The following is a 144179-nucleotide window of genomic DNA, read 5'->3' as shown; positions in this document are numbered from 1 at the left end:
CTATAGATTCAATGCAATCTCTATCAAAATACCAATGTCATTTTCACAGAATTAGAAAAAAGAAAACCTAAAGCATTTATGGAACCAAAAAAGCAAAAGCAATCCTAACCAAAGTAAGGAAAGAGAAATGGGAGGAAGGAAGGAAGGAAGGAAGGAAGGAAGGAAGGAAGGAAGGAAGGAAGGAAGGAAGGAAGGAAGGAAGGAAGGAAAGAAGGAAGGAAGGAAGGAAGAGAGGGAGGGAGGGAGGGAGGGAGGCAGGGAGGCAAACCCTTAACGTGCAATAATTCACAAGGTATACAAGCTTCAGTTGAATCATGAATTCATTTAAAAACATATCTTTGGCTAAAACTTGGTAAGTATTTTCTTTTTAATTATAATTTTCAATATATTTGAATGCAGAGGTTTTGACAGCAAATAGAAAGAAATATTCATGGATTGTGATTTTTCTGTGTGAACTATACATACTGGTTGACCTTGCATTTTCATTCATCATTTTGTGTCTTTTGATTGTCAAGTAATATTTAGTGATTGATAACTGAATGACTATCAATTATATGTGATAAATGCATTGATTAATTTAACAAAGTTTATACATATATTATAGGAAATTAGCTCCCTTGCACTCACAACTATTTATGTTTGAATCATTTGTGAGGAATGTAAATGGACATATGTAAATATTTTCTAAATGATGGTAGATAGGATTAATCATAAATTAAAAATTATAAATATTATGTACTTAAATAATTATTTGAGACTGTAATGAGGTAATCTTACCATGTCTTTTAAAAATTCCTAAGTAGGTAATATCAAATGTCAGGAATGGTGTGGAGTTACTAAAATATATTTCTGGTGGAAAGAGTAAAAATGACTTCAAAAAATAAATTAGTATGACCTAATAGTGTTGAATTTGCACACAGCTTATGGCCCAGCAATTTCATTCTTAAGCATATGAATATATATCCTCAAACCTTCTAGAAGAGATATGTGCCCATAACATTATGTGCTGATGGCCTACAGGTCTTAGCTTCAGAGGGAGGAAGGCTACCACCAGGAGGCCCAACAATGATCCCATTAAACAGGAAGTTAAGATTGCCACCTGGACACTTTGGGCTCCTTCTACCTTTAAGTCAACAGGCTAAGAGGAAGTTACAATGTTGGCTGGAGTGATTGACCCTGACTATTATGACGAAATCAGTCTACTAATACACAACTGAGGTAAGGAAGAGTATACATGGAATACAGGAGATCCATTAGGTTGTCTCTTATTATTACATGCCCTGTAATTAAGGTCAATGGGAAACTACAACACCTCAATCCAGGCAGAACTACAAATGGTCCAGACCCTTCAGGAATGAAGGTTTGGGTCACTCCACCAGGAAAAAAAAAAAAAAAACCAACCCATGACCTGATGAGGTGCTTAGGCAAAGGGAATACAGAATGGGTAGTAGAAGAAGGTAGTCATCAATACAAGCTATGACCATGTGACCAGCTGCGGAAAAGAGGACTGTAATTGTGATGAGTATTTCCTCATTCTTTCATTAAATACATGTTTGTGCATGTATACACTTGTACTAAGAAAATATCTTCATTTTATTTCCTTTATCCTTTATCATGTGATGTGAGATTTATTGACTTTATATCAGCATTTAAGTATTGTTAACTTTATGTAATAGTATTTGGATTGGGGATTGGTTCATTTCTGGTTGTACAAATGATTGTTGTATGACGTTAGGCATAATTATGACCTTATTGTTTTCTTTATTTGAAGATTATGTATGATCTCAGGAGATGTGTATGGGTTCAAGTTCACAAGGGGTGGACTTGTGATGGTTAATACTGAGTGTCAACTTGATTGGATTGAAGGATTCAAAGTACTGATCCTAGGTGTGCCTGTGAGGATCTTGTCAAAAGAGATTAACATTTGAGTCAGTGGTCTGGGAAAGGCAGATGCAGCCTTAATCTGGGTGGACATCATCTAATCAGCTGCCAGCCTGGCTAGAATATAAAGCAGGCAGAAAAACATGAAAAGACTAGACTGTCCTAGCCTACATCTTTCTCCCATGCTGAATGCTTCCTGCCCTCAAACACCAGATTCCACATTCTTCAGCTTTGAAACTTGAACTGGCTTTCCTTGCTCCTCATCTTGAAGACAGCCTACTATGGGACCTTGTGATAGTGTGAGTTAATACTAAATAAACTAATATATATACATATATATATAAAATATGTATATTCTATTTGTTCTGTCCCTCTAGAGAACTCTAATATATTTAAAATTATATATTAAAAAAGCTTGTAATTAAATAGTGCATGACCACCAACATTAGAAGAGGTAAGTAATGTTTGATATATTAATTTCACAGACTATTCTACAGCAGAGAAAACAACTGAATAATAGCTACATGAAATGACATGGATAAATTACAAGATGTAAATCAAGCAAAAAGAAAAATTGAAGAAGAATATACAGCTTAATTATACTGATGCATATTTCAAATAAAACAGGAAACTTTTAGAGATACAAGTATATGTATGTGTATATATACATATGTAAATAGAAGCAAAGGAACAGTAAATAACTGAATATGATGAGTACCCTGAAGATGGAGAGAAGGAGATGGGAAAGGGATTGGGCACACAAAGAATTTTAAGCTAATAATAATAATTTTTTATTAAACTGAGTGTTGTGCCCACAGAGGATCACCATATCTTTATTCTTAGTCCTTTACACATATTTTATCAATTTCCTTTTGTATCTACTCAATATTTAATGAAAAATGATATGCAATTGTGTAATACTTATGTTTTAAATAAGTATTTATAATAATTAAATTAAAACATATTATTGCTCCTTAAACATTGAAGAAGAAATAAAAAGAAAGAAAATAAATTTTAAAAAATTAAACCCCAAATAAAATTTTAGAAGTAATAAAAAAGGAAAATAATTTTGGACTCCTGGCATTAACTACTACAATTACCTATTTATCACCTATAGTGTAGTTGACGTGAAGAAAAATTTGGTTATTTGGTTAACTCTGGATTTCACTTCTGGCATACACTGCATTTATAAAACTGTTCAGAAGCAGAATTGCTGCCATTTTGATTCTCACATAGCTAGATCCCCAGGCAAATCTAAGACTGTGTTTCATTGGGAGTAGATGCATATCTGTGTGTGTGTGTGCGCACGTGTGTGTGTGTTCATGCACACATGTGACCTGCATACTAGTACCATCTGACGACTTGGAATAACATTGAAATTGGCTCAATACTTTTATCCATTTGAGCTATAATTTTTTCCTTCATAAGCTGTAAAATGTGTTTGATAAATTATAACCATATTATTTGATAATATATCACTACCATTGCATTGTAAATTATTAATCACAAGAAGAGTCAAGCCATCAGGCCCCCAAAATAGAGTTGTGGGAAGCAGAAAGCATTAAAGTAAAAAACCCTCATGTTTCTCCTTTCTGTATTACATGTCATATGACCAAGGTCCACCTCACTACTTCTTCAACACTCCGTGTCTAGGCTAGGCTAGAGATTTAACCAAGCTTAGTTCATTAACTAATTGATATCACCTAACACAAATTCTGCAAACATGTTTTCAGGGGCAAACAAATTTTGGAAATACCTTGTCAACCACGGGTAATAGGTTCCTTTACTACTGATTTAGAGAATGTAAAACAATAAACTATATTTTGATTCTTCATTAAATGGGGAACGTTATACACATTGTTTTTCAAATTCATTTGATGGTTATTTCCCTCCCTTGAAGATCTACCTCATAAGACTAGTGATTTTGTGGAATGGACTTTGGGAAATGCTGCTACAAGTTATTCTATTCTATGCTGTACCTGTCTCTAAAAAGGTATAGTAATTAGAAAATCCAGGATGTATTAATAGAATATTAGCATATATCATGGAGTGGCAGAATGGGCACAGAAGCTGCTATTGTTTTAATGTGTTCCACTGATAATCATGTGTTGGAAACTGAATCCCTAATGTAATAGTGTTGGAAAGTGAGGCCTAAGAGAAGGTGTTTAAGTCATGAGGGCAGAGACCTCATGAATAGATTAATGTCATTAGAAAAGAACTAGTTCAACCCCCTCTTGGGCTTTTGCCCTTCAGCCCTCCATCATGTAATGCATATCATGAAAGTCTTAGCCAGATGCAAATGTCTTGATCTTGAACTTCCCAGATACCTGAAGTATGAACCACCAAATTTGTGTTTATTATGAATTACCCAGTGTCAAGTATTCTGTTACAGCAGCACAAAACAGACTTACACAGAAGTAAGCAGAAGTAAGCTGAAGCAAAAGTTTGAAGATATGTATTTAAACTTTGAATATATAAATATATATAGCCTATAAAATATATAAAACTTTGAATATATATAGTACATAAAATATTTAAAAAGTATTTTATAAAATATAATTTCCCCCATGATCTCTAAGGATACTATTAAAGACAGACTTTGCCTTTAATATTTACTTGTAGTTTTTTCCCCTGTTCTAAATCCCCCAAAATTAATCTGGCATCTAATGGTTAAAAAATGATATTCTAATTAGATTCAACTTCTCTTTAATCAGGCCAAAGGATTTTCACCTTAATTATAGAAGAATGTTTCACTCAAGTTTCTCTGCAAATATCATGTGACCCACGTCCTACTTGGTTGTTTTTAGATTTTTAGTCTCCATAAAAGAACAATACCAAAAGGTGAGAAAAGTCAGGTGAATGTTCTGAATGGAATGTAATAAAAAGAATCTAACACTCCATACGGAAGTAAGTTTTCCTTAAGTGTGAAAATGAGAGAAAAATAACCTATAAAGTTGTTATGATTGCCTGTAGGATTTTAGAAGTTTCAGCGTTAATTCACACATACCACTTTCCTCCAAAACTTTATCTAAGTTGTACATATACTTATGGGATTGTAATTTTTTCCCACATAAGAATGATAAATGTCGGCCGGGCGCGGTGGCTCAAGCCTGTAATCCCAGCACTTTGGGAGGCCGAGACGGGCGGATCACGAGGTCAGGAGATCGAGACCATCCTGGTCTACACGGTGAAACCCCGTCTCTACTAAAAAATACAAAAAACTAGCCGGGCGAGATGGCGGGCGCCTGTAGTCCCAGCTACTCGGGAGGCTGAGGCAGGAGAATGGCGTGAACCCGGGAGACGGAGCTTGCAGTGAGCTGAGATCCGGCCACTGCACTCCAGCCTGGGTGACAGAGCGAGACTCCGTCTCAAAAAAAAAAAAAAAAAAAAAAAAAGAATGATAAATGTCAAAACCCAAAATATTTCGATAACCTGTATAAAACCACAAGGAATACTATGACATTCATACAGTGAGAGAGTTGGATTAGATGTATATCAGGAGCTGATCAAGATCTAAACTATTGTATCCTATAATGGGATCACATTTCTTCCAGTCACAACTTGCTTTCAGCAACATCAAGGAGGACGACAACAGCAAACATATCAAGGTTATTCTCATGAATAGTCTTGATACTAACCACACTTAACACCTTGATTAATTTCTAAATCAACCATTCATCTTTGGGTCAAATACGGTAGTATGGAGTGACTGAGTTGGAGTCCATTGCTTCTGCCCTACTTGCCTCCACAAAGGTAGATGGTATAGCACTGCTGGTCTACAATGGTGATATGTAGAATTCTGCCTATTACCAGTGCATGAACGAAAATACAACGTTATGCAGGTGCTTAATAGATTAAATAAATACACACTATGTAAAATAAACAAATATTTTTGGTTTGTTTGGTTCAATGATTGGAATGTTTGGTTCAGTAATTCCTGGAATATCAATTGGGAAAGATTGATAACTTCGTAGAACTGGAAAACTAACACTCAAAATTGCCCCTTGCCACTTATCCACCATCAGACCAAACATGTGCTCTAAAGTCTTTAGTAAATGAAGTTTGATGGTAATGTCAGGCACCTGTTAACCTCAAATGGCATGGATATTTGATAATGTCTATTGCAATTTCTGCTTGAATTGTCTGTACAGAGGAGCACCAGATAATCAAATGCCAAGATGAGAAAAGTATAAAAAATATAAGGCACTGGTATGTCTCCATTCCTTAGCTTGTTCAGAAACTGCTCTGCGGAGTGAAAACTGGAATTAAGTCTTTGGTTACAAAGTGCATTTCTTAAAAAGATTGGGTGGATTTTGCCAAAATAAAAATAGAGGATAATACATTTCAGTATTTTCATATGTTTATGTTTCTTAGACCTTTAAAACAGTTCTAAGCTATTATTCCCGTTGTGTAGTACAGGAAGCCAAATCTGAGACAGGTTAAGTAACCTAGCCGAGATTTACAAACCAAAAATGGCATATCCAGAATTCTAATTCAAATATTTCTTACTACAAGACCCACTACCTTTTAAAAAAAATTTGTGTGGGTACATAGTAGGTATATATATTTATGGGATACATGAAACGTTTTGATGTGGACATTCACAGTGAAATAAGCACAGCATGAAGAATGAGGTATCCATCCCCTCAAGCATTTATCCTTTGAGTTACAAACAATCCAATCACACTCTTTTAGTTATTTTTAAATGCACAATTAAGTTATTATTGATTATAGTTACCATGTTGTGTGATTAAATAGTAGGTCTTATTCATTCTTTCTAGCTACTTCTTGTACCCATTAACTATACCTACCTCTCCCCCACCTCCTACTACCCTCCCTAGTAACCATCCTGTTACTCTCTATCTTCATGAGTTGAATTGTTTTGAATTTTCAATCCCACAAATAAATGAAAATATGTGATGTTTGTCTTTCTGTTCCTGGTTTATTTCACTTAACGTAAGCCCTCCAGTTCCATTCATGTTGTTGCAGATGACTGGATCTTATTCTTTTTTATGGCTGAATAGTACTCTATTGTGTATAAGTACTACATTTTCTTTATTCATTCATCTGCTGATGGATGTTGCTTTCAAATTTTGAGTATTGTGAACACTGCTGTAACCTCAGTGTCTTAAATGCTAAGGTTATTGCCCCTAAATAAATAAGAAGCCTCACATAATGTTGAGGACTTTTCTGAAACTCTGAAATTATGTTATTCTAATCTGTACTAAGTGAAAAGACAGTTGTGTGTCACTCCCATTTTATCTCACATACCTCACCATGCGGAGCAACTTATCAATATATAGATGTAAAATTCAGAATGTTTGATTCTTTTCTACCTGTGAGAACTGATCAAGTCACATACCCTTTTCAGAACTCAGTTTCTACCTTAATAAAATAAAAGGGCAGGAACTATGATCTTTAAGATCCCTTTTATATTAAGCACTGTTCAAAATTCCATCATCATTTTTCATTTATGCTTAAGAATATGATTTTAGAACTCTTCTATTACATAATTCTTTGGTAAAATGGGATCAATGGGATCATACTATGAATAAATAAATAAATAAACTTGCATTGACATTAAAATAAGTCTTTCCAAGTTATATATTATAGATCTGTCTTATGTACTTTGAACATGTCATAGTGTTTCATATAATTTTATGGTATTCCACAGTGCCTCAAGTTTATTTATATATACTTCCATGTAGGGGTATTTATATTATTATTTCCAGTGTTTTATTTCTGTTTTGTTTTCTTTTTGCTTTTACAAGTAAGGCTGATGTGTGCATGTGTTGTGTGAAATTAGATCATATACGCAATATATATACACACATATATATCAAATATATGACATGGATATATTCATCTATCTATTTATATGCACTATTTAATTTGGATAGATTCCTAAGATTCCTAGTATTAGTAGCTGGGTCAAAAGAGATGAACACTTTAATTTGCTTACATTTATTTGTTGATAATTATCCAAAAATGTTGCAATAATTTACATTACCATCCAGTGTTGAGGTATTGTATCAGGTTACTTTGGGTTGCAAATAAAAGAAAATGTCCATTTAAGTGTATTTAAATGAGAAAATTCACTTTGTCATGTAACAAAGTTCAGAGGATGAAGAGGGCTGTGCTGTGGCCTATTTTTCCACCTGTTATTCTATTCTCATAGAGCTCTCCAAGGTGATTTCAAGATGACAGCTGCAGCTCTTCCTGGTGTCCATGCTAGGTCTGACACCATTCAGAGGCAGAAATGGACTTCTTGACCTATTTTTTAAGAGTGTGCAAATCTTCGGCAGATTTTTTTTTAGCAGATTTCTCCTCTCTCATTTCCCTGAATTATGTCAAAAATCCATGCTTAAATCAATTACTGGGAAAGAGAGTGACTCATGAGGATTTAACCCAGATTCAGATCTATGGCCAGCATATTTTAAAGTGTGTGGGTATACAAAGAGGAGAAAAAAACTGAACAAAATTGGTTGTTTTTGGAAACAATTGTGTAGTTGGTTGTGGTCAGGCAAACAACAATGTCTGCAACAGATTTTTTGGTCTTGAGAGGATTTATAACTACATGATGGGCGTAATGTTATGATGTTTTAATATGCATATCCCTCGTTACTAATGTAGTTAAGCCTTTTTTCATATATTTATTGTCTTTTATCAATTTCTCTCAGTTAAAAGTCTTTTTGCATCCCTTTATCATTATATTAAAAAGAAACACTTGTCAATTAATAAGAGACCTTTGAAGAATAATATTTTAAACTTTTTGTGTCAAATATTTTACAAAAAATTCATCATCTGTAGTTAGACTTTGATTTCTTTTACATCTTTTTTTCGTGAAGAAGATTTCTATCTCATCACTTTCCTTTATGAATTTCGGACTTGCGTCTTGCTTAAGAAACCATAAGTTATAAAAACATTTTCCTGTGATTGGGCAATTAAAACCTAAGCTATTCATTATTTGATCTTCATTTCTTTTGACATAAAAGTATTATGATAAATTTGAGCGAAGTTGCATTAGGCAATTTTTTTTTTTTTTTTTTTTTTTTTGAGACGGAGTCTCGCTCTGTCGCCCGGGCTGGAGTGCAGTGGCCGGATCTCAGCTCACTGCAAGCTCCGCCTCCCGGGTTTACGCCATTCTCCTGCCTCAGCCTCCGGAGTAACTGGGACTACAGGCGCCCGCCACCTCGCCCGGCTAGTTTTTTGTATTTTTTTAGTAGAGACGGGGTTTCACCATGTTAGCCAGGATGGTCTCGATCTCCTGACCTCGTGATCCGCCCGTCTAGGCCTCCCAAAGTGCTGGGATTACAGGCTTGAGCCACCGCGCCCGGCCGCATTAGGCAATTATAGAAAGGATTAGAAAGCAGGATTTGTTCAGGATTTAATAAGGCCTTCCCTGAGCCCAACCTCAATGTAAACATGTGTCCTACCATGTTACTAGTTTTCATTACAGCTTAGTTTATTTACAGTACTTATAATAATTCATTAGTTCATATTCATTTACCAGTGTATGTTTTTCTATTTAATATCTATCTCCCAAACTAGAAAATTAGCCCAAAGAAGAAAAGGACCACCTTGCTTTATTCATTGCTCAGTCTTCAGGATACCTAGGGATTGTTGCCTAGTGCATAGTGAATGTTCAATAGTGTGACGAAATGAATTAATTGAAACAAAATTAAGTAAGGAAAGGAAAGAAAGGACAGTGAACCCTGCATGTCAAGCAAATGCAAGAATGGAGATAATACTGTGAAGAGGCCTTTTCTAAGACCTAGTTGCCAAGTTGTTGCAATTTGACAGTACAGTTTAAACACGGATAATTTAAAAAATGCTTTTGTCCTTTGACAATAATTTGGTAACAGTAAATTATCCTATGAAAATTAGTAGAGTGACAATCAATGGTTTGCACATAACAAAAATTTTAATTTTATTTTCCTTATGTTTGCCAAATATTCCATCTGGATCATGGGTTCCTTTTGTAATCAGTAAAAAGTAAATATTATAAAATATATGAGGACACATTTCTCAGAAATAACACTGGCATAGCCAGGTTTTTCTAAAGCAGGGAATTATGTGTAATTGTTTTCCACTCCTGCCCACACACTCAACTAAATCCAGTTTACTCGAATCTCCCTAATCCCCTACCAGTGAGTGACATTGTTTCTCACCTTCTGATTGATATTTAATATAGATTTCTTATCACCCTACTTTCAATAACTGTATTTAATAAAGGAAAGGGAGACAGAAAGAGACAGATGAAGACCTCTGTCTAAATGCAGGCAAATGAAGCAAGTAGAATATTTCACTCAATTCATTTTCTTCAAGATATTCCACATAGTTCTGGGAAATTAAAATATGTATTATATTTATGTCTCCATTTTTCTCACCTTTGTTTGCATAAAATAAAGATAAGAAGCAATTAGTTAGATTTTAAAAGGTTTGTGAATATTAGAACAAAAACCCAAAGGAAGGCCCTCATAGGGGTAAGTCTCTAATCAGAACTGTACCAACTTCCTTTTGTTTTCATTTCTGAAATGTATCTTTCTAGTACTTATTTCTATTCTCTAACAACATAAAGCAGCAATGATATTTGCCACTTGTTAATCTTTATATAAAGATAAACATTCTGAGACATTGTGAAGGTAGTTATACAAATATAGACCTTATGTTTTTAATTGAAAAGGACACAAAGTCAAAGAGTAATGATATATACAATTTTATGAAAACAAATGTAACTCAAAATGTAAAAGATCTTAAGTGTACCAGTCTTTCTGTTATATGGATTGGAGAATTAAAATATAATACCCTATTAAAATGTGTGGTACCCCTTAAGTATCAAACTGTTTAAAAGCTTTTCCATGTATCTTTCTAAAGAGTGTTTATAGAATTTCTAGCTAAGTATCTAAAGTACTAAATATACTTAGCAGCAAAAAAATACCTTGGTAAGGTGGGGCACGGTGGCTCACGCCTGTACAGCACTTTGGGAGGCTGAGGCAGGTGGATCATGAGGTCAGGAGTTCAAGGCCAGCCTGGCCAAGATGGTGAAACCCTGTCTCTACTAAAAATACAAAAAATTTAGCTGGGCGTGGTGGTGGGCACCTGTAGTCCCATCTACTCAGAAGGCTGAGGCAGAGAATTTCTTGAATCCAGGAGGTGGAGGTTTCAGTGAGCCGAGATTGTGCCACTGCACTCCAGCCTGGGGGACAGAGTGAGACTCTGTCTCTAAATAAATAAATAAATAAATAATAAAATAACAAAATAAAACAAAAAACACCTTGATGATTTCACTTAATCTTACAACTTTTGTTTATTTAATGCATAGACAGTGTGAATAGATTAAATTAGAAATGCAGGAAGCTTTTTGACTAGTGTTTTTTCTTCAGGATCTTGCCCTAGGAACAACTCAAAGGGCAGAAGAGGGAGAGAGGGAAAGGAGTAATAGCATGTGTGACAAAGGATCTGAAAGAATTTCTTCTAACAGTATGGAGTAGTGGTGAGGGACACAGTCTGACATGAAGATTTAGTTTCTCGACCAATCTCTACTACTGTCTCGGCAATATAATCTCTCTAAACCTCAGTTTTCTATTCACTATTAAATTAAGTATAACACTATTCCCTACTTCAGTGAGTTGTGATGCTTAAATGAAATAGTGCATGTGAATCAGCTAACCGAGTGATTGGCACAAAGCACTCTCCAATTCCTTCTCTGAGGCAGGTGATATTAAAAGTCTACGCCTGTGACTATTTCAGTGCCCTATGACCCAGTCATTTGGTCAAATGCCTTGATTTCACAAGGACATATATATTAGACATAGTGTCTTCTGTACATACAAGATGGCTATTTGTTAATTTTTATTCCTTTCACCTTAGAGGATTTATAACAAATTGGTAGCTACAGGAAAAAAAAATGATTTTTTAAAATAAGGGTTTAAATGTTCTTTAACTTTATAAAGAACATTTGCTAGATCATAAGGTTGAAGCAGTAACACGTCTTTCACAGCAGCCTGAACCTCTTGCAAAGCCTTTTCTTGTTCTGGGTTCCACTCATAACTAGCACCTTTTGGATTACTTAGTAAATTGACCAGAATAACACACCCAAATATAGAATATGTTCAAAAATTCAAAGAGGTCCCTAGGCATTGTTCCTTTTTTTTTTTTTTTTTTTTTTTCTTTTTTTTAAATCTCAGCATGCCCTACATCATTGGACCCCTAGAAATTTTACTGAGGTAGAAGACCCCTGAATTTTTTCTGATTTTCTACTCTTTACAGGCAGGTGTCTTGCCAATAAGTCCAGAATAGTTGCTACTTCTTGCACTCTAGGTCCAATCAGCATAATGTTATCAATATAAGGCACCAGTGTGATATCTTGTGGAAGGAAAAGGTGACCCACAACTCTGTGAAATAATTGGGACATAGGGATGGAGGGTTAGTAGATTCTGAAGAGTTGTAACTGTGCCAGCCACAGTATGAGATGCTACATGCGATTTTCAGTCATCTCAGGCTTGAGGCTATAGAAGATGAGGATCTCCTCTAGAGCACTCAGAATTTTTCAGGTTAGTTACGTGGCACTCAAGCTGGGAAACTGAATCCCTGAGCTCATCTCTTTCTGTGATCATTTTGTCCAGCAGCACCAGGAGCAACCCATTTCATAATATTCATTTTTTTCCAAAAATATGTGGAAGTGTAATATAGAGTCATTCTGATTCTTGCTTTTTATAAGTAGTGGTTGACTAGGAGTATCATTATCTATATTTATTACTTTTATTTAATTATAATTTTTAGTTTTTTTTTGTTTTGCTTTGTTTTTTGCCTTAATATTCTTAAGTAAAAGGCAACAATTGCTTGCGAATAGTTGAGGTCACAAGCAATGTATCATATTGAACTATTTGCTCATAACTGGCAATGTGGCCACCTCAGATAAAATATATTGAATACAGGAAGGAGAATTCTATTCTTATCACAATGAAAAATTGTTAAAAACTATAAGATACAATCCCCATTTTTAATGAGCTTAAAGTTTCCTTAGTAAGATGAGAAACTATATTGATGCAGTATTATTTCTTAAAAAAAAAATTTAACAGTGTATTCAGGTTTCACACACATGCACATGTGTACACAGATGTACACACACACACAACTCTCTAGTTGCAGAAACACATTATTATTATTGTTGTTGTTGTTGTTGTTATTTGAGACAAAGTTTCATTCTTGTTGCCCAGGCTGGAGTGCAATGGCACAATCTCAGCTCACTGCAACCTCCACCCTCTGGGTTCAAGTCATTCTTCTGCCCCAGCCTCCCAAGTAGCTGGAATTACAGGCATGTGCCATCACATCTGGCTAATTTTGTATTTTTAGTAGACATAGGGTTTCACCATGTTGGTCAGGCTGGTCTCGAACTCCTAACCTCAGGTGATTTCCCCCCACCTCGGCCTCTCAAAGTCCTGGGATGACAGGTGTGAACCACGGCACCCAGCACATCATTTTTTAATATTACTAACATTTTAAGGTTATCTTCGATATTACTGCTTGAAAATTTACAGACTGAGGTATTTAAATATGCATAAAATATAATTTTCTGTAGGGTCCAGAGATTTATTTTTCGCTTCCATGTATAGGTTAATATGAGAGAGACAGACAGACAAAGGAATTTGAATGATATCTGCCATGAGGCAGTATAGTCCCAGAAGAGGGAAAATTTAAAATTATGACAAGAAAGTAGGCATGACTTCAAAGAAGAGGTATTCAAAGCATGGTATTAGAGAAAAATCAGAAGGCCGTTGCTTGCTTCTATCACGCTTTTATTGTGTAGTCTTTGGCAAATCATTTAGCATTTTCAGAATTCAAGTTGTTTCTTAGTAAAATAAAAAAGATTGAATTGAATTATCTGTCACTAGGGTTCCTTCAACAAACAATCATATATGGCTGTATTCGAGAAAAAAGTAGACATTTTGCAATTCATTTCATTTAATTGTGGGGATAATAGGTTTTCAATTTTGCATGTAAGTTAAAATTTAAGAATGGTTAAAATAACCTTAAAAATACCAACATTGCCCATGAAATTTAAATATATACGCTGACATTAAACCAGGTAGAATGCTGACATTGTGAGCAGCGTGTGGGAAATGAAGATAAATAAGGCAGGAAACAATTCACTTAATTCATTCTCTGCTTCCTCTTGGAATCAATGGCAGAGATTAAGGGAAACATCTCCTGGAATCTACCTTCTCTTCTTTGATCTTTCACTATCTAGGTCTTGAATTTGTACTCACCCTCTCTGGTTTGCACTTTTCATACACTGTAATTAAACTTGCCTTCCTCTGTAAATTTATAAGTATCACAATACATGCAGATGTCTGTATCTCTCTCACAAACCTACACATAGTTGGGGATTAATAAATGTTTGTTGAAGCAACCATCAAATTTAAAATTTTAAATTTTATGTTTACAATGAGACTCAATTAAATATGTAATATAAAATACATATATAAACCATATTAAATATGTCTATACATGTATACATACAGATGGTAATAATAATACACAAGTGAACAATTACTGCTATGATATGGCTAGTTATGTACCTGCCAGTATGCTAAGCACTTGACTAGAATTACCTTATTTTTTCATAATGGCCTATGAACTAGTAATTGGTATTACCTACATTTTACAAATGGGAAAAATAAGGCTCAGAGAGACTTTATGTAATTATAATACACAATTAACCTAGAACTAGTAAATTTTCAGCCAATATTCAAACAATCAGTGTAATTCTAGCAGCTACAATTTATTCTAAGTATCACTCTGTCTACCATCTATCCATCTGTCCATCCACCCATCCATCCATCTGTTCTCTATGTCTCCATCAGTCCATCTATCTATAATCTGTAACTTAATTAAAATCATATAAGGTTTATCTTCTAAATCCTGCTTACTTATTTAGCAATATACCACCAACATATTTTTCATCAAGTATTTTAATATTGTCTTAATGACGCATATATTTCCCTCTGTTTTTAACACTATCTACCTCCTTCTTTTTTTTTTTTTTTTTTTTTTTTTTTTTTTTTTTTTTTTTTTTTTTTGAGGCGGAGTCTCGCTCTGTCGCCCGGACTGGAGTGCAGTGGCCAGATCACAGCTCACTGCAAGCTCCGCCTCCCGGGTTCACGCCATTCTCCTGCCTCAGCCTCCCGAGTAGCTGGGACTACAGGCGCCCGCCACCTCGCCCGGCTAGTTTTTGTATTTTTAGTAGAGACGGAGTTTCACCGTGTTAGCCAGGATGGTCTCGATCTCCTGACCTCGTGATCCGCCCGTCTCGGCCTCCCAAAGTGCTGGGATTACAGGCTTGAGCCACCGCGCCCGGCCTCTACCTCCTTCTTTAAAAGGGGATTTTTATTTCCTTGCTACTTAATCTATATCTTAACACAACTTAAGCTTTTAGCTTCCTAAAAATACCCTAGAAAAATGGCATTTTACTCAAGAATATTTCATAAAATAAGTCAAATGTGTCCCTGAATTTAATTATGTACTCATGAGTTAATTATTATATTAAAAGTCTCTTCAATTAGCTACATACCACATTGGAGTTTGAATTCTCCAGCAATTTTTTATTCATTTAAAGTCTGAAGCCAAAAGTCTAAAATAAAAAGCTAAATGACTAAATGGGTTCTCCCTAAGGCAGCTGGAGATGACAAGGCTAATATGGTCTAAATAAAAATGAAAAATGTTTGGAAAAATGAATTTTTATGTTAAAAGGGAATATTTTGTTTTTCTTTCTTTCTTTCTTTCTTTTGTTTTGCTCATACTAAATGCTTTATGCCAGCCTAGTTGAAACAAGCATATTTTTCTCAAACGAAGATAAAATTTATAATCACCACTTATATTTTCGTGCACTTCAGGTATATAAAGTACTGTTTAAAATGTGGCTAAAATACAACGGTTGTCACTTGAGTAAGATTCCAAGAAATGCAACCAACATTCCAAGAAAGGAAAACAAAATGAAGAGTATCTTTCTGAAGAGATGAGTAAAAGAATGACACCAGCTCAATGGTTCAAACCAATTCCGTCATTAAACTTAATTCTTAGCCAAGCAAAACTCCCTAACTGGAAGCCCCACCCTATGCATTGCACTAATAAGCAATCCTTTGTTCTTCATCCCCAATACTGTAAAATGATAAATGAAATATTGTTATCTTGAATAATTAAATGTCATGACTTAACTAAAAGCAAATCATCCTTTAAAGACTGAATTAAATGAACAAAAAACAATTTTATGTATTTCAGAGTATTTAATAAGAAGAATTGAATCACAAATACTTTATGACCATAATATTCACCTTTGTCTTAAACTATAAATTGAAGTCATTTACATGGATGGGAAGATAAGATGAGGTGTGGTAGTGAATTTGCACTTCCTATCTTAATTCTGTTATTAGTCATCTGGGTAACTTTCATTCAGTCATTTAACCTCTCTGGGCCAAATTTATATATTTTTGATACACAGAGAAACTTTGGTCAGGCATTTTCCTAAGGTCACATTCAGGTCTGGAATTATATTTGATAACTTTCACACTGAGTAATCCATTTGATACTGATTAAGGAAAATGGGTGGAAAGTAAGAAAGTTGATAAACTATCAAATTCTGTAGAAATTACATCATTGGACTCCAGCAATTTTTTAAAAAAGTTCTAGTTGCAATTCTATTTAATAGCTAATATGCCAATCTGCCATGAATAATCTCTTAGAATGCCAACAAATATTTCATCTTCTTAAATCACTTTTTATAAAAGGCAGTACCTTAAAAAATTTGTCACCACACTGCTTTTCTCATGTATTTATAAGGACTAAAATTTGTCACCACACTGCTTTTCTCCTGTATTTATAAAGGACTTGAGGGCAAATATCATGACTTACTCACCTCTGCATTCTCCAGCACCTGGCAGTGTCTGACACCCTAATGACAATTAACAGTATTTGTTAAATGAATGAATGAATGATTTAATGAATGAAGGAATGATAACTTGACTTAAAAGCATACTAGTTTGCCCAAGTTTTTGGAGAAATAGGTTTGCAAAGTTTTTCTATTAGAAATTGAATATAAAAATAGTTTTTACTATTTTGTTACAAAACTTTTAATAACCCTATGATACATAATGTTCCTTGGTTTAAAATGTTTCATGTTTTAAGATTATTTTGTGTAACTACACATAGATCATATAATATTTTGTCATTATATTTTAAATGCAATCAACTCAAAACTTATTTAATGTGCAAATAAGAGCAGAAAATCAAGAAACTGGGGAAAACACAAGCAGTGGGACTTGGACAGGAGTCACCCAGTCATTTAACTATTAGGCCACCAGACAAACAGTCCTAGAGCATCTTTTGCAGAATGTATCATTTAATTGGAGAGACAAGAATTAAATAATCATTTAATTAAGTACGGAATTACAATCATTTATATTTGAAATGATGATAAATTCAGGATGATATGAAACATGTTTAATGGAGACTTTACTTAATTTGTGAGTGAGAGAAGGCTTCATTGAAAAACATATGTTAAGATGACATCTGCATAGTGTGTAGGAGATAACTAGGCAAATAGGAAGACATTATAATGCAGAGACAATAGCATGAGTCCAGGGGCTAGAAAAGCCTTTTGTACTGTAAAGTATCAGTGTGGAAAGCCAATACACAAGTGGTCTGAGAAAGCCATTACAAAAGAGATCTAAAGATAGACAGATGGGTAGGGTTAGCTCATTCGGAACTTGGGCATGTTAAGAGCCCTTAATTTTATCTTACTATGGCAGAGGAGATGTATTAAATTAGTTTAGCAAAGAATGTGATTTCATACAATTTGTGTTTTTACAAGATCACACTAAGTATTCTAAGGGCAGCAATGGATATGTGGTCAATATATATGGGTATTGAACAATAATAGGTGAAAAAATGATGAGGATCCATACTAGGGGATTTGCAGAGGGAAGGAGAGTAGTATGGATTAAAGTTAAATTTAAAATCAATAATTGAGAGGACTGTGGTTGAATGTGAAGGATGAGGGAAAGTGTTATCAAAGATGACTCCAGGTTTACGCCTTGATTTGCTAGTTAATATTATATGAGCAATCATCTGCTTTGAAACTGGCTGAGGTCCCAAAGCTGATAAAATACCAAGAGTTTCAGACCTCCTATGCAGAATATACTGAAAAAAAAAAAAAGAAGTAAAACTAATATTGTAATCCTCAGTGAGTATTTTCCAAAGGAGGAATTTTGGAAATGTGTGTGATGATTCTGGCTATTATAACCATTTGAATGCCTCTACATATGCTGCTGTGTGCTAAATGATACAACCTTATGAAGAGTCATTCTTCATCGCACAAAACTTTCCAATGTTCTGTTAGACGAAACTACTATATATATTGATAAAAGGAAAACTTCAGCCGAATTAAGTTTAAAGGAGTTTAAAGGAGCAATGAATGATTCATGAATCCGGCAGCTCCCGGAATCACAGGAGATTCACAGAGACTCCAGGGGTGCCTTGTGGTCAGAACATATTTATAGACAAAAAAGGTAAAGGGACGTACAGGAATCAACGTGAGGTACAGAAACAGCGAGATAGGTTGCAGCTCGGCGTTTGCCATATTTGAATGCAGGATGAACGCTCAGAAGACTGAGTAGTTGAAGTATGGCTGCTGGGATTGCCCAACACTCGGCTATTGTTATAGGTGCATACTATTAAGTTAGGTTTTCAATTTTATCTGACTATTAAACCAGCTTACACAGTTCATCCACAAGGACTCAAATATAGAAGTATGGAGTCCTTCTCAGGCCATGTTTACTTTGCTTTAACAATATAAATCATATTTCTTAATATTAATACCAGAATCTCATCTGGGCTTAGTGGCTCATGCTTGTGATCCTAGAACATCGGGAGGGCAAGATGAGAGGATTACTTGAGCCTAGAAGTTTGAGAACAGCCTGGGAAACATAGGGAAACCTCCTCTCCAGAAAAAACTTAAAAATTAGCACAGAGTGGTGACACAGGCGGTAGTCCTAGCTACTTGGGAGGTCAGGAGGGAGGATTGCTTGAGCCCGGGATGTCAAGGCTGCAGTGAGTCATGATCGCACCACTGCACTCCAGCCACAGCCTGGGCAACAGTGTGAGACCTTGTATCTAAAAAAGAGAAAAACTACAATCTTTTAGGTTACGTGAAAAGCTAGCTATTAAACAAACAAACAAACAAAAAATTATTGAGATGGAAACAATGGAAAGAAGATATGATGTAGAAAATTTGTTCATGGGGCATATTCTTAATGCTGAAGACAATTTACAATATAACATTTCTAACTCCATATTTACTTGGCAATATTATAGCACAAGAGTACAATAACTGAAAAAGAAAACTAACTGCATCGTTGCAAATATGATATAGATCCCCTAAAAGAAAATTAGATCAAATTATTAAATCAGTAGTGACAAATACAATATTTCAATCTTATTAGATTTCAGCAATATTTTTTGTCTCAAAATTGTTTTATACTTTCTCACACAGTTAATTCTTGTGGATCCCCCAAAAACAAAAGATATGTATCACTAAAGTCACATGCTAAAATTCTATTTAAATATAATTTTGTTGTTGGTTTTTGCTTACTTTTAGTCTTACCTGCTCCTATCCCTGGTGCCACACAATTCTTATATAGCATCTTAAGTTCTTTTCTTGTCAGTCTTGTCTTTTTTGTTCTTTTCCTTTCTCTTTTCCTTTCTTTTCAATCAGACTAAAAAAAATGGGCAAAAAATCTTAACAGACACCTTACCAGTGAAGGTGTACACATTCCAAGTAAGCATTTAAAAAGATGCTCAATACCATTAGGAATGTGCAAACTAAAAACACAACGAGATACTATCACTCCTATTAGAATGGTGAAAATCCAAATCCAAAATGCTGACACCACAAAGAAAGGCTGGTAAGGACGTGGAGCTGCAAGAGTTCATGTTCTTTGCCGGTGGGAATGAAATCTGGCACAGACACTTTGGAAGAGAGTTTGACAGATTCTTACACAACAAAACATACTGTTAGTATAACATCCAGAAACTGTGCTCCTCAGCATTTACCCAAATGAGTTGAAATTTATGTCCACACAAACCTGCACACCATTTTAAAAATAACTTTATTCGTAATTGCCAAAACTTGGATAAACCAAAATACTCTTCAGTAAGTGAACGGATGAGTAACCTGCACTACATCCATATGAGGAAATAGTATTCAGTGCTAAAAAGAAATGAGCTATCAAGCAGCAAAAAGGCATGGAGGAAACACATTTTACTAAGAAAAAGAAGCCCATCTGTAAGATTCCAACTATATGACATTCTGGAAAAGGCAGAACTATGGAGACAGTGAAAGATCAGGGACTGCAGGAGTTTTGGGGGGAGAAAGGAATGAGTAAGTAGAGCACAAGGGATTTTTATGACAGTGAAACACCTCTTATGATACTGTAATAGTGACTATATGCCATTATACATTTGTCAAAATCCATAGAACATACAACACAAAGAGTGAACCCTAATGTAAACTATGGACTTTGATTAATAAATAAATGGGCTGGGCACAGTGGCTCACACCTGTAATCCCAGCACTTTGGGAGGCCGAGGCAGGCAGATTACCTGAGGCCAAAAGTTCAAGACCAACCTGGACAACGTGGTGAAACCCCATGTCTACTAAAAATATAAAAATTAGCCTGATGGCAGAGGTTGCGGTAAGCCGATTTCAGCCACTGCACTCCAGCCTAGACAACAGAGAGAGACTCAGTCTCAAATAATAATAATAACAATAATAATAATAATGTGTTGGCTAGGCGCGGTGGCTCACGCCTGTAACCCCAACACTTTGGAAGGCTGAGGGGGGCAAATCACTTGAGGTCAGGAGCTCGAGACCAGCCTGGCCAACATGGTGAAACTCTGTCTCTCTAAAAATACAAAAATTTGTCAGGTGTGGTGGCAGGCACCTGTAATCCTAGCTACTTGGGAGGCCGAGGCAGGAGAATTGCTCAAACCCAGGAGGTAGAGGTTGTAGTGAGCAGAAATTGCACCACTGCCCTCCAACCTGGGTGGCAGAAAGTGACTCTGTCTCCAAATAAATAAATAAATAAATAAATAAATAAATAAATAAATAAATAAAGATATGTCAATGTTGGTTCCTCAGTTGTAGCAAATGTATCACACAGGTGCAGACTCTTGATGGTGGAAGATGCTGCCTGTGAAAGAGAAAGAAAGAAAAAGGGATATGTGGGAACTATGTACTTGCTGGTCAATTTTACAGTGAACAAAAGACTGCTGTAAAGCATAAACCTATTAATTTTAAAATATATTGACTTCTTTGTATATTTTATGATAGTCATGCCTTGGTGCTTACAGGTTGGGAATATATTTGTATTATATATTACTTTACTTTTGTTTTACATTATATTACTGTTAGGAAAGTATTTTTAAATTATTGGCTAGGTAGGGGTGGTTTTGAATTGTATTATAAGATAGTCCATGGGTGAATAAAAAAAAATTAGTTAACAAAAAAGGTGATTAGGTTTGATACAGTTGAGGACCATATTCATATTGATCACCTAACCCCAGGGCATGAAAATGAAAATGATAAATTCATTAACAAACATTAAACAGCAAGCAGAGAGAATTTCACTGGGGAATTTTCAGTGTGCGGTTAGGTCTGTTTAGAAAACTGTATCTATGGGAAGGAAGCCAGGAAGGGGACTGCTTCTTATTTTAAGCTGTGTTTGGAGTTCAGAGGAGTAATCTGTTCCTTGGAGAGTTTGCAGGACATATGATATGTGCATGATTCAGAATTGGAACAGTCTGAAGGCAAGAGACTAGGACTAGAGTTTTCTGGTAAGAGAGGAAGATACAGCGTATGGGAGATATCCTGGGCTTTCACAGATTGGCAACATAGTTATGTGTTTTCCAAGTTAGCTGTGATTTCCAAGAAAGGAAGTTGGCTGTGGGTCACTGTAAAGGACTTCTGATCAGTGCAGAGACTGAGATCTCAAACTGAGAGAGATCATCATCACCACCCAGATACACTCTCGGCAACAGAAATCTTTTAATGGTTCTTAGTGGGGATAGCCAATGAACTCTCACAAGTGTTTTATAAAAGAGACAGTAATTGTGTATCCCAGGTCCTGACACCAGATTATAATGTATTTATTGAGTGAAATCTTTTCTGCTTTCTTGTTAGAAAGCAACTTCAGGACGTGCACGTGTGTGCTTGCACGTGTGGGGTGTGTGTACTTCTCAGGGATGGAATGGAGGAAGATATACCAAGACAAAGCAGAAGTGTTAATTAATTCTCCCTCCTCTGCTCAGCTTTCTTCTCCTGATGTAAACCTTTCCATTGCAGCAAGACATGTTTTCAACTGGGAAGCATTTGGAGTTTTGTGGTAAATTGAATTGCACTTCTTAATGCCTCCTAAATACCCATTCATTAATTAGCTGACAGGGCCAGAAAAACTGTGAGAGATATGGCCAGGATTTCTTATGGACACAGGAAGAATTAGTTCACAGAGAACGTGGAAATGAAGTTTTTTCAGAAAGATTTTATAAGAAGCTAAGTTTTAGATGTACCAGTTTATTGCTCTGGGAGACTCCCAAGAGAATAGATCTATGAGGGAGAGGTTATTTGCTTACAAAGCACAGAAGAAGAAAGTGCTTACTTAGTGTTCCAGTAGGAGTGAGAATGGTAGAAAATAATAATCACTAAACTATAATCTCCTTAGGGGCAAGAAATTTGTTTAATGCAACTTTGCTTAAATAATGACTAGATTAATGCCTGGTACTTAGTAGGTACTAATAAATTTTGAAACATGTTGTAGAATAATAAGAAAAGTCATAATGATTTTAAAAGATAGTATTTATTGAACATATAATATAGGCCAAGAATTGTACAAATTGTTTACACATGTTAATCTTTTAATGCATGCACTGCCGTGACATTAGTATTATTATGGACTCCTATGCAGAAAAGACAAATGTAAAAATTCTTAATCAGTTGTAACCTAGAAAAGATACTAACATTTCTGATAAGACTTAATATATATATTAATTCTCCTTGCTGAAACCTTTCACTTTTTGACAGTAGCATTTATATTTGGCAGTTAATATTTTAAGATATTTTCTCTAAGTTTAAAGGAGCCATGCTTTCGTTTAAATATTAATTTGAGGGGATAAAATTAGTCTCCTTAATAAAACAGTCTGATGTTCTCAAGCTGAAAGTCTCCCTACAATTTGGTATATTCATGGTGTATTTTCTAAGTTTTCATGCTTGTTTTCTACTGATGCAAACTGTATCAAATAAACTGTGATAGTTGCAATAATGCTTTTATTTATAATCATGTTTTTACAAAAACTAGACATGTTTTAAATTAAATCCATAATTTAAGAAATGATTCACGTTTCCAATGTAAATCATAACCACAATGAGATATAATTTCACCCCAGGAACAGCTATGATCAAAAAGACAAAACTAATGTTATTTTCGCCTTTAGAATAAAGGTTATTGTAGCCATTCTATGTGAGGCTAGCCAATGACTAGATTGTAGCCATTCTCCTGAAGATGCAGAGAAAAGAGAACTCACACACTGTTAGTGGGAATGTAAATTAGTACAGCCACTATGAAAAACAGTATGGAGGTTTCTCAAAACACTAAAAATAGAACTACCATGTGATCCAGCAATTTCACTGCTGTATTTACCCAAAGGAAAGGGAATTAGTATATCAAAGCCATAGTTGCACCCCCATTGTTTATTGCAGCACTATTCACAGTAGCCAAGAGTGGAATCAACCTAAATGTTCATCAACAGATGAATAGATAAAGAAAATGTGTTATATACATGCAAATGAAATACTACTTCAGCCATTTAAAAAATGAAATCTTATCATTCATGGCAACAGGGATGAGCCTGGACAAAGTTATGTTAAGTGAAGTAAGTCAACCATAGAAATACACATAGTGCACGTTCTTAGTCACATGTGAAAGCTAAAAAAGTTGTACTCAGCAGTAAACGGTAGAATTATGGTTATTAGAGGCTGGGAAGGGTAGAGAAGAAAGGAGGACCGAGAGAGGTTGGTGAAGGAATGCAAACCCACAACTAGATAGGAGGGATACATTCTAGTGCTCAATAGCACAATATGGTGACTATAATTAGCAATAATTTATTGTATATTTTTAAATAACTAGAAGAGAAGATTTGAAATGTTCTCAAAACAAAAAGTAACAAGTGTCCAAGATGTTGGATATTCTAAATACTCTGCTTGATTATTACATGTTGCATGAATGTTCAAAATATCACACATGAGCCATAAACATGTATAAAATGTTAGGTATCGTTTAAAAAAATTCACCTTTTGTCTGAAAAAAAGAAAGGAAATTAATTAAAGTATATTCCAAGAATGCCATAAATGATCACTATGATTGTGTACTGTCATTTCTACTTGCCCCTTATTTGTCCCTGCAGTTTAAAATCCTCTTGGAGGGATACCTGTGGAGATTGGGAAGCCATTAGAAAGGTAATTCACACTACAGTTGCAGGCCTGTCTGTCCCACAGGCACTCCTGTGACTCATATCTACAAAGAAGTCCTTGGGAGGAATATCATTAGCAATAAGATGATAGCCTGGGAAAAATTTGCTTAACTGTGTCATGATTGTCCAAAATATCTTAGAATCATTACAGGGTAATTCACAGCATTGATCAAGTTTTACACTGTGTGCCATACCAAGTAAAATATTGAGAATGGCTAGGAGTTTTCAGACTATATTTTTGGCACTTTAAAAAAATGATAAACCTAGTGATTTCAAAAGAATGGTCAAATTGGACTTCACACATTTGTTTCTGGGCCTCCAAGGCCCAGACTTCAGAACTTACATATCTGTATATTCTCTTGAGCAAAGCAAGTCATGAGGACAGCCCAAGTTCAAAGCATGGAAAAAATGAGTCAACCTCTTAATCTGGCTCATCTAATATTCTCCTGAACCACGGGGTAAGTACTTTGACTCTCCTGTGAAATTTAAGAACACTAAGCTTAAGATGACTAAACAAAACATTTTTTCCAGTTTTTCTTTTAGTGAAATAACGTGGACATCGACCCCATTAATGTCATGGTCTAATTAAAGGAGCTAATTTATCTGGAGAAGTTATAGATATTTGGTCTCATGGTCAGTGAACGCTATAACTTTAAGATTTGTGTCTATCTCCTATACCATCCCGTCATTGTATTGATGAGAAACTCATATATGAAAAATGCAGTAATTTTTTCAATGTCACAGAGTTAATGACAGAATCAAGATTCCTGACTCTGAATTACGTACTTTCTGTATCAGAGCATGTTGTCACTAAAGTTTTGTTATAGCTAATGATTAGATAAGTGAATTGATAAAAATACTGTTTATTACAACCATATTATTAAAACACTGTATACATTTATGCTTAAGTGTGCAAATTTTAAAACCAGTTTATCTGGGTTTAAAACTTGCTCTACCATGGACTATATGAATTCTATGGGCAAGCAATGTAACCTTCGTAAACTTTAATCTTCTCTATAGTAAACTTTAATAATAATAGTATCTGCTTTGTAGGAATTTTTAAATAAGGATTAAATAAGGTCTGTCATCTAGCACTCAGCCTGGCATAGGAAAAATGCTTAATCATTATCATAATATTTATTCATCAAATTTTTAATTAAGACTAAATTGATACCTAGTGAAAATGCTTAGATCTTAAGTGTATGATTCAATGAGTTTATAAGCATTTAAGCCTATTTATAACTTCCCATAAAAATGTGGACTATTACTTCACTCAAGAAATTTCTCCTGTGTCTCAACCAGTGAGTTGCTACCTATTATAGGCAACTTCTGTACTGATTTTAATCACATAGACTTATTTTGCTACTCTTGAAGATTGTATAAATGGAATTAGGCAATATGTACTGTTTTTGTTCTTTGTTTAATATAATACTTTTGATATTGAACAATGTGATTGAATGTGTAATATTAATGAGTTTTTCATAAGATTGTTGCTGAATGGTGTTCCATTGTATATGTATACCAAAATCTGATCATTTGGTTTCCTGTTGATGACATTTGGACTGTTTCCAGTTTGAATATATCTATACAATTCTTTATTAGAAGGGCTTTATTAGATATATATATTTTGACTTAAAAAATAAATATCTTGAAGTAGAATCACTTAGTTTTATGATAAATGAGTGATTAACATTGCTAGAAGCTCCAAAATATTTTGCAAGTTGTTGAACCATTTTACATTTTCACCAGAAATGTTTCAGTTTTTGTTACTCTATACCCTCAAAATAAAATTAATAAAATTGGTATTACCAGTTTTGTTCATTGTGATTATTACAGTGAGTATAAAAAGCACAAATTGAAAGCATTTCCTTTGAAAACCGGCACAAAACAAGGATGCCCTCTCTCACCACTCCTATTCAACATAGTATCGGAAGTTCTGGCCAGGGCAATCAGGCAAGAGAAAGAAAGAAATCATATTCAAATAGGAAGAAAGGAAGTCAAATTGTCTCTGTTTGCTGATGACATGATTGTATATTTGAAAATCCCCATCGTCTCAGCCCAAAATCTCCTCAGGCTGATAAGCAACTTCAGCAAAGTTTCAGGATACAAAATCAATGTGCAAAAATCACTAGCATTCCTATATACCAATAACAGGCAAAAAGAGCCAAATCATGAGGCTTATTTTGTGAGAACTTGAAAAAAATGCACATTTTATAGTTTATTCTGCAATTATTGGATGTAGTATTCTATACACGTCAAGTCAGAAAGCTTCTGTTAATATTTCCAAGTATGATTATGGGATTTGTCTATTACTCCTGCTCTCTCTGCTTTTACTACATTTACTTTGAAACTCTATGATCAGACATATAATTTCTTATAATTTGTATGTCTCTTTGGTGAGTTAATCTTTTTATCATTGTAATGAATCTCTCATTATCTTTTATAATACTCCTTGGATTCACATCTACTTTCAGCCACAGTTTTGGTATTTGGATTTTGTTTGTCCCATTATTTGCCTTCTCTGCTCTGTACTTTCTGCCTTCTTTTTCATATATTAAATTATTTTTTAGTTTTTTTACTTTAATTTCTGTGTTTTTAAATATATCTTTTTTGTATTATTTTTGTTGATACTTTCAGGATTGCCATTTTCTTTTCCTTTTTTTCTTTTTTTTTTTCATCATCTCCAACTTTTATTTGTGTTGGGAACATTAAGTGACTTTCCATATATTTTAAACTATGTTAACTACAGTGATTCTACAGTGGTATGGAATACTAGAATCTTTTCCCCCGTCTAGCCATAATTTTGCACTTTTTTTTTTTTTTTATTATACTTTAAGTTCTAGGGTACATGTGCATAATGTGCAGGTTTGTTACATATGTATACTTATGCCATGTTGGTGTGCTGCACCCGCCAACTCGTCAGCACCCATCAATTCATCATTTATATCATGTATAACTCCCCAGTGCAATCCCTCCCTCCTCCCCCCTCCCCATGATAGGCCCCAGTGTGTGATGATCCCCTTCCCGAGTCCAAGTGATCTCATTGTTCAGTTCCCACCTATGAGTGAGAACATGCGGTGTTTGGTTTTCTCTTCTTGTGATAGTTTGCTAAGAATGATGGTTTCCAGCTGCATCCATGTCCCTACAAAGGACGCAATCTCATCCTTTTTTATGGCTGCATAGTATTCCATGGTGTATATGTGCCACATTTTCTTAATCCAGTCTGTCACAGATGGACATTTGGGTTGATTCCAAGTCTTTGCTATTGTGAATAGTGCCGAAATAAACATACGTGTGCATGTGTCTTTGTAGTAGACTAATTTATAATCCTTTGGGTATATACCCAGTAGTGGGATGGCTGGGTCATATGGTACATCTAGTTCTAGATCCTTGAGGAATTGCCATACTGTTTTCCATAATGGTTGAACTAGTTTACAATCCCACCAACAGTGTAAAAGCGTTCCTATTTCTCCACATCCTCTCCAACACCTGTTGTTTCCTGACTTCTTAATGATTGCCATTCTAACTGGTGTGAGATGGTATCTCATTGTGGTTTTGATTTGCATTTCTCTGATGGCGAGTGATGATGAGCATTTTTTCATGTGTCTGTTGGCTGTATGAATGTCTTCTTTTGAGAAATGTCTGTTCATATCCTTTGCCCACTTGTTGATGGGGTTGTTTGCTTTTTCTTGTATATTTGTTTGAGTTCTTTGTAGATTCTGGATATTAGCCCTTTGTCAGATGAGTAGGTTGCAAAAATTTTCTCCCATTCTGTAGGTTGCCTGTTCACTCTGATGGTAGTTTCTTTTGCTGTGCAAAAGCTCTTTAGTTTAATTAGATCCCATTTGTCAATTTTGGCTTTTGCTGCTGTTGCTTTTGGTGTTTTAGACATGAAGTCCTTGCCCATGCCTATGTCCTGAATGGTACTACCTAGATTTTCTTCTAGGGTTTTTATGGTATTAGGTCTAACATTTAAGTCTCTAATCCATCTTGAATTAATCTTCGTATAAGGGGTAAGGAAGGGATCCAGTTTCAGCTTTCTACTTATGGCTAGCCAATTTTCCCAGCACCATTTATTAAATAGGGAATCCTTTCCCCATTTCTTGTTTCTCTCAGGTTTGTCAAAGATCAGATGGCTGTAGATGTGTGGTATTATTTCTGAGGACTCTGTTCTGTTCCATTGGTCTATAGCTCTGTTTTGGTACCAGTACCATGCTGTTTTGGTGACTGTAGCCTTGTAGTATAGTTTGAAGTCAGGTAGCGTGACGCCTCCAGCTTTGTCCTTTTGACTTAGGATTGTCTTGGCAATGCGGGCTCTTTTTTGGTTCCATATGAACTTTAAAGCAGTTTTTTCCAATTCTGTGAGGAAACTCACTGGTAGCTTGATGGGGATGGCATTGAATCTATAAATAACCTTGGGCAGTATGGCCATTTTCACAATATTGATTCTTCCTATCCATGAGCATTGTATGTTCTTCCATTTGTTTGTGTCCTCTTTGATTTCACTGAGCAGTGGTTTGTAGTTCTCCTTGAAGAGGTCCTTTACATCCCTTGTAAGCTGGATTCCTAGGTATTTTATTCTCTTTGAAGCAATTGTGAATGGAAGTTCATTCCTGATTTGGCTCTCTGCTTGTCTGTTACTGGTGTATAAGAATTCTTGTGATTTTTGCACATTAATTTGGTATCCTGAGACTTTGCTGAAGTTGCTTATCAGCTTAAGGAGATTTTGGGCTGAGACAATGGGGTTTTCTAAATATACAATCATGTCATCTGCAAACAGGGACAATGTGACTTCTTCTTTTCCTAACTGGATACCCTTGATTTCTTTCTCTTGCCTGATTGCCCTAGCCAGAACTTCCAACACTATGTTGAATAGGAGTGGTGAGAGAGGGCATCCCTGTCTTGTGCCAGTTTTCAAAGGGAATTTTTCCAGTTTTTGCCCATTCAGAATGATATTAGCTGTGGGTTTGTCATAAATAGCTCTTATCATTTTGAGGTACGTTCCATCAATACCGAATTTATTGAGCGTTTTTAGCATGAAGGGCTGTTGAATTTTGTCAAAAGCCTTTTCTGCATCTATTGAGATAATCATGTGGTTCTTGTCTTTGGTTCTGTTTATATGCTGGATTACGTTTATTGATTTGCGAATGTTGAACCAGCCTTGCATCCCGGGGATGAAGCCCACTTGATCATGGTGGATAAGCTTTTTGATGTGCTGCTGAATCCGGTTTGCCAGTATTTTATTGAGAATTTTTGCATCGATGTTCATCAGGGATATTGGTCTAAAATTCTCTTTTTTTGTTGTGTCTCTGCCAGGCTTTGGTATCAGGATGATGTTGGCCTCATAAAATGAGTTAGGGAGGATTCCCTCTTTTTCTATTGATTGGAATAGTTTCAGAAGGAATGGTACCAGCTCCTCCTTGTACCTCTGGTAGAATTCAGCTGTGAATCCATCTGGTCCTGGACTTTTTTTGGTGGGTAGGCTATTAATTGTTGCCTCAATTTCATAGCCTGCTATTGGTCTATTCAAGGATTCAACTTCTTCCTGGTTTAGTCTTGGAAGAGTGTAAGTGTCCAGGAAATTATCCATTTCTTCTAGATTTTCTAGTTGATTTGCGTAGAGGTGTTTATAGTATTCTCTGATGGTAGTTTGTATTTCTGTGGGGTTGGTGGTGATATCCCCTTTATCATTTTTTATTGCATCTATTTGATTCCTCTCCTTTTCTTCTTTATTAGTCTTGCTAGCGGTCTGTCAATTTTGTTGATCTTTTCAAAAAACCAACTCCTGGATTCATTGATTTTTTGGAGGGTTTTTTGTGTCTCTATCTCCTTCAGTTCTGCTCTGATCTTAGTTATTTCTTGCCTTCTGCTAGCTTTTGAATGTGTTTGCTCTTGCCTCTCTAGTTCTTTTAATTGTGATGTTAGAGTGTCAATTTTAGATCTTTCCTGCTTTCTCTTGTGGGCATTTAGTGCTATAAATTTCCTTCTACACACTGCTTTAAATGTGTCCCAGAGATTCTGGTATGTTGTATCTTTGTTCTCATTGGTTTCAAAGAACATCTTTATTTCTGCTTTCATTTTGTTATGTACCCAGTAGTCATTCAGGAGCAGGTTGTTCAGTTTCCATGTAGTTGAGCGGTTTTGATTTAGTTTCTTAGTCCTGAGTTCTAGTTTGATTGCACTGTGGTTTGAGAGACAGTTTGTTATAATTTCTGTTCTTTTACATTTGCTGAGGAGTGCTTTACTTCCAATTATGTGGTCAATTTTGGAATAAGTGCGATGTGGTGCTGAGAAGAATGTATATTCTGTTGATTTGGGGTGGAGAGTTCTATAGATGTCTATTAGGTCCGCTTGGTGCAGAGATGAGTTCAATTCCTGGATATCCTTGTTAACTTTCTGTCTCGTTGATCTGTCTAATGTTGACAGCGGAGTGTTGAAGTCTCCCATTATTATTGTATGGGAGTCTAAGTCTCTTTGTAAGTCTCTAAGGACTTGCTTGATGAATCTGGGTGCTCCTGTATTGGGTGCATATATATTTAGGAGAGTTAGCTCTTCCTGTTGAATTGATCCCTTTACCATTATGTAATGGCCTTCTTTGTCTCTTTTGATCTTTGATGGTTTAAAGTCTGTTTTATCAGAGACAAGGATTGCAACCCCTGCTTTTTTTTGTTCTCCATTTGCTTGGTAGATCTTCCTCCATCCCTTTATTTTGAGCCTATGTATGTCTCTGCATGTGAGATGGGTCTCCTGAATACAGCAGACTGATGGGTCTTGACTCTTTATCCAGTTTGCCAGTCTGTGTCTTTTAATTGGAGCATTTAGTCCATTTACATTTAAGGTTAATATTGTTATGTGTGAACTTGATCCTGTCGTTATGATATTAACTGGTTATTTTGCTCGTTAGTTGATGCAGTTTCTTCCTAGCCTCGATGGTCTTTACATTTTGGCATGTTTTTGCAATGGCTGGTACCGGTACCGGTTGTTCCTTTCCATGTTTAGGGCTTCCTTCAGGGTCTCTTGTAAGGCAGGCCTGGTGGTGACAAAATCTCTAAGCATTTGCTTATCTGTAAAGGATTTTATTTCTCCTTCACTTATGAAACTTAGTTTGGCTGGATATGAAATTCTGGGTTTAAAATTCTTTTCTTTAAGAACGTTGAATATTGGCCCCCACTCTCTTCTGCCTTGTAGAGTTTCTGCCGAGAGATCTGCTGTTAGTCTGATGGGCTTCCCTTTGTGGGTAACCCAACCTTTCTCTCTGGCTGCCCTTAAGATTTTTTCCTTCATTTCAACTTTGGTGAATCTGGCAATTATGTGTCTTGGAGTTGCTCTTCTCGAGGAGTATCTTTGTGGCGTTCTCTGTATTTCCTGAATTTGAATGTTGGCCTGCCCTACTAGGTTGGGGAAGTTCTCCTGGATGATATCCTGAAGAGTGTTTTCCAACTTGGTTCCGTTTTCCCCCTCACTTTCAGGCACCCCAATCAGACGTAGATTTGGTCTTTTTACATAATCCCATACTTCTTGCAGGCTTTGTTCATTTCTTTTTCTTCTTTTTTCTTTTGCTTTCTCTTCTTGCTTCATTTCATTCATTTGATCCTCAATCGCTGATACTCTTTCTTCCAGTTGATCGAGTCGGTTACTGAAGCTTGTGCATTTGTCACGTATTTCTCGTGTCATGGTTTTCATCTCTGTCATTTCGTTTATGATCTTCTCTGCATTAATTAGTCTACCTGTCAATTCTTCCACTCTTTTTTCAAGATTTTTAGTTTCTTTGCGCTGGGTACGTAATTCCTCCTTTAGCTCTGAGAAGTTTGATGGACTGAAGCCTTCTTCTCTCATCTCGTCAAAGTCATTCTCTGACCAGCTTTGATCCATTGCTGGCGATGGGCTGCGCTCCTTTGCAGGGGGAGATGCGCTCTTATTTTTTGAATTTCCAGCTTTTCTGCCCTGCTTCTTCCCCATCTTTGTGGTTTTATCTGTCTCTGGTCTTTGATGATGGTGACGTACTGATGGGGTTTTGGTATAGGTGTCCTTCCTGTTTGATAGTTTTCCTTCTGACAGTCAGAAGGACTGTCTGTTGGTCTGTTGGAGATTGCTTGAGGTCCACTCCAGACCCTGTTTGCCTGGGGATCAGCAGCAGAGGTTGCCGAAGATAGAATATTGCTGAACAGCGAGTGTACCTGTCTGATTCTTCCTTTGGAAGTTTCCTCTCAGGGGTGTACTCCACCCTGTGAGGTGTGGGGTGTCAGACTGCCCCTAGTGGGGGATGTCTCCCAGCTAGGCTACTCAGGGGTCAGGGACCCACCTGAGCAGGCAGTCTGTCCGTTTTCAGATCTCAACCTCCGCGTTGGGAGATCCACGGCTCTCCCCAAAGCTGTCAGACAGAGTTGTTCGCGTCTGCACCGGCCCCCGCTGCTTCCCCTGTTGGTCTTCAGCTGTGCGCTGTCCCCAGAGGTGGAGACTACAGAGACAGGCAGGCTTCCTTGAGCTGCTGTGAGCTCCACCCAGTTCGAGCTTCCCAGCGGGTTTGTTTACCTACTTAAGCCTCAGCAATGGCGGGCGCCCCTCCCCCAGCCTCGCTGCTGCCTTGCGGATAGATCGCCGCAGACTGCTGTGTTAGCAGTGAGGGAGGCTCCGTGGGCGTGGGACCCTCCCAGCCAGGTGTGGGATATATTCTCCTGGTGTGCCTGTCTGCTTAAAGCGCAGTATTGGGGTGGGAGTTACCCGATTTTCCAGGTGTTGTGTGTCTCAGTTCCCCTTGCTAGGAAAACGGATTCCCTTCCCCCTTGCACTTCCAGGTGAGGTGATGCCTCGCCCTGCTTCAGCTCTCGCTGGTCAGGCTGCAGCAGCTGACTAGCACCGATTGTCCGGCACTCCCTAGTGAGATGACCCCAGTACCTCAGTTGAAAATGCAGAAATCACCGGTCTTCTGTGTTGCTCGCGCTGGGATTTGGAGACTGGAGCTGTTCCTATTCGGCCATCTTGCTCCGCCCCCGGGATTGCCATTTTCATATTTAAAGTACAGAAGTCTATTTATAGTTACTATTATATCACTTCATGAGATAAGCAAGAAACTTATAATAGTAGAATTTTATTTATCTTCAACTCCAGAAAATGTTAAGCACAAAATATAGGAGGCTATTATTTTGGACTAAGCTCTTACACTAGGCCCTAACAGACCAGACTAAAAATCAAATGGGAGTAATTTATGCTAAAGTTCCAGATTACCAAACCTAAACTAAGTTGTTATCTGACCTTCACAGAAATGAGAAGAGACAGATAACAGCCAACTTCTCAAAGAGGCCAGTTGAAATCTTCAGGTGACAGGATAATGAAATTTTCTCTACTTTAATCCTTACACAAAAAAACAACCAAGGCAGGGTGTACAGGCTCATGTCTGTAATTCCAACACTTTGGGAGGCTTAGGCAAAAGAATTACTTGAGGCTAGGAGTATGACACCAGCCTGAGCAGCATAGTGAGGCTGCATCTCCTTAAAAAAAAAAAAAAATTAAAAATTAGCCAGGTGTGGTGGTGCATACCTGTAGTCCCAGCTACTTGGGAGGCTGAAGTGGGAGGATCACCTGAGCCAAGGAGTTCTAGGCTGCAGTGAGCTGATTATACCACTATACTGCAGCCTGGACAATAAAGTTATAACTTGTCTCTAAAAAATAAAACAAAACAATAGAGTTAGCTTCAAGTAACCTGATGTTAAATAATGTTATTTTTCTATTGGTTTTCCCCCGTCCCCACTTTGCAAGAAAAGTAAACTTTGAAAGGACTACTGACTAATTGTTCACTTCTGCTTCCTTCAGCCCCTCTCTATGAAACCAATCTCTTCTGCTCAGCTCATTGGAACAGATTCTACTTCAGGAAATGAAGCATTGCCTAATTCTAGAATCACAATAAAGCCAATTGAGGTCTTTAAATTCGTTGTAATTTCATCCCGTGAAACTACTTTGTGCTATTGTTAACATATATTTTATATGTGCTATAAACTCAAAAATGCACTGTTACGGTTTTTTCGTTAAAAAGTCAGGTGCCTTTTAAAGATATCAAGATAAAATATATCCTCTTTTTCTGTTTTCTCACATATTAACCATTTTCAGTGCTCCTCACTCCTTTTTCTAGATCTGGGTTTCCATCTGGTCTCACTTTCAGCATAAAGAATTTCTGTAGCATTATTTTTAGTTCAGTTTCACTGGTGACAAATTCTCTCAGCCTTCATTTATTTGAAAATGTCTTTATTTTGCTTTTATTTTTGAAGGATTTATTTACTAGATATAGAATTCTGTGTATACATTTTATTTCAGCACTTTAAAGATGTTGTCATCCAAAAAGCCAGCATGGTGGAGCTTGCCTGTCATCACTACTACTCGGGAAGCTGAGGCACGATCGCTTGAGCCCAGGAGTTCCAAGCTGTAGTGTGCAATGATTTTGAATAGCCACTGTGCTCCAGCCTGGAAAACATAGCAGGACAAAAAAAAAGAAAGAGAAAGAAAGAAAAAAAAAAGAAAGAAGAAAGGAAAGGAAAGGAAAGGAAAGGAAAGGAAAGGAAAGAAAGGAAAGGAAACCCGGAAAGGAAAGGAAAAGGAAAGAAAGGAAAGGAAAGGAAAGGCCATACCATTACGGAAATAACGAAATTAAATTAATTACTTCAGAAAGCATTCACGCGAAGGAACCTTGCCGATATCCTTCCCCTTCACTGCCCTGGAAAGGAACGGAAGGAAAGGAAAGGAAAAGAAGTTGTCATCCACTATTTCCTGGGCTCACTTGTTTTGGTAAGTCACTATATTAGTGGCCTCTCTAGAGACTGTAATGGTTCATCTTTCTCTGGGTACTTTCCAAAATTTCAATGTATCTTTAGTTTCTGGATGTGTGACTATAAAGTCCCTACAAGTCGATTTTACAGTGTTTACTCTGCTTTGTCTACTAAGCTTCTTGGATCTATATGTTAATATTGTCCAGCAATTTTGGGAAAATTTTGCCCATTATTACTTTGAATATTTTTCTGCTTAATTCTTCCTTTCTTCTCCCTCTACACAACTTTATTAGGATGTTTGATGTTATCTCACAGCTAGCCAGTCCCTCTTTTATTTTTGTTTTTAATATATTTCATTTTTTAATATTGGATAATTTTTATTAATCATTCTTCAAGTTTTGTTGATCATTTCTTCAACTGCTATTCTGTAATTGACAACCTGCTATGAAAACTTATGCAGTGACTTGTTCCTTTCAGGCCCTATACATTTCAGTTCTACAGTTTCTATTTTGCTTTTTAAGAAAATAAAATCATTACAGCCAGTCACAGTGGCTCGCTCCTGTAATCCCAGCACTTTGGGAGCTAAGGCCAGAAGATCACATGAGGTCAGGGGTTCGAGGCCAGCTTGGCCAAGATGATGAAATCCCGTCTCCACTAAAAATACAAAAATTAGTTGGACATGGTGGCACGCACTAGTAGTCCCAAATACTCGGGAGGCAGAGACAGGAGAATCACTTGAACTTGGAAGAAGAAGGTTACAGTGAGCCAAGATCACTGCACTCCAGTTTGGGTGACACAGCAAAACTCTGTAATAGTAATAATAATAATAATAGTAATAATAATAATAATTTCCATTTATCTGCTGTGATTCACTACTGCTAACTTATTTGACCATAAATACTTTATTATCAAATTTTCCTTTAAGTTCTTTAACAACTTTATAGTGGTTGCTTGAATATCCTGATCTGCCAACTGCAGTATCTGGAGCATCTCAGGTTTTGTCTGTTTCTACTGACTGTATTAAAAAATATATACATATCCACACATACAAATACATATATATGTATATATATTTATCCTATTGTCTATACTGTTTTGTGACCTTTTTTAAACAATGTACAAGACATTTTATATATTAATGACATTCTGATTTGTTATATTCCTCTGACTGATTCCTGTTGATTGTTATTATCAATATTTTGAGTTAAATTACTGATAAATTAATCTTGTAGAGGATTCATTCTATACTTTTTGCAGTTTGATCAATCTCTGTTTCGTCCTTAGAGTAAATCCATTGTTTAAAAACAGAGAAAAGTTATGGTCCTTCTGGGGTTTTGAAGGAATGTCAGACAGGTTTATGAAGACCCCCTCACTTACTGGAATTCAAACTTCAAACTCTGTGTCTCCTGCAGTTAGTGGCAGCTGAAATATTTGCTCAACTTTTTAAGTCTCTCAATTTTTGCTTTCTTCTGGGCTTCTTGATGTCTTTTCTTCTTTTTCACACAAAAGCAAACAAAATTTAAGGCAAGTTTACATACAAATGTAGAGTCTTCTATTTCTGTCTGTGATTTCCCCGCTCATGTGAGCTGCTCTGTTAGTCCCCAAGTTTCCTCTTAAACATCAACTCAATAAGATTGCTGCTGTCTGCTGATTCTAACCTTCCTACATTTTTGGAATAGAAGGGCTTCCTGGATGTTGGACTTTCTGTGCTAAAAACCAGGAAGTTTCCACAGGGGAAAAGCCACAAAAATCTTAGATCTTATCCAATTCTATTTATTTATTTATTTATTTATTTATTTATTTATTTATTTAGATGGAGTTTTGCTATTGTCGCCCAGGCTGGAGTGCAGTGGTATAATCTCAGCTCACTGCAACCTCTCCCTCCCAGGTTCAAGAGATGCTCCTGCCTCAGCCTCCCAAGTAGCTGGGACAACAGGCACACACCACTATGCCCAGCTAATTTTTTGTATTTTTACGAGAGATGGGGTTTCACCATGTTGACCTGGCTTGTCTTGAACTTCAGGTAGTTCCCCCTCCTGGGCCTCCCAAAGTGCTGGGATTACAGATGTGAGCCACCTCCCCCGGCCTCAATTTCCTCTCTTTTTGGCCATATCTTCATACTTTCTGCCTCCTTTCAGTAGCATCCCACTACTTCACATATTTGCTTATTTAATATTTTGTCTAATAGTAATAATTATTTCCTACAGAATAGTCTACTTTGTCACTATCAGAAGCAGAATAAAAATAATATATTTTACTTTTCCAAGTAATGAGAGATTTGATATCAACAACCAAACTTGTCTAACTTATAACCTCATAATTCACTTCTGGGTGTAGTAACTATCACAAGAATAGTAGTAATAATACAATGTCAAATTATAAGCAAAAAAAAAAAAAAACTTTATTCGTAGAGAATTAACTTGTAAAACAATTTTCCAACATATTGGCAAGGCTTGTTTGGATAAGTGGATTTGGGTGGTAGTTTTCTTCTTTTACTTTCCAATGTTTTTCAAACGTTAATATAATTAAATAAATACACACACATATACACATATATGCGGCAACTTGGTATACTGAGGATTTTAAACTGAAGGAAATTGAGAAGACCACAGAAGCAAGAAGGTCTTTCTGACCTTCTTCTGCACCCCTTCTCTCCTGAATCAGGCCGTAGAAACTATAGAGAATTTCCTTCGCTCCTTTTCCCCAGCAGTGGGCCATAAAACCTAGTTGACCTTCCCCTGAAAATAGGTCATAAGGCCCTCATCCAAGGGTTGTCCTCCCCGTGCCTCAAGTAAAACAAAGTCTTTATCTCTGAAGACACGGAGACATGGAGAACAATCTGAACCAGCAAGTGTCTCTGAGTTCCCCTGTGTATGCCCTTTAGATAATATCTGTTTTCATCCAATAATGTTTCTGCACAACTATCCACTTCTTTACATGATTTAGCATAAAATATACAATTTTCCCTGTTTCTTTTGACCTTTCATTTCTAAAGGCTCCCATGTCACATAAAATTTGTATGAAATAAATATTTATGCCTTTCTATTGTTAATCTGTTGTTTGTTGTAGGGGTCTCAGACATAAAATTTGTATCAGATAGGAAAATATATTATATATTTCCTCTACAATATATACATATATACTATGTACAATGAGAAGATAAGCATCGTGTTTATCAAATAATGATTACTTTATTGATTGTAAGTGTAATCTTAAAAATGGGCAAGAGTATACCTCAAAGTTGATAACAAAAGAAATTACTAGGTCTCTTATAAACACCACTGAATATAACACATATTGTAAAATCTTAGAAAATATATTAAAATACTTTTTTTAAAGACAGCAGTCAGCTGATAAGAAAGATCCACAGAGGCACACTGATGCCTACTAGCTATGAATGGCACAGTTAAATTTGTACTCAGATACTGTAAATATTAAAATTACTTCTATGGTTTCTCTTAATACGCTGGGCAAAATTCCATCATTCAATAGCTTCTCATTTACAGGGGCCATTCACATATTGATAAGGGATCAGTATATGAATGGCTGATCCCATCATATACTGATAAGGGATCAGTATATGAATCACTTCTTTGTGAATGTGGCCGCATTCATTTTCACAACTTCGTTATGTTTGACAATAAATAAACTCATTTGAGAAACTTACAGAAAAAATTGGAAATGTCATGCATGGTAGATATTTTATATAGTCCATAAAAATTACAACCTTGTGACCTGGATGCCTACTTGGTTTGGCCTCCTTTGCCTTTTAAAAATTAGAACATTTTACTCTGCAATTCTTATTTCCATTTCTTCTGGCAATTTTGACTGGAACTGAACAGTGTGGTAGCTCCATTTGGATGGAGTATTGGCACTTGAGTGTGCATAGTTTTCACCACTTTACTGATTCATAACCTGCCAATGTCTTCCATTTATCTCACTTGCTTGGGTTCTGTAGGCACTTAAGTAAATACGCCCCCCCCCCCCCCACACACAAATCTTAGCCTACAAAAGTGTGATTCAATAATTTCACTAAGAAAATATATACAGCTATAAACAAACTAGGCTCTTTGGAAGAAAAATTGTGAACATAAGAAGGGGCATGACATTAGCCAGGCATACTGATGTAGTCCTGTAGTCCCAGCTACTTAGGAGGTTGAAGTAGGAGGATTGTTTCAGCCCACGAGTTTGAGGCTGCAGTGAGCTGTGACTGTCCCACTGCACTCCAGGCTGGGTGACAGAGCAAGACCTTGTCTCTAAATAAATAAATTAAATAATTAAAGAAAGGAAAAAGGCTTTCACAGTGTGGCAAAGAACAAGAGGATTATATAAAAAGGGGATTTATGTTTGCTCTGCCAATATTTTAGTCACAATGGAAAAAAGTCAAAATTGCATTTGAATATGGTTTTCATTGGATTTTTGTCTAAATGCCTTAAGAACGAGTTAATGGGTGCAGCATACCAACATGGCACAGGTATACATATGTAACAAACCTGCACATTGTGCACATGTACCCTAGAACTTAAAGTATAACAACAACAACAACAAAAAATCATTAAAAAAAAAGAATAACTCTGCCTAAGGCAGAGTTATAAAGCCTTGCAAGATTCCAGGTGGGTCTGTCAGGCCTTTTTTGCTTCATTGTCAGAATGCATCTCCTCAACCCATGTGTTGGGCAACAGTTACTGGTAATTCTTTCTGCTTTCCTTGGGTACACTTTAGTGTTAGTGATGGAGTGTGGACCTGATTTTCTCATGTTCTGTTCCTATGTCTCCTGGACTCCTTACTCAAATTCCATTCCTGGAAGACTTTTTTCTTGCAGAAAAGACACTTATTTTGAAACAACTCCTTTTCACTTTCCACAAAGGGCTAAGACTGGTCCTCATCACTAGTACTGCTTCCTGCATACCTTTGTGGTGGTATCTTGACTTCAAAGAACCATGAAACACTCCTGCACTTTATTTTTCATGATTAATGAAAGGGATTTCCTCTGTGGTGGATGAGCTAGTTTGGTATAAAGGGGGTATCTTCTATATATTAGTATCTATAGTAACATTCTAGGCAAGAAAGAAGCATGCTAATACCACTTATCCAACCTAAAAACTTTCAGGATTATTACCAAGAAGAACAAAAAAATCAACTCCCCACTTAACAGACAGAAAGCCCTTTGCATTGTTAAATGACCTCGTGATTATACCCCTCTGCCCACCCTTCCTTCAAAAAACGGCCCACCTATTTTGTGGTGTGTAATCTTTACTCAAGCAGCTATCCCTGTGCAATTACATTTGTCAAACTTCAAGCAGTTTTGTGTCTGTGCATTTTCGCTGGGGTTGGAGAACTGACAAGGGAGGAATGAATCCTGAGTAGCACAGAATTTCTCCATGTCCTTTAATTCTATCAATGTTTTCTTCTCTCATTCAAATTGAATTCACCAAATCTGTCTGCCTACAGGATGACTTACTGAGACACTCACACCTCCCCCACTGTCTGCTCCCCCAGCTCTAACAATGCAACCATGATTTCTAAGACTGTACGAGTTTAAAATAAGGATTCTTGGCAGATCTGACGACCACAAACCTTCTGTCATTGATGATGTAGTTTCTGGGCTTGCTAAAGCATCTCTTGTTCCCATGAATGCCAGTCCTTGCGTGCTTGTGTGTGCAGTAAAGGGTTAAAAAGCTTTGGAAAGACACCACGCATGTGTTAATTCGTGCTGCAGCAGCGTGCATCACTTCCACTTTGACCTCATAGTTAATCTGCGTGATAGTTAATCACGCAGAGTCGCTAGTGATTTTTTTCCTATTTATTTTAAATACACATACACACACAGGGCGCTGCCCCCTGTAAAAGAAAAAAAATCAAAACAAACAAATAAATAACCCCAAAGAGATGGACCCGGGGGAGAACGCGTAAGTGTGAGGGGCATGAGTATACACGAGTGTGCGCGTCTTTCCCTCTCCCTTATTTGTCTCCGTGTGAGTCTCTCCTTGTACCCTCCCCCTGCCTCGATGATATTACTCCCCCAGACTTGGAAGCCGCTGCCAGAGTGACGCTTTGATGGTATCTGCAAGCGTTTGTGCTGATCTTATCTCTGCCCCCTGAATATTAATTCCCAAATCTGGTAGCAATCCATCTCCCCAGTAACGGGACCTACTAGAGGCAGGTGGGGGGAGCCACCACCAGATCATAAGCATAAGAATAATACAAAGGGGAGGGATTCTTCTGCAACCAAGAGGCAAGAGGCGAGAGGAGGAAAAAAAAAAAAAAAGCGATGAGTTCGCCAAATATATGGAGCACAGGAAGCTCAGTCTACTCGACTCCTGTATTTTCACAGAAAATGACGGTGTGGATTCTGCTCCTGCTGTCGCTCTACCCTGGGTAAGATGTGCCCTTTTTGGCGTCGTTTTGTTCTGAAGAGGTGGGGAGAAGGTGTGGGGAAGGGGAACTCTGGAGACCACCCAGATTTAAAACACTCTCCTAGGATGGGAGGCTTTATAATTTAGGGGAGAGTGAATATATGGGGCGGGGACTGGAGGAAGAAAAGTGGAAGGTCACTTTCTTTAATGTATTCATTTATTGGATTTTATTTTATTTATTTTTTTTGGTTTTAGAGTGGAAAAGGTAACCTCATAAAGACTAAATATTTGGGGAGTAGCATTTTGACATTACTGCAGTCTGATGTTGGAGTGGGCTGTGCTGATAGACGCCGGCATTTGAGGCCATGTTGCAAGCGTTTTGGGTGGGGGTCTGATGAAGAAATTTACAAATGGGTTCTGGCGCACACCGGAGAGATATGTGTGAGGGAGCTGGGGGGAGGGGCGGCGGGCGGCCCTGTTCCTGTGTGCTAAGGCATCGCTTGCCTCTGCACCTGGCATTCTTAAGGTCAGTCAGCCAGGTTTTGCATCCAGTCCCATTGACCCAACAACCAACTCCCCGTGTGCAAACATGGTTCAGCACCAGGGACAGCAGTCCTGGTTAGGGCCAAAGGGATAGAGAGGCTTGTCTAACCGGATAGAACGTCTCTAAATATACTCAGGGCATCCATAAAATCAGACAGAAGGCCAATGAAGCCACGAGACACTAATGAAATATAGAGATCCTGATCTGATTACCTCTACTCCCTCCTTGATATGGGAAGAGGACTATTGGGCATAGGGTGGAGAATGTAGTTAAATTATTGCATAGGGGAATATGTGTCTGGAAAAAGAGTTGGCCTTGCTGCAGTGTTGGAAAATACGCTGAACCAGGTGATTGTGATGCCAAAATCGTGAAGTATGCATTAATGCTTTAAAACCTTGCTGCACTGAATAGAAACAAAAAGGACAGGCTGGAGCCTGGACTCCTGAAAACCCTGAGAATGTATATGCTCTGAAGTGCCTGGCATTTAAATTTACTTGAACTTCCTTGAGCTAAGAGTATTAGAGGAGTAACCATCCATGCAGCTTAGCTGACTCCTCGTCTACCTACCTAAGTACCTCCCCGACTCTCCAAGCTTTCTAGCTAGGACCAAAGGCATGTTAGAGGTCCACTATTTACATTACTTGCATTCTTCTATACTTTCATTTTGAAATAAAGTTCTATAAATACACCTCTCATATCCTACCAATGTAAAGAAAGAAACAAATGAAAACTGGCTATAGAAAATATCAACACAGTGCCCTAACATTTTTTTTTTTTTTTTGTGAGTTGACAATCTTACATGGTAGTTGTAACAAAAGCAGCTGAAAGGGATGGAGGTTAAACTAGTTTTTATTAAAAAAAATTATTGAAACCAGGCAACTTTTCTGGGCCCTTCTTTTCTAAGATGGGTAATAAGACAGATTTATGATGAAGTTCAGGCAAAATAAAGAGAGAAAATCTCACTTTGGAGTTTCTAAACAGAGAGGGGGTCTCCTTAACTCTTCCAGCACTTTTTGTACCTTCCTTATTTACTATAAAAATAGAATGTATTTGCACTAGGATTATAAGATTTCAGTAGCTTTCTCAGAATAGGAGAGGGCCTTTTACTGGAAACAGTCTTATATGTAAGATAATTTAGTGAAATCCTGAAAAAAACAATTTTTCGATTCAAAATTTGAACTCATTTTTATACTTAAGGTTGTGGATAGCTGTTAATTTGTTTCAGAAATTAGAAAATAGATAGTTACTTACTAATAGAAAATATCTTTCCCCTATTTCTATCATTAATGAAACCTGTGGATTAAAATCTAGACAAGACACAGGGAATGTCTTTATTTTTGACTCGTCTCCATCCTAGTAAACAATTGTCTAACTTAATAGATAAGAATATTATGTATTTTATCTTCAGTAACCCTATTTTAACCTAAGCATGTTTAACTTTACTGTAGTTCATAATAAAATAGTATTTAAGGTGTCTTCTTGTTACCACAGCCCCACTTTTTCCATTTTAATGTCATATAAAAAGTAAATTTGATGATACATTTTAATTTTCAATTTGTACCAGACTACCTTAGATGAGTTTTTTAAAAGAGCTCTAAAAACATGAGCTATCTGTAATGGAAACTCCCCAAAGTGGTAATTTTTGCATTCTCTCATAGTGACAGAGAATGGAGTCATTGCTGTTTGGTGCAGAGAATGTGATCAGAGTTTCAGTCTGCTGCAATCCCATAAAAAAAGTCATTTGAATCGTTTAGTAGGACTGGAGGTAAATAGAAGCTTTGATCTCTAAAGCTGATCCTAAGGAAGGACAATAAATAACTAGGAAATAGTTGAGACACGAGGAGCCCATAGGAAATGGTATTTATGAAATAATACTTCTGTGGTAAACAGGAGTAGCAAAACCACCTGGAAAGTTAAAGAGAAATCAAAATTAATAATTGGTTTTTTCTTTATATAACTCAAAAGATTGTTTTTGTCCTCATTAAATGACAAAGTTTATTAGTCTGTGTCTTTACAAAAGTAAAACAAGGAGATAAATAAAGCATCGAAGTGAGAATATTAATAACTAATATCTCTTCTTATAAGTGAAATAGTTAATTTCTGAAACTCAAAATTTTTAAACATTCACATATCTTGTGCTGTCATAAAAAATAAACTGTGGAACTTACTAAAATGGAGATTCCTACACTATACACTGAATGCTTTTGAATCATTATGTCTGGGGTGGAGAACAGGAATATTCAACAGGAATATTTTCAACAAGTACCCTAGACCTTACTTTGAAGAAAAGTGGTCTATACTTTGCTGATTTCCAAAAGTTTATTTATTGTTATATTTAATATTTAAAAGTGTTTTGATAATTCATACTTTATTATTCAGCTGGGGAGTATGAATCAATTTAACATCAATGATCTTTTATTTGTATGTCAATCATTGAGAATATTATACATATAATAAAGTATGAGGAATAGTATAAAGAACACACCCACATTAGTTATGAGAAGATATTGGTTCCAAAAAAAATAAAACATATATACATATATAATGTGTATGTGATTATATTGAAAAACTATATATATACCACATATATGTACATAGAGATTTTAAAACAAATCTTATACTTTCATAAACTTTTTTGGTGCAATTGTATTCCATCTCAGAGTAAAAATACACTAAAGGGAAGAAAAAATATAGAAAAACATAAAAAATAATTTAGAGTAAACAAGAATAAGTGAAACAAAGTGTTTTCATTTTATTAGAATAAAATAAGATTTTATAATATGCTTAGAGTGACAAACAATTATTTTTCAAGGATAGACTGAGCAGAAATAAATTGGACTGAATTTTTGATGATACGTCCAAACTTTACTTTTAAGTGCTCATTCTGAATTTTTAAAAAGAAAATACAGTTAAAGGTTTATACATATTTTCTACTTTTAGCTGTTACCTAAACTAAGATGCTTTCCACGATGTTTCTTATGAGCTGCTAAAGTGTTTTTATTCTATAATTTTATTTTACATATTTCTTTAACAGACTAGGACAAAATATTTTTTTCAAGAAAAAAAGTATTTTGATTCTTCAATATAACCTTATTTGTTTACAGAATTAATCTCTACAGACAAGCTTTTTATTCCTTATCTTTCTAAATGCTCCATCTGGTATCCTCCAGAAAAAAATTTATCTCCTCAGCAGCCTAAATTGCTTTACTTGTAGACAAAACATTTCGAATAGTCTATCCTGAGGTAGACTGGGTAGACTATTTGAATGGTTGGGTTATTCTACTTTCCAAATTTGAAAGGTTATCCTGAAGCCACCATTAACCTGAAAGAAAAAATAAAGAAGAACAGAAAGAAAGTAAATACTCATCACCCAGTATTTCCCAGAACCCAGTTGCCCACTACTATCTAAACAAAACACCTGAATTGCAGGCAGAAGTTGAAAATTGGCTTGTAATTTAAATAATGAGTTATATAAATGCCTGTTTCATGTCCTAGATTCATTTAGAGCAGCTAATTTCCTCAAAATAACTGATTTAAAGCATATATATATTTTAATGATAGAGGTCTCCGTTCTATACTTTAAAAAATTGTTTCATGCCAAGGATTTCCACTCAAATTGGAAGGAAGTTAAGACTAATTTTAGATACTGTATTTCTTTGCTATAAATATTATGCTACTAGGGTCCTGGCTACCTCTCTACTACAATTTCCCAGCCATTTCAAGACAGACTTTTCAGTTTAAGTACAAGTAGGTTTTACGGGAATTATACACACTTGTTGTTCTCCAAATACTTCTGCCAAATTGACTGATTATAGAAGACTGAATTATAATTAAAAGTTATAATCAGAGTAGTTTGGAGATGGTTTGATCACTACGGGTGTCAGCACTATTCAAATGCTTAAAGATTCAGGATTTCAGTTGAGATGAATATTCCAGATGTGATACTTTATTCAGGTAGTCATGCAGAAGACAATGCATCTTTCTGCTGCTGGGGTATCAGACACCTGTGTGACCTCTTCAAAGTCAGAAATCAAATAGTCATAAGATAATATCAATTTTATGCCCCACTTGTGTCATGTTATACATACACACTGAATCAAATAAGACACACGCACACACACACACATACACACACACTTAATCCTCACTGTGACTCCACAAAGTATTTATCATCAACCATATTTGAAAGACTAGGAAACCAAGATTACAGACAGATTAAATAACTTGCTTAAACACAATAGATAATTAGAAGCAACATAATATAATAAGTATGAATGTGGATATAAGTAAACATGTATACATATATAATGATGTTTATATATGTGTATACATATGAATCATAGTAACTTGGTTTTTTAGATCTGTCAATATTATGTTCTGTGTTTTTTAAATCAGTTTGGAGTCTCAATCCATCAATAGTGTTCCTAGAAGTGTAGCAGGTGTACTGGATTATCCACAAGTTATTTACTAGTTTTAATATTCATGATTCTCACATTCTGTCTTCAGATGATAGAATCCACAACATACTTTACATCCATTCAGTCCACTGAATAAATCAAAATGTCTAATCTATATAGAGACATGGTTTAAGATACTCAATCTCCAACAATGACATCATTATTACATTTTCATTGTTTTGATTGAAATGTCTAGACAGAAATGCTTAGTAACAATCTAAAATTCAGTTTTTCTTAATTTAAGAGCATATTAAATGGAATTATTTAGAGCTGAACCAAAATTATGTTTAGAATATATATTTCCTCATTGGTTGTGTCTATGTAAGTAAAGCATGGTTTAATCTGCACTTAATTATTCATCCAGAACATCCAGAAACTTAACTGTAGCATGTCATTCCATTTTTAAAGAGGAGACCTTGCCTTCTATTGAGCAAATCTATAGGAAACTTGCTCAATGTTGTCCTCCAGTTTTCTTACACAAATTCTTAGAAAAGTGGAAGACAAAATTGAGTCAACTATACTCAATATTAAAGTAGAAATAATATTACAACTTCATATATGGATATGCATAATTTTAACACGTAGATATTGAATGATGACATATTTTTAATAACCCCAATTATACTAGCAACCAGTTAATTAACATTACTATGTGATAACAACATAAAAGCTCTTACATTTTAATTTCTAGAGTAATAAGAAGTTATAATTTCTAGAAAGTAATAGGGATTTTACATTTTTACAGGAATGTTTGCATTCACAGTTTTATTCTCTCAGTAGACTCATGAGTTAGATGAAAAAGATAATATTTTCTTCTGACAACTGTAGAAAATGAGATATTGAGAGATTAAGGGACTCCTTCAAGGATCCTTTACTATTAGCTGTAGAACAGAATTAAGATCCCCTCCTTGAATTCATAGTGCAATACATCACATTGAACAAGTATAGTCACCCCACCCCCCCGCTTTTTTTCTAAATGTAAGAAAATACTTTAGTTGTTTAGAGATGTAAAAGTCCTCTCTAATTTGCGTTACTGGGGAAGGTTATTTCCTATTCATTTGTTCCCCATACTAGAGAAAAAAAATATCCTTTTAAAAAGGAAATAAAAAGCTCCTTTAAAGTTACACATTAGTGGTTTAGGGTAAAAATAAAACTTAACTTCAAATCATATTAATCCCTACAGTATTATGACATAAGAGCACAAACTATGGTAATAATTCTATATTATTACAAAAATCATTGTATAACTCTGCATAGATAAAATACCATGTAAATGCTAAATAAGTGGCACTGATACTACGCTCTCCACCCATTCATAAAGAAAACTACATAAGTACCAAATAACATAATCGTGGAGAAAACAAGGGATGTTTTAAAGCAAAGATCCTTTGTTATAATTGAAACCCTGCCATGAACCCAAGTGTTGCTGTAAAGCCAAAGTCTACCTAGTAAGACAAATATACAGTGTGTATTTGCTTAAATACACCTAAAGAAATAGCAGAACTTACTGTATATTTATATCAGTAAAATAACTAAAACAAACTGAATATAACATGTCATTAAAATCTTGATAGGAAAAAACAAATGACTGATGTTTTCACGTGTTCTTTTTTTGTTGGTTATCAGTTCTTTTTATAAATTGCTTTTGAAAACACACTTGAGGTACATAATTGAGGAAAGCAACTCCAAACATAAAAAGAGAAATAAATGTATAATTTATTAATTAATTTATGAAATGAATTGTATTTGAGTCAATTCTGGGATTTTTGCATTATAGAGAATACAGGCCAAATTTCCCTAAAGAATTTTCTAACCACTTGTTTAGAGCATGCTAAGAGGTTGTAAAAGTTTTTGTGTTTGCAGTAGAGATAACAATTGGCCTCTTAGTCTTTTTTTATGGTGGACATTTATGAGTGAATTACCTGATTTCCGTAGGCAGAAGTGGAGCTACCTCCCACTATGGTAGGAGATAAGAAATTGAACAGTTCCTTATACTCCTAAGTGAATGACCTTCTTCCACAAGTACTCCTCTACCATTTAATCCTTAAACTTGTACACATAGCTGCGAGGACGGGGAAAGAAAAGGCACCGAGGGCTGTTTTACTAATCTTTTATAGAAAACTCTGTTCTTTCTTAGCAGTGTACCATCTATACTAAATGAGAATATGATGTTTGTCTCCTTCTTTACTCAGTATCGGAAAATTAGTCACGGTAACATAGGGAAAATTTTGTATAATATTGTGCTCCCTGTGCAATGTGTTTCTCTCACATATCCACTGATTAACTCACCTTTTTGAAGATTTTGCTCAAACCTCACCTTCTCAATAAAGCCTGCACCTACCACTCAAGGTAAAATTGCAAACTTCACTCCACCCTGTACTTCCAAGTCCTCTAATCCTCTCTGCTTTACTTTGCCTTAGAACTCACTTATAGCCTTTAGTAATTAATCAGAAAAAATTACATTATTTATTGGTTTACTACTTTTACTTTTTAATTTTCTTCTCTCTCAGCTAAAAGCTAGGACCCACAAAGGAAGAGATGCCATTGATACAACTCACCTTTCTTAGCACGCCTAGTCTCTAACAGATGTTCAATAATTGTATGCTTAATTAAGTAATACAAATTGCACTCATTTCCCCCAAATTTTTATTCTTTTCAAAAAAAGGAAATATTTTCAACTTGTTTTACAGTATCTCACTCTAGGTTAACATATATGGCTATCAGGAAAAAAAAAATAAAAGAAAAGAAGCAAAAAAACAGTTTCCACAGCATAGTATACTTGTTAATAGCATAAGCTACGGAGACACACTTGATCAGGGTTCAGTTTGATAACCCTCAGTCAACCAGTTTCACTCTGTCTTTTCATATATATAAAAAAAAGAAGATTTGGAAAGCTGAGGCAGGAAGATCGCTTGTGCCCAGGAGTTCCAAACTGGCCTGGGCAACATGGTGAGACCCTATTTCAAGAAAAAAAAAAAATTAGCTGGGTATGGTAGTGCACGCCTGTGGTCCTAGCTTCTTGGGAGGCTAAGTCAGGAGGATCACTTCAGCACAGGATTTCAAGGCTGCATTGAGCCATGTTTGCACCACATTACTCAAGTCTGCGTGACAGAGTGAGATCCCGTCTCAAATAATAAGGAAGATAATAATTTTTCATAAGTTTATTTTGAGTAGGAATTGATTCAATACATGTTAAGGGGCACATAGTAAGTGACCTTTACAGGGTGTTATTTTTGCTACTGTTATTGTTATTGTTGTTTTTGTTATTAATACAGGACATTATTTATCCCCTGATGTATCCCTGGAGGTACAAGTAGTCTCCCCATCCCTGCTAAATTCTGAACTTTGTGGGAATGTAGAAGAGGGATTTTTTTAAAATACAACTTTTCTAATTCTTCAGTTTGTTGCTTTGACTTGTATGAAATAAGCAAATTAGGTAGAGGTCCCTAAATTTTGAGAATGCCTATTTAAACTTTGAACTTAATAATAGCTCTAACAGTGTGGAATAGCTTCTATTTAAATGAGAAAGGATATCCTGTCATACAAGATTCCTTCCTGAAGATAATTTTGTCACTATATGCAAAGAAGGATATTTTCCCAAAGATATTGTAAAACATTATCACTGAGTTGCTAGGCAAATTTATTCAACTCATTATTCAGAGCAAACTCAGGTTGCTACTCTTGATGGTCAAGTTTATATTGGACAGCATGAAGTGGAAGCAGTTGTTGCGGAATCTGGAAAGTAATGAGAAAAGAAATAATCTAAGCTGGTATTTTGCTATTCAGGGTCATGACTAACTTTTCAGTTTTCTTTGTGCCTCATACATCTGATCATATAACAAAATTCGACATCATCTGTCACTTGGGTTACTTCAACACTGCCCAAAATACTTTTCTGAATATGTTTTTGCTACCTTCCAATTCACTCACCACATAATAGACTTTTCCCCCACAACTATTTTTTTTAAATAAAGACATAATATAGATTCAGTAAATTATTCAGAATTTAATATACAGTTAGATGTAGTTTTTTTCCAAATGTATGCAGCATTATAACCACCACCCCTGTGTTTGTGTGTGTGTGAGAATGTGTGTGTGTGTATGATTTTTCTATCACATCACATGTTTTATTGTGCTTCTTTAATAGTCATCATTCTTCCTCTCTCTAATCCCTGCTTGCCCCTGGTAGCCTCTTTTCCGATTTCTTTAATCATAGATTATATTTTTCTGTTGCACAACTTCATAATAACGAAATTAACAATATGCTTACTTTTTTGTGCCCAGCTTCTTTTGCTCAACATAATATTTTTGAGATATAATACTTTTGCACATATCATGAGTTCTTTTTCATTATTATGAATTCCATGGTATGAATTACAATACATTTACACAGTATCCCCTTGATGCTTCTAGTCTGAAGCTAATTGAAAACAAACTGTCATGGATGTTATTGTACAAGTGATGGTGAAGGCATCTGTTATTACTCTTGATGAAATGTCTAGGATGTAGTATGGATGTATTTTATTGTAAGAAATTTAGCAAAACACTATTTCAGTGTATGACCGTTTAAGCTACTTTAAGTCATTACAACCTTAGATATCATCTGTCTTTGCATTAGCTATCTATCTCTACATCCCCAGTTATTCAAAAGTTAGCAATTGAAAATAAGAAATACTTCTTATTTTGCAGTGTTTGAGGAGCAGGAATCCAAGAAAGGATAGTTTGGTGATTGCAACTTAGGATCTCCCATAAGATTGCAGTCAAATTGTTGAACAGGGTCCTGGCCATCTTAAGGTGCTAGAAAATCAATTTTCAGGCTCACTCCAATGTGGCTATTAAAAGGAAGTTCCAGTTTCTTGTCTTATGAGCTCTACATGGTGTTGGAGAGTTGGAGAGAGGAGACAGAGTGGATTGGGGGAGGAAAGAAGGAGGGAGGAAGGGAGTGGGAGAGAGGGTTTTCAAGATGAAAGCCATGGTCTTTACAATAAAGTGCCAAAAATTATACACCATCGCTTCTGTCATATGCTGTTGATGATACAGACCTATACTGATGCATAATGGGAGGGATCTACATGAAATTGATTCCTTAGTCTTCTTCTGCTACTAAAACAAAACACCATAGATTACATGGCCTATAAACAAGATATGTGTTTCTCAGTTCTGGAGACTGGAAGTCTGAGATCAGGATGCCAACATGGCTGGGTTCTGGTGAGGGCCTTCTTCTGGATTGCAAACTGCTCTTCTCATTGTATCCTCACAAATAGTGTCATGCCACATTAAACTTAATCAGATCCCTTTAAACACTGGGCTTATTTTCCTATCACCTTTCACAGGCTTTGCTTTCAGAGCAGCTTACCATGTGTGTGTGTGTGTGTGTGTGTATTTTTATTTATTTTATTTTATTTTATTTTATTTTATTTTATTTTATTTTATTTTATTTATTTATTTTGAGATGGAGTCTCGCTCTGTCGCCCAGGCTGGAGTGCAGCGGTGGAATCTCGGCTCACTGCAAGCTCGGCCTCCCGGATTCACGCCATTCTCCTGCCTCAGCCTCCGGAGTAGCTGGGACTACAGATGCCTGTCACCACGCCCAGCTAACTTTTTATATTTTTAGTAGAGAAGGGGTTTCGCCGTGTTAGCCAGGATGGTCTCGATCTCCTGACCTCGTGATCTGCCCGCCTCGGCCTCCCAAAATGCTGGGATTAGAGGTGTGAGCCACCGTGCCCGGCCACCTCTTATCTAGTTTTTTTAATCATGTCATCTTTCTTCAATACAGAATTTTCATCAAAGTGATGCCTCAGTGTTTGAGATGTAATTTTGTCGTAGATATTTTCTATTTAAAGTTTAAAAAGTGAGATCATACATGGAACGATATTTAGCTAAGCGAATTATTGTATTTTAAAGCCTGAAATAATAAAAGTGACTTTGTCTAGATAAACAAAAATCTACAACCTTTCAGTCACATTGCATGTCACCTCATAAAAAATCTTTTATATATTAATAATTAAATTTATTTGTTTCAATTAAATACATTAATATTATATAATTAATAATTTTTAAAATGCAAATAAAATGAACTCAGTGTCATAAAAACAAAAATATGTGAATGCTCACATACTCCTCAAAACATCTATTACAGTTGATTGTAATTTTCCAGGTACTCTTGTGCTCAACAGGCCATTTACACAGTTTCCATGGTCCATGATGGAAGTCCTCTTGAGAGATGGACTTCCCTTTGCATGTGCAGCTTAATTTCTCTGATGACCAAGCATCACAGTAAATTCTAGAAAGTCATATTAGGATGGAGAGATTTCTTGACTCAATTTTAGTCTCCTTTACTTCAGATTGTAAGTGATGTACCAAGCAGATTCTTAATAGTTGTTTAAGTTTTAATAAAATATATCAGAAAAGTGCAAATGCACATAAAGCACAAAATTAGAGATTGTAGTTGTATACTCTGATTAGGTTACCCGTACTATACCCTCCTGGATTACTGTTTATTTTGTTAATCACGTTTTATTAATTCCTATCCACGATGTTGCTAGCACCATGCCAGCTGCTGAGATATAGTGCTGAACAAGGCAAACATAATCCTTGCTCTAGTAAAGTCTATATTCTAGAAGAAGGACATAGTTTTAAATATATATATTTTATATACAATGTAATAATATATAACACTGCTTTTATAAATTTACTTATAGACAATGTCATACCTATATATTGATTTACTTCACTTATTGATTCTGATACAAGGTAATTGTGTACCCAGAGATACATCTTACACTCGAACATTATTTATTTATTTATTTTTATTTTATTTACTTATTTTTGTTAAGACAGGGTCTCACTCTGTCACCCAGGTTGGAGTGCAGTGATGTGATAGCTCACTGCAGCCTCCGCCTCCCAGGTTCCAGCAATTCTCCCACCTCAGCCTCCTGAGTAGCTGAGATTACAGGGGTGCACCACCATGCCCCGCTAATTTTTGCAGTTTTTAACCTATAAATCCACATGATTCTGTTCATTTTTCCCCTGAAATAAGCTAACGTAAGATACCATTTGGCCCCTGTTGAGCTCTGAGGTAATGTGTTAAATACAGAATGAATATAAATGCAAGGTAGACAAATTCCTTCCTGCCTGTTTCCTGCCTTCATGTCTTCAATAAATGTTGATTGAGTTTCTAATACTTGCATGGCACTGTACTAGGAAATAGACCTTGCTGTCTGGGGGAAAGCAGACAGTAAACAAACAAATTAAATAAACTTCAAATTGTGATAGCGTTGAGGAAATAACAAGTGTGGTGTGATGAAGATAATCCAGGAAATTTTACTTTGCATATACTGGCCAGGAAAGGCAATTATGAATAATGGATAAGAAGTTGAGACTATGAGAGGAGGAAAGGAACCCAGCAATGAAAAGATTGAAGGGAAGACCATTATCATCATAAGTAGCAGCAGGTACAAGAATCCCCAAAAAAATAAGCGCTTGGTATAATTTAAGTATGAAAAGAAGGTCCAGGTGGCTGGAAGATAGATTGAGAATGAAAAAGTCAGGGGGAAGAACTTGGGAGGCAGAAAACTATTTCCTAATATATGGTCTCAAAATCATGGTAAGTAATTTGAATTATATTATAGGGAAGGAGTTTGGATTGGGGTAAGACTTCATATACTAATACCAACAGTTTCATTCTTAGGGAAAAGTGTACCTATATAATCTGGGGAATGGTGAGGGTTGCATTTTACCTACCAGTTTTCAGTTGCTTGACAATTAACTCAAGTGCTGACTTTTAGCTTCATCAGAGTTATATAACGTGTTGTTCTACATCCTACTGCAAAATCTTAGCGAGACCAAGAGCCAGTTATTGATTTTACTATTATGTCAATGATTTAAAACATACTTATTTTATGACATTGTAATGAAATTATTGCATTATATTTAACTAATGTGTGTAAATAGGTTTGTTTTTATAGAGCTAAATACTTTACATCTAATAAATGGCAAAGACTATTGCTAAATTCCAAGTTAATTATTATGATTTGGACATTAATTGAATGTTTAAAATTTTAAGGGATTCTTACAGAGACCACTGACAAAAGTACTTATCTCCTATCCATGAAATTTGTTATTGAACTTAATCTGTGTATAAATCCAGGCAAATAGTAAAACAGAGATTAAAAATTCTATACAAAATTAATAAGAAACCAGAGTACTAGTTCATTAATGAAATTTTATTTCTCCCCACAAAATTTTTAAAATTTTAAGCCCAATTACCTCATACTTTATTATTAGAAAATTTCCACAAATATCTAATGGCAGAGAATATTTTTTAAAGTTTAATGATGATTACAGAATAATAGTTGTATTTTTAAGTTATCATACAGCATAATTGACTTCTTAGTGTATACTTACATACATTTTGACACATATATTAGTTCTCTCAAGTACCATAAGCACCATCCAAATCAGTATTCTTGGTTTGAGGGTTACTTATGGTCCTCACAAGAACAAAACAAAAGCAAACAACAACAACAACAACAAATCCTTTACTCCTTGAAACTGATCTGTTATTCATCACTGAAGATTTTTCTTTCAAGAATATAATTAGAGACACATACAGTTCATTTAGCATAATACTTTTGAGATTCATCTAAGTTGTTGAGGTGTCAAATAAGCACAGGAAAAGAGGTTCAACATCATTAGCCTTTACCCATTAGACAAATGCAAATTAAAATCATAATATGATATCACTACACATCTATTAGAATGGGCAAAATAAAAACCACTCTGGCAAGACCAAGTGTGGTGAGGATGTCAAGCAACACGAACTACATAGCTAGTGTGAATGAAAATGGTATAGCTACTTAGGAAAACAGTTTAGAAATTTCTTATAAGGTTAAACACACACTTAACGTATTACACAGTAATTCCACTCCTAAATATTTACATGGGATAATTAAAAACTTATCTTACAGAATGCCAGATTTTAAAATACAGTGATTGTCTAGTTAAGTTTTTTTTTTTCCAGAAACGCTTACATAAAAATGATCACATTCAGTTTTCTAGACTAAATGGAGTTTTTTTTCCTTTGAGAGTACATTCTTGATTGAATTAATTATGAACTTTTCAATGGTTATGTGTTCTGCTTTGATACTACTGGTGATTATGTACCCGATGATATTAGAAAGACTAGAGAAAGTAATAATAGGGAAGATGGGGGAAGAAGTATGGATTCTATAAAAGCCTAATATTACCAAATGCACATTAGTGTTGCAGCCGTTTGTAAGAGATGGTAATATACTGCCAGCAAAGACGGTAAGTTATCTTGTTATTTCATTAAGGCACTCTCATTTTCTAATATGAATTCATAATAATTTAAGGCTTTTAGCCTTATTGTGTGTTAAAAGATTCAAACTTGTAAATTTGTAAATTACATGAACAGCCCTCTTCTATTATGTAAACCTTTCTGACTTAACACATGCTTAAAATTGGGGTGAAGTTAGGATGTTTTCAAATTTCATTGGGGATTTTTTTGTATTGTTCCAGAATTCCAGGAACAAATGTAATTTTGGACTTTCCAAAATGGGTTCATGAAGAACTAATTTGTTTTCTCTGAATATGGAACTTTTAAAAAAAGTAATAATTCTAAGTGCTAAGAATAGTGCTTAGCTCATAAGTGATGTCTGTGAATAAACACAAACGAGTGAATGAACACAAATTTCTATAATCTGGAGTATTCATAATTCCTAGTTATGTAAATTCATATTATATAGAGATAAAAATAAGCTATTTATATAACGAGAGTAGGAGGAAGGAGGAACAAGAACAGTACTAACAACAAGACTAAAAGATAAGGATAAGAAATGACTTGATTAACTTTTAAAGTGAACAATAAAACCTTGATTTTGAGAAAATATTTTATCTATAAAGAGTCAATGAAAACTTAGTAGTAGTCTTCTAGAATTGGCCCTGACCACGAGGACAGATATGGCATTTGTTTACCTTGAATCTGAAAATAAAGTTTTAGCACAATTTTAGAAAAGAAAGAAGCAAACAGAAAAGTATAAGAAAGACGAATAAGAAAAATTTCGAGAATTATGGTCATTCAGATGCATGTACATATGTTGTTAAAACTAGTGTATGAAAATGAAAATTTAATCAGTTATCTGAAAAATTTTGCTTCATAGTTTCCAACATCTAAACATGAAAATAAAATTGGAATATTTCATTTCCTGTCACCATAGAACAATATGAATTTTCAAATACATTTGATACATTTGAATATCTGCCTAAATACGGAACCAGCCTTCATTTTCATACACTTGTTCTCAGTGACCTTAAATGATTCTAAATCTGAGACAGTTTAATCTTTTGTTCATGTATCACGTGAAAGTGCACAGAAAATCTCCTATCCGTCTGTGGACTCCTTGCAAATATTTAAAAAATCATTCATGTTTATATATATGAACATTTTTGCTAGAGGAAGAATCAAAAGTTTTATCAGTTCCTCAAAATATTTTGTATTCTAGAAGAAAATTTTCTTCTTACCCACATAAATTGAGATTTGAAAGTGAATGCAAAAAAAACATTGATAGAAATAACCTCAATATCAAGTCGGAGGTGCTGACAGACACAGCTAAGTCATGTTCTACAATGTGAGAACGTTTTTGGTATTGTCTTGCATTGTTATTTAAGCGTTGCTGTTTTTCTAGCTGTTCAGGTGTTTGTCTCCTTAAATAGATGAGGAGTGTTTTGATATCAGCATTATACTTTGAACTTCTTTCCATCTACAACTGTTTTCAAAAAAGAGTCTCAAATATAAGACATTTAATGAAGGATCAAGAAATCTAAATCTGTAAGTCACTGCTTCCCAAATTCAATGTTTTCTGCCACATCTAAGTAATACATGATCATTTATGACTGAACTTTTTTCATAAAACAAAGTAGTTTTTAGTAAGATTATTTTATTTAATGCATTTAATAAAACAATACAAACTGGAAATCGTGTCACTTTTCATATTAGAAGACAACAGCAAAGTAAATTCAATGATACCAGGACAATGTTATCAAATTTTAATTATGTATTTGGTCTCCCAGATATGCCAAGCTTGCTCTTGGTCTCTTTAGAAGGCAGATTAGCAAATTGAAAAGAGTGGCTAAAGATAAATTAGAAATAAACCGAGACTTTGCCCTCAATATAATTAGATATGCTGAAAGAAAATTTAAAAGGGAAAAATTTTCTAATTATATGTTTCAATATCTTTTAATACCATACCGATGTGACACTTAATTAAAATTGTCTGTGTACTAGAGCAGGTGTCCCAAGCTTTAGGAAATGTTAATACAGGGCTATCTTAATAGCCCAAAAACATTGAGGATGATGCTATTTTGAATTTTCAGTTTACCATGAAACACTAAAGCAAGTGACATTTGACTTAACTAAAAGCAGCTACCAAAGTAATTATTTACTCTAAGAAAAGAAAGTCCAGGTTGTTCTGTCATACTATCTTGCAGTAGCTCGTAATTACGGCTGCACCTTAGAATTAGTTGAATACCAAAGTCTTGGTCTCATGGAGACCAATTAAATCATTATAAGAGGTAGAAGTTCAACACTGGCATTTCTTTAAACCTTCCACTTAATATTAACACACAGCCAGGGTTAAGATGACTAACCTATATCTTATTTTGAAAATTCAGTATTTGCCGCACCTTGCATATTTATGATATATTAGTCATCATATAAATGAAGAAATACAAAATATTTCCTGCTTGATATATTTCTTGAGGGTAAACAATTATGTCCTTCTCTTTTATGGTTTGCATATCTTCTCTGATTAAAACTGGTCTTGGATTTTCATAGAATATGGCAAGAAATGCAATCTATGTGTGTTTCTGAAGTGAAGTAGTGGAAGCCTTCTTTATTATATTGATTTTGTCACCATGTTGTCATCATAGACCAATAACAAGACAAGTATAGTGTGTAAGTTCTACCATCTGATAAGAAAAAATGCTGCATGAGACCAACATATTTATGAACCCGCTTCAGGTTACTGCCTTTAAAATCTTCCATGTTAGTATGTAGTGTACAGGAAAAGCTGCACCAGTTTTCCCAAGGTCATGCAGGTTATGAGGCTGTCAATATTCTTGTATGTAGTGATATTTCACAAATTTGCATTGCTGTACAGTATTTCATTATATGGACATGCCATATTTTATTTACCCATTTTACTGCTGATTTGAGTTTTATTTATTTCTGTATGTGACAAATAATGCAACTGTGAGCTTCCTTGTACATATATTAAGTAGAACAAAGTCATCGTAGCTTTTATTCTGTAGCAAGGTATACACAAATGAGAAAGTGAAAATACTTTTTTTAACATGTTGTAAATAATTCTACTGAATGCTTTATAAAGAGATAAATGAGAAATATTCCAGTTTAATAAACATTTGTCAACATTTCTTTCTAACCACAATTTAGCATGTGCATTTTTCTTTCTGTCCTACACAGCAGCCATGGACAGTTGACATGACTTTAGTATTTGTTCTTGTGTTAACTTTGACTTTGTTTCATTTTTTTTTTTTAGTACTTTTTTTTCTTTTTCTTTTTAACTTTTTAAAAAACTTTTATTTTGAGTTCAGCGGTACAAATGCAGGTTTCTTACATAGGTAAACTTGTGTTATGGGGGTTTGTGGTACAGATTATTTCATCACGCAGGTAATAAGCCTAGTGCCCATCAGTTATTTTTCCTGATCCTCTCCCTCCTCCTAGCCTTTACACTCTGAGAGGCCCCAGTGCATGTTGCTCCTCTCTATTTGTTCATGTGTCCTCACTGTTTAGCTTCCACTTATAAGCAAGAATGTGCGGTATTTGCTTTTCTGCTCCCGTGTTAGTTTGATAAGGATCATGGCCTCCAGCTCCATTCATGTCCCTGCGAAGGACATGATCTCATTGTTTTTTTATGGCTGCATACTATTCCATCATGTAGATGTACCACATTTTTTTTTATCCAGTCTATCACTGATGGACATTTAGGTTGATTCCATGTCTTTGCCATTGTGAATAATGCTGTAATAAACATACTCGTGCATGCTTTGTTTCATTACAGTTTTAAAAATGTTTTAAACATATGTCATTCGAGTTTTCCCGTGCAGACAATCATCAGCACTTGATGAAGAGAGCAATGGTAACCATACAATAGCGACTTATATCGGCAGCTCCTTTTAGTATTAACTCTAATTGTTACATGGGCACATATATAAAGAGAGTGAGCTGCATACTAAGTTGATTTCCACAAATACTGAATCTTCTTTTAAAAAATTAATACTCATGTTTTGAAAACTATTCATTGGGTGCCTTGCCAAAAGCCAGACACTTAAAAAGTTTTAGAAAACAACACCTTTGAAGACAGAAGCAGTTCTTGTCCTTAGGTGCTTAATGCTCTGCTTTTAACCTTCATAGCTAAACTTGATTGGTTTGTTTTCTTAAGAAGTATTAATGTGTAAAAAGCATGGAAGATTAAAATATAACTCAGTGCATTAACAAAAACTGAAATAAAAACCCATGTAATTACCAACTATGTCTGAAAATAAAATATTGCCAATGCCCCAGAAAACGTCTTCTTTGCTTCCTAATTTCTGTCCTATTTCTCTTACCTCAAATAACTGCTGTCCTGACTTTGAGCACTACAGGTAATTTTTCTTGTCATTAAATTTTATGTAACAGAAGTATTACATATTTGTCCGTGTATATAAATGTCCAGACATCCTTTGTTCAGATTTTCATTTTTCAAATTTACTTTGCTGCATGTAGCGATGTTTCACAAATTTGAACTGTTATACAATATTTCATTATGTGTACAAGCCATACTTTATTTATCAATTTTACTGTTGATTTGAGTTCTATTTTTCCCTGTATGTGACAAATAATGCAACTGTGTACTTTCTTGTACATGTCTTTAAGTAGATGTGGTAATGCATTTCCTTTTGGAAATAATCAAGAGATTAAATTTCTGGGTTATAGGATCCACAAAATGTTCATTATTAGTGGATAATGCCAAAATATTTTCCCTCCAGCAGTATAGAGTCCTATTTACTCTACATCTTTTCCCTTTTATTTAAGAAGGTTTGAAGCAAAGAATAAAAACAGTAAACTATGATAGGGAGATGTAATCCATAGAAAACGAACTATAATGATAATTTCAGAATGTAACCTGACATTGATTATTTATTTCTGTTCTACTCCCCACAATGAGCATAGTCACTGCCTCTCCACATTTTCCCTCCTCACCTTCTGAACTACCACAGTTTTAATTCGGTATCTGTGAAACTCATGTGCTTTTGGGGAAGCTGTTTTCATATTTTATGCTAGTGGTAGGTTTATATAATGAAGTTTAAATATTTATCATTTTCTCATTCTCTAGCCACTGATATCAGTGTAATGTGTCTGATCTCATTTAGGCTAGTGATATTAAGAAACAGGAGGCTTTTGGGGGGGCTTTTAGAAAAGTGACTCTTTTCCTCTTTTAGAGAGAGCTTTTGGAACAGTTTATCTCTGTTTTTGTGGATACATACAAAGAAGCATAGAGGTGAAAAGTTGCTGCCAGAATCCTGTGACCACATAGATACTTCTTCGGGTTGAAGTTGACACCATGGACGATAGAAGAGAGAGACAGAAAAAAAATTTAAGGTTTTGAATACATAGTTAAGGAACTGAGTCGAAACTCCCAGAAGCTCATCTTACCTCAGGATTTAAAATTATACCTGTTAGTGTCTCCCAATTTAGTTTGAATGTTGTGATACTTACAATCAAATTCATCTTAGCTAATAAAATCCCACAGACATTTATTTGATATGCATCATTTGTGGCTGTTAATAAAGTAAACAATTTGCATTTTATATATTGCAAACTAAGTGTCTGATAATTGATTCAGCCAAACACACCAACAGCTGTTAGCCTAATATCAAAAAAATTAAACAGGATATGAGGTGAGAAAGACATTTTAAGTAGGACAATTTGTTAGCCGAATGGTTTACTTTCCTGCCCTAATTCTACCCTCTTTGCATGTACACACTCACATGTACCCACTTATGCATAGAGCACCCTCTGAACAGGTTTTGTACAGGGAATTTGCATGTCCTCACTGGGAGGAATAAAATCCCACAGGCCATTGAAGGACCTATATGAAGAAGCAACTAGCGCCCCAATAGCCCTGTCCATTGAACACTACTATATCTCTAAAGAGCAGCCAGTCCTCCCGGATAGTACTGCGTGGAGTCCCCCTAACTAAGATCATATACTGAGTTCCCTTTGCCTTCTGATGGTGTACACTCACCTACTCTGCCTGTTCCTATACTGTTTACCAAACTCCACCTTTTGCAGTGGCTGAAGGACATCCTTTAAACTGAACTAGTTTATATGTGTGTCTTGTCTCTGTTATATACATTGCTTTCCAAACAGAGGAAAGAGTTTAAATGAGGCAGATGATCACATCCATTATGTTAAATTGCAAACTTTGCTTTTATTCCTTAATGTGGTGAGATCAAATCAGTGGTATCTGCAGTGGCAAGTTTATGAAATCCGAACGTTATTAACTTTGTGCTAAAGGCATTATGTCTTTTATTGGACTCAGGCATCAACTAATGTATTGTCCTAAGGGAAAATGACCTGGAACAATCATTTATTTTGGATGATCTTATTGTTTAATGAATGTATAGCTGTAGATTATTTGGTCTTAATTTCTTTCTCAAAGTCATGAAGAATAATGGTTCAATGTTTAGTTTTGGCCAACTAAAGTGACAATTGTGATTGTAACAGTGCTTCTTTATCTGTAAAACAGGAATAAATATCAGTGTTTTGAGGATTAAGTGAGAGAATGTATGTGAAATCTTTATTAAAGTTATACCTAGAACATAGTGAATATTTTTAATACTATTACTTCTCCAAGGAAAACTGGTAAGCAAAAAAATCATTTCCAAAAATCTTCATTGAGCATACACTCATGAAATTTATAGTTTAGTAATGAAGGCAGACAATAGACAAGTCAATAAATGCACATTGTGATAAATTCTATGAAACAATCTCCTGGTAGAACAGATGATGGGTGGGTGGGCAAGAAATGTAGATAAGATAGTCAGAAATGGTCTCTATGATTAGATGCTTTTATTGAAACATGCTAAGTAGTTGATTGAGGAGTGGAGCAAAGGAAAGGTTGAAGGCAGAAAAGACAGTTACATGCAAATATTCTGGAGTTTGGCCTGATTTTCAGAACTCAGTTAACTCTCAGGTAACATGATAATGTAGGGAATAAGAGATTCCTGTATTAATGATACTTTTGGGGCATGGGTTTCCCAGTGGAATCTACAGTCTCATGGGAATCTGGAGTAGCAGTGAGTCCCTGTGCATGTGGTAAAGGAAGGAATAGAGATTTATGAGATATAAGTAGTGGATATTCACAATATAGAGGTGACAATGGAGCAGAAAATCCAATGCATGGGAATTTTTATTAGAAAAGGTCAAAGGTATCATTTTCCTGTGTGTATGTCTTGAGAGATTTATTTTGACCTATAAAATACTTTGCATATGAACTCATTGCACTTATAAAAAAGTAAACCAAAATTGTACCAAGAAAATATTAGTGAAACCAACGTTATGGAAGAAGGAAACACTAAAATATAAAATTTTTTTAAGAATACAAATAATCAATTTTTAAAATTCAACTACTTACCTGCATTGGAGAAGGATAAATATATATTCAGTCTTTATTATGTCAAACACTAATAGATTTAAAGGCATCTAAAAGCAGACAAATGCCTTTATTTCTCATCCAAATATTTGCTGTTCTACTATCCTGGGCAATGACTAGATTTTCCTCCTCCACCCCTAAACTTAGACCTTTATTAAATTTATAGAAATCTGAAATACCTAGGTAGAAATTTAAAATTCCAGAAACTGCATGACTAATCTTCACAATGGCAAACATCCAGAATATGTACCAAAATTAAAATGTCTAGAATCTTGTTGAAATTGTGAGCAACCTCTCATTGAACAATCTCTATGCAGTATTTGTTGTGTTTTATAAGCCACTTTTGTTCTTCTAAATAGGATTGATTTTTACTTCTAATTACAAGTATGAATTCATGTTTGTAATCATGGCTAAATTCAAATTATGCATAAAACTGCAATGATGAGAATAAAAATGAATAATCTAATATACAACATGGAGATTCAGATTTAGATCTAAAACAGGAACCTGAGAATTTTTATTTGAAAAAATCCCACCCCGACACATACACGTACATGTACACATACAAGTACATATACACATACACATACACACAGAGCCAGGGATATGTGCCACTGATATAACCACTCTATAACTGAGATCCTCAAATATTAATATGCATATGAATCATTGGTGAAACTTGTTAAAATAGCAATTCTGATTTCAGGGTCTGAGTGGGTCCCAGAGCTCTGCATTTCTGGCAAGCTCCCAGGCGATGTTGCTGCTGTGGCCCCAGGCTCTCAATAAGGTGATTTTCTAACCATCTTTTTGGATGTTTTCAAAGATGAAAACTTCACATTCTTTTCTGACACTATCACTCAGAAACTATCACTCAGATGACAAAAATGTTTTTATTATGGTTAGCTAATCGAAGGATAAGTTTAATTTCAGTTATTTTACTATGTAAGAATATATTTTTAATTATGTGGTACCTGGAGGAGTAATAACTTCTACAGGCCGTTCCATGTAGGTAAGTACCTTTAGCCAGAAGTTCAAATATGTTTGCTCTCTACCCACTCAACTGTTGAGTGAATTCCTCAAATCATTATCAATCTGTTTCTGCCCAGACATTCTTATGGAGCCTACAATTCCACAGAATGTCTCATCTGATGGTAAGACTTCATTATTCCTAGATAGCCTACCTGTGAATGCAGAGATTTTTATGTCCAAAGCACTCGAGAGAAAGAAAAAGCATAATTTTAATAAAAGAAATTCCTTTCTTAAAGACAAATCTGGAAACAATCCCAGATTATGCATCAGCTCCTTTAATTTAGACCTCAGCTGGAAAAACTGTGGAAAAGAATAACTTTATTTATTTATAATGTAGACACTATTATTTTTCTTGCTGACAAACATTTGTTTTTAGTTCTCCTCAGCCCATATTGTATTAAAAATCTTGAAGCAGCATATGTAGATGTAGGGTTTTGGTACATGTTTGGAACTAGTGTTGTAAATCTATCAGTGCCCACTTTATAAAATGATTAGTATAATATTTATAATAATATTTGTTCCATTATTAATGAATTATGCTACTGATTCATTAATAATATAGTAATTGTCATGGACTTATTTTCAGTACTGTGTGTCAGGCACTGTGCTAAGCACTTAAGCATTGTCTTAACCTTACACAAGAATATAATATGAGAACTAATATTAAACCTATTTTAAAGATGAAAACTTTGAGGCTTAGCAAGGTTGAATAACTTCCCCAAAGTCATTAACAGTAAGTGTCAGGCAAGACAAGAATCCAGAAAGCAGAACTAGCATTTCCTGATTCCCAAATATATACTCTTAAGTACTCTATTTTACCTCTCAATGGCTAAGTAGACATCCTGAAGTGTGAAAAAAACTAGGTGATGAATCTGAGGAAATTGTTGGAGCAATTCTGGAAATAGTCTTACTTCTAAAAAAGTATCCCTTATCTTTTCACTTTACGTGTTTTCCCTCCTGGTCTACCAGATAATAGTAATGACGGTAACACAGCACCATTATACTTGACTCATTTATTTGTTGGCATGGGAAGTGTCATAAACAAACAAATCAAACAATTTAGTACATATCCCCTTTTCTTGAAGAAAAATTAATAAGGTGCATACGTCTTATAGACCTGAGAGAGAGACAGAGAGAGAGAGGAGAGAGAGAATGAGACAGATGTTTGAAAAGGCAGTTTTGCATGAACAATTTAAACTGTAATAAATTCTATTACGGTATCTGACGAACCAACCATATTCTTTTCTCAAGAGTTATTGGAGGGATTTGAAAATTACTTTGCCAGAGAGCCTTTTTTTTCTTTCCCTAAACCAGTAAGATTTGGGTCAGAGGATTAAAGTTTTATTAGGCAGAGTTCAGCGGTGCTCTGGAGAAATGATGAATTGAGGCCCAAGAGGGAATTTTTTTTTTTTTTTCTAGCAGCACACTGGCCTCTGCTTGCATGGAGGCTTTTCTCTCTGAGAGCTGACGGAAGCATTGCCCAGCCCAATATACCCACTATGGGCACTGTGTGAAATTAATGCTCCTTTAAATTTCCTATGCTCACTAAAGTGCAAGATGTAAGACACAGTATGTTAGGCCTTTTGCAGATATATTTTCATGATGTTTCCTAGTCATAAAACTTTAAAGGAATGAAAAAAAGAGGTTACTGTAATCACTAAGTTGACCCATGACAGTAATTACTCTTAAGACTTCATCCTCTATCCTTACTTTCAAACCAGATTAATCACATAATCATCTTCTGCAATATTTAGTCATCAAGATCTATATATATGAAGTACATAAAACATATATGTGCATTCATGTGTGCACGCATACATACACACATAGGTATGTATATTTAACTACCTTGTGCATGTATATATACTTGATGACTGAGTACGACTGAAGAAAGGTGATAAATCTGGCTTGAGAATATATGAATGTATGCATTTATTTATTCAAGGTAAATGTGGCAATTACGTCATAGCTGACAAAATTCATTCAATACTATATGCTTAGTAAAATAAGGTAAAGATGGGGGCAGGGGTGGGAAATGTTGTATTTGAAGTTTGTATTTTTTTTTTAATTTTACTCTAAATTACAAAAGTAACCAATATTCATTCGGTGCTGGTAAAAATGAAAATGGCAGATTTTGCAAGGGTGTGCATTGCCCCTGGATCTGGAAAATATCATCATCTTGGCGGGGTTGCCCTGGGACTTGGGTTAGGGGGATTGGTAAGCTATAGGAATTCCAGTCCCCTTCCAGAGTCATTCTCAGGTGGCTTCCAGCCCAGTTGCTGAAGGGGTTTCTGACAGGTTTGGGTATAGCGAATACAATCAAAGAACATTATGTAGCCTTTTGATCAGTTATAACAGGTCACTTCATTTCTATGACTGTAGTATATTAACCATTGGTATGAGTTTCCAGCTTAAAAATATTTGCCATCATAAAGGATGTAACCACATTTTTCTTCATAGTACCCGGTTCTTAACAACCAAAGACAAAAGAACCACCCTTGCCTTCAGTGCTAGTGAGGGGAAAAAATACACGTAAACACCCTGGGGGAAGCAAAGGCAGAGAGACTGAGCTGTCTCCTTAGCATTCAAGTTAGTGGGGAGAGGCATGTCTGGCAGTTTGTGGGAGGGAATCTAATTATCAGTCTCTTACTTTCATTAATAAGTTGAGGCAAGTGAACTCTTCAAAGGAGGAAAGAGGAGACATTATACCTGAATTCTTAGACTACATATGGTCATTTAACCATCACTTTCCCACGAATAGTTTCCTTATAATTCCTTCAGGAGACTGAGAAGTAGACAGAAAGAATATCAAATATGGGAAAAGTAAAAGTAACTGGCAAAACATGGTTTATTTGTACATGGGAGGGCAAAGAATTCTGAAAACCTGAAGTGTGAAATAGTTGAATACATTTAGTCTCCATCTATGCAGTTTAATTAGAATAACCCTCAAGTGAGACTTTTCAGTTTAAACGTTGCTTTAATCCTGTTTTATTTCTTCTTTTCCACTGGTGGTCTGTGGATAAAAGTCAACTTGAGTATACTCTGTATGTTTTTGACCAATATGTTTTTTTCTTAGCTTCACTAGCCAAAAATCTGATGATGACTATGAAGATTATGCTTCTAACAAAACATGGGTCTTGACTCCAAAAGTTCCTGAGGGTGATGTCACTGTCATCTTAAACAATCTGCTGGAAGGATATGACAATAAACTTCGGCCTGATATAGGAGGTTTGTTAAAGTCTTTTGTGTTGTGCTATAGATAGGAGCACATAAACATGTCTACTTTATTAGAAAAAAACCATCAGTGTAGTTCAAGAGCAAGGAAGATTTAAATTATACTTTTTTATATGTTGTAAAAGTAGTGATTAAATAGCATTCTGGCCTAGGAGTGAGAGGAGTGTCAATAAGTTCAAAATGAAGAAATATTATTTTCAAGTGAAGCTTGAGAGCTAGAGGTAGAAATTCAAATATTCCTAGATATCTCAGACAGAAGCTGTAGAAAAAAAAAGCAATGACCCCTTTATGAAGCAACATAAACAAGTCAAACAAGACAATAATAGTTAAGAGTGGATATGTTGTTTACCTGTTGTTGTGTAACAAACAACCAGAAAATCTCAATGACATATGACAACAAACATTTATGAAATACCCCCCTGAGAGATATACTAATCTAGGCTAAAGCAAGCTGGAACTGCTTATTTAGGTGAACCGTACTGTGCATGTTCCTCGTTCTACTCCTGGGACCAGCGCCTAGCTAGGATAACCCTTCTCATAGTAGTAGAAAACAGCCAGAGAGTAAGTAGAATCTCATGAGGCTGAATGTTTAGGCCTAGCACTGGTACACTCACTTTTGTATATATATTATTAGCCAAAGCCAATCAGATGATCCAGCCCAAAGTCGAGAGGTGGAGGAATAGCCTCACCCAGGAGAAGGCAAGAATGTGAATGCTGGTTATAGACAATTCGGTCCACCACGGTGAGTTAGGACATGACACTTTCAAGGAAAAAAATAAAGAAGAGACTAACGCTCCTGTTTTTCATTAAATGTTAAATAAAAATGGGGACCATGCATTTAGTCATGGATATTATACTACAGATTTTTAATATCAGTCTTCTCTGACAAATAGGTGTGTAATGGGTTTCCATATGGTTTTCTCATATTATCTGTGGTATCACAGTGTACAATAAATCATCAAGGAAGATTAATTTTGTGTTGGTGAGAAGTGTGTGAGGATAATGTGGTAATTAAAGGAATCAACAGGGAACTGTGATCCAAAACCAATTTATATTACCAGTTTGCTCTTTATGTCCATTTCATGTTCTGAATGCATATTTTTTCTGAGTTATTAAGCAATTATTTTTCTATATGGGTCAAGTCAGGGACATGCTCAAGTCAGTTTCAGAGCTTGAAGGAAACATGGTAAAATTCACGATATCTGAGAGAAAGATGGAGAAAAGCCAAGAGAAGCATTTTCTAATTTATTCATTTTTATGTTAGTTTTAAAAGGATAATTGGTTTCAAAATTCTACTATGCGTGCTTATTGCATGTGCATGCTTTAAAAAGATATTTCTTTGAAAACAAAATAGCTATTCAAATGTGGTGAATTAGTAACTGGTACCAATTTAGTTGTGAATAAATTACTTCTAATGTAGCTAAATAAATCTATTCTAGAAAACAAAGATTGAAACATTAAAATCTTGCACCTGTCTACGTGCACACATTTCTATGTTTCTCTTTACAGTGAAACCAACATTAATTCACACAGACATGTATGTGAATAGCATTGGTCCAGTGAACGCTATCAATATGGTGAGTTTCCAAGTAAAATTCTTTGTCTATTTTATTATCATGTTTGAGAGAAAATGTGATGTCATGGAAATAGCAAGAAACATGCCAGCAAGTTTAAGTTTAAAACTTTAGAAGTGAAAGACAGTCATCCAGATCTTTTTTTTCTTGTAATATGAAGATAACTAAATGTTAACTATTTTTGTTATGAGAATTAAGTAGGATTATATATATAATTAATTTGTGTAAATACGCTATGCTGTTGAAATTCATCAATCGGTGTTTACTTGCCAAGTGCTACTGACTACAAAATAGGATATAGTACTCAAATACTTATTAGAATATTGATAGTTTGGTTCAAATCAGAAATGTTTCTCAGATAAAATAGTGTGTCAGATGTAATAATAAAAGTAATTCTGTTCTTATGTAACACTTTCTACCCAAATGTGAAATACAAAACTAGACTGGAGTCCAAAATATCATATAATAGAGAACATAAAATAGAGTAGAGCAGAATGAAGTACAACATAACATAATGTAATATAATATTCTATATTATACAATATTATATTTGATATAATATAGTGATACTATAACTTTAAAACCATTTTTACCAAACTAGCAACAGAGATGCTCTGCTAAGTCAGAGAGATTGATATGCCACTTGAGGTGATATACCATCACCTGCATACTCCAAGCTAATAAGTTTGTTTGTTTAATCATTAAACAAATTCTAACTTCTTAATAGCCATAATTCTCAGAATATTCAGAGTTCTGAAATAAATTATAAATATCTAAGAAGTAGAAGCTATATAGATAGTTTATTTAAATGCAGAACTTCAGTCCCCAGAACTGTTCTAGGATCAAAGATTGTGAAATATTAGTTTTAAGACTCAAAGTTTTTTATTCATGGCTTTTCTTGCCAAAATGTAGAATCTAAATTAATTAATTATTCTTTCTACTGCCACATCACTAATTGGTTGACAAAGGATTTCATAAAACAGGTTCTTTCCTCATTACTCGTAGACTGTAAAAAGGAAACTAAATGGTGAACAAGGGTAGAGTGGCTTTCCGGGGTAGAAATGTAGCTAATCACAACGACACCCAGTGGGAGGTGGTGCAAGGAAAGAAAACAGAACAATGTGAATGAGACAAAAGACTCAGGCCTAATGATCTGAATTTCACACCATATCTGCTTTTTTTTTTTACTGAAGTAAAGCACTCTCCAGTTTAGTGATATGTATACTTGATGGAAATAATTACAGTAATTTGTCAGTATAGCATTCAAGAATGCATTTTGTAATAGAGATTAGCACAGTATTAGAAATTATTTTTAATTGTTAATTTCATCTTGTTTAGAGAAAAGAACATTACAAGTAAATAGTGAAAAAAAAAACCCTCTTCTTGGGTGTGTGCTCTCTGCCAGGCGTGATGCAAAGCACCTTTTGTTGATTCCCTTTTTCTATCCTAACACAGCCTACCCAGTTAGGTTCTTTATGATCCCCATTTTAATATAGGCCAACTGAGTTTCCAGATCTCCTGCTTAGGACTTTCTTGCATATTCTGTACTTTGTTTCACTCTATAGCTATGGTTCTGAATCTGGACTTTTTTTTCCCTTTCAGGGGATGTTTGACTGTGTCTGAAGGCAATTTTAGCTGTCATTACTTGGCAACATTGAGTGTGGGTTTGTGGTTTGCTACTGTCATCTAAGGAGTAGAGGCTAGGAATGCTTCTAAACATCCTACAATGCACGAGACAGTTCTCACAGCAAGGAACTAGCTAGCTCAAAACAACACAACGCTCTGCTCTATAGACATGGAAAGTAAAGGATTGTATCAAAGCTCTGCTCTTTTGCCAGAACTCACTTAGACAGGTCTACTTTTTCATAAAAGTATCGAACATATCTATAAAAGATGGGTGAAATGGTAATCTCCTCAGCAAAACTCTAGCTTTCTTTTGGATTATTCAAAGCCAAGATAGCTTTGCTTCGGATTGGCAAAGAGAACAGGAATGAAATATACAAATATTCAACAACATAGTCTTACTGTGTACAAATTTTCTGTTTTATCATTTTATTAAAACAGGAATACACTATTGATATATTTTTTGCGCAAACATGGTATGATCGACGTTTGAAATTTAACAGCACCATTAAAGTCCTCCGATTGAACAGCAACATGGTGGGGAAAATCTGGATTCCAGACACTTTCTTCAGAAACTCCAAAAAGGCTGATGCACACTGGATCACCACCCCCAACAGGATGCTGAGAATTTGGAATGATGGTCGAGTGCTCTATACCCTAAGGTATTCTTTTGCAAAAGGAAAGGAGTAATTGTTAGGAAGAAAACAAACAAACAAACAAACACAAAATGCAGTCACAAGTCAAAAAAAAAAAAAAAAAAGAAAGAAAGAAAGAAAGAAATGTCAAGACTACGTCTTGGTTGGCATGTTATCAAATAGTATATGACATCACAACAGTTTTTTTCTTTCTGCTATCAATGAGATTTATCAAAGCACTAATTATAGGCAAAGCTTATTTTTCCACAGCTGTTGTGTAAACCTTTTTTTTTCTCACAACTGACCTGAAATTTCCTTTGTCTTGCAAGATCATCTGACCTTTGCCCCTGTCTTGGCTTTTTGTGTGTTTGCGTGTTCTGGTACTTTAGAACACAAAAATTAAAACATAACTGGTCATCCTTGGAACTGCCACCTCTTATGCTTGGAAATATGTTCATTTCCAAAGAAATAGTTGCTAAAAGAGAATTTTCGATGTGTATGTCTCCATACATTCTTCTCTTTTTAGCTTCACAATAGCAAGCACCTAGAATCTATTATCTTTCATCTCCTGGCACCCCACTTCCCATTATGTTAATAGGCTGTTTAACTTAATTTATTGTCTATCTTGGGAATAGACATACTTGGGAGAAAGTTGAAGGAGCTATCTTTCAGCCTCTGAAATTAAATTTTGAAATTAGAGTAAAATGCTACTTTAATAAAATAATCATTTTATGCCATTATCGTAGCACTTCATACTTTGCATTTAAAACATTTTTTACGGCTGGGCGCGGTGGCTCAAGCCTGTAATCCCAGCACTTTGGGAGGCCGAGGCGGGTAGATCACGAGGTCAGGAGATCGAGACCCTCCTGGCTAACACGGTGAAACCCCGTCTCTACTAAAAATACAAAAAACTAGCCGGGTGAAGTGGCGGGCGCCTGTAGTCCCAGCTACTCGGAGGCTGAGGCGGGAGAATGGCGGGAACCCGGGAGGCGGAGCTTGCAGTGAGCCGAGATGGCGCCACTGCACTCCAGCCTGGGCGACACAGCGAGACTCCGTCTCAAAAAAAAAAAACATTTTTTACATTGAAGTTTCTCATTGGTGGGAGTACATTATTAGATAAAATAATAGGTGAGTACATAGTCTTAGGAATCAGACATCTGACTTTGGTTCTTAGCTCTCTGTCTTACTATCTGCAGGAACTAGGGCAACTCTTCAGCATTTCTATATAAAGGGACTTAGGGGCAGCTATCTGGTAGGAGGACTTTTGGTGTTAGAAGCTTTGTTTGCATAGTAAGCATGATGTTTTTACATGGTTACATTTTTATTTAGGAAAATTAAGTGAGAACTGATGGAAATTATTGGGAAAGAAAGCACAACCACACTGTCCCACCCTGTACCGCCTCTCCCCCACCCTTGGCAGCACAACTGAGCACTCTTTTACCTTCATTTCTTTAATTTCTATAAAACAGAGATACTTATTCTGACCTTGTGGAGTTGCTACAAGGACAAAATAGGGTGATAAGTAAAGTGATCAACATAGAGCCTGATACATAGTAAATACAGAAAAATTAAAATTATTTATACATTTTAATCAAAATAAGAATAATGCAATTCTAAATCTTCGTATCTGAGAACTTCTAGCTTCAAATGATTCATGTTAAATGTGCTTGCTCAACATACAAAATATAATACTTGAAAGTGGCTCCAAAATCTTTATCAATTATATCAGTTATTAGAAAGAGCCACAATTCCAAAATAAATTCATTCCAGGCATTTTATATTCATCATGGCGTTCGTAAACTTAGAGATATAGTAATAACTGAATTTTTATTTATTTATTTATTTATTTAGAGATAGGGTCTCACTCTGTCACCCAGGCTGGAGTGCAGTGGCATGATCTGGGTTCACTGCAACCCCTGCCTCCCAGAGGTTCAAGTGATCTTCCCACCTCGGCTTCCCGAGTGGCTATGACCACAGTCACGTGCCACTACACCCTGCTAAGAATTTTTCGTATTTTTTTGTAGAGATGGTCTCACTATGTTGCCCACGTAGTCTTGAACTCCTGGGTTCAAGCAGTCCGCAACTCAGTCTCCCAAAGTCTGGGGATTATAGGTGTCAGCCATCTCATCTGGCCAATGCCTGAATTTAGAATCTAGTGGGTACAAAATTCCCCCGATACATCAGAGCTCAGTCCAGCTTTCGAAATATGAAGTCAATCATACTATCTTAAGTGTCTTTATTGTTCTTATAACATTGTAGTCATTTTTGGACTTAATTTGTGGAATCACTACATTAGCTAATTATGAAAGCCACCTCAAAAGTGTCACTAATGGAGATTCAATCAAAGCTTGAATGGTTACCAGTCTATATAGAGAGACGATTTTGTTCTGGCTATCTAAAAAGAGCTATGAGTGTGTTTGTGTTTTTCTGCATGCCCAAAGACATTTAGATCTGTATCTATGTTTGTATCTGCAATTATATTATTTTCAATTTTAATAATTCCAGTTTAATTTGGAGTAGTAACACTAATAAAATGTCAAATTTAATTGTAGCTTCCTTTATGACTAAAACTATTCTTGCCTTTGAAGAGCATATAAATGTATAGTAACAATGATTAAAGCCTCCAGTTTTGAAGGTAGATAATCCTGGGCCCAAATTTCAACTGTGCCTCTAGTTATGTTACTTTGGACAAGTTCAGGTACAATAAATGCATGATAATACTTGTTAAATGAGGAAACAATTCACTCTACCCAGTGCTTCATAGTTAATTAAGGGCTCAATAATTATTAAATATATTTTAACATCAGTAATTGCTCCGTTATATCATAGAATGATAGATTCTTAATTCTTTTCAATTAAAAGTTATACTAATTGGAAAATCTCTTAAAAACAAATTTCCCTAAAATAATACTTTTATTATATCAACAATAATATCTATACAATGTAAGAAATATAGCTAAAAATATGAAATTTAAAAACTCATCAACCCATTACCATTACAATTTGAGACTGTATTCATACTTACCCAAAGGTGGTAAAGACATCTGACTTTCAAATCTTCTCCCTCCTGGAGTTCCAGCCCAGGACTTGAGACTGAGAAAATCTGTATGCTTTAACAAGCACTAACTAATAAGACTTAAACTAATTAAGATTTATTGGCAAACATTTTTCAAATATGTCTGTGTATGTGCATTTAACATTTATTGTATTCCATTAGATATTCTTCTACTCTATAATACCTATTTAATGACATCCTCTAGAATATCCTATTTAGTGACAGTGTAGTGTAGAATGAATGCCACACCACTGAGCAACACAGGTATTTTTAAACTCACCTTTAGCAATTAAAGCTAACAGCGAACAAGTTCTTACAAACAGAAGGTCCTGCTTTAATTATCAGATAAGATCTTAGAATTATCAACATTCATTTACATGCAAACAGTAAATGAGCTTACGTTCTTAAAACAGTTGGTTCTGTTAAATATATTCACTGAGCAGTTTCACGTGAGCAATTAATTTGCAAAGAGAAAAACCAAAACCAAAAACTTAAGTGATCATAAATTTTCAATAAATATAGTTGAGGTAAGTGAGGTGCCATTATTTGGTCTGTGAAAATGAACAGACTACATTAAGTCTTATGTAATATTTTCCTGGACTTGGTGGATATCTTCATTGGGGATTACTTTGTGTTTTCAATCAGAATGTGAGATATTCTCTTCAAAAAAAAAAAAAAAATAAATCATTAAAATTGTGCAAATTTACAATTTAAAATTATGTCTAAAATCCATCTTATGTTTAATATCTTCCTACTTAGGTTGACAATTGATGCCGAGTGCCAATTACAATTGCACAACTTCCCAATGGATGAACACTCCTGTCCCTTGGAGTTCTCCAGTTGTAAGTAATATTCCTTTTCCATTTGTATCCTCCCTCACTTACAGTCTTTCTGATTTCCATGTTGATTAATTGAAAGAAACATAACGAATTTCAAAGTTGTATTAAGTTATGTTACTGACTTCAATGATTTTGACCATCTCTTTCATCCTAATCTCAGCTTGCTCTGATTAGGGTGATTCCTGCAAAAGAAGGACTTATTTTATTAAGAATTACAAATAGGTTTCATTGAGTTGCATACTTTTAATATATTGGTTGCCTAGAGCCTTGTGTGTGTGTGTGTGTGTGTGTGTGTGTAACGGATTGTAAGGCCAACGCTGGACTCAATAGAAAGGGTGCAATCTTTAATTATATATCCTCTTCCTTTCTCTCCTATGGGCCTAGGAAGGGACTATAGCAGCACATTGCTAGTTAAGGTCTGCCCCACAGCAAAATCATTTCATTGATAAAATATATGTGAACTACTATTTGACACACAATAAGATCAAATATAAAACCATTATTTTTCTATTTATTATTTTTATCAGATAGATAATAGAATGTAGCAAGAGGATCCATGATGATCTAACGCAGATTATGCTTTAGTAACCTTTACAGATATTTTCTGCCTGAACCAAAGTCAAGCAAACTTAAATTTCCCAAAACGTTTTCCTTACTATTTGTTCAGCATCCATGAAAGGTCAATCACTTCTTTTATAATTTTTGTCTGCCAGTTGTGCATATTGGACAGAATAAAAATCTGATTATAGATTTTAAAATTATGTTTGTAGAAAGGTAATTTCTCAACCAGGGGGTCCACTAAGTCATAGTAATCACAGTTTGAAAAAAGTTGATGATCAGAGAAGTAATCACGTGTTTATCACTTCATCAATACCAGAGAAAAACAGAGGAAAAAATCACTGTACATCATATTTATCTAGAAAAATTCTCATTATAAAACTTATTTCATGTTTTACTGAATCAAAGAATAAAATATATTTAATTGTAAAGTTAAGGTTTCCCTGAGTTTTAGAGAGATTAGCTTTCCTTGCTTTTAATTTTCCAAGTGGGTCTACTTCTTTCTTGTGTCAGCTAAAACCCAAGAACTGTTGATTTCTGTGCCATCAGGCGGCCAGTTGAAAATGGTCCTCTGAACCCAACCACAATTTAACATTACTTATTGCTATCTGAACAATTCAGTTACCGGCACATTCTCTGCACAAAGTTGCCTCATATCATCATTGTTTGTTGTTTTGTTTTGTTGTTTTTGACAAGATCTCATTCTGTTGCCCAGGCTGGAGTGTGCAGTGGTGTGATTTCGTCTCGCTGCAGCCTTTGCTTCTGGGGCTCGAGTGATCCTTCCACCTCGGCCTCCAGAGTAGCTGGGATTTTAGGAATGCACCACCATACCCAGCTAATTTTTTTATTTTTTGTAGAGATGGGGCTTCGCCATGTTGCCCAGGCTGGATATTACCACTGTTTTCCTCAATTTTCATCACATCCTATCATACCCCTCTCCATCCCCTGCAATAGTTCTCTACAGACTCTTTTTTTCCTCCCTCTTTAATTAATATAAACATATAATAGATAAGACTGCATCAAAGGGAACAGACAGGAGGAACTATGTGGAATTTTATTCCAAGTACTCAATCAGTGTTCATAATCAAAGTAATCTTTACATGCCATTATTATTTATTATCACATAATAATTAGCATTATTAGTACACAAACTGTTAAAATGGTTTCTGGTTTTCATTTATTTTCTTGAAAAAGTTAATTCTGCAGTTGACTTCATAATAATATTTGTCCATTCAACAAATATACATTGACCATCAATTCCATGAGATAAGTACTATTATCCTCCCTATAAGGGAAAAAACAATTTAAGAGGAAAAATATACACTTATCCAAGGTAGAATGGCTGGGAAATGGTACTCATAACCACTACTTTATCTCACCTGCCAGTGTGATGTTTTCAACGAACACTTTCTGTCCTATTAGTACAAGCTCATTGATATCGTCCTCTTAGCATTTCTACTTACTACTACTTTTAATTGTGTATTTCTGTGTATATTAAAATTGAGTCCTGACAAATTGAGAAAGAAAGATAATAAATAGTTTAGCTTATTTTTTCCAACTATCATCCACCTCAAATGCATTCTTTGGAGAAGTTTTGAGTCTGCTCTGTCTTACTATTTTCTGTTTCTATGTGACTCAAAATCTTGCTCTATTAACTGTCTTTCGCTGTGATACAAGACTTTGTATTTCTACCATTTATTATGGACTGGTCAGTTGGTATGCACTATTCCAGATGATGGAAAGCATGCATATGGCATATATAAAACCACATGTAGTAAACCTTCTATGTCATTTAAATTATTTTCAAGAGTAAATTTGACCTTTGGAGTTTTGAATCTTACTTCCCATTAGGATGCAATGTCATTGTAATTTATGTCCTCACTGCAATGCCCTTTGGTCCAAGATCCTCATCTAGCTTGTAACTATCTTTCTCAGTCTTTACCTCAGTGTCATGTTCGTAGAAGATTGTTGCTATATATTGCTACATATGCTAATTATAATCATTTTTAATGTGAGCTTTCCTATCTCATGGCAGATGGCTATCCACGTGAAGAAATTGTTTATCAATGGAAGCGAAGTTCTGTTGAAGTGGGTGACACAAGATCCTGGAGGCTTTATCAGTTCTCATTTGTTGGTCTAAGAAATACCACTGAAGTAGTGAAGACAACTTCTGGTAAGATGCATTTGCAAAGAATTCCAAGTGACCTTTCCAGAGTTGAAATTTTGGTATATATGATTTAGAAGGTTTTCCAATACCTCTCTATGAATGATAATCAGAAAATTAAATGAAGTGTTTTAATTTTCTAGAGAAAATTATAATTGAAATTCAAGTAGAATAGATAAATATAAATATATTCTACCAGTTTGGGCAAATTGGATTCAAATTGGATTAGTAAATTATTCCCTAATTTATTTAAGGAAAAATGAATACCAATTATGAAAAAAGAAAATATTTATTAGGAGTACTGTTTTTAGAAAGTATGTTTCATAATGTACTGAAATCGCCACATTTCACACAGGAAGAGTGAATTTTTTACAAATGCAGAAAAGTGAGCATAGTGGATATGGACCCATTCTCCATTCAGTACTTTAATATTTTAAACTTATCCATCAGTGGATAACAGAATAATTCTTGAGTATCAGAGAGGATTGGGTTCAAATCCCAGTTGCATCCGTTATAAGCTATAGACATCGGGCAAATGTATTGAATCTCTGAGATCAGCTTTTCCAGATGCCTAATGTGCATTTAAAAAATTGCATCACAGGGAGACAGTGTTTATGCAAAATATAAATAAAATGAAATGCTTAGAATGATAGCTGGCACTTAGTGAAGGCTTGGTCAATAGTAGGTCTTACTAATATTAATTATGATTATCAGATGTGCATGATAATATGGTCAGGAATTGAGATTTATTTTAAGACAAGCTAAAAGTAAACATTTTTATATTAAATCTCATGACTTCTAATAGTATCAATTATTAATTTAAAACTCTATGTCGGGCAACTTAGATACATTTCCAGACCAGATCTATCTCATGAGTGGCCAGTTTCAACTCTCAACAATGCTGCTTACATCCTCTGTGTAGATTAATCCAACTACTCCTTTTAAAATTATGTTAATTTATATGTTTAAATTTCAAATACAAACATTGTGTTCTCAGCTTACCATCTATTAAGATGTTATTTGAAACATATTTCCAAGAGTTGAGCTGTTTTATGTTGATTTAGTCACAAACACCTGATCATTTTCTAGAACTCATAGGAAATATTTTTTGCATGTGGAATAATTTGGAATCAGGTCTTCATCTACTTTACAGAGAGAAGCAAATAAAGGACCTACACAAAGATGGAAATTTATGATTCTACTTTCAAAAGTACCATCCTCCAAATCAAAGAATTATCTGATTGTAACATTGTTTTGAGCATTTGCAAATGTCTCATAAAGGCTCTTTTATTTGGAAAAAAGAATCTGAAAGAAGGTCATAGTAATGCTTGATTATACTATTTTAAAATGGCCTTCTGTTCCCTTATGCACAAGAAACCTGACCATCAAGTATTAGAACAATTTTTTTTTTTTTTTTTTTTTTTTTTTTTTTTTTTTTTTTTTTTTTTTTTTTTTTTTTAAGAAGGAGTCTCGGTCTGTCTCCAAGGCTGGAGTGCAGTGGCGCGATCTCGGCTCACTGCAAGCTCTGCCTCCCAGGTTCACGCAATTCTCCTGCCTCAGCTTCCCCAGTAGCTGGGACTTTAGGCGCCCGGTACCACGCCCGGCTAATTTTTTATATTTTTTAGTAGAGAGGGTGTTTCACCGTGTTAGCCAGGATGGTCTCGATCTCCCGACCTCTTGATCCGCCCGCCTCGGCCTCCAAAAGTGCTGGAATTACAGGCATGAGCCACCGCGCCCGGCCTCAAACAATCTTTCATTTGATTCAAAAAGGAAAAGTTAAGGATTGCCTTAGAACTGAAGTCGGCCGGGCGCGGTGGCTCAGCCTGTAATCCCAGCACTTTGGGAGGCCGAGACGGGCGGATCACGAGGTCAGGAGATCGAGACCATCCTGGCTAACATGGTGAAACCCCGTCTCTACTAAAAATACAAAAAACTAGCCGGGCGACCTGGTGGGCGCCTGTAGTCCCAGCTACTCGGGAGGCTGAGGCAGGAGAATGGCGTAAACCCGGGAGGCGGAGCTTGCAGTGAGCTGAGATCCGGCCACTGCACTCCAGCCTGGGCGACAGAGCGAGACTCCGTCTCAAAAAAAAAAAAAAAAAGAACTGAAGTCTTCCATCTGCGAAAGAAAACACACACACACACACACACACACACACACACACACACACCACGTAAAATTAATCTCCAATTCTTCATGCTTCCAGAATGAGAAATTGGCCATTAAGTTCTGTTGTATATTCATATTTCTATAATTATTCCAACACTCTAAAACAGAACCCACAAACTCATGACTAGAAGGTTTCTTGTTTAGTTGTTTTGAGCCCAAGAGTGGTATGAAGGACTAATGGTGGGGACAGAAGGGTTGATTTTACATCACAGAGCCTAACATTACCAACTCCCCCATGTCTCACGTGGAGAATGATCTAGGGAATTTACTATCTGTTAAGAGACACTTGTGGGAGAAAATTATCTACTTGCTTTAAGCATAGCAAAAAGAATTAACAAGGTCCCACAAGGCTGTTAATCTTCCTAAGGAAATCACAGCCAAACAGTATTGAAAGATACTATGTTTCACACTGAGTACCATCATGTAACTGATCTCATTAACTTCTTTGTGTGTCCTAATATTGTGGATAGCCTCCATAGTTGGCCTTCTCTCCCACTGCTCACCTGGCTGGTTTGTATTTTGTGTGCAGTACTATTTCAATGGGCTCCGTGAAGAGAAAGGGCTGAATTGAACATTAATGTTGATAATGAAAGGCAGCCTGATTTCTGTGACAGTTGATATTTTAATGATTGGAAGTTTTTGCTCGATATTTGCTTGATTTTTGATGCTATTCTTATCTTCAAAGCATAGCTCTGTAACTAATGAATGTCTACAAGGAAGTTATGTTTACAACTTTCTTGAGATATTATCAGGAGCTCAATCTTAGCCAATTATAACGTGACTTTCTTTTACACTTGTGGTAAATGTATCTCCCTTTAAAATGCCTCTTTTTAACTTGGCAAGAATATTGCCAAATTGCGACATAGCTTAGTGAAGGATTTTCCAACCCTTATTCATTCAAGCTTTGTTATATCCAAGTAGTGACTGTGCTTCTGATTCCTATTTTTTTCTTTAATTGATTTGTGAGTGTGTGTATGTGTGTGTGTGTGTGTGTGTGTTTTGAATGCACAATGAATTTTATTATTTGTTTTAACTTTTAGGTTCAGGGGTACATGTACAAGTTTTTATATAGGCAAACTTGTGTCATGAGGGTTTGTTGTACGGATTACTTCATCACCCATCACCCAGGTATTAAGCCTAGTACCTATTAGTTATTTTTCCTGATCCTCTCCCTCCTCCCAACCTCTACCTTCCCAAAGGCCCCAGTGTCTGTTGTTCCCTTCTATGTGTCCATGTGTTATCATCATGTAGTCCCCACTTACAAGTGAGAACATGCTGTATTTGGTTTTCTTTTCCTGTGTTAGCTTGGTAAGGATAGTGGCTTCCAACTCCATCTATGTTCTTGCAAAGAACATGTTCTCATTTTGTATGACTGCATAGTATTCCTTGATACATGGTTTTTTAATGAAATTAATTTTTCAAAGGACAGTTAGTACAAGGACCGTAATTGGAAAACCAGAACATTTAACAAAAATATAAGTGATATAAAAATATGATTTAAAAACAAGTGAATACTCTTACACTTTAAGTGCATATATTTGTATTCCCTAGACTTTGAATATGTTGAAAACGAGAGAAAGGCAGAGAAAAGGATATTAGAGCTTGAGTAAACAGCAATTAGCACCAAATCAAAACATTCTCTTTGATATAAACAGAATAATAGAAGAAGAATTTCACAGGAGAGAATTTACTCACCAGGAAATTTAATGCTATGTGAGAGTCCTTGCATCCACCACCTGAATCATCTCTTTTAATACTAGTTTTATCTATACTACAGTTGAGAAAAATATTTCCCCTGAGGTAGGTCGATAAGATTTGAAGAATATTTTTAATTCATTGTCAATATGCTAGAACAGATTATGGATCCACGATTTCTTCTTCAAACTATAATTCCTTCCTGATTGTTCTATATCTGGGAGAGAACAACCATTGCCCCAGTGAGCCAAGCGTGAACACTCAGAGTCATGTCTCTGCCTCCCACATCTAATGAATCATGAAGGCACTTATGCTTCTGAAATATCTTGTGTAACTGTCCTCTTTTCAGTTGCCATTGCCACTGTCCTAGTTCATGATTTTGTCTGCTCTCATCTGGAATGTGTCAGTAGCTTATTAAGTTATGTGCCTGCTGTCAATTTCTCTCTCATCTCCAGTGTATGCTTTTCACCTTAATTGCAAAAGCTAGCATTTACTAAGCACTAACTACATGCACCACAGCAAGCACCATGTGTAAATGATCTGCTTCTCATAACCATAGTTACATTTACTGTTAACACTGATGGTATCACAGCAGATGAGAAAATTGAGACTTTGAGGGTTTCATTTACCTGCAGGGATCAAGTTCAAGTACTGGGACAGAAACTCAAAGTCGTCTGCTCTGAGATTCATGCTCTTAATCACAACACTATTTGACTCCCATCATGGCCCAGTGAGCCCCTGATATATCCCTTCCTCATGTCTCAATAATTCGGTAGGTTCAATTGAGTGCAAGCTAATGTTTCTAGTATGTAAGAATCTGGTCGCAGGAACTTTCCAGCCTTGTTTTCTATAATTTCCCAACTTGTGAAAGAACCAATCTGTGAATATTTTTCTGTGTTTAACCAGTCTTACACTCACATTGAATCTCAATCTCTTTCTGTTTCGAATGGCTTCTTAATGCATCACTACCATCTCATCTCTATGACTTTAAGGCTTAAATCAATGGCATCTCTTCAACAGTGCCTTCACTGATCTTAATATCAAAACAACTTGAAGCAGTTTTTAAGAATGTACACCACTGGAATCAGACAGCTCAGGTTTCAACACCAGCTTTGCCACTTACTAGTGGTGTGACTTTATATAAATCATTTAATATATCCGAGCCCAATATCACCAGTATCCACAGGGTTGCTCCAAGGATTAAGAAACATACTGCATTAAAAATGTGCCTGACAAATGGGAAGAGCTTGGCAAATGGAAGGCAACAATATTACTATTATTATCACTATCATTATTATTCCATTAACTCCTCCAAGAGCATTGTCACCCACCTTAAGAAAACATGATTTCTGCCTTGTGTTGCTTGGGCACTTGTTTTACTCCTCAGTCTCTGCCCCTTCCTCCACTACATAAGCTTCACAAGAGAAACCTTTTTTAATCATCTCTAAGCCAGTCACCGGAGTGGTAGTCACCATGGACTATTAACCTGGTGGCTGACTTAGAGGTGATTATAGATAATGGTTGTATTAATCACTTGTGACAATTACATTGATACAACAGTATATCATTCATCAATGAAATACAAAATGCAGAATGCTATTATCTATGTTTTCCATTGCTCATTGTGTACTCTGAACTAGAAGAGCTTACTCTTTTTGTCATGTTGCCATGGCCAGCTCATCAAATTCTATCCATAATTTTTGACTCTTTTTTCTTCTCTGTTGTCATCCTGAGATGTGGGCTAGAAAAGTGGGCAAATGGGTTTCTTACAGGAAACCTACATTGGTGGGATCCTTGTGCCATCATAATGAATCACAAAGAAATATACCACATTTCTCCCAAGTCAGAATACCACTAAATCATATTGTCTTTAGCAGTGCATCCGAAACATCAGGGTTTCATGAAACATGTTCATAACTATTTTTGGCATAACCATGTAAATTATTTTCTGTTTTTGTTGTTTTTAATCCCACTTTCTTCTTAGATTCCATGTTCTAGTTATATTTTCCTGGTTTTTATCACAAGGAATATATAACTGGGAAAATGAAAAATCTGTATACCACTAAATTTATCTTCCTTTCTGCCAGTGACATGCAGATCACAATCTCGAAACACCAGCTCCATGGATGAAGTTCATGCTTGTTGCCTGATTTCTAAAATATCCATATTCTGTATCTTTAAATGCTATGCATCATTCTCCCATCATACTGTTCCCTTCCCTGAGGTTTTCTTGCTATGTTACACCTACCCCAAAGTCTCTGTTCCTATTTATTTTATTATTTAATACCAAGCTCAAGTCCAACCTTCTCTGCCTACATCAATATTTATATATGAATAAAATGCTTCCTCAAATCAAGAACAATAACTTCCACCTTTTTCGGCTGTTTTAATTTAAATGTCCTTAGTAAACTAAGGAGACATGTGTAAAACTTGACTCATCATTTAGATGATCTAGTTTGGCAGAAGAAAAGGAAGGTAAAAAAAAAAAACAAGTTAATGGTGCTTTTTAAATTGAAGAGGTTGGAAGGGAAAAGCAACAACAACAACAAAAACTAAATGAAAAAAAAAAAAACTAAATGAAAAAAGAGAAATAAACAACTACAGCACCAATCCTACAATCTCTTGTTACTCCTGAGTCTCAGTGAGTTGTGAGCCTATTTTAGTCAATACTAAATTTTTCAAACTACTTGAAGCAGCGTAATGTCTTAAAATAAACCAGTGGATGATTGCACAGTAATAGATTTTAATTTTATTTTTAAGCTTCAATTTAGAAAGTTAGCTTTGGTCTCAGGAGAGAAAAGCGTATGAATTATATAAACAGAGCTGGGCCTAGAGCAGCCATGGGGAAGTCACTTTCCCTCCCTGGGATGAAAGTTACTTATCTATAAAAGGAATGCATTTGATTAGGTGCTTCTTTAAAGTCCTTGTCCTCAGCATTTATTCATAATCCCTGATATAACCAAGGTTACACTGTCAATGTCCTAATGTAAGAGCCACGTTCTTTATAAATGAATATTTTTCTAGAACGTTTTTCCTTGATCAAGTTTTCAATAAAATTTCAAAACAAATAAAGAAGCAAACTCCTTGGGATTTTTAATTTAGAGGAAGCAGTTCTCCCCCTCTATTTTGTTCTTAGTGATATGTTATTATACACATTAAACAAAAATGTTAAGCAAAAATGATAACCTATTTTCTTCCCACTGTGATCCTGGAATATTCGTATGTTATGTTAAAAATCACACATTTGGATTTTAAATTCCAAGGTTGTGTTCACACTATCTAGCAAGGAGATAGTTTTTAAGGGGTGGAGGCAGATGGCACAGAGAAGTTCTGTGAAATCAAAGGAAAATTGTCTGGTTTCAAGGTGACACATGTCATTTCTGCTTATGTTCTATTGGCAAGAACTAGTTGCATATTCCTATAGAGATAAAAAGTGGGGGTGGAAAATGTAGCTCAGTTTTGAGTTAGGAAGGGACAATGGATTTTATGACTTTCTAGTATCTATGCAATGCACACAATGGTATTTTATTTCTCACAAAAGCTTCTGAGAAAGATATTATTTTTCCATTTGATAGATGAGGAGACTAAAGTTTAGATGGGCTAAGTTATTTGTTCAAGGATATTCAATGGATAGAGTTATTTATTCAGATCCAGAATTTTTACTCCATAAAGAGATGAATTAAAATAAAAACTATTCCTAAGCTTGATAACAGCTACTTTTACAGAGACATGCAACAATGAAGTATTAGCACTTAATATGGTAGCCATATATATGAATCAACAGTATGTTAACCTGTAGGAATAGCAATTAGGTTTAGATATAACAAAAGTATCAAGTGAGAAACTTAATTTAGCAATTATATCCTTTCATTTTTCATTAAAGTTATTTACTGCTTAGAAGATAGTATTATTTACTAGTTAAGTGGTCAGTACTAGTCACTAGTTAATTGGATCTGCACATGTCCATTCAAATCTGGCTTTAACTAAAAAATTATTGAATCCAGTGTATTTGTGAAAACTTGTTCTTTGAAAAAAAACCATTTGAGAGAATATATAATAAATGGTTTACATGACTACTATTTATAATAAATTTAAAAATTAATATTTTGTCAGTCTATCAGAAGCAACCAGATCAAAAAATCAATTTTTTAATCCAAGTTGTTGGTATTTTCTAACTCAACTGAAAATCCTATTTTGCTACATTTAAGAGAAATTTACATCAGTGTGACTGATATAACTAACACATCTCTCCTAAACAGCTACTGCCCCAAAATAAATTTGAAAGAAATTTTTTTGAAAACGCAAAAATGTGAGAGAATGAAGACTGAGCCTTTAGAGATGATACTCTACATGTAAACTAATTGAAGATTGCTTTTACCCTATTTGACGTAAGCGAATGATTTCTTCATCTTAGTCTTGCAGTTTCAGAAAATAATGCTATTCAGCATTGCAGATATGCACTTTTAAGCATATCACAGACTGGAAATGGGCAGCAAATAGCAATGAGGAAAATAATGTATTCTTTTTAAAATATTTTGCCTTCTTTTCTTTAAAAGGAAATTTTTATGAAGGCCACAACATTGTGTTGCACAACATTCTAGAAAAGAATTTGCTGGGCATACAGACTAGGGGCTGACCAGAGTTTATTCGCCATTTTCATCTGCCACTCATGTAATATATTTCATTTAAGAGATCAAGAACATCTAATTTTAGTAGTACATCCAGCAAAACAGAAACAGATAGTAAAACCCAAGGAAAAAGGATTGACCATTATGTTAAACATGGTTTACAATGTCACTTTTTTGTTTGCTTTTATTTTATTTTAATATTATTATTTTTTTTTGAGACAGAGTCTCTCTGTCACCCAGCCTGGAGTGCAGTGGTGAGACCATGGCTCATGCAACCTCCACCTCCGAGGTTCGCGCCTCAGCCTCCCAAGTAGCTGGGATTACAGGTGCACACCACTACGCCTGGCTAATTTTTGTATTTTTAGCAGAGACGGGGTTTCGCCATGTTGGCCAAGTTGCTCTCGAGCTCCCAGTCGCAAGCGATTCACCCGCCTAGGCCTCCCAAAGTGCTGGGATTACAGGCATGAGCCACCTTGCCCAGCCTGGTTTGTTTTTATATATGGATATCTCTGCTGTTCAAGAAATTGACAGTGCTTTACAGTTAACATAGAAAATACATCATAGATGTCTAATTTTTCACATTTCTCTGTTTTCCAATTTATCCACTCCAAAATTAACTACTCTTTGCAGTACACCATGTTCCACAATGATGACAAGAAGATATACTAAAAAGTTCTATTCTCTTAAAATTAGTTCTTCTTTCATGCCCACTACAAACCTAATTGTTTTGCCCATAAGCACTTCACTAGCAGCTTTATAAGATTTCTTTCTTTAGAAACACTGGAGTACAATAAATAAGTTATATTGCTGACAAGACTCAAAGATGAAAGCTTCAGTTTAGACAAGTGAGTTTACTGGATTAGTTTCCAAACATAATTTGTAATCTGCCTATACTCACATGACTAATAGCACCATGTACCAATGATGTACTTTCATCATTACATCTACTGTTCATTGCTAAGTGGTGAAGAGCTATGTACTATAAAAGACAATGTGCAATTCAGGAACTGTGTAATGGTTCCTTGTTAAAGAGGTAATGCAATCATGGACACCAATTGTAATCGCCTAATGATCACTTTTCCTTATGGGTGGTTTCCTGTTACCAGTATTAGTGACTAAGAGTGAAGTAGGATTGGTACAAAAATAAAATTTTAGGGCTGAATCTTAAAGACCAAGCCCAGGTGTAATTTCACTTACAGGGAGATCACTCCAAAGAGGTAAAGTCAGAGCTTCCGAATTGGCAGCCAATTATTTGACTCCTGCCTGTGGCATGGGGCTTTAGGATGGGCAGAGTTAAATTTTATTTTATTTCTCAGCTAATATTAAACAACTGAGAATTTTCATGGGAAATTTAAAGATTTTTGTATCTTAAACATCTGCGAAAGCCCTCATTCCCATGTAAAAACATTTACATAGAGCTGAATTGTCACCTGTCTCAACATGTGGGTGATACAATCTCCAGTTTACCAAAGTCTCTACTACTCCCTGTCCTATTACCTATTTTTGGAGTTATGTTTTCTTCCTGAGTTACTGTTTTCATATTTTGTAAAGCAATGTGTATGTGTATCACTATAAAAATGGGGAAAGTTAAAGATAATTAATCTCAAAATGAGATCACATATGTATCTGTAGAGATGAAGCATATCATTTTATCTTTTAAAATAAAAGATAACAGGAGGCTGAGGCGGGAGAATCCCTTGAACCCAGGAGGCAGAGGTTGTGGTGAGCTGAGATTGGGCCATTTGCACCCCAGCCTAGGCAACAAGAGCGTAATTCAGTCTCAAAAATAAATAAATAAATAAATAAGATAAATAAAGGGCAAAGAGGATTTTTCTATCACAAAATGACACTCTAAAAAATGAATGCTAAAAGCATGACTCAACCAAAGTTTGCCTGAATATAAATATTAGGTGAATTGCAAAGAAGTACCAGAATCTTGTCAATCTAGGTCTCACCTCCTTTTGACATTCTGCAACTGGGCTTATGTATCATAAATATCTAACATAAGCAATTTTAAGTTCATTCAGTTTATCTCTACTTCCACTTTCATGGAAGATGGATTCTGAATAAAAATAAAATTGGGAAGTTCTATATATGGACATCTGTGCCTGTAGTCTTTACTGTCATTTAGTTTCTTTTTCAACTCACGTGTAAGTAGCTAAAAGCTTTGTTGCCGTTTTTTGCTTTGTCGCCATTTTGCTTTGTTGCCATTTTCTTGCACATTAGCAGTCTTGTATTGTCAATCAAATTGATACTGTGTCCTTTTGTAGTTTTCTGAAGATCTAAGTAGTTAATGTTCTGCAATAAAATCCTATTCTTTACTTACTTTGATAAAATGAGGCAGCTGCGTATAGAACTTTACATACCCTAAGATTCCTATTTAAAGGTTTCCATAGTTGTTGTGGTATCCGTAGCTGATTGACCTTAAGGAAGTCATTTTCTCTTTGAACCTGCAATTTCTTCACCTCAAAACAAATAAAAATCAGACTAGACTGATTTTGAAGGTCTGCTTCACTCATAAAACACTGACATATTTCCTGGTATTTAGCATCTCTGTTATGAAGCAAACATCTGGTGGGCATTTGCATTCTCTCTGTCCCCCAGAATTCCTAACAAAATTTTGTCATGCTTTCTTATTATGTCCCATTCAGAAATTAACAGATCTACTTTGTCTGTCACATGTGGAGATCTTAGGTGAGGGAAGGGGACCAGGGTGTTGCCATAGAGATGGTTGATAAGTTAGCTAAGGTCTGATAAAGTGAATTCAGCATGAAATCATAGACCTGCTGTGAGTGGGAGGAGCAAGGGTGGATGCTAACTGAATGTATGTGAATGAGAAATTGGGGATGGGGTGAAGGTAGGACAGTGGCTGTGACATGGCTTTCAGAGAGGAAGGAATGGACACTCAAGTCTTCAAACAGGAAGAAGACTTGCAATCAAGAGTGCATAAAAGGACCTTAATTTATTAGCTTATTATTTTGTTTTTAATATCTTAATTGTATAAATTGGCTGAACTTGTATAGTCCTGTGAATCAGCACTCAAAATAATAATGATACTTCTACAATAATAGTAATAATGATAATAATAATAATATGTGCCAACATTGTGAAGCACTTCGTATACATCAGCTCATTCATTTTTCACAGCCATTCTATAATGTGATGTTCATTTTCCAGAAGAAATGACCAGGTACAACCAACCTTATAGAAAAATTGACAGAGAGGGTGAGAACTTTGTGCAACATCATGGTGTAAGTTACTGAACAGGCACTCATCTTTCCTGACAGTCTGATTCCAATTATGAATTAAACACCAAGTTGTGTGTGTGTGTGTGTGTGTGTGTGTGTGTGTGTTTCCAGAAAGACTTACTCTTGGCCCTATTTCTTTATCTAGTGTGTAATTTATGATTTATGTTCCTGTTATTGTTTTGGCATCTATCCATGTATCTATCTATCTAAACTATCCTTCATCTATTTATCTGAAGCTGATTGCATGTAAGTATGGTAGAATCAGTCTGTATTGGTCAGCTTAATCTAGACAATGCTATGGTAGCAAATAACCCTCAAAATCTCAGTGGTTTAAAGTAAGAACAATCTCAATTGTTCTCCCTCCTGTGTTTCTTTATTCTGTGGTATATCATTCTCATAAGCCAAAGGGGACATAATAGAAGAGAAAAATGATCCTTAAAGCCTCTGCTTTGCGAGTCTTAAGTAATTTTGACTCACATTCTACTGACCAAAGCAAATCCCATGAAGAAGTCTGATATCCATGGAATATGATGCACAATGCTTTCACACACAGGGACACCAGGGAAGGCCTCTATAGGGATGCACTTTGCAGAAAGAGGAAGCAAATATCTGGATGACAAAACTATCACCAACAATTAACAATAGTATGATCCTTTATACTACACATGACTCACCTACCTGGCCATGTCAGAGGGGCCCAGTCACCAGTTCTAATGAAGTCTTCTCTAGAAGCAGTGGGGCAGGCAATACTCTGTGACATTTAATTCTGCAGTATGAGACCATAACTTTGACAAAGATCCCATCTTCTTAAAGAGGTTGAAAGGAATTCCTAATCATGTGAATGGGGAACAGAGTCCCAGGCTTGTGATTTGCCAGTTTTAGTTTCTGTTGGTTTTCTGATTTCAAGATCATGTGTCAGGATAAGTTACTTTTAATAAGAGAAAGGGATACCATGCTCACAGAGAAAATATAGCCCAAGCATGAAAATATCTGTCTGAGAATTATCCTCTCAAAAAGAGACTGTTTTGGGTCAAGCCTGTCTCACTCTGTCAGTGACCTATAGCATGATTTCTAATTTATGTAAAATTGGTTTCAGAAGAGCAGGTGAGAACACAGGATATTAACACGAAAATGATTGTAGGATGATGGGAACTGTCACATTTTATAAACATAAGCAAAATTTTCTTTGTTGTACTGCCGGAACAGCTTTATTAATTACAAGTCCAAAATATTGGTCCTGTACTAAATTCAATGTTACAGTTATTAGTCAGTGGTAACTTCTAAGAAACAATAAACCAGAATCATCCCCTTGTCAGTAGGAGGAAGTAATTGAACATGATTTAATAAAGAATGGCCACAAAATAATGTAAAGGTCAGATTGTCTTGATTATTATTTTTTGCATGGAAAAGTATCCTTAATGTCCCTAACAGTCCTGTGTAAGAGGAAGATATTGTCAAAAAAAGTAGTTTCCAGCAACTTTCAAAATGTTTTCCTGTATTTAATCTTAACAATTGAGCTATGATTTAACCTTTTCTTTTATGAAGCATTCTTAAATTAATTATGTTTCTCTACTTTATAGATAAAGTACATGAAGCATAGTGCTAACAATAATTTAAAACATTGCCATATTTCTGGTTATTAGTAGAACTAAAGCTAATTAACAAGCATAGAGAACCCCAAGCAACTGTTCTCTCCTCTACCCAAGACTGAATTAGTACAAAACAGAATTGCCATTTCATTGGTTGACATTGAATAATTGAGTACTAAGAGATATTTTGGTCCTAAAAATCTGCCACTGTTAATATATGCACAGATAAGTAGTGTTGGTAATGATATGATGATGATAATGATGATGATCATGATGCAGATGCTAAAGCCAACGTTTGTTGGGCATTTCACATATGAAAGACACCACGCTAAGCACTTCACTAAAACTGTGAACCTGTGACAAATTTTTGCAGGTTCTTGAATTATAGATTCAAATCCTGAGCCAGTAGTTGATTTGAGAAGTCAGCCCCAGAATTTTTGTCAAGTCTTATTTGTAGGTAGTGGTGATTTGGTATAGCAGTTTTGTGTATTTTTTTCTCCTCAAATCTTTTTCTGCTATCCATAGTAGTTTTATCAAGGAAAAAAAAGAAAAACAACTATTGATATTCACAGAGGTTCCAATGCTGTGTGTGTGTGTGCATGTGTATCTGTAATAAATATGGTAAAAACATGTATTTTCAAGGTACTCATGCCAATTATATACTGTAACAGCCTGATAAGTTTTATTGACTGCAATTAATGGCCATAGAGTTTTGATAATTAACTCTAACCTAATATACCTTATTTTCTTTTTATAAAAACAAGAATGAGGCAGTAACAGGTGTAACGTGATCAAGGACATTTAAAATGCTTCCCATAACTGGACATATTATCTATGTCTCAAAGGAAAACTCTGGATATAATTACATAGGTGCTATAATAGCAAAACTAGGCTAGAGGTGAGAAGATCTGGCTTTAAGTCACAGGTAAACTTATGAACATGTGAATATATTTGAGCAAAACTCTCTCTCTTTATCTCTCTCTCTCTCTATATATATATATATGCATGCATATATGTATATACATGCATATATGTGCGTATATATATGCGTGTGTGTGTGTGTGTGTGTGTATATATATATATATATATATATATATATATATATGCCAGTAAGCAAATTGACACATGAAATAAATGAATCATTTCTCCCAAATCCACAAGAAGCAAGACTGAGATTGTGAGTCAAGTTCCTGCTTCTCACTCCTGGGTTCCTGTGATCAGATTTTGTCATCGGCACTTAAGAAGGATGACAAGCTGATAACAATCAACAGTGTTATTAAAGCAACACAAAAGGCAAAATTCTGACTTTTCTGTCACTTTGGTGGAAAATTGCTATTAAAAGATGAAGATTAAATGTGGAAATAAAAGGATAAAGAATGCCTCACTCAGAGGAAACCAGAGGAAGATGGTATTGGGATGGTCCCTAGGATTAATGCACTTTAACCTAAAGTGAAAAAGGGACCTGTAGTATTGGACCATTTTGAAGTCCCCAGGGGCATTTGAGAATGCTGGACCCAGTTACATACAGTCCTTTAACTCGTTTGAGAATTGAAAATTAATCTTTCAGATAAGAAATATAGGATGAAAAACAATTTGAAATTAGACTCCACAGAGAGATGCAGAGAAATATTTAAGAGACTTATCCTTTCATATTAAAACAAACCTGCACGTTATGCACATGTACCCTAGAACTTAAAGTATAATAAAAAAAAAAAAAATAAAAATAAAAATAAAAAAAACATTCAATGCGTTCTCTTGCCTGTATGTAAGGACGCAAGGAGAATTACAAAACTCTGCATTAGCGCTAGTCTCTGTTCTGTCTGGGCCTGAGAGAAACAAATGCTTATTTCCTCCTGAAAACTGAGAACCTATTTTCAACTTTCCAAATTTCTCTCCAGATAATTGCCGTTTACTTCAAGATTCCATGGTTACCCAATGTTGTAATAAGTTGTTAACATATTTTATTTGTTGAAAAGTACTGTGTGCAGCAAACTGCCCATAGCACTTTGTTTATAGTATATCATAATTCTCTTTAGAACTTTGAAGTAGATATACGACCACTACCTCCTTTTAGAGGTAAGTTTCTTGATTATTTATTCTGGGCCTCCCATGTTCCCAAATAGGGTTCAAGAAGGTAAATTTTCCTTGAGCAGTCCACAGTCCAGTGAAATGACAATGAGCCAGATGTAACTGAATATTAAATAATTTTTATATGAATCTCTATATGCTAAGACTGATGAAGCACCTACCCTTACACTGAAATCTGTGCTTTTTACTACAACTGAGCACATCAATGCCTACATGCTTCAATAGCATGTCATTCTCATTTTTATTTTTTCTGAATGAAGAAATCATTATCCCAAATATACCTTAACTTCTTAAAATACCTTAGGATATGTTTGGAATATAATTTGAAGGTATCGGTACAGTCATAATGCTGTTTAAGAGCTATTGTAGTTCTTAATTGTGATGACTCCAGGGGCTTCTTTTAGCAAGTTGCCTACTTCCACCCACTCCTCTTCCTGGCATTTGGAATGATCGCCCCCATGCTTGCCATGCCTAGTGCCTCTCAGACAGAGGCTGGTGGGAGAAATGTATCTGCAGCGTCCATCTGCCAGCCCTGCACTGAAATAACTGGGGTTTACTTGAGGAGCCTTTGCTGAAACCTCAAAAAGTGGCAAAAGTGGTGTTTCCATAGCTGTGCCAAGTTAACATTAATTCAGATGTTATATGGTTTATACTTGCCTTTTCCTGTCTTCTACATTCAATTTTTGGCCATGGAAGTACCAGGCACAACCTTTGCACCCGTACATATGTCATCTGTCTGTAATTCTAGATATGATAGTCATTTGATGTTGTGTCCAACGCTTCCATCTTACCTCATTCCCTCAGGGGTTCTTTCTGAGGCTAGGAAAATATATTATAATAGATCACATTCAAAGGGAATATTAAACTCTTTTTGCAATTATTACTCTAGCACTGAAGTTTCATGCCTGAACCTGAGGTTATACCTACTTGAATTCTCTGTACAGTGGAGATATTAGAGAGTTGCAGTTACGACTCAGGAACTATAACTTTTGCTTGACTATTCATCCTTCAACATAAGATATAGACTTGGGAGGATTTTGGATGAAGTATCAGATAATAGAGATGGCATGTGAGCTCTCATGACACCTCTGCAAGCTACATGAACTTAGGCAGTTTCTAATCTACCTTAGCCACAGTTTACGTGCCTATAAATAGAAAATAAATATTCAATTTATCTGACCATATAGGATCCTTGCAATTATTCAATGAGATTAAAGTATATGAAAATGACTCTGCAATTGCAAAGCACTATATAACTTTACAGGACCATTTAAACTGCATTATACAAGAAGAGAACTAGTCAGTTTAGATTAAGAATTCTCTTTAAAACCTGGTAGTAAAAGCCAGCATTGCTCTCTTTAACCAAGATATTACTCAATTAGAAATATTGTTCATTATTTGTTTAGTATTTGCTGAGCACATATTGTATATAAAACACTGTATCGAGGGATATCAGGTTCAAAGTTAAACAAGGCAAGGATTCCCGTGTTAATAAGTGTAAAGTCTTACCTATTCATGTGAATCATTATAAAACTGTAGAAGCACTATGTTTTTTACTGAAACCTCCCTCTGTCAAAAGTATGGATGAATGACTGTGGCAATTTGAACACTAAATGCTCATGAGTCATTCCATTGCATGTCCACATACTTCTGCTGAGTTTAATATTTATCCAGTCAGTTGTGTTTCTGCCCAAATCTGTTAATGAATGTTAAACTATTATTGCAATGATACAATTTAAATATTACATAACACCATATAATTAGGTGTGAGCTAATTATTTGCAAATGCTTATAAAACAGTGCATATTAGAAAGAATTTTTACACTTGATCTTTTTAAAATTGATGAATTTGAATTTGATTTGTATATGAATGATGACACCTTGATAACCAGTTGGCAGACTCTAGCTCAAAGCAAAAGAGCTTTGGATCTATTATTTTTTAATGGTGGACAAAGTGTACATTTTATAGATTTTTAGTTAAAATGCATTTTGAAACATTCTATAAATTATATTCATTAATAACTCATAAAAGATTCCTTTTCACCAACTGATCTAGTACAAGCTCTTTTTGTATTTGATAAGAGGGCTTCTCCTTTATAAGAATGACTCTAGATACAATGCTACGAATATCCCATTTTATTGTTATCTCCTTAGCAACTAGCTTAGTGCCTGGCACACAGTAGGTGCTTTTTAAAGACATGCTGGAATTGAAGGAGGTAACTAGAAGAAAGATCATGAAATGGAAGCATTTGAAATGAATCTTTCAAATAGGGAGAAATTGGGTTTGATAGTGAAGTGGACAGAACAGAAAGAGCATCAATGTGTCCTCTTAAGATCACGGGATTATCGTTTAATGTAACTTAAGGCATTTGAATTTCTATATCTATAAACTGTAGAATAGCTAGTAGTCACAGGGTCATATAGAAAGTGTGCATGCATAAATAAATTAGTGCTGTCATTAACTTTCCAACGTCTTAGTGTCACTGAAGGCAAAAGTCAGGTTTAAAAACAATCTTAACTTTAAATTATGTAAGAAGCATAAGAAAATTTGTGAAATTGGAAGAGTTTCAGATATATATTTCTTAATTCCTCTAGAATACACACAAACACATAAAAATAAATGCTTACTTTAAAATTTGACAAGATATATATTTATGTAACTTGAACTAGTTTTAAATTATTTAGAACCAAAACAAGAGTTGAGTTGGCTAAACTTAGGGAGGAATTTGACTACTTAAATGCAATTCATAGAACCTATATCCTAATAACTATGAGTTAGGCCTCTGCTGCAGTGTTGTGCCTATTAAAAGCAAATCAAAACAAACCAAAAATAAACAAACTAGACAAATGAAAACACACATACACAAATTTTAAAATAGACAAAAATAACTGAAGCCATTTAAAAAATTAAATGATTATAGAATTTACTTCCACTGAGTATATTAAAAGAGAGAACAGATAATCTATATAATCCGTTTGCCACATGTATTATTGAAGGCTTTCATCACTAGTGTAGAGACATTCAGGGATAGTCTGTTTTATACTTCAGATTATTTAATGCTTGTTTACTTTCATGACAGACAACCCAGTATATTTCAATTGTCTTGAACTGTCATTTTAAAAAGAGAGAAAAAATAAAAGATCAATGAAAGCCAAAAAGAAAGACTTTCACAAAGACATCTCTAGATAAATGGCTTAATCAGTAAATATATTTAAACATTAAAATAAAATATTATTCTTATACAAACTATTTGAGAATGGAAAAGATAGAGCACGAATTTTGAGCCCATTAAAACCTGACATAATAGTAAAAGACTTTGCCAGGCAAATAAGAAAATAAAAAAGGAAGGAAGGAAAGGAAAGAAAAGAAAACATTAAAATTACCTTATTTTGTTGATTTTAAAGTTTACGTTTATTTTTCATTTTAATATCTCTAAAATTTAGACATTTAAAAATCAATGCTATAATATCTTGCAGCATATACTGGGAAGTAACTTCTGGCACAGTCAAGAAAGTACCAGAGTGAAAATACCTTAGAACATATTCAACATGAAAATTATTGTGCACTTGAAAACAAAGTGCTTAATCACAATTAAAAGATGACTAATTAAATGTTTTAATATTCTACAAAGAGTTAACTAATCATATTTGAGAAAAAAGAAGAAATAGAAGAAATAGATACTATTTGTTTTCTATCAATAAAATCTGAAAATCATCCTCCTGATATTATTTTTTTTCTAATTTCTGTTTCTTCACACTTCTAACATTAAAAGTCAAAGATGCATTCATTTGGAATTAGTCATGGGTAAGATATAATCATCTTCATTGGACTCTAATAATGTTCTATGCATATGAAACTTTTCTTTATCTAATGATTATTATTTATCTAATTATTTTTGTATGATGATGGTATTGTCATACCACACATCTATAATTTAAACAAATTTTCATGTGGAACTTGATGGGCATTAACCAAAAAAAATAATTATGCATTCTCAAAACAAATAAAAAAGTTTAGTTGAGCTCAACCTGTCTTGGGAGTTATAGCAAAAAGAAAAAGTAACATACTTATGTAAGTGTGTGTCTGTTTACATATAAACACATGTATATTTATAAAGACTGATGGTAGCTTCTTTTCACTGCGTATTTGCTATGTGTCAGGAGCTGAGCAAAGTGTTTTATGGCATTACTCAATTGATCATTGTAATAGCTATGAGGACTTGTATTATTATTATTCTACAGGAGAGAAATAGATTTAGAGAAGTTAAGAAATTTACCAGTGGGTCACGTAGTGTGTAGCAAAGTCAAGACTTGTAAATGGGCCTGTCTAGCTCCGAAGGATGTATCCGTAACCACTGTGTTAATGCTTTTGTATGTGTGTGAAACATTGAAAATAATTATAACTATAGATGCAACATCTTCAAATGATTGGCCATCAGGAAATCTGGGAGAAAAAGTGATTCTCTTTTATCCATATAAGCAAAATGCAGCAATGAATGATGAATCAAGGTGAGGAATAACTAGGGTTAAAGCAATGATCAGGAGAGTGCCTGAGAGGCGTGAGGAAACAAAGAACTTTCCTCAAAGACGAAGTGGTTGAGCTGTGTCTTATTGTGAAATTTCAATTAGCTAAAGAGAAAAAGGGGGTATTTAGGCCAATATAGTAGTATAAATAAAGGCTAATATGGCAGAATGACCAAGGGTTTTCAAGTGATTGTGAATGTTTTTGTTTAAGAGTTCAATTGACAACACCATCTTCTTGCCTCCCATGTTCTAAAACAATAGAAAAATACACCAATAAAGTGAGTAGAAAGTGACCAAAGCATCATCTTTGTTATTGATATTCTCGATATCGAAACATTTTGTATATACCTACGAGAGAAATTGATTTATAATATTAAATCCCAGAATTAGAATTACCTATCTAGCAGAATCGGTGTTACTCACCCCTGGAAAAACAGCATAGAATAGGTATGCCCTTTAGAGAGCCCTCCCAAGAAAAAGGAATAGGAAGCAATGGGGCGATGCACATCCAGTTTTTTTTTCCCCCCTCCAGGGTAGAGTTAAAGGACAGACAGAGAGAGGCTGGTAGTGTTATTCTAATGGAATTCCTTCAAGGGAAGGAAACATGAGGAGTGAAGAAAAAGCATCCCTCCTCCTAGGCAAGACTTGAAAATCTGCATTTCTCAAAAAAGTGCTATTTCTTAATCTGCTGCATGACACACAGTGCTAGAGATCTGGTCTGTTATTCCTAGCCCTTTCTAAATATTCCTAATAGCTAATAAATGGAAGAATTGAAATATGCTTCTGCAAAATGATGCAAGGAATCTCATAAGTCACCATGAAAGGGCATTACCTACACATCAGAGCAGTCTCAAAATAAATAAGAAAATAAAACCCTGGGACAAATATGCCATATTCCAAGAAAACAGAAACTTTCACTTTCTGGTAGAGAAACAACTAGAGAAATCTATTGCCTATTTTTTTCTCTTAATTTCCAACTTTTACATTTATTTATTCCCAGTTGAATCATTGAGCAAACTCTCTTTGGTGCAAGCATTCTTTTTAATCTTCTGAATATTCATTTTTACTCTGTTGTTTGCTCATCTATCCTTTCTGTTGTTAGTGTCTGATTTAAAAATACGTTTTAAAATGGTATCATGAAATATAATCAAAGAGTGTCCGGCTTCTAGTGACTAAGTTACTTCCCACCAAGATTTTGGGTGATATAATCATTGAGGTCTCAAGGCAAATGTAGATAGCAGCTTCACTTTAAGGCATGATGCATAAGGTTTGAGGTCCTGTGCCATTTTTGATAGTTAGGATTCCCAGTTTTTAAACACTGCTTGTTAACTACTAAAAAGTTATTAAGGCAAGAATACATGTCAATTGTCCAGAGAACAGCAAGAAGTTCAGGTTGGTTGAGAGTAGGAATCAAGCAGAAGAAAACTTTTGTTTAATCAAAGTGGTGGTTTTGCCAGATGAACATAATGCAAAACAAGATAATTGAGGGAGTGGTTGTAATGATCAACCAAAGAATTCACGCAGGATAAGGAAGGAGTGACCACTGAGGGGATGAGGGAGGGTTGCAAGGTCATAGAATCAAGAGACTAAAGGTCTCCATAAAGTAAAAGGATTTGGAATGCTAGAGTATAAGAGCATAAGAGGGATTTAATCAGAAACAAATAAGAGATGTTGTTCCACAGTAAGATTCATGAAATAGACCTTATGGAAAGGTTACAGTTATGAATTTAAAAATAGTAATTTCTTGAGTATCCCACTGAAGAGGGTGAATGAAATAAGTATCGAGGTCAATCTCATACACTATCGATCTAGAGAAATGTAAGAAACTTAGAAGACAGAGATTTGTGGGTCATATTTTTGAAACCTCAAGAATTAATACAAAAGATGTGTAGTATGTGATAGTGCCAATAGTTAAAATCTTCAAGAAATGAGGGGGTAATGACATTTCATACTAAGATTAGACAAAATAGATACAAGTCAGCTAGTGTTGGTGCAGCTATTGAGAGTATGACTGAAGAAGTCGTACTTGTGATTTCATCTTCACCCCTACAGATAAGGAAAGACATTCCAGAGGATTGGATGTTTATCACAGTGTGCAATCCAGTGCTCCACCCACAAGTGGGTCTCTGATAAATGGAAAAGCCTATGGAAATCATTGTCCTAGAACAGTGTGTGAACTCACTTTTGACCTCTATTATGGGGGGATGGAATTATATGAAGTGTGAGACTCCACTTGACATCTTCAGATAAAGTTAAAACTTTGGGAAAGGCAGATGTTATCCTAGCGTGAAGTTTCCCTCTGCACGCCAATGGTGGTAGATGGCCTAAGAAATGCTTCACATTGTCCCCAGGAGTAATTTCAAATACCTTAGCATGACATATATGAAACTTCATACTCAATTCTTCGAGCCCATCTTTCTCCACCTTCCCCTTCACCTAATTCTAGCAGTCAACGTTATAGCCACATGAACTGTTTGTAATTTTTCAAATAAGTCCAGTTTCCACATGCCCGAGGGACTTTTCACTTGTTTCCTCTGCCTGAAATGTTCTTCACTTGAAAACTCCTGTTTGTCCTTTATCATTATGTTGTGATGTGGCAATTTCTGAAAATATGCTTATTGTCCTTGTTCATGGCAGTTATAGCCATGCTTTGAATTGCTTGTTTACCTGAAGTCTCTCATTGTACACACAAGGCACTTTCAGTCTGGAACTCTCTTGTTTATCCTGTATCTACATTTCCTACCACTGGGAGTGGCTTATAGCAGTCAATATAAGCCAACAGTCAACAAACTCTGATTGTTATAAGTTCATTTAATTTCCCATAGTAATTAATCATCCTGAACATTTTAAAATTTACAGTTAGAAAATTCCAGAGGTAATTTCCAGGCACCATTACCTCTGCAAACCTACCATCATTAGAATTCAACCGTAGCACTCTTAAGGATGAAAAGAAAGATACAGAAAGTCTTAAGTATAGACACATAAGTAATGGAGATGAAGATAGCAGGATTGCCAGAAGCTCATAACTCTTGTTAAGAATTTTTAAAGCAAAGTTATTAAATCTCTGCACACTGGAAAACCTTTGTGTTTTGAATATAAATGTAGCTTTTTTCATGAAAATAATCTTGTCACTAGTGCCTGTACTTTAGATATTTGCGGCTGATGGCTTTTCCCCAAAATTAAAAGTATGCTAGAAAAAAAAACCTGAGATCATTATAAGTTTATTTGTTCTAGTTTGTTTTCTTCATCTAATCACCTATATGGTATGCTCTAGTATATGACTAAATCTAAGATTTTTGTAAGATTATAAAATTTGGGGTATCTTTACTTATAACATAGTTCAACCATCACTGGAAGCTCATATCTCCATATGTGAGCATCATTGAGTTTGGGTCTTTAGGGCAGATTAGAGATTCTGTTTTTTCAATGAATGAATGAATGACAATGAATTTGAGGGCTATGGATATGATCCCATCCTCCTATGCACCATGATACCACAACCCCATTATTAAATATGTTGTCTCCTGAATTCACAGCATTGTATCTTCAGGAATCCCCTAAAAATGCAAATGCCCAAGAAAGGCAATCATTAGACACCTAGTATATTATGCTTTCTATCAGATCAGTCAAAGGGAGGGAATGCAACACAAAAAGGTTTGAGCATAGACATGAAGAAACTGACGATCCAAGGGTTTCAGTAACTTAAAGTCATGCACTTAGTAAGAACCAGAATCAGGGTGTGAATCCAGATTTGTTCTGAAAGCCACATGGACATAGTGAGAGCACAGAGTGCTGCTCAGGGTAAATGGTCTGGCAAGTGCACTGTGTGAAGTTATGCAGGAAGTGGAAAGCAGATCTTTGGTCACATGGGACAGAGAGTATCAAGAGACCATTTCCCAGAGAAATGCAAAGCATACGTGATATATAAATTCAGTATTTATCATGCTTTTACTTCAAATTATTCAGAAGAAGGGAAACTCCTCTTTTCTTTTACCTGCTGACCCAGTTTCCTGAATACCCTCCCTTTCCTGGAGATCACAGAAGGTGGCTACACGCCAAGCTAAATGTCTCTTCTGCTTAAGTTTTCCCCAGTTCTCTTTTCTGGCTGAGATACAGTGAGGAGGTGTATTGATTTCAGCTCAGATTCTCATCTGGGTCATTCAACCCACATTCCGCAAGTGGCATTCTTTCACTGCTGGAGGCAGAGAGACACTGTCAGTCTTTCCCTGGAGGACAGTTGAATAAGTGTGGTAAGATTGTTTGCTGGCATCCCTTCCATTGTCTGGGTTTGTTTTATGTAACAGCATGCCACAGCTCTTCAAGGAACAATGTTGGAAATGGCCCTGGCTTCCCTTCTCCTGACAAATAAGCATTTGCAAAACGCTGTTGCTCCAAACTCAGCTTTCAGCAGGCAGATAATAAATATTCCTCTGTGCTGAGCTCCTTCCTCTCCTCTCCTCTCCTTCTTCTATCACATGGTTTTCTATGACAGTGAAGCTCTGATACTGTACTTCGACTTCTTGAGGAGGTAGGATGAAAAGCAAGGGGCTCCAGTTTCATCATTTCTAAGATGGAAGGATTGAAGGAGTTGATGTCTAAATGTGCATAATTCTCTGGTCATGGTTATCCTGTTATTATTTCAGTAGCATGGACTGAAATTTCTGTGCATGTTTTAATGGAATGCCATTGTGAGAAATTTTTAAGTTAAGAATCAAACAACTAAAATTCTACATCTAGATCTGGTACTAATTATGTGACCCTGGGTATATAATTTCAACCCTCTGAGTCACAGTTGTAGCTGGATTAGGTGATCCTGGATATTCTTTCTAATTACAAATAATCTATTATATACTTTCTTTTTTCCAGTTGGTTTATCTTTTATTTACTTTAAAGTGATAATATTTTAAAGAAATAATTTTAGAACTAAAAACACAGGAAGCCTGTTCATATTTTATTAGTTGTTGATCAGCATATTTTCTTAATGATAACAATAGCCAAACTGGCATAGGAAAGCAAGAAAGTTTGTGAGCAACATCTATGTCACCAGAATTTTCTTTGCCTTTCTACAGAAGATAAGCTACATGAAATCTTGGTGAATTTGACATAAGGTTACAGATTTTACACAAAAGTTGATACATGGAAAACAAGAAAAGGACGTGTTTGTTTTTCTCCTTGTTCAGAACACAAGTCTTAAAACATCACTAAGGGTATCTTTCCTAACATGAAAAAGACTAAAAACAGTTACGTTTAACTCAAAGCAATTATTTTCCATTCTATAATTCCTATAGTTAGCAAACCAGTTTTCACAAATTATTCCTGTTACCTTTTTACCAACAAATTCTGTATGTTGTTAAGGAACTGGTTGGAGTGAAAGAGCTATATGGTAATGTGAATAAATTCTACAAATTGTACATCCTATGGAAACTGCATAAAAAGAAAGTTTTTTTTTTTTTCCTCACTGCAGGCAAGGCTACAGAGGGCAACAAAGTGACTATTATTTAAACACCAGAGGCCGGGCGCGGTGGCGCAAGCCTGTAATCCCAGCACTTTGGAAGGCCGAGACGGGCGGATCACGAGGTCAGGAGATTGAGACCAGTCTGGCTAACACGGTGAAACCCCGTCTCTACTAAAAAATACAAAAAACTAGCTGGCCGAGTTGGCGGGCGCCTGTAGTCCCAGCTACTCGGGAGGCTGAGGCAGGAGAATGGCGTAAACCCGGGAGGCGGAGCTTGCAGTGAGCTGAGATCCGGCCACTGCACTCCAGCCCGGGCGACCGAGCAAGACTCCGTCTCAAAAATAAAAAATAAAAAATAAAAAATAAACTGCAGATTCAAAGTAGGCTACAAATTCATTAATGCCATCATCAAATCCTCCTTGAAAATCTCTCTATATCATTTGGGCTGAGAAGTTGTTTCCTCAATGCTGAGAGAACAGTAGAGCCTTAGCAATAATATAGCTCTTTAAAATTAAGGACTATATTTTTCTCTTATTATTATTTGCAAATTATTAAAGCAGTTACTCCACAAGGCTAGGTTAACTCTGAAGTTTATTCAGGAACTCAAGCATGAAAAAGGAGACGGACAAATATATTAAATATTTTATGCTTAAACTATAGTTCAGATTTACAACTTACAGTTTAGTTGTTAAAATGACAGTATTGATTAAAATATTAAAAGCAGCCAGTGTAAACTGAGGGACCTGGCTTCACGTGCAGGTTCTAGATGTGAGCAGTGACCTATGACAAGCTCCTGTACCTTTCAGGGCTCCTCTTGCTCACTTGAAGAAACTGGTCTAATCTATAAATTCTCTTTCAGCTCTGACACTGCATGATCAAATGCAGAATTTTTTTTTTGTTTTTTTGTTTTTTTGAGACAAGAGTCTCGCTCTGCTGCCCAGGCTGGAGTGCAGTGGCACGATCTGGGCTCACTGCAAGCTCCACCTCCCTGGTTCACGCCATTCTCCTGCCTCAGCCTCTGGAGTAGCTGGGACTACACGTGCCCACCACCACGCCCAGCTAATTTTTTGTATTTTTTTTAGTAGAGAAGGGGTTTCACCATGTTAGTCAGGATGGTCTCGATCTCCTGACCTTGTGATCTGCCCTCCTCGGCCTCCCAAAGTGCTGGGATTACAGGCGTGAGCCACCGCGCCTGGCCATCAAATGCAAACACTAAATCAGCAATGAAAGCACTGTCACTGAAAACTGTCCATAATGAGGCCAGAGAAAGTTTGAGTTTTGGTGAGCAGAGCGACGTAGTATAGTTTTTGATGCTGATTAGTCATGGGATACTACTTGTGAAAATAAAGCAAGTATCAACTCAAAGGAATGAAATTGGAGAGCCTTCGGTAATCCCCTATATTAATCCTATGGTAGCAGAAGCCAGATATAGGGCAGATGCCTACATACTTTGATTCACAGGATTCTTCTCTCAGAGCAGTGGTTCCTAGAAGTCTATTCTGCTCAAGAGTACAACCAAAATCTTCCCTGAAAATGCTTGACACTAACCTCCCCACAACTCCTGGTTTGTCTTTTATAAATGAAAGAGACTCAATGCCTTATATGGCAAACAGATTGAGGCCAGAGTTCATTGTTTGAATACAAAATTAGCTGGGTGTGGTGGCAGGCACCTGTAATTCCAGCTACTAGGGAGGCTGGCGCAAGAGAATAGCTTAAACCTGGGAGGCAGAGGCTGCAGTGAGCCAAGAACACACCACTGCACTCCAACCTGGGCGAGACTCCATCTCAAAAATAAGTAAATAAATAAATAAATAAATAGGATTCATTCTTTGGCATGTAAACTGAAAACCAAGACAAACTTGGTTCTGAATTCCAAATATAATCTGAAAATGCATACGGTTATCTGCTTTTTCCAAAGTCGTCATGTTATTTTACTTAGTGACACGATCAAGTCACAACAAAGGATTTTGATATACGGAGGTGATTATGCATAACAGTGGAGTAGAGGTAAGATGGCCCTGAAGGGAACCCTTTAATCCGCAGAGTTTCATGTAGAGTACAAGGCCTGCTACGCTCTACCAGGAGCATTCTTATAGCATGGCTAGGCTGTTGCCTTCTCATATTTCTATGGCTGTAGTAGAGTCTTGCCAGGGAAAGAAGAAGGGTGGATTGTCCTTCTTTCTTGACTTTGACTCCAAGTAGATAAAAGATCTTGTTAGAGGTACAGGTATAGGATTTTTAGATTTAAAACAGGAAGAAGAAAGAATGAGACTAAGCATGTGATTTCCTGACAGGTACCGAAAAACATAAAGGCATTTTTTTTTTTTTTTGTAAATGCAAACCCAAACAACAACTGTGATATACAACTAGTTTCTCAAGATTATAAAACCCTATGAGTTATGTGAAAACATTTAAAAAGTGAAAAAAAAAAAAATAGTAGTAACATTCAACAACATTCGTTAAGCACCTGATCTGAGTCCTTGTGCTAAAACACCACAGGAATCATTTATTTAATCCATGCAACAAATCTATGAGGTACAGATGATAATTTTTTCCTTTTTCATCTGCAAAAAAAACAGACCAGACAAGCAAGGTAACATTTCTTGTTCAACATTATAAAGCAAATAAAGGGTCAAACTAAGAAATAACAGGATTTTTAAAAATTTTTCATCAAATGTTGTATTCCTTAATTTTTCAAAAATAAATTTTAGAACTTCCATTGTTAGAATTTGACATATATGTTATGTATGTAAATTTAAATAACACTATGAATTTTTAAATATTAAAATTAAATTTAACATTTACATAGAGTTTTCACTGATCTATTATTTAATTGAATTTGTTATAATTTATAGGGAAGAGAAAGAAAATTAGAGAAGAGATGGGATTGACCCAAGATCACACAAGGTCACATGTAGGCAGGAATTAGAAGGCAGGTCTACTAACTTTGAATCCAGAGCTTTGGCCACCAACACAGAAAGTTTCCTTATTCAGAGAAGTTGAGCTTTTTCGAACCAACTCTATGTAGTATGGTAAAATGTACAGAGGTTTTAAAATATATATTGGCAATGATTTTTAACAGATATCTTAAAAATAGCCTTGAATTTCACAAAATGAAAAACTTCCTGGGTGAAAGAATTCCATGGGGGCAGGGGTGTGGTAGTTTAAAATCGAGTGCTTAGAAATAAAGAGCAAGTAAGGTCAAGTTTTTAAACCTATAATTTTGCAGAGTATCCCCAGGAGTGATTTGACATCTTGGGGAACATTTTGTGATTTGACCTTTTGCAACCACTGCCTGCAGTTGCCTGAATTTGAACAATTTTTTTTTTTTTTTCTTTTCTAGCTGCTTTCAAAGCCATTTTAGAAAGCTCGGTATTCTGATAACATTAGGTTTCTCTACCTCTGTGGAGCCTTTTCTTTAAGAAAATGTCAGTGCCTGGATTACGTTAATCAGGTCTGGCTTCAAATGCAAAGTTACCCAGGCTCATCAAAAAGGTGAAAATGACAAGAATAATAAAGCGTTACTACTAATAAGCTTATTTCTCCAAAAGAGGTTTCTGGGTTTGGGGTTATATTTATTAATAACATTTCTCTCTTTATCTCTTGATTTTGACCCATTTGTGAGATAGAGTTGTAAATTGAAGAGATAGGATTCAAATATCATCTCGATTGCAGGTAGCCTTGGTTGTATGATTCATTTTTATTTACAGCTGGGATTCTTACTTTTTCTCCTCCAAGACTAATATTTGGTATTAACCAACTCAAGAGAGATGTGGGTGTGGGAGACCATACACTTGCTTGGAATAGCTGGCTGACACTCACTGAGTCTCCATAGTAGGCATGGAGAGAGACCACGAGGTCATCATCTAAACAGTAATCCATGCCTTGATTCAAGAGAGATTATCAAATGAAGGACAAAAGCAAGGAATTGTGAGATCCGTTCAGTAAGAAAACACCTAAGTGGTGAAGTGTCTTAATTTCACCAATTAGATAACCAAAATGAATAAAGTGAGAGGAGAAACAGTGGAATCTTTTCTTTCCAATACTTCTAAAAGGGCCTGTATTTCTTTTCACAGGTCAGGAAAAAATGAAGGAAGACAAAGGACATTATGACTCCTAAAGAGCAGTGTCCCCCACAGCAAGTCCAGCTGAATATGTGTACTGTAGGCTATAGTAAATGTTTCCTAAAAACCTAGTTTTGTGATATTATAGCTTTAGAAAATGCTAAGTTAAAGGCAAACATCTTCTAGTGCAGAAGCACCCATGTGCTAATGTGCATGGTGAACCTCCAGTGGTATCACATGCTGTTCCACAAAAATCAAATGTTCCTGATTGAAGAAGTCATTATTTTTAGCACATTATGAAACCAATGTTCAATAAAAAATATTATTTGGAAACATCACTTTAAGAGTATTCCCGACTATTCTCTTCTTCTTTCTCCTCCACTGTATTCTCTTCCTACTTCCTTCTTTTTTTAAAATATATTAAATTCTAGTAGTTCTCAATCTTTGGTAGGAATATTAAGCAATGAAATAAACTATAAACTGAAAGAAAGAATAAAAATTTGTAATATTTATAATTATTAAAGAATATAAATTATTGATAGATTAAATTTATATAGAATAAATATTTACAAAGACTTTTAGCATGCATACTTTCAAATCCACAAGATAGCATCCATTTAAATATAATCTGAATTCATATGCCATGATTCAAATGTCCCCCAATGTTCATACTGCCCTTCTAAACTTTGCAGCTGTTACCTTATTAGAATTATTGAAAAATAATTGGTAAGCCTTGGATTTAGGGTCAAAACTTGGTGAGATACTTACTCCAATATTAGTAGCTATAAGGAAGTTACCACAAATTTGAAATCTGTGTATATTAGTCAGTGAAATATTTCTAATAGTAAAGCATATGTTTTGGGTGGCATTCAGAGTTCTAGTAGAGCCTTCGGCACCAAGGGGAGGATCAAAAATGGTGGTAATTACACCAACTATTGATTAATTACAACCAGTTATTGCAATAGGTATTGCAAGAACTCTGTGAGGTTGCTATGGAGAATTTTGTCATCTCTATTTTACAAAATAGGAAACTGAGTCTCAGATTAGTTAGTTAACATAACCTCCTAATATCACAAATTAGTTTTTGACCAATTTGGGACAAAAACTTGGTTCTTACCAAAGATACTGTCCTGTTTTTATAAATTTATGGATACCAAGTAATTTTTCAGGAGAACAAGATTCTATCTGCAGAGTAGATGGAAAAAGTGGTTCCCCATGGATAAGGCATCTGTTTTTCAGGATAGACCTGTGGACTAGGCATTTTTCTGTTGAGAATTCTTTGTTCTTCTCACACATCACAAATAGAATTTCTACTCATTTTCTCTGTGAAATGCAGTCTCATCACTTCTACGTCAGAAGGGCAAAATGTAACATATCAACTCCACCTCTGTGGCTCTGGGATTACAACTCTGACAAATCAATTATAATCTCTCACTCAAAGGAACATATCTAGCACTTACCTAACTATGTATGGTTGAGTAGAAGTAAATGACTGCAACATTACTCAGAATTTATCAGATCTTCACTGATACCTCTGTAGATCCCACTTTCTCTATTAAAGCTAATTTTATCATCAAAGTTAATAGATGCAACTAGACTATTGTATCTGCTTCTTATTGGCATCTCTCTTCTGAAGTGCTGAAACTATTTCCATTGAACCATGAGAGCTAACAATAGAATATGAATTCACATTTTAAAATTTCTCCTGAAATGGGACTTCTGCAGAAGGTAAATTAGATCTGTTAGTGTCACAATCATACTCTATACAAACACTAACTACATATAAAAGAATATTTTGTTACCTTCTGACAAAACCTGTTGGTATGTAATTAGTCTGTTTCTCGAAATCTGAGTTGAACAGAAGAGCATAATTTTACTAATGCAAATATGTGAGCACTAATAATGTATTACTGATTCTAATAGTGTATGACTCTAATAGTATATTACTGGCTTTCATGGATGCATTAATATTAGTAGAAACAAGATTAAGATTTGCTGCTTTACTATTACTCCTGAAGGCTGAAGGCAGCCTTTTAACAAAGGCTAAAAAAAAAATTACTCAACAGGAAAATTACCTACCAATGTCACAGAAGTTATTTTGCAAATCAACTGTCCTCAAAAAACTCTATGTACCACTTTATCTATACTCTGTGTTCAAAAGATGACAAAACACTTTCCCTACCATTAGCAAATGTGTTTCTCCCAATAGCCTTAGCAATAAGTTTGTTTATTCCTACTTTAGTGGGAGAATTTAAACAACTTACCCGCATTTCTGTACCTTATTATCATGATCGCATGTACTTGAATCCTGGGACTAGATCTGCTACTGTGAATTGCCCTGCATTTATGTAAAACATGTTTTAATATCTAGTTAGATGTTTGCAGGAGTTACAGTTAATTATACTGAGATATTGCTGTCTCTTTTGATGGATCAAAGTAGCAAATGTATCCATTTGTAGCTGTAGTTTTAGATTTCTGAGCTGGAGTTGTTTTATTTATGTATATCCCAAGGTGAACATATTTGCTGCATTTTTTGGAATTTGATTTTGGACTCAGACAAATGAATTGCATTACAAAATTCCACATTGGGCTAGGCATCTGTGGCAGCTTTTTTGGAGGTTGAGAAAGAGAACCTCTTGCATAAAGAGAATTTTCTAGTAAAGGATGGCAAAAAACTGGGATATTAGCAAAGACCTCGCTCTGTGAACCTAGAGAAAACCACTACATTTGGAGGCTTTGCAAATACTGAGCTTTCTTTCATGTAAAGCTATCTGCCAAGAGAAAATTTCTGCTATTGTTGAGTCAGGCGCAGGCTGGTATTCCAGACAAATGAGTTTTCAACTTCCTAAAGCTAATATGTGCATTATATAAGATTCAAGAGTAAATGAAGGCTCTGTTTGAGTTTGAGGGCCCCAGTTACCCAAACCAACTTTCTATATTAACCACGTTCTTGACATTCAACAATTAGTCAGCGTTCCACATTGTTTTTGTTTGCTTTTTGGATTTATCGTCGTCATAGTCCAAACCACTGATTTAGAAAGCAGAGGCTGTTTTCTACAGAAGGAGTATGGGTTTATAAGGCAGGAGTCTTCGGCCTGCCACTAGGTAGCTCTGTCTCTTTGGATAAAGCATCCTTCTTTGATGAATGTCAACTGCTTAATCTTTAAGAGGATAGAATTGGTTGGTATAGATTTATTCTAAGACCCTTTCTAACTCTAACTCTCTTTTAAATATTTGTTAAGTTTCTCCTATGTTTATTACAGGTCAGAACAGTGTTCAATCATATTTCATAGATACTCTGCCTTGTCATAACTGACATTATCATACCATCCTATGTGCCAGGAATTGTACCAAGAATGGCATGTATATTCATTCTTTTTATGTTCACAATATTACTGTGAAGTGGATTCCATTATTATTCTTACTTTACAGATAAAGAAGTTGAGACTCAGAGACATAGGAAAGTTGCCTGAAATCGCATAACCAGTTAGTAACACGATTCGAATTTTGAACCCAGTTAATCTCATATTTGCCCTTGCAGTGGACACTGTTGACGCCCCTGCCACCCTATCACCTTCCTTGAACTCACACACCCATCTCTCAGATGTTCAGGAGTTGGCTGCTGACAGCTCACTACTTGCCACTTTTTCTAGAGAAATACCATTGGCCAAAATAAAGCCATCTCAGCTACGAGACTGAGACCATCCCTCCTCGGCAGCCTGGAGGGAACAAATTACTGCTCTCCTTCTAGGAAAATGATTCAAAGCAGTTCCCTTTCTTCACTATAGTTCTCCACCCCTGTCCTCGGTGGATATTCAGATGGAGTTTTTAAAGGATAAATTTAAACCAGAAAAGTTATGTTAATGCACTTTTTAAAATTATATTTTCCTCAATTGCTATTTTGTTCTTCTTCATGAACTTAACAGATGAAATGAGAACGGCAAAGTTTTTAAAGGAAAACACACCTAGTAGACTTGGCAGACTGTGACGCTTGTGTTTTAGCAGCCAAACCCCTTTGTTCTCTTCTTTCACTAATTGGATCTGGCTGAGAAGCTCAAATCACTGAATAATACTTTACTAAACATAATGCAGCCACTCTGATAAAGCTGATTTCCCTTCTCTCTTTTTTCTTTTCTTGGCAAGCAGTTAGGATCGCTAACAGCTCACTGTGACCTTATATCCATTGACATTAAGTTCAGCAAAAATTTTTCCAGATGCAATAATTTGTAATGTGAAAGTTTAATATCTTAAAAACCCATGTTAATCTCCACCTTGGTCTTAAAGACTTTTGATGTATAGCTCATCTAGAATTTTCTTCTTGTCTTTCTGAGCTAAAGCATTTATTGATGTAACAAATAATTGTGGAATTCCCTCTATGTCCTAGACACTGTGATAAATGCTCAAAATAAAATAGTGAGTAAAATAGCTAGAGCTGCATGCCTTATAGAGTTCATAAAATATTAATAATCTAGAATATAATTCAGTATTCACCATCATATATTTTTATTGTGATCTTACTGAGCTCTTACTATGATGTCTTACTGAGGACATTTGATGTAATAAGAACTTCTTTCATGATGAGGTACATTAATTGACATTTGAAAAATAAATGGAGTTAATTGAGTAAAGAAAGATGGGATATTAGAGTTGAGGCCAGAGGAGGCAGCAGGTGAAAGAACCCTGTGGGAAGAGGAAGCAGGGTGAGCAAGGCATGTAAAGAACTACAGGAACCCCAGTCAATGAAGAATCACTATTTAATATGAGACTGAGAATATAGTGAAGGAAAAACAAAACAAAACAAAACAAAACAACATATGAAGCCCTAGAGAACAAGTTAAAGAATTTTATTGTGTCCTGATATCAATGGGCAATTATTGAAGAGTCTGGAGGTATTTATATGTATATGGCATGATCAGAGGGGTAGAGAACATTTCGGAAGTTGAGAGCAACATATTGCAAACAAGGTCAAAATAATGAGAAGTTTCCCCTTGGAAAAGCAGAAAATAAATCATATGGCTGAGCTCAAAGTGGGGAGATTATAAAGCTGGGGCGGTTCAGGATGGATCGAAGCAAACTGAGCCAGAATCACATGCTAAACAGTGTAAATTTCATACTGAGATGCTCAAGGGGAATGACCTGAACAAATATGTATTCTAGAAAAAAAAAAGAAACTTGGTTTAGCACTGTCCAGCTGAACGTTCCATGATGAAGGAACTGCTCTGTAATCTGGACTGTCCAATATGCTAGTCACTAGCTACAGGTAGCTCTCACACACTTGAAATGTGGCTTGTGCAACTAAGACAGTAAATTTAATTTTTTAAAGTATGTTTAATATGTCTACCATTTTAGATAGCACAGGTATAGTTGCATTGTGGAATATGTGTGGGGTGGTGGTGCTGGTGGCATAAGTGGTCAGAAAGTTGGAATGAAGAAAAGGAGTAAAGAGATTATTTAGCAATCTAGGAGAGAGATGATGGCAGGAAGAATAAAGACAGAAAAATCATAGAGGCATGAAATAAAAATATTTAATTTATTTGTCTAGGGCTCAGAGGACACAAACAGAATAATAAGAGAGAAAGACCTAGGTTAAATTTGGATTACAGACAGCCTCGATACCAGGTTTAGAAGCCTGGACTTTCTCTGAAGAGGAGCATAGACCCATTTAAGTTTGGGGAAAATAGATTTATTTACTCAGAATTTTCAAAAATGTGCCTGTCAGAAAGTTTAATTGTGGTGTGTAAGATAAATTAGCATGTATCTGTTATATTAGAGCTCTTGTGCCATTATGAAGTGATAATATATTGATATGACTTTCTTGGCCTGACAACTCCTTGATGGCAAAAGCTAGAGCTTGGCTATGTATTTTTTCCCTCTCTTGACCTCACAGAACCTGGTTGGCAGGAGATATTGAAAGTACTCCAGAAGAGTTTTTGAGAGAATAAACAATCCCGAGAATGGTGGGCAAGTGAGGAATGCAGAAACTGCTTGGGAGTAGCATTTATAGAAATTAGCAACTGATTAATTTGGAAATCTTTTATACACAACAGTGTTCTGGATCGCGTAAGCTCAGGGATTGGGATTCTGCCCAAAGATTGGGTATTCTACCTAGACTTCTAAGCACGTAACAAACCATGAGAACATTTTGGTGCCAATTAAGTTGCAATATTTGAAAACTTTTTGTTTCTGTCATGTTTATCTAAGAGATTTAAGAATAAAATATGTTTTCATATACTTCCAGGTTATCCTCCTAAAAGTTCACTTCATTGTATATCCCACCAAGAGTGTGTACCTCTGATCCCTGTCCACATCTTTTCAGGACCAAACATTACCAAGGAATTTATTTTTTCCTCAATCTGCCAGGCTGAAAATGAAATACGATTATTAGATGTTGGATTTCACTGATCCCCTCTGAAGTTGAGTTTTCAAATATTTTGTATTTATAAGTTCTTCATTCATTTTTTAGCTTAGTTAAAAATTTAGGTTTTTTTTTTTTTCTCCTCAATGACAATGGGAATTCTTTATGTATTGGTGATATTAGCCTTTTGAATTCTTATTTATTTTGGAAATATCTCACCACACACAAATGTGATGTTTTGCCTTTTTTTTTTTAAAATCACATAGAAAATGTATTTTATTCTGTTTTTATGAATCCTAGCACAACTTACAAAAACCATCTACAACATGCTTATACTTTCTATTTTGTTGTAAATATCCATCTGCCTTAAATAACTAGTCATTTAAGTTAGGACAAAAATTTATTATACAAAATTATTCTTTTTTTAAGGTTTCTTGTCAGAAATACCTCTTCATAGCTGTAGTTTCTTCACGTCTTTCTTTCTTACTTACTGGTTTCTTTTTCATTTGTTTCATAAATGACATGGAAATGAACTTTGAATTAGATAAAAATTGTTTTTCTTTTAAAAGGAGCACATTTTAATGTCTGATAATTTTTTTATTATTATAATTATACTTTAAGTTCTAGGGTACATGTGCATAACATGCAGGTTTGTTACATATGTATACTTGTGCCATGTTGGTGTGCTGCACCCATCAACTCGTCAGCACCCATCAACTCGTCATTTACATCTGGAATAACTCCCAGTGCAATCCCTCCCCACTCCCTGCTCCCCATGGTGGGCCCCAGTGTGTGATGTTCCCCTTCCCGAGTCCAAGTGATTTCATTGTTCAGTTCCCACCTATGAGTGAAAACATGTGGTGTTTGGTTTTCTCTTCTTGTGATAGTTTGCTAAGAATGATGGTTTCCAGCTGCATCCATGTCCCTACAAAGGACACAAACTCATCCTTTTTTATGGCTGCATAGTATTCCATGGTGTATATGTGCCACATTTTCTTAATCCAGTCTGTTACTGATGGACATTTGGGTTGATTCCAAGTCTTTGCTATTGTGAATAGTGCCGCAGTAAACATACGTGTGCATGTGTCTTTATAGCAGCATGATTTATGATCCTTTAGGTATATACCCAGTAATGGGATGGCTGGATCATATGGTACATCTAGTTCTAGATCCTTGAGGAATCGCCATACTGTTTTCCATAATGGTTGAACTAGTTTACAGTCCCACCAACAGTGTAAAAGTGTTCCTATTTCTCCACATCCTCTCCAGCACCTCTTGTTTCCTGACTTTTTAATGATTGCCATTCTAACTGGTGTGAGATGGTATCTCATTGTGGTTTTGATTTGCATTTCTCTGATGGCGAGTGATGATGAGCATTTTTCCATGTGTCTGTTGGCTGTATGAATGTCTTCTTTTGAGAAATGTCTGTTCATATTCTTTGCCCACTTTTTGATGGGGTTGTTTGTTTTTTTCTTGTAAATTTGTTTGAGTTATTTGTAGGTTCTGGATATTAGCCCTTTGTCAGATGAGTAGATTGCAAAAATTTTCTCCCTTTCTGTAGGTTGCCTGTTCACTCTGATGGTAGTTTCTTTTGCTGTGCAGAAGCTCTTTAGTTTAATTAGATCCCATTTGTCAATTTTGGCTTTTGCTGCTGTTGCTTTTGGTGTTTTAGACATGAAGTCCTTGCCTATGTCCTGAATGGTATTACCTAGGTTTTCTTCTATGGTTTTTATGGTATTAAGTCTAACATTTAAGTCTCTAATCCATCTTGAATTAATTTTCATATAAGGACTAAGGAAAGGATCCAGTTTCAGCTTTCTACTTATGGCTAGCCAATTTTCCCAGCACCATTTATTAAATAGGGAATCCTTTCCCCATTTCTTGTTTCTCTCAGGTTTGTCAAAGATCAGATGGCTGTAGATGTGTGGTATTATTTCTGAGGACTCTGTTCTGTTCCATTGGTCTATAGCTCTGTTTTGGTACCAGTACCATGCTGTTTTGGTTACTGTAGCCTTGTAGTATAGTTTGAAGTCAGGTAGCGTGATGCCTACAGCTTTGTTCTTTTGATTTAGGATTGTCTTGGCAATGTGGGCTCTTTTTTGGTTCCATATGAACTTTAAAGCAGATTTTTCCAATTCTGTGAAGAAACTCATTGGTAGCTTGATGGGGATGGCATTGAATCTATAAATTACCTTGGGCAGTATGGCCATTTTCACGATATTGATTCTTCCTATCCATGAGCATGGAATATTCTTCCATTTGTTTGTGACCTCTTTTATTTCACTGAGCAGTGGTTTGTAGTTCTCCTTGAAGAGGTCCTTTACATCCCTTGTAAGTTGGATTCCTAGGTATTTTATTCTCTTTGAAGCAATTGTGAATGGAAGTTCATTCCTGATTTGGCTCTCTGTTTATCTGTTATTGGTGTATAAGAATGCTTGTGTTTTTTGCACATTAATTTTGTATCCTGAGACTGCTGAAGTTGCTTATCAGCTTAAGGAGATTTTGGGCTGAGACAATGCGGTTTTCTAAATATATAATCATGTCATCTGCAAACAGGGACAATTTGACTTCTTCTTTTCCTAACTGAATACCCTTGATTTCTTTCTCTTGCCTGATTGCCCTAGCCAGAACTTCCAACACTATGTTGAATAGGAGTGGTGAGAGAGGGCATACCTGTCTTGTGCCAGATTTCAAAGGGAATTTTTCCAGTTTTTGCCCATTCAGTATGATATTAGCTGTGGGTTTGTCATAAATAGCTCTTATTATTTTGAGGTACGTTCCATCAATACCGAATTTATTGAGCGTTTTTAGCATGAAGGGCTGTTGAATTTTGTCAAAGGCCTTTTCTGCATCTATTGAGATAATCATGTGGTTCTTGTCTTTGGTTCTGTTTATATGCTGGATTACGTTTATTGATTTGCAAATGTTGAACCAGCCTTGCATCCCAGGGATGAAGCCCACTTGATCATTGTGGATAAGCTTTTTGATGTGCTGCTGAATCCGGTTTGCCAGTATTTTATTGAGGATTTTTGCATCGATGTTCATCAGGGATATTGGTCTAAAATTCTCTTTTTTTGTTGTGTCTCTGCCAGTCTTTGGTATCAGGATGATGTTGGCCTCATAAAATGAGTTAGGGAGGATTCCCTCTTTTTCTATTGATTGGAATAGTTTCAGAAGGAATGGTACCAGCTCCTCCTTATACCTCTGGTAGAATTCAGCTGTGAATCCATCTGGTCCTGGACTTTTTTTGGTTGGTAGGCTATTAATTATTGCCTCAATTTCAGAGCCTGCTATTGGTCTATTCAGGGATTCAACTTCTTCCTGGTTTAGTCTTGGAAGAGTGTAAGTGTCCAGGAAATTATCCATTTCTTCTAGATTTTCTAGTTGATTTGCATAGAGGTGTTTATAGTATTCTCTGATGGTAGTTTGTATTTCTGTGGGGTCGGTGGTGATATCCCCTTTATCATTTTTTATTGCGTCTATTTGATTCTTCTCTCTTTTCTTCTTTATTAGTCTTGCTAGAGATCTGTCAATTTTGTTGATCTTTTCAAAAAACCAACTCCTGGATTCATTGATTTTTTGGAGGGTTTTTTGTGTCTCTAATCTCCTTCAGTTCAGCTCTGATCTTAGTTATTTCTTGCCTTCTGCTAGCTTTTGAATGTATTTGCTCTTGCTTCTCTAGTTCTTTTAGTTGTGATATTAGTGTCAATTTTAGATCTTTCCAGCTTTCTCTTGTGGGCATTTAGTGCTATAAATTTCCCTCTACACACTGCTTTAAATGTGTCCCAGAGATTCTGGTATGTTGTATCTTTGTTCTCATTGGTTTCAAAGAACATCTTTATTTCTGCCTTCATTTCGTTATGTACTCAGTAGTCATTCAGGAGCAGGTTGTTCAGTTTCCATGTAGTTGAGCGGTTTTGATTGAGTTTCTTAGTCTTGAGTTCTAGTTTGATTGCACTGTGGTCTGACAGACAGTTTGTTATAATTTCTGTTCTTTTACATTTGCTGAGGAGTGCTTTACTTCCAATTATGTGGTCAATTTTGGAATAAGTGCAATGTGGTGCTGAGAAAAACGTATATTCTGTTGATTTGGGGTGGAGAGTTCTATAGATGTCTATTAGGTCTGCTTGCTGCAGAGATGAGTTCAATTCCTGGATATCTTTCTGTGAACTTTCTGTCTCGTTGATCTGTCTAATGTTGACAGTGGGGTGTTGAAGTGTCCCATTATTGTATGGGAGTCTAAGTCTCTTTGTAAGTCTCTAAGGACTTGCTTGATGAATCTGGGTGCTCCTGTATTGGGTGCATATATGTTTAGGATAGTTAGCTCTTCCTGTTGAATTGATCCCTTTACCATTATGTAATGGCCTTCTTTGTCTCTTTTGATCTTTGATGGTTTAAAGTCTGTTTTATCAGAGACTAGGATTGCAACCCCTGCTTTTTTTTGTTCTCCATTTGCTTGGTACATCTTTCTCCATCCCTTTATTTTGATCCTATGTATGTCTCTGCATGTGAGATGGGTCTCCTGAATACAGCAGACTGATGGGTCTTGACTCTTTATCCAGTTTCCCAGTCTGTGTCTTTTAATTGGAGCATTTAGTCCATTAACATTTAAGGTTAATATTGTTATGTGTGAACTTGATCCTGCCATTATGATATTAACTGGTTATTTTGCTCATTAGTTGATGCAATTTCTTCCTAGCCTCGATGGTCTTTACATTTTGGCATGTTTTTGCAATGGCTGGTACCGGTTGTTCCTTTCCATGTTTAGTGCTTCCTTCAGGGTCTCTTGTAAGGCAGGCCTGGTGGTGACAAAATCTCTAAGCATTTGCTTATCTGTAAAGGATTTTATTTCTCCTTCACTTATGAAACTTAGTTTGGCTGGATATGAAATTCCGTGTTTAAAATTCTTTTCTTTAAGAATGTTGAATATTGGCCCCCACTCTCTTCTGGCTTGTAGAATTTCTGCCAAGGGATCTGCTGTTAGTCTGATAGGCTTCCCTTTGTGGGCAACCCAACCTTTCTCTCTGGCTGCCCTTAAGATTTTTTCCTTCATTTCAACTTTGGTGAATCTGGCAATTATGTGTCTTGGAGTTGCTCTTCTCAAGGAGTATCTTTGTGGCATTCTCTGTATTTCCTGAATTTGAATGTTGGCCTGCCCTACTAGGTTGGGGAAGTTCTCCTGGATGATATCCTGAAGAGTGTTTTCCAACTTGGTTCCATTTTCCCCCTCACTTTCGGGCACCCCAATCAGACGTAGATTTGGTCTTTTTACATAATCCCATACTTCTTGCAGGCTTTGTTCATTTCTTTTTCTGCTTTTTTCTTTTGGTTTCTCTTCTCACTTCATTTCATTCATTTGATCCTCAATCGCTGATACTCTTTCTTCCAGTTGATCGAGTCGGTTACTGAAGCTTGTACATTTGTCACGTATTTCTCGTGTCATGGTTTTCATCTCTGTCATTTCGTTTATGACCTTCTCTGCATTAATTATTCTAGCTATCAATTCTTCCACTCTTTTTTCAAGATTTTTAGTTTCTTTGCGCTGGGTACGTAATTCCTCCTTTAGCTCTGGGAAGTTTGATGGACTGAAGCTTTCTTCTCTTATCTCGTCAAAGTCATTCTCCGTCCAGCTTTGATCCGTTGCTGGCGATGAGCTGTGCTCCTTTGCAGGGGGAGATGCGCTCTTATTTTTTGAATTTCCAGCTTTTCTGCCCTGCTTTTTCCCCATCTTTGTGGTTTTATCTGCCTCTGGTCTTTGATGATGGTGACGTACTGATGGGGTTTTGGTGTAGGTGTCCTTCCTGTTTGATAGTTTTCCTTCTAACACTCAGGACCCTCAGCTGTAGGTCTGTTGGAGATTGCTTGAGGTCCACTCCAGACCCTGTTTGCCTGGGTATCAGCAGCAGAGGCTGCAGAAGATAAAATATTGCTGAACAGCGAGTGTACCTGTCTGATTCTTACTTTGGAAGCTTCCTCTCAGGGGTGTACTCCACCGTGTGAGGTATGGGGTGTCAGTCTGCCCCTAGTGGGGGATGTCTCCCAGTGAGGCTACTCAGGGGTCAGGGACCCACTTGAGCAGGCAGTCTGTCCCTTCTCAGATCTCAACCTCCGTGTTGGGAGATCCACTGCTCTCTTCCAAGCTGTCAGACAGAGTCGTTTGCGTCTGCAGAGGTTTCTGCTGCTTTTGTTGTTGTTGTTGTTGTTGTTTAGCTGTGCCCTGTCCCCAGAGGTGGAGTCTACAGAGACAGGCAGGCTTCCTTGAGCTGCTGTGAGCTCCACCCAGTTCGAGCTTCCCAGCAGTTTTGTTTACCTACTTAAGCCTCAGCAATGGCGGGCGCCCCTCCCCCAGCCTCGCTGCTGCCTTGCGGTGCCGCAGACTGCTGTGTTAGCAATGAGGGAGGCTCCGTGGGTGTGGGACCCTCCCGGCCAGGTGTGGGATATAATCTCCTGGTGTGCCTATTTGCTTAAAGTGCAGTACTGGGGTGGGAGTTACCCGATTTTCCAGGTGTTATGTGTCTCAGTTCCCCTGGCTAGGAAAAGGGATTCCCTTCCCCCTTGTGCTTCCCAGGTGAGGCGATGCCTCGCCCTCCTTCAGCTCTCGCTGGTCGGGCTGCAGCAGCTGACCAGCACCGATTGTCCGGCACTCCCTAGTGAGATGACCCCAGTACCTCAGTTGAAAATGCAGAAATCACAGGTCTTCTGTGTCCCTCACGCTGGGAGTTGGAGACTGGAGCTGTTCCTATTTGGCCATCTTGCTCCGCCCCCTCTGATGTTTTGCCTTTTAAAACTGGTTATCGCAGTCATTCTTTTTCTTTTCTTTTCTTCTTTCTTTCTTTTCTTTTCTTTTCTTTTTTTTTTTTTTTTTTTTTTTTTTTTTTTTTTTTTTTTTTTTAACAAAGTCTCACTCTGTCACCCACACTGGAGTGCAGGAATCTGAGGTGTGGTAGAAGGATGTCCTTCCACCCACTGCAACCTGCAACCTCCACCTCCCAGGCTCAAGGGATCCTCCTACCTCGGTCCCTGGAGTAGCTGGGACTACAGGTGCATGTCACCACGCCTGGCTAATTTTTGGTATTTTTTTTTTTTGTAGTGATGGGTTTTCACTATGTTGCCCAGGCTGGTATTGAACTCCTGGACTCAAGCAATCCATGTGCCTTGTGCTCCCCAAGTGAGGGGATTACAGGTATGAGCCACCGTGCCCAGATAGCAGTCTTGATAACACAGAAGTCTTACATTTTACACAGTAAACTCATAACTTTTTTCCTTTATGCCTTTTCAGTTTTATGTTATACTTGACAAAGCTTTTTTCACACTAAGATTATATAGATATTCTATAGTTTTCATTCTGTAGTATTTATATCACTCATAAATTTAGATCTTTGTTCCATCTTAAATTTATTTTGTGTGTTAGAGTGAGGTACAGATCTAATTTCAGAAAACAATTTTCCCAAATGAAAATTCAATCAGCTCTCCTGCATGCCTTTGGTCAAAATCAGCCTCACGGATTTATGCCCCCAATTCAGGTGTTCAATGAGGGATGCTAAAGCTAGATCGAATGCATTGTCCCAGAACATCTCTCTATCTGGGTTGTAGAAAAAGAATAATCTTATGTCCTTTTAACACACTTAATTTAGAATCAGTTATGAGGCCCCCTATGTCCTAATCTCCACATTACCTAATACACTGCTCTATGCATAGCAGTGATTAAACATATCTGTGGGCTTGAAAAAGGAGCTAGAGAAAGGAATGTAAAGAAGAGTACAACACTATTTATGCCCTCAAAGTTAACCTAGTAGAATAAGATATACTTTATTCAACTGTGTTTTAGTTGAGTAAGAATGACGAGAGACGAATAAAGTGAAGATACATTTCATTCTTCGTTTTTTTACCATCCTGACAAAGCATTTAGGATATTTACAGATAATATATGCAAACCATTCAGCCCAGTGTCTACATATAGTAGGCTTTCATGACTGGCAACTTGAAAATTATTTTCTATTATGTCAGGGGTTCAATAGAGGCAAAGACTTCTTTACCATGGAATCTTCAAGTTTTTAAGATAAGATAGTTTCATGTAGAAAATAAGAACCTAAACACTCCACTAAATATTAAATTTTAAAACTATCGTATGGTTATTTACCACTACAACTTAAAAAAAAAAAAAAAAAACCCTGCATTGATACTCTCTTCCTAAAACTAGACATAAGAATTCCACACACAAAAAAGATAAACATTAATGAGTGTTGTTTGAAATTATATGTCTCGTCTCTTCAATCATAGCCTTCATCCATAAACTCTAAACTAAGACCAAAGCAGGAATGAAACTAATACATAAAATACTATAACTTTAATGTCATATGTTAGGATAAATCAATAGGAGGAATAAATCTGAAGTGGCAGAAATAACCACCTTTGACTTGCTTGGCATTTAAACCTTTCGGGCTTGGGGAATCACTGATGCGGTACTTTAAGGGGATTTGATTTTATAGGCTCTTTAGCCCAAGAGGTTTTAGGCATACAGAAAACGATGTGGCCTTGGAGATATGACAGGCATCAGGCTGTCACCATGAAGCTGCCTGGCTTTTAAATGGCTTGTTCCCAAGTTTGAATCCATAATCCACTGGTAGAAAAGCTGCAGACTTGCTGGCAAAGGTGAGAGATGCTCAGAAGCCATTACCTTGTAATAGAAATTGATAGATAAGTGGACCATGGAAGTTTAGACTCTGACCTAAAGGGAAGTGGAGAATTGAATTGAGGTAATTATCTTGTTAACTTTGGACAAAATTAAAGTTCACCTTTAAATATGCCAGATCATTAATACCAAAGTACAGATCCTCATTCACTTACATGATAGGGTGAAAAGAAGTTACTACAATTGTCTAGTTTTATTTAAAACATTATAATTCATAATTTTTTATTTAAACACATTTAAAATATGTGGAAAGCTCAAGGACTGGGAAAATAGGAGAAAAGGTACCCCTGAATATTATTATTTAAATGGGAAACCTTCTTTTATTACTTTGCTTTTCCTATCTGGAATAAGAGAGGATGTATTTGCCTTTAGTATTCTGATCAAAGAAATGAGAAAGAAAAAGATGGATGTTAATAGAGGTCATCTCAAATTAAATCTTTTTACTCTTCAATCATAGCCTGTGTCTATTATATTCTAAATTAGGACAAAAGCAGAGACCAAACTAATTTATGAAAGTCTATGGCTTTAAATAGCTTATGTTCAATAAATTAACATAGAGAAGCATATGCTGTGGGAATTAGCTAAAATCTATTATCACTGATAAAAAATTTCTACCTTCGAGTCTTTAGGCACAGTTGCTAAATAATTGCTACTTATTGATCTCTGGGAGGAAACTGGTGTCCCATTGGAAGCCGAATTCCCTGATCAGTGCTAGCTCATGATCACTACATCAACCAGGTCTGACTTAAACAAGTAACTGTATGCCAGTCTACCAAAAGGCAGTGTTAAGAGGCATTCAAAACCCCACTTAGGAAGCAATGCAACGTTAGGCGACAGTCTACTCCCTCAAAGAGCATCCAGTAAAGGTCTTTCTATTTCAGCAGCTTTGCAGGGTATGGGGTAAAGCTTGAGAGTGGGAAAGAAAAACTAGACTGAGTAGTAATAACTCACCCCTCTAAGTCAATCTTCTCTGCATGAGGCTTCTAGGGCATCTTATTTTCAAATCAGATTAAATCAGGCATGTAAGTAAGGAAACGTAGGCACAAAGCCAACTAATCAAGCTGAAAGATATGATTTGAATTTAATTATCTATGCATTTTAGAGCAAAATATAATTTAGCAAAGAAAAAAGAAGCAACATTTGAAAAGCTATCTCATTTATTCATCCCACATTGTGAGTGCAGATACAATATTTGAAACTGATATTCTCTAAGAGTATTTTAAAAAGGTGTAGTAACTGGGATGTGTTTCTGTAGTATATTCTCTGATTTTAAAAATTAAAATGCTTTAAAATTTTACTTGGGATAATTCAAAATGAACGACGTGGAATTTTAACAGCAATTTAGGCATCATGACTTTAAAAAGTCAGAGACTTCAAACTGTGTCACAATAAGTTGTTCTCATGCACGGCTACATGGTTATTCCTTTATTCTTTTAGGAGTTTTTCTAAATACATTCTCTGGATTATTTACATAAATTTTGCTTTTTTTTGGGGGGGGGGGAGGAGTCTTGCTCTGTTGCCCAGGCTGGAGTGCAGTGGCACAGTCTCAGCTCACTGCAATCACCACCTCCTGGGTTCACGCCATTCTCCTGCCTCAGCCTCCCGAGTAGCTGGGACTACAGGCACCCACCACCACATCTGGCTAATTTTTGTATTTTTAGTAGAGATGGAGTTTCACCTTTTTAGCCAGGATTCTCTCAATCTCCTGACCTTGTGATCCGCCCACCTCAGCTTCCCAAAATGCTGGGATTACAGGCGTGAGCCACTGTGCCAGGCCAAATTTTGCTTTTTAATTCAAATGTTCCATAATGTATCTTCTTGATTTTTAGAGAATTTTATCTGTAGAATTTATAAAGGCATGAATTCATTTGCACAATTACGTGACAAATGTTACTGAATGCCTGTTTGGAGTCATGCAGAATGCTAAGTACTAGCATTTGCAATGGTGGGCTTACATGGGCACTGTTTGTGGACTCATGCAGTTAAAGTCCAGTAGGGGGAAAGATACTGCAAAAATCACTGCACAAATGAATGAAGATTTAAAATTTAAAGTAACTGCTATGAAGGAAAACCATATGATTCAATTAACATGTGAAAAAATGTCTCATCATGGGAATTTAGCTATAAATTCTGAGTAAAATGTTCATTTATTAGTGTCAAGCACCACGATATTCCTGTCTGGTTTTTATAGATAAAGATTTTGTCCTAAGAAATAAGAGGAAATTGTTACAAAACCTAGAATGAATTGCAGACAAGATATGCACAATGTAGAAATACTGTTCCCTGCCCTCCTCACCAAACAAACATTTTTATAATGTTTGTGAAGTAGGAAGAGAGGACGTCAGAAAGCACAGAAAGAAGAAAATATATCAGTATGCTAAAAATATTTCCTTCCATCTAGTAGACAAATTGCTTCTAAAAGAGTCAGGATTCAGTTCAGGTTGTGTTTCATTTTTGTTTTTTAATCCAAGTGGGCAAAAATAGTTTTCAACACACCACTTGTAGAAAACGCTTAATTTAAATGTGTGTGCATGACCATTGAATATATGCTTATTTTAAAATGCTTTCCAGTGATTGATAAAGGGTTGTATGGTGCTATCTTTGTTCTGTTCCAGGAGATTATGTGGTTATGTCTGTCTACTTTGATCTGAGCAGAAGAATGGGATACTTTACCATCCAGACCTATATCCCCTGCACACTCATTGTCGTCCTATCCTGGGTGTCTTTCTGGATCAATAAGGATGCTGTTCCAGCCAGAACATCTTTAGGTGAGACACCTTTGTTTAGGTTGCAGTTTCTCAAGACAAGTGGCAAATACAAGTAATTTTTACTTCCATTTCTATGTTGATCTGCTTTAAATTTAGCCTGCAATTGCATAGAAATACCATTAGTTTCATGTTCAAGAGAATTGGTGTTTTTTAAAATAGTGTTTAAGGTTTTCTACTTCTGCAGTTTGGTTCTCCTTAGTTACCTGGATAGGTTTTCTTGAGTAACTTTTCTTAAGAAATTTTAGTTAACTACTTCTTAAAAACTGTTTTAATATTAACAGATGGGTTTGTTTAGGTCTCTGGGTCATATGCTGAAGCTGCTTGCACCAGCTCGTGAAAGCTGATTGTGTTTCTCTCTTCCCAACTTGGTATTCGATGATGTCACACTGATAATGTGAAATCAGCCAAGGAGGACATATTAAGAACATGGAAACAATAAAAATCAAGGTCTTCTATTTTCTAGAGTTAATTGTTACACATTTATCAGCATGCCATTGACTTTTGGCTATTTGCCACATGAGTAATTATTGGGATAACATTTGAAGTAATTGGCTCTTTACAGAAGAGCCATGAAAAAAATATTTTTGAGAAAACATATTTACCTGTGAAATTTTTGGGGGGAAAGCGACTCTTAAGATTATTTGCAATTTGCTCAATCTAATATATATGGCGATTTTTGTCTTGAATTTTCACATCTTTTTCTTCACATGGGGAAGAAGGCTCACACAGACTAAAATAAAGCCCAACACGTGAAACTTTTTAAAACCTGAACTAAAACTAAAGCTTGTGAGAGGTGAATAAAATTCAACACCCTTTCATCAGCTCTGTAAAACCTAGAACCACATCTCTTGCTGACTGTCTAAAGAGCCAGTAGGGTGTAATACCTAGGAAATTGGGTTTTGAAGTCCCACAAATATGGGTTTGACATCCCACATTTAGTATAACATTAGAATGTCATTTAATCTCTAATTCACAGTTTCCTCATATATAAAACATGTATAATTTCCTGCACCTAACTTACTGGGTTCTACTAGGGTTAAATAAAGTATTTGATGCAAATTGCACATAACAAAGTAAAGCCTCAGAAATGTTGGCTACTATAATCATTTTCTGACAAAATGGTCTGTACTAAGTTATTAAGCTGAGGGCAGAAGTGATTAGTGGGGGAAAAAAGACATCATTTGCATATCTGTCCTCTTCCAAACCTAATTTAGTTTCCCATCTGTTTCAAAAGAAAGTTATTTTGATTTTTCCTGTTATATGTGGTACTTTATGTTACAAGTACTTCTCAAAAATTAAAATATCTTGTCTAATGCTACATGCTGAAACAAACCCCAAATATGTTGAGCCTATTACTTTAGGACTCTTACTCGTCACTGTGAATGGATATATACTGCATTACATGCTTCTATGTCTCTTGTCAGAATGTCAGTCTTGTACATCTCTAGTACAGTGCCTGAAACATGACTGGTACCTCAAATAATTGTTCAATTAATGTATACACTTATGAATGGATGGAGCAAATACATTGACGTATTCCAATCCACCCACTTCCCAAAAACATTTTAAGGATGAGATTTCCAATCAGTCTCTCCTCTTGAACCCTGGATTCTTGCTGGCCAAAATCTCTCTCATGACTCTTTGGGTAGCTCATTTAACCCACTCAGTAAATGAGTATTCACTGGCAAAGGGTTATGGTGGAAGAAAGGATCAAAGTGAGTGAGTTTTGGAATGAGTGAGAGGCCCTTGAGCAAACAGCAGACAAGTGCTTCTATTTGTTTATAATTTGTAAGTCAGGAATGCTCAATATTGTCTCTATGTCTTTTCTATTCTTCACAACACCTGCATGTACAAGTTGCTGTAATGATCATTATTATCACAATTTTTAGAGCTGAGCTAAGGAAGCAGAGTTGTTGCAAGGTTTGATGACATACACAAAGTCACAACATAAGGAAACAGTAGATCTGCACCTCAGCTGATGGGACATAGGTTTGCTCTGGGTAGGAGGCCTTGTTGAAGGCCAATTGTAGGTACAGATGAGAAGCAGAGCTGAGCCAGTTTCTCTATTTTAACTTTGCTGTCTCACTTTTCTAGATCAGTGCTCCTTAAATTTAATTGCACATTTAAGTCACTAGAGGACTTTTTGAAGTGCAGATGGCTTAGTTCAATCCCAAGAAATGTTTATCTAATGTGTTTAGAACATGACTTAGGTGTTAGGATTGAAAACCAAGCAAACAAAACATCCCCAGGTGATTCAAATGTGCAGTCACATTTTACAACCCTGCTCTAGATTTCATTGAGTCCCATTACTTTTTCCAATGTTTACAATCCAGAGTTAAATGAGATGACCTTAAGCACATGCAGACCTTAAGCTTCTTGCCACAGAACAGTTAGGCCATGTTGTTTGATGAGCAAGATAAATTTATCCACGTGACTCAGAGATAGTGGCTGTTTTCTGAGCACAGAGTCCTAGAACATGGGTAGCCATCATCTTGGAGCATATAAAAGTGAATGTAGTTTGGTTCCCAGGTGGTAGTTGGTGAGGTGTATTTCTGGTGTAGTGACAATCAATGAAATGAAAATACCATTTGGTATTTTTCACCCAACTGATTTGAGGTGAGGTAACATCCCTGAAGAGCTTACTTCATGGCAAGACTGGGAGGAACTGGTAAAAGCTGTGGATATATTTCATCTACCCCAGGTAAGAGAAGTCTAACTTATTTACTTATCAAAATGGAAGCTGTCTTATTGTTGGTTGAGGAGCCAATATAAACCATCCCTGCTCTGCCTCTCACTATTGATGTCACCGTAGTCTCTTTCCTGTGGCTCCAGGCAGAGCCCTGAAAATATCCTAAGGAATTTGTTCAAGAGTCTACTTCTACATGGCTGTGATGAATGTCTATGTAGCCTAAATAACATTTTCCCAATTTGCTGGATCAATATTTAACTTGCATGTCAGAATTTGTTTCTTCCAAATTATCACATGCCACATTAAAAAAAAATTAACTCATCTATAGTACCTACCATAAATACTGACATTTTCACTTGTCAAGGGTCAAGTATGGCCTCGGGCCTGATTGTAAAATGAAGGCCACAGTGCCAATATAGTTTTTCAGTCCTCCGCAAAAATATCAGTTGTGATTAGGTACAACGAGGAATTTACATGCATTAATGCACAGCCAACCTAATTAAATGTTTTTTAGTTTAAGAAATAGAACTTTCTTTTCTAAAATAAATACTATCAATACCTAATATTTATTGGGATTTTACTAGGTATTGGTACTTTACACACATTTTTAAATATAATCTTCACAAGAGACTTATAAGGTTCCCCATCATTATCACCACCACTTCCAGTTTGTAGATGAGGATCTCAAACCTCCCTAAGGTTCTACCATGACAACATGGAAGATGCCAGACCCATATTACCTCCCTAGTCAGGAATCTACAATAGGTCCCATCTATCTGGCATTTCATTCCACATATTTTTCATGTATTTATGGAGCTAAAATACTTGGTTCAGAGCACAGCATTTGAAGTCGGGCTGCCTAGGTTTATATCTCATCTCTACCACTTTCTATCTTGAACAAATTTTTGTTCTTCCAATGCTCAGTGTTTGTTACCTGTAATAATAATAATAATAATACTTACATTATAGAATCATTATGAGGATCTTGTGAGATAATAGAGAGAAAGTGCTTGACACAGTACCTGGCCAAAGGAAAAGATCATTAAATCTTAACTACTGTTCTTTGCAATTAAAAATATCTCCCAAAAGTCATAATTATGGATTCCTATTATCAAATGTAGATTGAGCATCTTTGATCTTTCATGTGTATACTACGCATTGATTCATTGTTTCACACATTCATTGAACAAACATTTATTGAGTCCCAGCATGATACTCCACTGCATTAAGACAGATTCTGTTGTTGTAGAGTATACAGACTAGAAAGGGAGAGTGGTTATTACATAATCAGTAATAGTATAGAAAAGAGCTGATGGTATTTATAAACGTAGTTCACTTGATCACCTCTTTCCTCTATTAAAGGCTACCCTTCCTCTATCGTTATTTCAACCAACACTAGTCTTTCCACTCTCTGGAATTTCATAACACAGTATGTATTTAGTAAACTTTCATATTAAGTTACACTTAAATGACCTAAGAGAACCACATGGTTCTTGGAAATGTAGCTAAACCCTTCAAAAATGGCTCAAAGACTTGAACAACTAGGAAGATAACAGCAATTTTATTTCCTCTTACTTATCCTTTCCTCAAGAATGTTTTTGCTTTTCTCAGTTTTCTTCTAAGCATATTCTACCAGTTACCTACTTACTAGAGAGTAAAAGCTTTACCTCTTTTCCTGTATGACACTGGTGTTGTTTCAGTAGCGGGGGCTGATCGGGAAAAAAGTAAATAAGATCGGAAGGGTGGGAGCTGGGGAGGGCTGGATTTAGTGGAGGTGGTGGGGAGGGAGGGGGGTTGGGGGTGAGGGATGGGGGAGGGGTAGGGAGTGTGGGGGTATGGGGAGTGGGTCTGGTTTTTATTGTCTGGGTTGAGTGAGTGCTGGCGTCGTGAGTTGAGGGGGGTCGGGCTGGCTTTATTTCTTCTTTCGTTCTTTATGTCTCCTCCTCTTCATACTGTCATTCTTCCTTCCTTCCTTCCTTCGTTTTCCTTCCTTCCCTTCCTTCTTTCCGTCTTCCTTCCTTTCTTTCCTTCCTTCCTTCCTCTTTCTTCTTCCTTCCTTCTTTCCCTTCCTTCCTCTTTCTTTCTTTCTCTTTCTTTCTTTCTTCTTTCTCTCTCTCTCTCTCTTTCTCTCTTTCTCTCTTTCTTTCTTTCTTTCCACAGAATTTTCACTCTTATCACCCAGGCTGTAGTGTAATGCCACGATTTCAGCTTACTGCAAACCCCGCCTCCGAGGTTCAAGTGATTCTCCTGCCTCAGCCTCCCGAGTAGCTGGGATTCAGGCACCCGCTACCACGCCCAGATAATTTTTTGTATTTTTAGTAAAGACGAGGTTTCACTGTGTTGGCCAGGCTGGTCTCGAACTCTTGACCTCATGATCTGCCCACCTCGACCTCTCAAAGTACTGGAATTTCAGGTGTGAGCCATCATGCCTGACCCGACCTGTTTCTTTTGAAGTTTCCCTAGCACTTCGGTTTGACACAGGAGAATCTGACTGTGCCCTAGAAGTCTCTTGGTTAGCAGTAATAGTCATGATTGTACATCATTAAATGATGCAAATGTTATTTTCCTTTCTGTCCCCCGTAAGAAATATAAATAACAAAACCTGGTAAAGGTGTGAGATTATTGCTTTTAGAGTGCAAAAAGATGCTTCCACTCAGGATTAGAAATGCCGAACTAGAATCGTAGAATGGTAAGCTAGGTGAACCTTCAAAGAGTTAGTACCACAGATGAGAAAACTGAGGCCTAGAGTGTTAAGATGACTCAAGTTGCTATAGCAAGAGCTAGAACCTATTTGAATATTGAATCCATGTTGCCTTTAGTATAAATAACACAACTTTTACATAGGAGATCTCCTCATCCTTCTCTGGTTGATAAATATAGGTTGTCTTGACATTGTTCCCTGTCACTAAACAATCACTGGAGAGGACAGGTTTGGATAGGTGCTGTTGTATAATCAGTAAAGTAAGAGTTTTGAAATCAGACGTGTAATGTCTGTGTTCAATTCTGTCTGCTACTTACCAACTATTGGATGAGGTACTGGTCCTTTAGCCTTGTTCTTCTGATCTACACATTCCGAATGAAAATACCTGCTGTGAAGATTCAAAGGAACAATGTATATGAAGTGCTTATCATTGCGCTTGTCAGAAGGAAGTTTTCAGTAAATATTACTTATTATGTTACTTCTGAGATACTTATTTTAATCCTATAATAATCTAAAAAGAATCCGTCAATCAGAGCATGCCACTTACACATAACCCGCCTCCTCTATTTAACATCTTTGAATAATTTCTCCTTGCACTTGGAACAAAGTGTAAACTGTCTGCATGTGCCACATTTTATAACTTCCTTCTTACCAAAATAATCTTAAGCCCCTTGTCCCTCCCCAGGTGCCAGGTCTTCTAAAAATTTAAAAAACGGACAAGATTTCTCTTTCTCAGAACCCTCCCTTAATCAAATAATAATCAAAAGGTTAGTTTCTTCTTACGTTTTAAGCTTTACTTTAAACATCAACTCCTCAAAAAGGTCTTCTCTGAGCCTTCCATCTAACTAGATTCTCACCATCCCTGTATTCTCCATGGCACATACCACAATGTGACATTATACTTTTCTTTGCTGACATGATTCACAGTATATCTCTCTCACTAAAATATAAGTTACATAAAGGTCAGACCAAATCTATTCATCAATGTTTGTCATTTCAACTGATACATAGTAGACAGGCAACAAATATTTGTAAATAGAGTGAATTAATTCCACTTATACCTCCTTTCCCATTGTTGAAACTGCCTATCAGAAGTCATGAAGCAAGGGCCGGGCGCGGTGGCTCAAGTCTGTAATCCCAGCACTTTGGGAGGCTGAGACGGGCGGATCACAAGCTCAGGAGATCGAAACCATCCAGGCTAACACGGTGAAACCCCGTCTCTACTAAAAAAAACATACAAAAAACTAGCCGGGTGAGGTGGTGGGCGCCTGTAGTCCCAGCTACTCGGGAGGCTGAGGCAGGAGAATGGCGTAAACCCGGGAGGCGGAGCTTGTAGTGAGCTGGGATCCGGCCACTGCACTCCAGCCTGGGCGACAGAGCGAGACTCCATCTCAAAAAAAAAAAAAAAAAAAAAAAAAGAAGTCATGAAACAAGTGTAGTTTCACTAGTGACTCAGTTACCCAGTTTGCTTATGCAATCATATGACCTGATTTATTGCACCTCTCTTCAGGTATCACCACTGTCCTGACAATGACCACCCTCAGCACCATTGCCCGGAAATCGCTCCCCAAGGTCTCCTATGTCACAGCGATGGATCTCTTTGTATCTGTTTGTTTCATCTTTGTCTTCTCTGCTTTGGTGGAGTATGGCACCTTGCATTATTTTGTCAGCAACCGGAAACCAAGCAAGGACAAAGATAAAAAGAAGAAAAACCCTGTATGTATCATTTCCCATTGGGACCATTGAAATTTTTATGATTTTGGTTTAGTTTGTTTTCATTAGCCTATCTGCAGGCTAAGGCTCAGCAGTTGGGGCTCCAAGATGAAAACAGAATGTATGAGTTTGGCAAGGCCATAATGATTCATTTATGGTCATTAGTTACTTGAAAGAGACTCAAGTCTGTTTCTATTTTTCTCTCTCTGTCAGAATTTTAATGCAAATATAGTTACCTGCTCTCTTTATTTTGTGGAGACTAAAGCCATTATTGAGAAATGCAACCTTCTTCTAGTTGCTATTATTCCAGGTTTCACTGATTTTTTGAGATGGGGTGTCACTCTGTTGCCCAGGCTGGAATGCAGTGGCAGGATCTCGGCTTACTGCAACCTCCGCCTCCTGGGTTCAAGCAATTCTCCTGCCTCAGCTTCCCGAGTATCTGGAACTATAGGTGCACGCCACCACGCCTAGCTAATTTTTGTATTTTTGGTAGAGACAGGATTTCACCATATTGGTCAGGCTGGTCTGTAACTCCTGACCTCAGGTGATCCACCTGCCTCGGCCTCCCAAAGTGCTGGGATTAGAGGCGTGAGCCACTGTGCCTGGCCACGATAATATTATTAAATTACTGCTGTTTTAAATTAAAACTTCCATCTAAGGCATTCCACTAGGAAGCTATAAGGTCCTTGAAGTTTCAAGGGTGACTATATTTTTGCAAATGATTTAGTATGTGTGTGGAGGTGGAGTTTGTGTATTGTCACTAGAGAATTTCTATTTGTTTCATTCTCGAAAGGTATCTTTTTGTTTTTAAAGCAAGTGATTTACTATTATATGGGCAAGTTAGTTAGCCTCTTTGTGTTTATGTACATATATATATATATATATATATATATATATATATATATATTATTTAAGAACACTTGTCTTGTGGGACTGCTATGAGAAATAAATGTGACAATGAAGGGCAGAAAAATTAAACCCAAAATATTACATAGTACTCGACACATGAATGTACTTAACATTAGTAGTTGGTGATAATAGTTGATTTTGATGATTTATACACTTAACAGCCTGGATTGATTGCAGTGTCATGATTTGAAAACAGGGAAGATGACTTCTACTTGCCACCAAACTTTAAATAGTGAGGATGAGGCACAAACACAAATGCCTAAAGCAACTGTTTTTTATTGTGAGTGTTGAGGAGAGCACATAGCTACCCATTTACACGACTGAACAAAGTGGCTGGCTCATAGAACTCCCCATGAAAGTTAAGGTCCATTCCCTTCCAAGATATGGGCAAAGAGAATCACCTGACTGTCCTGGATCCTAGTCTTCTGCTTTGAAAGCCATAATAGTCTCTAGCTATCCAACCCAGAGACTTTGGAGGTTGAATTGCAAGGAGGGAATTTAGCTGATTGTAGGTTGTATTCCGATGCAGCTCCAGAAATCCAAGTGAAATACTGCAAGAGTAATGTGTTTATTTGAATGTAAGATTTTGAAACGTGTAAAGAAACATCATTATTCTTGATTTAAAAAAAAAATGCTTGTTTTTAATTGCTCAAATATTTACAATGCTTTATGCAGTCGTTCCCTTCCCTGTCTGTTTTGCCTCTCTCTGACTTTCCATTTTCTCTATCCTTGTTTTATTTTCCTTGTTGTGTTGTTTTTGTTTGTTCCCTCTTGTTCACTTTCCATTTCACTCTCCCTCAAGAAGGTGGTTCTATTGAGAGTTGGCATATTACCTGCCAGCTATAACAAGGACGTGAGGACTGACTTTCAAACAAGTTCTGATGAGTCCTTTGGAAAAAGCCCCTTGGCACTCTCTGTCAGCTAGGCCATTGCAGAGTGGATTTTGTTGCAAAGATAGAGGCAGATTCCTTTATTCAGGGTCATGGAAATGGCAGAAGAAGACAAGGCAGAGGAGAACAGTATAAAAAAAATTGAGAAAATGAAATTATCTGAGAATTTCATGCACTTCTTTTTAGGCAATTAGATGATTTATCAGAGCTAGCAAGAAAATAAACTGGGAATGAGAAGCTGAAAGTTTATTTTCCTGTTTAATATGCCTTTTGGATAATTGTGTCAGGACTCACCTATTAAATTATCCTTGATGATAATTAGAAAATAGAATCATGGTATTTTTAAACAGGGGAACCAGGCAATAGAAAACTTCCTCACAGTTGAACAACTCTGGCTTCTTCAGTCAAATAATTGTAGAGTAATTTATTAAAAATTTCACTAGTAATTGCAAAATGACACTTACACTTTAAGCAAATACTTTATCCCAAGCTCAGAACTCTCCTTTTGTGTTTATAATTTCAGTTCATTTCACTTACTATGTTTTCAAAATGTATTTTTAATTTATCTTGTCTCTCTCTTGTTTTCCTTTTCTTTTTGTCTCCTTTTTATTAAAAACAAATGCAATTCTCTTTTCTGTCTACACACCCAAAGCTTCTTCGGATGTTTTCCTTCAAGGTATAATGTTTTTGGAATGGAAATTCACTGCATGCAACTGCTGAATTTAACTATTAATGCTTACATGGTGTTTTATTTTGTTTTATGAGTAGACATTTAAGCATTCTACTAGAGATAATATGTTGGAGAAAATTCTATAGACTTCTAGAGTTGATTCAGCAACTATACACTAATTCACATAGGTTTTAATCTTACACCAAGCTGAAAAGCTATAATCCTTATGAGCTGTCATAGGTAAAGAAGGCTGCTTTATCCATCAAAGCCAAAATGAGCTTCCTCTTTTCAGATGAAAATGGGATTGAGTCTTACTGGTTACACCTACTAAGTTTGTACTCTTTTAAAACTGAAATTTAACTCTGTAAATCTTAATTCAAAATGGATTGGTTCATTATTATTTTGCAAACTTAATGATTTCTGTTTTTCTGAACTCTACCTGTAAGTTCTATAAGAACAATATTCTTTTTGACAGGCTTTGAAATATCCATTCCTTATTTCCAAAGTGATCCCTGGGCCTGTTGGCTCTACCATAATATGTTGCAATGAGATTTCTATTCAAATATAATAGCTGATTCCATGATGTTAGAATTTCTGTTTACATTATCCTGAAACTAAATCATCCAAATTAACATTAAATGTATCATATAGTTGTATAGAAATTTACTAACTGGTCTAGCAGGAAATTTGCCAAGTAGTAACATTCTTTTCTCAACTTCCGTTCACATGTAGGTAAACATTGTTGGCATTCTTAAGCTTATAGATGGTGAATATTAGGAAAAGTATCATAGTGCTTTAAAACATAAGCCATACCTTTGTGGATAAAATCAGGATAATTCTATATTTATATAGATTTTAACATTTTCTATTAACAACATTTAACACATTTGCTCAGTGTAACAGGTTTTCTATTTGCCTATAACTAAGCATGACACAATATTTGATTTCAGAATTGATGCATTTTTTTATCTGTTCTACTCACATGCAGCACCATTAAATGCATTCATGTAACCAACTTCACATCTAATAGTTACTAGAATAAGACTCCATGTAGTTTTATTTAAATCTTTAACTTTGAGTTCTTTTGGTGTTCAATCTCCTTGCTATAGCTATTAGCTTGATGATATTATTTTCAGCTGCACTGCTTAAGCTCAAAATTTGAAATCTGCAAATGTGCTATCTTTCTAAGTTCAATTTTACCATTGTAGATCATGATGTCATAGCAATTTCCTGAGTACCCATTTTCAGATTCATCATCACATTGGTGACATTGTGGAAAAACAGATTAGGATCTCTCAAGAACAACTAACTGATCCCTCTCCTTCCCTACCCTCATCCCAGGCCCCTACCATTGATATCCGCCCAAGATCAGCAACCATTCAAATGAATAATGCTACACACCTTCAAGAGAGAGATGAAGAGTATGGCTATGAGTGTCTGGACGGCAAGGACTGTGCCAGTTTTTTCTGCTGTTTTGAAGATTGTCGAACAGGAGCTTGGAGACATGGGAGGATACATATCCGCATTGCCAAAATGGACTCCTATGCTCGAATCTTCTTCCCAACTGCCTTCTGCCTGTTTAATCTGGTTTATTGGGTCTCCTACCTCTACCTGTGAAGAGGTATGGGTTTTATTGATATGGGTCTTATTCACTGAGTCTCTTGGAGAGATGTCTGTTCTAAGTCCACTTAAATAATCCTCTATGTGGTTGATAATGATCTGAATTTGTTTCTATGTCCAAACCTGGTAAATTTTATAATGTCATATTGTTTGTGCCCAGCCCTCCTTTGGTTAGTGTACTTTGAACTTCGATGTTTGCTGTGTTTCAAACCTGCAAGGCAAAGTAAAATTAGAGCAAGAACATTCAAACCAAATAATATATTTTTCAGCTACAGCAAATGAAACAGTGAAAGCCCTGACTATTTACAGTGGTGGTATCCTTACTAGATTCATAATGCAATTAGATAGAAAAGGTCCAAAACTGTACCTTATGTTCACTCCGGGTCAAGTTGTGATAAATTTGATCCCAATAGAATACCTCTCTCATTTAAGAAAATTCACAATTCACTTTAAATATGAAAGCCTAGTCCAGAAATCTATTACGCCTTTATCTCAAAATAGGAAGAAAATTTCCTCCACATTCATGTACAATGATGTAAATATTTCAATAACTTAGAATGCTTCAAGTTTAGTGCATGCATCTCTTTAGATCCAAAATAAATGGATTGAAGTTATCATCCTATTGTCTTTTATTTTGTGTCCTTGGGCTATAAAAGAATCCTGAATGTAATTATAAGGATTTGGGTTTGGAAATGGAGGGAGTAATTTTCATTGCCTTCTCCCTCATGCATGAAGATTCGAACAGCTTATTTTTTCCTTGTATTACATATTACAACACTTTAAGTAAAATATAGACTGAATAATCAACATTTGCCACCTCTAAATATGCCCAATTTCATAACTAGAGTATAAAGTAATTGTTTGTGCTTGCCGCTATTTTTTTCTTCCTTTTAGGATGATAGATCATAACAGAATTTATTCTCCATCTCAAGATCTGCTTCTAGTGATTGTGAGTGCCTTGTGGGCAGAATCCTTGTCATTTCTTCTTTGGGTCTGTAGCACCTTGCATAGTGCCTGGCACATAGTTGGTGCTCAATAAATATGGTTTGAAGTGAATTGCCCTCACATGCTTCTGGCAAATCTCTGTGCTGGCCTGAAACCAGTGATTCATCTTCTCACATAGGTGTTGTCAAGTGATATTTGATTTTGTAAAAATAACCAGTAGGATCCAAAGAACTTTAGCTATTTATGTTCATCTTCAAAAATTCATTTTAGGCAAAGTCCATACTCCTTTTAAAATAATATTTATGTCCTATGTTTGTGTATAGAGATGACTCTACTAGGGCATAATTAGAGTTTGTGTATTATTTTTCCAGGTTTGGGGATGAGTCAGTCCTTACCCATCCACGATTTTGTTTGTGAACTTATAACAGGAATAAACAAAATTCATACCTGACTAGTGTTTGGAATGTAGTATTCTGTGCGAAAAAGTACTGAAGATTAGATTTTAAAAACAGAAAAAAAAAATGAATGACTTACATAGAGGTTGAGCCAATGACTGTGGTCTCCTTAGATTATATTGTAATTAAACAAATAAAAAAAAAAACAATTTCTCCAGACTTAAAACATGATGAGTTGAGCTCTATCTTCATGTACTCATCCTGAATCCTTATTTTTCTAAAATAGCACCCTTTGTTAATTATTTTTATGGAAATTATTACTGTTATAATTAAGTCATAGCTAGTATAACTTTACAGATAACCTAAAAAGAATAGAAGAGAGAGCAGCTTTGTCAGTATAAAACCATGTAAAGTCATCATCAAGTCATCTGGATGAATCTTGAAACACATTTAGCTGCCAGTTTTACAAACCTTTAATATATCAGTGCTCCAGTATATAACCTCAAACAAATGTAAATAGAATGAATTATTTTCTTGTTTTGAATTGTCAATATATTAAATGTTGACTCTTTGGGAGAGTTGTTGGCAAGTTTCATTGGTGAGAAACATATTATTGTCAACTTGAAATGTGTTCTGTAATGGGAACACTACAAAAAGCTAGCTTTCCAATGTGTGCATAGTATTGGCAATATGAATATATATTATATATAATCTAATACTTATTATAAGCTGCTCCCTGTCTATGTATTTGGAAACCTTTTCACAAAGGGAATTGCCTAACATGTGGACTTTTACAATAAAAATGCTGCATTCTAATCCATGGTGGCATCTCAGTAGTCTGGTAGGACTGTTTGTCTTAGAGATTGTGACCTCTCTTTCCTGTCTCATTTCCCCAAATCCCCTGTCAGTGAGCTTTATTTGTGAGCTGTGTGACTGTGTTTTGCATGGCGGTACTCTTCACCTCAAAAAAATTAAGAGAGGCATATGGGTTGTAGAGTGAAGAAGAAAGGCAGACATATAATAAAGTAAGTAAAAATTCAAGCCTTCTCTACCTCAAGAATTTTGGTGTGGTTAACATTAATTCCAGTGCCAGACAAAGTTGGAATCCCAGCTTTACTATTTACAGTTGTTAGACAATTGTTGATTCAGCCTTTAGAATCCTCCATTAAAAATAATTTATGTATTTGTTTATTTGTTTAGAGATGGGGTCTCCCTCTATCACTCAGTCTGAAGTGCAGTGGCACAATAATAGCTCACTGAAGCTTCAAACTTCTGGGCTAAAGCATTCCTCTTGATGCAGCTTCCTGAATAGCTGGAACTACAGACACATGCCATCATGCCCAGCTAGAAGTCTCCATTTTAACAGCTATAAATTAGATGTACTAATGCAGTAGTATATCTAATTTATAGTGACACTCAACAAATGGTCAAAAGCTCTCTCCCTCACTTCCAACGCCTTCCATGCACTGCTGTCATGCTCCCTTCACCCTATCAAACTAGCTTCCCTAATATAATCTAGCATTACGCATATAAGCCTTTAAGTGACTCTACATCACTCTATTTTATTTTTAGGAAATATTTGCATTGCAAGTCTTTTAAACTATATGCTGGAAATTCCAGTCTCATTGGAAAAAACTTACACATTACATTAGTTATTTTTAAGGCCAAAGAATTGTTATTCATACCCCCCAAATCTACAAACATACAAAGTCGATTAGCCCTACTCCAGAGACAATGTCATGTTTTCTTGAAGTCTTTTGAAATTCTCCCAGGAATATAGTATGATCTTCATAACACAGTTGCCCTAACCATCCTCGGCCCCATTCTCTTGACCCTGTATGCCTTCCTGCATCTAATTTAAACATCTATTTCTCACCTTTCAAACTTATAAAAATGTAGTTTTCACTTAGATGTTGTCTGCTGTCTAACTCAATGCTCTTAACTTTAGCTGAGTGCATATCTTTATATGGCCTTCATTCCTTGTATTAAGTCTCAATATTATTCTGACTAGTAGCAACAATTTTTGTCTGCAATGAAGGTCAAATTAAGTTAGCCAAATGATGTGGTCTTCGGGGATTATATCAAAAATTGTTATCTCTATGCTTTGTCACTATGAATCTTTGTCAAAGGTGTAGAATATGGGGGAATGACGTAGACCAAGAGCTCAGCTATGTTTTTCAGTGCTCAGTGAACTGCCAAAAGTCACACAGCTAGTTAATGACAGATCAAGGGGTCATCTGAGCATTGCTCTTTCCACGGTGTCTCACAGCATTTCAGAATTTAGAAGTAAAATTCTGGAATATTTTATCTTTCTGTTAATATTTTAGGATCTGCCAAACTGCAGGATGCTTTCTTTCTTTGATCTAAACCTCACTTTGACTCATTTTATTGCAATGAGACAGGAATTTTAGAATACCTCGTAACAGAAGGAAGTCAATGGGTTTTGTATTTATTTTATTCCTTCTCATGTAAAATGACCAATTGATATTTAATATTACCCATACTACTTTCAGAATGTTGTTTCAAAGAAACATCTAAACAACTCCAGACCTAGGGGGGTATGGGGCAATACACAACCAAAAAGTTTCCATGGCTAGTATCTGCAGGTTCATTCTTTCTACTATTTAAGCAAAGTGGTGGCAAGTGACCTAACTATTATGATTCTTTCTAAGGTTACAGATTATAGGGAAATTGCAAAATCCAGTTGTAACTTTCTTTTGCCACATTTTGGATAATAAAGAAATAGTTTCCTCTAATTATGGTTTGTATAACTAATTGGAAAGGCAGAGGCTCTTGCTCTAGATTAACTAGGTTCAAATATCAGCTCTGTCAACTTTTGTCTGCCTCGGTTTTCTCACCTGAAAAATGGAGATAATATTGGTGTATATCTCAGACTTTATTATAAGGAGAAACTGAGTTAATACCAAAGAATTACTGGATGCTAGTAATTTTCCTCAGTAAGGATATGAAGTTTCAGAAAATACAGGGTACAAAGACCATATCTACTTTGCTTAAAAATATTGATCATCATTTGTGAGGACTCTCTTTTCTCATTTAAAAAAAAAAAAGTCACTGGACAAGGGATAGAAATTTCAGTTAATGTCTGGGGATTTCCAAATATTCCTATCTTGATGATATTCAGTTTCTTATGTAAATGACGAAATTTGGCCCCTTTTTCTCCAGCAGGCTTTTATTCGATTACTTCTCTGCTATTTGCTATGGCCTGATGTTATTGATTACCATCTAACACTCTGACTCTATTAAACTATGTCTTATCTCCACACAGGTATCTTGGCTCCTCCTTGAGACTTCTATAAAAAAGCACAATAGTCCTAGAATGTCTTTCTCTGCTCAACAGATTCAACGTCTCTAATTAAAGACTCTCTGGCCGGGCGCGGTGGCTCAAGCCTGTAATCCCAGCACTTTGGGAGGCCAAGACGGGCGGATCACGAGGTCAGGAGATCGAGACCATCCTGGCTAACACGGTGAAACCCCGTCTCTACTAAAAAATACAAAAAACTAGCCGGGTGAGGTGGCGGGCGCCTGTAGTCCCAGCTATTTGGGAGGCTGAGGCAGGAGAATGGCGTAAACCCGGGAGGTGGAGCTTGTAGTGAGCTGAGATCCGGCCACTGCACTCCAGCCTGGGCGACAGAGCGAGACTCCGTCTCAAAAAAAAAAAAAAAAGGACTCTACCTGGTCTGTAAGGTCTTCCCAGTTTCACTAAAGTTCAATATGTTATTTTCTTTTATCTCTTCCAGTTCTTGATGTGACTTTCAAATGGCCTAATCCTAATGTTTATCTGAGTTAAATACTTACATTCATCCAATCCTCTTAGTAAACAAACATTAAATGAACAATGCTGTGACAAGAGTATATTATAAATAATTCACTATCAATTTGCATCTTAAATCATGATGGTCATCTTCTATCTCCATGCCTCTAATGGAACTGCACACAAGTAGTTGTAGATAGAATAAATCATTATTCTAACTGTGCGTGAAGTCAGAAAAGGGTTTCTCTGTATAATAAAGCATTCCTCTACATGTGAGGAGGTCCCTTCATGCTTAAAAGCCCCCTTTCTATAATTACTAATAAAAATCCTATGGACTATTTGAAAACTATGTACATGTACATAACAATAGTGTTCTTAATCCATTAGCAAGAGTTAATCACTAAAATAGTATTTACCTTTTTATTCTTGTTTTCCTTCATATATATTTATAGCTGAAGGTTTTATATATATATAACTATATATAAATATATGTATAACAACATATATAAATATATATAACTATATATATAACAATGTATACATATATATATATCTTCCTCTATTTTCATAGAATAAATCCCTAAACATAAGTTTTGCTGAATTAAAATGTGTAAGCTTTTAACAATTAGAGTCCTGGCAGAAAACAAATGGTATACTCCAAGGAGTAACTGAAGAAAAATTAATGAAGGGTTACTTAGAAAGGTGTAGGCAAGGTTAAAGTCTACCAATTAAAGAATGGTTTAGTACAACGGGCCTAGCAGCTATCAACTGAACTAGTTACCTATATCCATTGTGCAAATTACCATGAACTCAGTGACTTAGAACAATATAAATTCATTATCATAATGAATTTCAGAAGGTCAGAAATTTCAATGGCTGAAGTCAAGATACGAACAAAGCTGCATTCCTTCTGAAGGATTTAGGGGAGAATTAATTTCTTGACTTTTCCATGTTCTAGAGGCCTCTTGAATTCCCTGGCTTGTGGTTCATGTTCACCTTTAAAGCCAGCAACTACATCACTCAGTCCATTTCCTTCATCTTTCCCCTGGCTGTGACCTCAAGCCTCCTACTTACAAAGACCCTTGAGATTACATTGGATCCACCCAGGTAATCCAAGATAATCTCGTCTCCAGATCCTTAACCAGGCCTGCAAACTCCCTTTTGCCACATAAGATATCATATGTACAGTTTGCAGGGATTCAAACAAGGACCTTTTTTGGGGACCTATTATTTTGCCTACCAGACCACTCCAGTCATTAAAGCACAAAAGGAAGGGACAGTTACAGGACCCAGAAAAGCTGTAGAATAGGAGCTGTGACTTTAAACTAATACGGCCGCTGCCCAACAGTGGCCAGTCAAGGAGAGAGTGTAGGAATAAGTAATCAGAATCCTCTCTTCTCCTAACTAAAATATATCTAATTGGTCAAACCAAATGGAAACTAGTGGACAGGGAAATGCAGGTAGGGTGCTCCAGAGGTCAGCCTCATGGGGCACAACATATGATGAAGAACTTTGAAAAATGGATCCAGAGAAATGACTAGAAATGATCTAGAAAACCTCTCCAAAAATTAGCATGAGTGCTACAAAAGAAATCTTCTTTACTTATACCCTACTTATCATAACTTTCTGAAATAAAGAAGAAGTTTGGAGTTTTCAAATAGATTTCTATGCCATGGGAAAAGTAGTCTTTAAAAGTTATTATGCTGGAATATTACAGACCCATATATTTTATATTGCGTAATCTGTTCAACCTGAACAACTTTTCAACAGGCTTTAAAACGATAAAGCAAAAGCCTTTATACAACTACTTTCTGGAAGTTAATGTAGGTTAATAGACATGCCCTTCTGGTGAGTCCTGTGGCAAGGGTGCCAATTCAGTCAGTGGTTTGCAGGCCACAGCACCCTTGAGCTATTTTCACAAAGGGTGGACCTTCTGAGCCAATATTCCTCATCTGTTATGGCAGACCTTAAAAAGGGACAGGGCTTCTGAGTCACTGAGAGCCCAAGGGTACAATTCTACACTGGGTTCAAGGCTGAAAATAGCAAAACCACAGACCTATTTCTGTAAACACAATGACTGTAAGGACAATTAAAACTTAATTTGAACAACTTAACCTAAAGTGAAAACAGTAAACCGTTTGGAAAACAGACTAGCTTAGTACTGATACTCTGAACATAGCCTCTTACAGTGTACAAGACTATGACTTTCTCATTGACAGCCTTCCCATCCTCTTGAAGTCATGGGGGAAACTGAGTCCTCATTAGGGCTAGATTATGGACCCTGTTGAACAAAAAAGAAGGACAATTTTACATGGCACTTAAATTTAGCTCTTCTCTTCTAAATCTCTATTGATTCTGTTTCTCTCCTTTCATTCTTTCAATCTCTTTTTTTCCTTCAAAAAGACTTGATGTTATTGTGAGACAATGAAGATGTGATTCAATTCAATAAGTATGTTGAGTGCCTACCATATGCCAAGAACAGCACTATGTGTTGGAGATATCTTGGTAAAAATTATTGACTTAGGCCCTATCCTTACAGAATTTATAATATAATGCAAAAAGAGGTAAGAAATGTGAAA

At 35.9% G+C, this 144179-nt stretch overlaps 1 protein-coding gene across 4 annotated transcripts; it reads left to right on the top strand.

Annotated features, from left to right (window-relative positions):
- Positions 1-40813: 40813 nt before the first annotated feature.
- Positions 40814-138644, top strand: GABRG2 (gamma-aminobutyric acid type A receptor gamma2 subunit). Of its 4 annotated transcripts, XM_030927905.1 has the most exons (11): positions 40814-41597; positions 67418-67569; positions 69085-69152; positions 71214-71434; positions 75222-75308; positions 76556-76671; positions 77892-78032; positions 125144-125296; positions 132197-132402; positions 134851-134874; positions 136210-138644. In XM_030927905.1, exons 1-11 carry the CDS (start codon positions 41491-41493, stop codon positions 136483-136485), a joined length of 1551 nt encoding a protein of 516 aa, XP_030783765.1. In that variant the 5' UTR covers positions 40814-41490; the 3' UTR covers positions 136486-138644. The 4 variants fall into 4 exon arrangements, with proteins under 4 accessions (XP_030783765.1, XP_030783767.1, XP_030783766.1 ...); XM_030927907.1 differs by lacking the exon at positions 76556-76671 and having other exon boundaries at positions 75222-75304; positions 77895-78032; XM_030927906.1 differs by lacking the exons at positions 76556-76671; positions 134851-134874 and adding an exon at positions 57100-57225 and having other exon boundaries at positions 75222-75304; positions 77895-78032.
- Positions 138645-144179: the final 5535 nt, after the last annotated feature.

Source organism: Rhinopithecus roxellana, chromosome 3 (genome assembly GCF_007565055.1).
Source record: "Rhinopithecus roxellana isolate Shanxi Qingling chromosome 3, ASM756505v1, whole genome shotgun sequence".
NCBI classification, from domain to species: domain Eukaryota; kingdom Metazoa; phylum Chordata; class Mammalia; order Primates; family Cercopithecidae; genus Rhinopithecus; species Rhinopithecus roxellana.
The sequence above is the reverse complement of the archived record's forward strand: the minus strand, read 5'-3'. Positions and strand labels throughout refer to the sequence as shown.

Coding starts and splice junctions, on each gene's coding strand:
- GABRG2 (XM_030927905.1), top strand. CDS start 41,491: ATGAGTTCGCCAAATATATGGAGCACAGGAAGCTCAGTCTACTCGACT. Junction 69,153..71,213: donor CAGTGAACGCTATCAATATG/GTGAGTTTCCAA, acceptor TTATTAAAACAG/GAATACACTATTGATATATT. Junction 134,875..136,209: donor TTCGGATGTTTTCCTTCAAG/GTATAATGTTTT, acceptor CCCTCATCCCAG/GCCCCTACCATTGATATCCG.